Source organism: Pteropus medius, unplaced genomic scaffold (assembly GCF_902729225.1).
Source record: "Pteropus medius unplaced genomic scaffold, Ma_sr-lr_union100, whole genome shotgun sequence".
In the NCBI taxonomy this organism is placed as follows: domain Eukaryota; kingdom Metazoa; phylum Chordata; class Mammalia; order Chiroptera; family Pteropodidae; genus Pteropus; species Pteropus medius.
In genome coordinates this window covers 48,315,623-48,459,801 of record NW_024349800.1, presented here as the reverse complement: position 1 = coordinate 48,459,801, position 144,179 = coordinate 48,315,623, and the positions used below count along the sequence as shown (strand labels likewise).

The following is a 144,179-nucleotide window of genomic DNA, read 5'->3' as shown; positions in this document are numbered from 1 at the left end:
TCTTTTATTTGCCAAAACCAATTGAAACAGATTTGTGAAACTATTCAGAAGTAAACCTCAAATTGAAAAGGTGCCTCATACACAATTTGGATATACTATATGAGGAGAGCAACCATCATTAGAAACAAAATCTTTAAATTGTTTTCTTTGAAACAAATTTTCACATTTTGTATACTTTTCTTCACCAAAATAAAAAACACATTTAGTTACTTCTTGGTATCTTGTTTGAATGAGCAGGATGGGAGAGCACTAATATTGAAACAATCTCATATATGTAAATGACATGGTTTTATTGTAACAAACTAGGAATGACCTAAATAGACAGCTGGCCCTGTAATCTAATTACAAGAAAAAGAAGGGCCATGGATCAACTCTTCAAAAATTTAATAGTCATCCTTTGTGGTAGCTGCCCATCCAACTTTAATTGCCTTATACTTAACAGTTCTATATAGCCAGTTAACTCCTTCAATCAATAGGCATTTATTTCGCAATCATTTTATCTTGAAGGATATACTAAAGAGTTAGTTTAAGAGATGATGCTCCACTGAGAGTTTGTGTGTGTGTTGGGAGGTCAAAAGTGTGTGTGTTGGTAAGGGGAGGAGGGAGGGGTTGTGTAATTGGCTAAGGGCAGAGAAAGAGGCTTTTGGTTATATCTGGCTTTATAATTTTGGGGGGGCTAAAATTACAGCTTTATAATTTGGGGAGCAAGAATAACTGAGGACATGCCTTATAACTTAGCTGATAACTTTGATGCTTGATTATTCTTTCATATGTGCATTGAAATGAAACCAAAACTAAATCTTAAGGAAAGATTTTGTCCCTGCCTAAGTGTACCACTTAGGCCTGGCTCTGTACTGAGAGGGGTGGCCTCCTATGGTGCATGTGTCCTGGTTTCTCAATATGTCTGAAATGAGCTGACCACAAAAGCCAAAGATATTTGATATATAGAATCGTTGCCCTCAAGGTATATCTAGTAAAATTTACAACTTAACTGCTACTTAAGACTTATTAAAGATTTGACTAAGAGGAATCATATTTACTGAAAGACAGCCCAATAACTATCCATTCATTCATTTATAAGCTATCATGGATTAGTCAGGGCAGCAAAGAGCTGTATATCACTATCACAACCTCCATATTTTGCATCTAAACCTACTCACTTTCACATTATACTGGCCATTGGCCAATATTGAGAGGCATATAAAACATCCCTAGGAAAGCCTGTGTGTGCTGTGTTTACAAACATAACTTATGAGACCACTGTTCACTGTGTTCCAAAGTGCCTTGAGGACAATCCATAGGAAAATTTCTCTGGTCTCAGCACAGTGATGGTTGGGGTCCTCCGAGCATTGGTCTTCCTTTATCTAATGGGCACTGGTGTGTTCCAGGCATTTCTTGTAAGTACAAATAAAATTATGATTTTATTAAGACCCAAAATCATGATTTCCCAAGCCTCTTGCAATTAGGACATCCAATTCCCCTCCACAGACATTTCTGGAATTACCCAAGGATACTGACATGCATGATTCAAGTCCCCCTCAGCTCAGTGCTGTGCTAGTAAATGTGGAACCACCAGCTCTCTGGAGGAAAAAGCTATACATTTGTAGCATTTGCTAATTTTCTTGGTGTAAATACTCCCACCATGGTCAAAATGATGTCACTGAATATGAGGCTGGAAAGAGATGTATAAGTAGCACATCATTATACAGTATTTACACCATACAGATACAACAGATGTGAACAACCTCTCTCACGGCCTCCAATCTTTTTGGCACCAGGGACCGGTGCTCCTATGAGAATCTAATGCCTGATGATCTGAGGTGGAGCTGAGGCGGTGATGCTAGCGCCAGATCCCTTTTCTAAGTCTTACCATATGTCCAAAAAAGAGTGGGAGGTAGTTTCCTACATGCCTACAATCAGAACCACTACTTGCCAGTCCCCTGCTCCAAAGTCTGCTAATCTCCAGGTTTGGGTGCTCCAAAGGGCTGCTGCCCACCACCGTGCCTGGTCCAACCAATGTCTCCTACCCCACTGTCAGCCTTCTCATGTGTCTGCTTCCAAGCTGCTGGCTTCCCTGATGACCTCTACTCTGCCCATTGGCCACTACTTACACTTAGGCCAAGAACCTCCTCAGTGGGGCTTGTCAGTATCTGCCAAGCGGGGCTTCTCTCTCCTTTGTACCCACCTACTCTTGAACCTTATGATGGCTCTGATAGCCTCTATTGCTGCTGCTACCTGCAGCATTGTCTTCTCCAGCCTCCAGATCTCCACTTCTTACCTCTTCTTCTGTCCTCAATTTCTCATCCATGTTATAAAGTCCAAATAAACTTTGAAAACTGAGTTTCACATAAATGTGACACCAAAATTCAGTTAACGAAGTAGGATAAAATAAAAAAGAAGTATGATCCGTTTCATAAAAAGAAGTATATATACATACATATGTGTGTATGTGTGTATATATATTCCCCCACATTTCTCCAGAATATATACGTATCTACCTCAGGGCTAGTATAAGGATTGAGATAACACAGGTGTAACATTTAAAACAGTGTCAGAGCATGTACAGGTATCTCAATAAATGTTGCTATTATTAATGATACATAGTGGAGAAGCACTGCCTTGAGCTTAGGATAGCATCTTGTGTGAATTTCTGGACAAAGTCGGAGGAATGAATAAAAGACCTGTGGTCTGACCACCTCCTAGAACAGGCCAGAAACTCTGGCTTGTCCAGATCCTTTGCGTGGCTACTCTTCCTCCTGCCTTTCCAGAGGCAGAATTAACATAGTGGAAAGAAGAGATGGGCAACCAACCTTCTGAGCTTTTGTTTCTTTGTCCCTCTCTTTCACGTGCAAGATATTTGGTGAGTTTACCTTGGAGGTCACAGTCGAGTGTAGCAGATAAATGCACGAACAAATTACAAGGTAGATGAGTAAGCAATATAATGGAGGTGTGAACACAAAAGCACTGTGGAAAAATAGGATCCACAGAGCGGATGGAAATATAAGATAGGTGAAAGCGTTATACAGAAAGGAGAGAGCAGTACCCATGTAAAACATTATTGTTGCTGATCTGGGGTCCGCTGTAACTTGTCATCCAGGAACGCTTGGGCAACTAGTCTCGTGGAAAGATAGCCTATGAAACCCTTTATTAACGATGTCACAGTTTTCCAGCAGAGCAACCCCTTCTTGCTTCCAAACACACAAACCCCAGTTTCGAACATGGGCAATGCAGTCCGCGTTTCCCGGTTCACAGAAAGAAGCATTACTTGCAAAACCAGGGAATGAAGCCAAGAAAAGACAAGCGAGGCGGGAGGGGCACCGCTCTGTCTGCGGAGCGCCGGAGCCCGAGCAGCTGGCAAGCGGGAAGGTCAGCGCTGCCTACGCTCGCTCTGCGTAATGGGAGCTCCTTCGGCGCAGCCAACCCCGGGCGCCTTCGGGGCGCCTGCGCTGCCCGGGCGATGGCGCGCAGGGGAAGTGGCCAGAGACGGCGACGCACCTGCGCGAAGGCTGCTGCGGCGGCGGCGGGAGAAGCGCGTCCAGTGCGGTTGCGCGAAGGCCGGGCCGGCGAGGGGCGGCCGCGAGGCAGCGCGCCGTGCGCCTGCGCGGGGGCTGCGTGGCGCGGGGGCGCGGCCGGGCTGTGCGGAGCGAGTGGCGCTGCGGGTGGGGCTGTCGGCGGCGCTGGTGAGTTTTGCGGCGTTGGGCGGTGCCGAGGCGGAGGCGGAGGAGGAGGTGGCGGCGGCGGCCGAGTCTGACGCGGCCCTGTTCGTGGGGGCTCCGCTCGCCTGTTTATTTATTTATTTATCGCGTGTGCCTCCGAGCGCGCGCGCTCCGCCACTTGCAGGGGAGGGGGTGGGGGGAGGGTCCCAGGGAAAAGGGGGCGCTGGAACCCGGGCCGAACCGCCGCGTGACGTGTAGGTGAGGGAGCGCCGAGCCGTCGCCGCAGCCTCCGCCGCCGAGAAGCCCTTGTTCCCGCTGCCGGGAAGGAGCGTCTGGTGCCGACAAGATGGCGGACGGGGAGCTGAACGTGGACAGTCTCATCACCCGACTGCTGGAGGGTGAGTGCGGGGCCCGGGCGACACGGCGGGGTGGGGGGGCTCCTCCCTGAGTCCTCATTCCCCTCCCTCCGCCGCCGAAACCCGGAGGGTCCCCGCTTCCCGCCCCGAGGCGGCCGCGGCGGAGGGGACGGAGAGGCCCGTTGGCCGGGGGGGAGCAGCCTCCGAGAACACGACCCGGGGGAGGCAGGGCGACAGGGGCTGTCTCTGCGTCGGCCTGGCGGGGCACGGCCAGCAGTGTCCCCGCGGAACTTCGGGGACTGGCACGGCGACGCGCCGGTGGAGGGTGCGGACGGCCCCAGGGCTGCTGGGTGACCCTTCCCAAGGAGGGTGCCGGGATGCGTGCTCCTGTGCATTGTATGTCCATGGAACGTGCATTTCTTCTCTGTTCTCTTTGTGCATTGCCCTTGGCTGCCTCCGATTCTCGTTCGGGGAGTGCAATTTATAAAAACCTTCTTGAGACGATTGCTTGATCCGTTCTGCATTTTTATACGATGCCGTAGAACGAACTCTCGGGAGAGGATAACAGCGGGAGTCAAGTACCTCCCATTTATTATTTTGCTTAAAGAAGAGTAAAGAGTCTTTGATCTAGTCGAAAACGCACTCAAGAAATATGGAATATGTAGATACGCTTGCTGAAGGGGTTGGCTTTCGGGTTTGAGAATTTAACAGGTTTGAACAGGATTTAATTTCTGGTGAAAGTTAGAAAAGGCCTATTGTAAAGCCTCTCCTGTGTTTTAAAAGTCTTAGCAGCTTTTGAAGTTTCCGGACCCTTATGTTGTTATTGAAGAGTTTTATGTTGGGCTGGGGGGTTGAGGAAAAGGGAGGAGATGGAGAGGCGAAGATATTATTCATAGTTAATCGCAGTCTCTTAGTGAATCCCTTTACCCTAAAAGTTGCATCATCACGAATTGCCTTGTGAGTGTGTAGGGGGAAAAGCCTTTCAGCAAAATTTAGAGTCCTTTCTGCTAGAAACAGTCCAAAGATTGCATATGCACTGTTTGCTTTCGAATTACCTGAAGGTAATTGTTTGATACAGTGAAGCAGTATGTACTTACCTTTGGAAAATCATCGAAGAGAGTTTGGGGGGATGGGGGAGCGCTAGTTCCTTTTTTTTTTTTTTAATCCAGTGTCGATATCACATCAGTTCTGTGTACCCGTTGTGTAACTACAGTATCTTTGCTCCAGATGTGAAAAAGCCTTGCAGCCGTCATAAGACTGAATAAAAAAGCAAAATTTTACCAGGAACTCTTATTTACCTTTTCCTTTACTACCAAATTATTCCTTGGAGGCCCCCTGGTGCCTGCAGTCAGTGTTCACTGCTTAAGACTTTGGACTTTTAACAGATGTGAACATCTTGTTGGGCCTTAGAGACATTTGTTTTGGGGAAAAAAAAAAAAATTTGTATTTTGTAATTCTGTGTTCTAAGAGGGAAATATAGCTATCTAAAAATTTTAGTATCTTGTTAACTTTGGGGGAAGTTTAGGTTTACCACCGTTTTTATACATTTTAAACTTAGCTTGTAAACAAATATTTTAAAATCTGATGTTTGTATCTCAACTTCTTTTTTATCTTCCTTATATTTATATATTTATTTACTATATACAGCATAAAACAGTAGACTTTAAAGTGTTTGATTTGAAACCTTTTGAGTCAAATGCACCTTTTTATGATTATAGATACTTAAGAATCTTCACTCATGGATTATTCAAGGTTATTGGTAAAAAGACGTGGTGTAAAAAATAGGATAAGTGAGTGATTCCATTTGTTTTTGTGAATTCAAATGTTTGGTTCTGGTTTTGAATGGTGATTTTTACTTTTATTGGTGAGAATTCTAGTCTAGACCTTTTCCCCTTTTAAATTAGCAAACATTTATTGACCTGCTTTGTGCCAGTCACCAAGAATCCGATGATAAGAGACAGTCTCTTCACTCAAGGAGCTTCCAGTACAAACAAGTGATTTTGGGGCTTTTTAGCCTCCTGTCTGTTCATATATGTTCAACATACTCCCATCAGTAGAGTTTCATTACTTCTTAATCTTGGGAAATATATTTAGTTTGACAGTGCCTCCCTGGGATTCTTAAATTCTCCAGGCTCTTCCTCTCCTTTCCCCTTCCAAAACATACACCTATTAAAAGACATCAAAAACAGGTTTGGATTTTCTAATAAGTAATTATTTTTAGTCTTCAAATAAAAATTTTTCTCTCTGCCTTCATTTTCAATGATGTTACATGCTAGTTAAATTTAACTCAACATCAAGTGTTGGTGTTTTGTAAAAGCTGCCTAGCAGAATGGCTAGAGTTAGATTTTTTTTTCTTTTTAGTATTAAATGAACATACAAGTTAAAATTGGTCACAATTTCTCTACATTGGGGTGGGAGGAATTAGCAATACTTGATCTCATTTTGAAATGTTGGCGTTCCAGAATATTCTTGATTTTTTTTTATCATATTGCCAATTATAACACTTTTAGTAACTACATTTTATGAAGTTTGCTTTATGTTTTTCTTTTTTAGGTGGGTATATCATTGATGCCATATTTACAAAGTGCCTAGAACATTTTTAAAAATTCTATTTAATGCCAAACAGTATACTGGCTTGTTTGGATAGTACATATTCCTTCAGCATACTTTCTTAGGTTAAGTTTTACTTAAGAGCTGTAAGCCAAAGGTGTCTGCCACTCTTATACCCTGTAGTGTGGATTATCATAGTACTCTTGACTGTTTAAATCGAAGCTAGTTCCTATGGTATCCTGGAAGATCCAGTAAGAGCTTTTTACTTTGATAGCAGTAGGTCCAGAAGGAGTTAGGATGGCAGTGGGAGGGAGTACAACAGAAATTGCCTGGAACTTTATTCAAAGTATAAATGTTGAGTTTATTTTGGAGGAGGTGAAATGAGATGAGTAGAATCTGATGTTTTTGGAATGAGGATAAGTATGGAAAACTGCCTCCCACTTCGAAGGGGCTGTACCGGTTGTTAATAACATGCCTATTATATATCATATTTGATTATATCATGTATGTTTATCATGTGTAAAACTGGGATTTGCTTTTTTTCTGATTATAAACATAAGCATTCTTATAGAAAATTTGTGAAACAAGTATAAGTGGAAAAAAATAAACACAGTTCCCCCCATAATTCCACAATCCAGAGGTAACTCGTTGAAATTTTGATATATTTTTGTTTATATATTTTACACAATTAGAATATAATTTATATAGCTTGATGGATTAATTTTGCAAGTATAACATTGTGAACATTTTTCCTTGTCACTGAAATATCTTCAGAAATAACTCAAAAGCTATTTGCTGAGTTATAGAAAAGTTTATTCTTAGTTTTTTTCTTTTACTTTGCTATAAAGCTAAGGTCGAATATTTGAATATTATAGCATGAATTGTAGAATATTAGCACTGTATATACTTCCAATGGCAGAATATGATTGCATTTATATTTTTGGCCCACTAATGGCTTTATGAAAATTTTGGGACGTTTGTGTTCTTGTTTTGTTTTTTAGTCCATTTTTCACTTTATCTCAACTTGTCAGATGTCTGAATTTGTGGAACTGCTGTGATCATTTAGTGTACATCTCCCCTTTCTTGTGGATCATGTACTCTTAAAATGTACTTAGGTTGACAGACTAAGCAAAAAGGAAGTTTTCCTCTGGTGTGTCCTTTTGAAGTTTAAAAAGAATTGATTTGAAAAACAAAATAGGTTAATGAAACTCCCCTTTTTAAATAAGTTTTATTCCAATACAATTCACATACCATGCAGTTCCCCTACTTGAAGGGTACAGTTCAGTGATTTTTATATATTCACAGCTGTACAACCATCAGCACAGTCAACTTTAGAATGTTTTCACCACCCTCAAACACAAACTACCCTGTTCCTATTTAGCCAACACTCCCTTTTTTTATTCACCCATCCCCCTGCCCAGCACTAGGCAACCACTAATTTATTTTCTGTCTCTGTGTATTTTGCCTATTATGGACATTTCCTATAAATGAAATCATACAACATGTGTTCCCTTCTGATTGGTTTCTTTTAATATTTTTAAAGTTTATCCATGTTGTAGCATGTGTTAATATTTCATTCCTTTTGTGGCTGAATAATATTTCATTGTATAAATATTTATCCATTCATCATTTGAGTTGTTTCCCCTTTTTGGCTATCGTGACTAGTACTGCTGTGAACATTCATTTACAAGTTTTTGTGCAGGCATATTTTCAGTTCCCTTGGGAATATAGCTAGCGGGGGAATTGCTGGGTTGTATGGTAATTCTACATTTAACCTTTTGAGGAACTGCCAGACTGATTAAAATCTTTTTTCTGATTAAATTGTTTAATTATGACCCAACAGTCTAAAAGTTCAGCAGTTTGAAGGAAGTGCTAGTTGCTCCTGGCAACCTCACAGTCTGCCGGGAAAGTGTGTAGATCCCAAGGCAGGCCTGTTAGAAAGTAAGTTGGGGAGTAGAGGCGATCATCAGACAGATATTTTCTCTCTCCTCTTGCTTCAGAAGCTAGAGGAGGCATAAAGGTGGTACATTTTTAACTGACTCAGCGATAGGTTTGTTTTCCCATTAATGAGTTCCAGCAGGTGGGGGAAACTATCAGTTTGAAGTAACCCACAAGTGTTTCTATTTTGTTATTTAAATGCATATCCGGAGCTTTTCTGGTAAATATTTAGATCTAAGATTAGGATTCATCGGGATTTAGAAATCTATTTACATTTGAGTCTAGAGACAGGATTATATTAAGATTTAGGATTAGTGAGGAAAACAGTAAATTGTATCTAGTAGGTTTTTTTCTCTGCTATCTTATTCTCTATATTTATTGTTTAACAGAGGATCCATTCCAATAGCAGGCATCTCAAACAACTTTAACAGGTAAAATAAAGTAGATGCATAAGAAGGTCAGGATATTGAGAGATAATAACTAAAGTGTCATTAAGAGTTCCTGAAACAAATGTTATCCTGGAAGTTTTGGGATGGAAGGATAAGAGGAGAAATGGTTTATAAATGTCACTAGGCTTAGCAGTGGTGTGGTGGGAGAGGATAGGGATTCTCAATCCAATCTTCTGAGATTTAATTTTGCATAGATACAAATTTACACCCTCAGGCAGCAGTCACTGCTCCTTCGGCAGCTGTAAATAGCCATTTCAAGTCTTATTCTTCCTAGCAAAATAGAGGGTCAGAGAAGATAGGAGAAAGAGATCAAGGTCACAACTCTTCTTTCTTGTCTTGTACACCTTCCCCTAAGATTGAATTAGATTACCTTTGAAGTCTTGGTTATTAGTAGGTAAAATGTAACTTTTTTACACCTCATTCTCTGAAATATATAGCAGAGACTTTCCATCTGTTAGATAAAATGAAAATGCTTAATGGAAATAAAGTCTTTATTCCAGAATTAGGGGTAGACTATTAAAAGTACAGAAACTAATTCTGTAGGTTAATAAGAATAAATAACTAGTAGCCAGTCCTTTCCTAGTTTGTTGGAAGAATTCAGTCTCTGGTCTCAGTTGAGTACTTGTCATGCAGTAGAAAAAGTTGTAAAAGGACAGTGGCAGTTGTCCTTTATTCTGCCTGTGCTCTGTTTACATGTGTAGCAAAGTGAATTCTGAAGGTATACATTGCCTTCTGGAAAATCACTGTCCTCAGGATTCTCCCTTCCCAATTTTACCTGCTGGAGACTAGAGCAATGAATCTCGAAATTTTTGAGTCTTGGAACCACTTTATACTCGTAAAAAGAATTAAAGACAAGAGCTTTTATTTATGTGAGTTAACAGTACTGTGTTAGAAATTAAAACAGTTTAAAAATATTCTTTAATGTGTTTAAAATAATCGTAATACATTACATTGTAGCATAGTGTTTGTTTTCTAAAACCCAAAAAAAGTGATAAACATATCTCTTTAAAGTTTTATAGACGACTGCTGAATTCTCATATCTGCTTTGCTGCTTCTCTGATACATTGTTTTGGTTGAAGCATATAAAGAAAATCTACCTGGAGAATGAAGGAATATTTTAATTGCTTTTTAGGTAATTGTGGATATTCTTTAATACTATGCCAAAAATTGACAAGTGATCATTTAACAGTTGTTATGTGGCATCTAAAATATCAATAAATTTTTTTGTTCTTTTACATTAAAATCCATTGATCTATCTTGTACTTTAAATGGATATTACACATGACTTTATACATAGGTCATTTAGAAAATGCTGGTTGAGTTGAGTTATGCAGATGTTCAAATGTTTACACATTTTATACAATATCAAAAAAAAGTCATATTATTGCAACAAGAGATTAGAGGAGTCATTAAGTACGGAGAAGCTGTCAGATTCATGGTGCTGGATACAAGGTTTCCAGAATTTTAATTTTCACTTGAAAGCTTGAAACTTGTCATTAGCAACACTGTGAGTTGTTTTCTTTGAAATGACACACACTTTAATCTGTTAAATATCTAAGTGTGAATAACCATAATTTGTCAGTTGTGCTTTCCAGTAAAAAAAGATGTCCTGTAATAAAAAGTGGCTAGTTCAGCTTGGAACTAAAACAGTCACATGACTGCTTCTCTTGAAGACAAATGTACTTTGGTATGCAGCAGAAATGCTTTATGGGTACTTTCCATTTTCATCATACAGAATATTAGAAAGATATATGCTCACTGGTGGATATGTAATTGATTGTTTTTGCTGTTTCATCAAGGACATTCTTAAGTGAAAGAGGACTTTTTAGTGTTTGAGTGTAAGTGCATGGCAATGAACAACACTGATGACTACTAGTACAGTTAGGCACCACTGACTTGGTTTCTGCTAGGGTGGCAGCATTTCTACAAGCCATTGCTTTTGCACCATGCAGATGTCAACACGTGAGAAAGGATCCCACTTTGAAGAACCATAAGGCTAGGGTATTCTTTCCTCTATTCCTGAATTGTCTAGCCCTCCCCTATATCTGTTACTTTTCTTCTTTTCCTCTTTTCTCATTGTCAGTGTGCCTGGAATGATTTTTTAAAAATGATTCACAGACCCATTTGAGAATTCATGAAAGCCATGGGCCTTCTCAGAAAAATAAGCATGTTCATGTACATACACAATATTAGAGATGTTTTTTGGGTATTAATACAGAGCTCCTGAAGGCTACCTATAGGTTCTGAAACCGCATTAATTATTCCTATCAGGCAGACGTAAATTGAAATTATGGCGGCCACCTAATTCACTTTAAACTAAGATTCCACATTTTAGTCAATTGTAAAATTTATACTTTTTTTCTTTTTTGTAACTTAAGGTAGACCTGTGTACTAAGAATGTTGAAATTTAGGATATTTAGGAAACCTGGATTTAAATTAACTTTGCTATCGATTAGTGCAGAACCTTGAGTGAATTTTTTTGAGAGGTGGGATGGGGTCAAGTAATTAAAATAATAAAAGTTCATGAAGGTTACTAAGGTTTCATGGGGCAGACTTGATAGTGGAATTAATTTTTCTTGGCATCCTTTGCGTTTTAGAGAAGGCAATTATTAATAATGTACTAAAGAAAATAGATGGTTATTGAAAGACAAAATTTCATGTACACACAACACAGACACATATAACACACCATTTGTAATTTAAGACAAACTTTCATTGAAAAAGTTTTTACAGGAATATGAAAATTGAAATATTCAGTATAATTTTGTAATCATCAGAAGAGGGGAATTCTTTGTGGGAAAGAGATTTTCCTTAATTGAGGTTTAGTTAGTGTTCTGTATCATCAAAATCGATTCATCTGTTTATGCTAATCTGTAATGAGATTTTACATATTTCATCTTGGAAGTTGTCTTTTAATGCAAGTACTGCCAAATACAAATATCTATCTACAAGCATATGATTTTAGTTAAGTGATTTTACTCATCACTTGAAAGGCATTTATAGAATTCTTTTAGTCTTTCCTTAGTTTTTGCCTTTTAGCATGTCATTACATTGCAAATTAATCAATTCCAAGAGAGGGTTAGGTGGAAGCTTTTCATCTGCACAATTAAATGGATTTTTATAGATTTTGCACTAACAATTGCAATCTGAAGAATGCTGTTAGAACTAAGACTTGAGCTTAGAAAACATATTTGATGCAAATCTGTGAGGGAATAAAGATCTCACTTGTTTTAACTTTTGTCAGCACCAGAAGTGAATAAAGTAACTTGACATTTGCTTGTGATTCAAGCAACATTAGTTGTCAAAATTACTTAACCACAGCATACGTTTCATTAAAAGTATTTTTTTGCTTTTTAATTTTAGGTTGAATCGTTAAGAAGCTATCAGCTTTGCAGTAAAATCTGATTTATAAAACTCATAATAAAATTTCAGTATTATGAGTTTTATAAATTGGCCTTGAACTCAAAAAAAAAAAAATCACAAACCTTTATTACTACTAAGCCATCGAACTGCTGGTAGTAGGACAAGTCAGGGTATTCAGGTTCTGACAAATATTCATGGAACTGACAGTGGTTAAGTTCGTGCGAGCTAGTGAAGTTCACCACTATTTGGTTCAATAATACATAATAGATTAAATTATTTTCCCGAGTAAATTTCTCCATATATTTTAAACACCTTAAATTTTCACAAGCTTTGTAAAATTGCCTGGCTAAGTCTTTTTCTGCTCCAAGTCTTTATCATCATCAGGTTCTTTTCCTCAGCTTCTTTGAAAATATTCTTGCCTGCAGTTGTTCCAGGCAAACTCTTTACTCACTTCAAATTCATTAGTGACTCCTTGAAAAGCAACAACTAAGTATTATTAATACCTGTGAACTCATCAAGAGCGTAGGAAGACCACTCAGAATTATTTGTTTTGTTTTTTTTTGACTGATCGTTGACGTTGCTCCCAATTTCTGCAACTCATAATGACTTGTTTTTACAGAAAGGCTAATAGTCTTAATCAAGTTTATTGTTTTGGGACGTATTTCTTTGGCTTTTTCAATCAAACACGATTTAATTAACTCACCGTTAGTAAATGGCTTTCCTCACTTGCTGACGCGTGTGAACCAGTTGGAAACTTAATTTGGTTGCAGCCTTATTTTTATTCTTGTGAAGAAATTCTACTGTGATGAGATTCCATTTAAATTTTAAAAAATTTTCTTGACTATTGCTTTCCTGTGAATTGGCAGCATTGTAATGAGTGCTTACTCTGGTAATGTGAACATATCTATAATGCCATAAATATAGTGCCTACCCATGTAATTCAGTAACAGAATCCACTCTCCACTATGTCTAAAAATCTTGGCATTAACATTCCACTTTTGTTGCTTTGACATGATGAATATGCACTGGTAATAAAATAAAATGTTGCAGTACAACAATAAGCATGACACTCAAGAAACTTGAATGATAACTGCATTTCTGCAGTTTGTAGTACCCTGAAAAGCAGTGTGAAATGATGAGAGTGCCCCATGTGGTCTTTATTGCAAGTACTGCACTCTGCCATTATATCGTGAAGGTGCCTGTAGATAACACATAAACGAATAAAATTGATTGTTGCACGAAAATTTTATTTACAGACACTGAAGTTTGAATTTCATAAAATTTTTATGTGTCACAAAATGCTCTTCTGTTTTACCCCCCAACCATTTAAAAAATGAAAAAATTACTCTTAACTTACAAGTTACACAAAAGCAACTTTGGGCTAAATTTGACCCTCAGGCCTTAGTGTTTTCCCCCATTTCTGATATAAACAGGATTATGCAGAAAGATTACTTTATCAGGAGTCAGGAGACCTTGGTGCTCTCGCCAAAGTTGTGTGACTGATTCAGTCAGGCAAAATACTGGATTAGGTTCAAAGTGTCTAGTCCTTGGCAAGGTAGTCCTCAAAATTCTTTATGTAATAATCTGAATTTCTAATGTGTGCACATCAGTCATATTTTGTGTACCTCTCTGGTTTTACTTGAGCAGCCATTCCATTGTCTTAAGTATCCGACACGGGAATGTTGAGGGTTTGATCTCTGAGAGAGAGGAAGCACTAGTGAGTGCACCAGTCACTCTAGCTTTTTTCCTGGTAGCATAGGGGACTCAACCCCAAACAGAAAGTCACAGTCTTACTGGATTAGATTAGAGGTAGAAGTGTGGGGCCATTAAAATAGTTGAAACTTAAGTCCAAAAGAAAAGAGATCCACATAGTATCTAACCTCAAAATCTGCAGACAGGTGCCCCTATATTACTAACTGACTTCTTTGGTGCACATGCACAAGGGAAGATTCTAAGGAAACAGTAGATGGGTTTTTAGCATCCCCCTAGTTGACAGGAAGGCAAAAGTTGATATTCAAACTCTGCCGAGTTAAGAGGGGCCACATTACACCCTTAGTTTTCCATTGAGACTCCATCATGGCCACTCTGTAAGATTGAAGGCAAATCTGAAATAGACCAACCCCTAAGAAAATGTAGGTGTCATTGGCACTTGCTGTTAAAAGGAAACAACCTTCTATGGGGGAAGATATTTTCTAGAACTTCTACAACTTTTCATCTGTAATCAAAGTTTCATTCAGTGAAATGCTTCAGGACATGCTAACAGGATTAATTGACCAAAAATGAAGAAGACTCCAAAAAGAGCAAATCCACAGATAATTCAAATCCTTAGAATTATCACACCTCAGAGATTTTAACTGATTCGATATGCTCAAGATGAAAAGATGAAAATTTTATCAGACCTGGAAACTACAACTAAAAAAATAACTAACTAAAATTAATAATTTGGTAGTTGGGTTTACAAGCAAATTAGAAACAGCAGAATAGAGGAGTTGTAAGCTAGAAAAAATTAGTTGTGGGAATTATGCAGTGCTGAGAGGAAAAATGGAGGGGAAGTACAGAAAGAAAGCATAAGGGACAGTGGAAAGGTTTAACATGTATAATGAGAGTCCCAGAAGAAGAGGAAATAATGGAATAGAAAATATATTGACCAAGAATTTTCCAAAACTGAGAAAGAGACCATAATACAGATTAAAGAGTCTCTGAATTCCAATCAGGAAAAAATACAAATAAAGCTGTATTGGGACCCATCTTAGACTTAACTGCTAAAAAATCAAAGAAAAAAATCTTAAAAGCTACCAGAGGAAAGAAGTCATTACCTTCAGGAGAATGATAATAAGAGTGGTTGTTGTATCACCTGAAGCTACAGAAGCCAGAAAGCAATAGAATGAGCTCTTAAAGTGCTGAAAGAAAGTAAAAAAGAATGCTAACCTAGAATTCTACATCCAGTGATCATATCATTCCAAAGCGAAGGCAAAGTAGAGACAAACTAAATCAGACCATCACTAAAAAGTGCTAAGAGAAGTTCATGTTGAAAGAGAATGATCCCAGCTAAAAGCACAGAACTGAAAGAAAAAAATGAACATCAAATAAGGATAAACGGATGTAAATATAAATTAATACCATTCAAAATAATAATTATGGCTTGTGGAGTTTAAAATATGTGGAAGCAATAGGGTATGACAACTGTAGAACAAAAGGCTGGAGAGCGGTAAATCAATCAAAAGGGTATTTATCTCTAGAGTAACCACCAAAAGAAAGACTATATAACTAAAAAGCTAATAGAGTATAAAATGGAATAAAAAAGATAATTGATTACTCCAAAGAAGTGCAAGAAAAATAAAGGAATAGAGAACAGATAAGACAGACAAAACATGATGGGATGGTAGACTTTAACTCAACTTTGTCAGTAATTACCATAAATATAAAAGGAACAACACATATCTCAGCAGACTTAACTATACACTGTTTACAAGGGACATTTTAAATTTAAGGGCACAGATGATATGTAATAGAATGGGAAAGATACATCAAGTGCTCATTAGTCACTTGGCTGTATATATCAGAAAAAGACTGCAAGGCTCAAAGTGTTACTAAAGGTAAAGGGCATTGCATAATATTAAAAGAATAAACAGGAAGATATTATTTTAAAAATTTTGAGGTATTTAACAATATAGATCTAAAACACAAAAAGAAAAATCAGTAGAACTAAAGGTTAAAATAGACAAAACCACAACCATAATAGTAGATTAACACACTTTTCTCAGTAACAGAACAAATGAAAAAAATCAACAAGGACCTAGAGGATTTAAAACAACACAGTCAACTTGACCTAATTGACACACACAGAACACTTTACCCAGCAACTACAGCATATACAGTTGACCAGAATTGGGGGTTGGGGTACAGTCAAAAATCCATATATAACTTTTGTTTTCCTTAAAATTTAACTGCCCTCGGTATCCATGAGGGATTGGTTCCAGGACCCTCTGTGGATACCAGAATCCACAGATTCTCAAGTCTCCTATATAAAATGACAGAGGTCAGTGCATACAGTGGGACTTCCGCATCTGCGGACTCCCAACCATGGATCGAAAACAGTACAGGTATTTATTGGGGGCGGGAGGACATCTTATAAGTGGACCCAAGCAATTCAAACCCATGTTGTTCAAGGATCAACCGTACATACTTTTTAATTATATATGGAACACTTAACTAAAATATACCGTGCACTATACCATAAAGCAGATCTCAGTAAATTTGAAATGAGATCTCATATATATTCTCGGACTTCAGCGATAAACTAGAAATCAATAGCAGATAACTAGAAAATCCTCAAATATTTAGAAATTAAGCAATGTACTTTTACATGTCTTATTGGCTAAGGAAGAAATAGTAATGAAAATTATAAAATACGTTGACATGTATAATAATGAAAATACATGTCAAAACTTGTGCAATTGAAGCTAAGAGCAATGCTTAGAGGGATATGTATAGCTTTAGCGTATGTATTAGAAAAAAAGGCAGAACGTTAAGCTTCTATTTCAACAGAAAAATGAGCAAATTACAACCAAAATGGTAGAAGGAAAAAATATAACAATAATAACAGAAATCAAGTAAAAAGCAGAAGTATGATTTTTTAAATAAAATTATTGAGAGATTAAATTGATGAACCTCTAGAAAGACTGACTCTATAAAAGTAGAAAACAAATTACCAATATCAAGAAAGAAACAGGAGACATCACTATTAAAGTATACTAAAGAGTTGGAACAAATAAATGCAATAATGTAATCCTGGATTGAATTCTGTACTAGAAGGGAAGAAAATGCGATAGCATTTCATGAATGAAAATTTATTAAAATTATAGTATATTCTTTAGGTTAGATTGTATCAGTGTTAAATTCCCTGAATCTGATAACTTGTACTGTGGTTATATAAGAGGATAGATATTCTTAGGAAATATGTAATGACATATTAAGAATCAAAGGAGCGTTGTGTATGCAATCCATTCTCAAATGGTTCAGAGAAAAGGATAATAAGATGTTATAAATAACTTAATAGTAATAAATTTGATAATTTAGGTGAAAAACTCATCTTGGCAAAACTGACACAAGAAATAGAAAATCTAAATACTCTTATATCTGTTAAAATGAATGAATTTGTATTTGAAATATTTTTCCAAAGAAAATTCTAGGCCCAAATGGTTTCACTGGTGACCTAAACATTTAGAGAATTTACATCAACTTTAAACAGTTTCTTACAGAAAATAGAAAAAGAGATAACATTTCTCAGAGGATAACGGGGACTAATATATATAAGGAAGTACAACTTTCAAATTGAAAGACAACTGGGATTGCTCTGAGCCATCTACCTTATTCTCCCAAACATTTGGCTAATTTATTCCGAAAATTTTGTCAATTGTTAAAGGCTTAATCTTTGGAAGAACCTTTAGCTATTCTAATTTATGTATTTCACAAATTCTTAGATGTGATTGATTATGAAATGTACTGTTATTCTATGTGCCACTAAAGGGGGGAAAGCCACTGCCAGTTGCAATTGTAAGAAATTATTGATTACAAAGTGTCTCCCAATTTCAGAGATACTACTTGGGAAAGAAAACATGTACTTTAGAATTAGTGAAATATGAGATTTTTGTCTGGTTTTTGTTTTGTCAAATTTTTAGTTTCTGTAGAATAGCATGACTTATAAATTGAAGCATTTTTATCTCTAAAAATGTTAGCGTGTACCTTAGGGTAACCTAAATTACTCAGAGGTCAAAATTAAACACACATAATTTACAGAGAAAGTAAAACAAATATGAGATAAAATATTCACCATTATATAGACACTTTTTAAATTGACATATCTAAGTGACCCACAGTAGTCTCAACTTAATGGTAACCTAAGAAGTGTTTCATTACCGTAGAATCACACAAATTGTGGAAACTTTTGAGTGTGTATTTGTCATTTAAAAGCAACCAGAGATCTTTACTCCTCTAAGGAGAATACTTTTTTCTCCCTTAAGTTCCCATAATAAAAGTAATTTTGCTGATCCTTGTTTTGAATTTCAGGGATGATGTAATTAGCTGGCATATTTACTAAAGCACATTTCAACATTTATGTCTCTTCTTTTTTTTACTTACTGTATTAATGGAAAATATACATGGATTGGCTTTTGCATTTGGAGGCCTTTTCTCGTTTAAGCCTCTTTTCCTGATAAAGTAATAATAGCAAGTTTTAGCAAGAAATGTGCGGACTTAATTGTAAATGGGAAATATAGGGGTATATAGATATATAGTCTCTGTTTTCTTTTTTTAAATATCTTTTCAGTTAAGATTGATGGGAGCTGGCAGTATATTTAGAGGTTAAAGAGAAAGAACCAGTGGAGAAGGTAATGATGAGAGGAAAAGATTACAAGTTCAATTCAGTAGAGCAAATAAAGAACCTCTCCATACACTGTTTCCATCCACTCCATCCCAGAAGTTACTGGGAGCCATATTAATAGATTTTGTTTTGCTCATACGTGTGAAGAATGCTTTCTTCCATCTAAATAGCTTATATAGTTTTTAGCGTAATGCCATATTGTGAACATAATAATCCATTAAAATTTAACAAGTATCTGACAGCTTTAAAAATTTATTTTGATCAGGAAATAGAAGTGGTGGTTGCTAAAATTCTTGGGACTGCTCATAATATTCCAAGGAAATGTGTGAAGCTAAATCACCTACTGACAGATACTTCTATTTATTTAACCTTTCTTTCTTTATAGCCACTCTTTAATGATGCGATTTTGGCCTTCTTCTAATAAATGCACGACTTTGCTGAGAAAGTAGGCCAGACATTCAGGGGGGCTGTCCCTGAAATGTTTTAGGTCTCTTGGACTATGAGGCCTCAGATTGGCCACTGGAGAGCAAAGGACTGCATATTTGTAGCAGCAGCCTTGAGGAGCATCAAGAACTAGCAACAATAGAGATAGAAGCCAGAAATCATAGAATAACTTTACTGTTAGCAAACAGAGTTTCAGTTTTTCTGATCTTCCAAATATGGGCATGACTCTTTTTTTAAAGGTTATTATTTTATTGATAAGTTTTAGAAAACTGACCATTTTATTCATTATCAGTACGAGGATGTCGTCCGGGAAAGATTGTGCAGATGACTGAAGCAGAAGTTCGGGGCTTATGTATCAAGTCTCGGGAGATCTTTCTCAGCCAACCCATTCTTTTGGAATTGGAAGCACCGCTGAAAATTTGTGGTATGTAAATGGATAAAGGTGGAAATAATCTCTTTTGAATCCTAGTTTTCTCTCACATTTACATTGAAAATGACCTAGAGAAAGAAAACATTTAAAAATTTTTGTAAAAAAAAAAGATTGATAAGGTTTTGTTATAGTTAATAATTGAAATTTTCATATAAGTGATAAGTTACAGATGAGAAAATATTTGTTTACATATACAGCAGATAAAAAGAGTGCTATTCACACCACATACAAAGTTTTTTATAATTAAGAAAAAAGACAATACAACAGAAATTTTTTTTAAATTAAAAGAGACAGATCTTAGAAGAAATTCAAATGGCCAATAAACGTTAAGATTCTCAACCTCACTAGTAGTCAGGGAAATACAATTTAAAAAACAAATTCTGTCCGCTAATCAGATTGGGGAAAACAAATGTCAAAAATTGATACCCAGTGTTGTCAAGGATATGGAGAAATGGGCATGTCAGTATATTGGTTAGAAAAAAAATCATAATTCTGGGTGTCAGTAAGTATGGTATTCTGACTTGGTCGTGATCATTTTGATTTATTTTGAAAATGATATAACTTTACAGTTTTTTTTTTTAAGTCTTGCAGAGGCTGTTGGTCAAAAGCCAAAACTTAGAACCTTGAGTTAAGTGATTGTATTTTTCTACAGTTCACGTAACAGCAGGAAGTAGTACAAATAATGTATTGTACTAGCTTTTGGTTTAATAACGCAGTTTTTCTTTGTAGTGGCTATTAGTATTTATGACATAGCTTAATGGACTCAACCATCAGCTTTTTCTCAATCAAGGATTATTTGCTATATGCAAAAAATTTTGTTCTCCTGCATATTTCTTAGTAATCCATAGTCACACCATGTAACCCACAGATGCTTAATGGGCTCTTTAAATACTTCTCTTCTTCGTGTGGTTTCTTAAGTCATGTTGCTTGGAGCTTCTTTGTACAGTGCCTAGCAAATAAGAGATATTAGCTAAGTAAATGTTGAAAAAATTAGCTTATGGTATCACCTGTAAGTAACTGGTAGTAATTTGGAATATGTGCAAATGATCTGTCTCTTCTATGAATTTAAATGAAGCAAATGTAGTTGCTTATAAGTCATCTTAAAATTAAAATAATTCAAATTCTCAGCAAGGCACACTTTAAATTGCTTTAATATAGAAATAATTTCAAGGTGATAGAAGTTATTTATACTAAATATTTCTAAGTTATTACTTGTCTTGCTTTGGTATAACGAAGTGACTTAAGTTAAACTATCAGATAATAAGAGCATATACAGCAGATAAAAAGAGTACTATTCACACCATATACAAAGTTTATGGTTCTCTATTATTGTATAACAGTTTACCCCAAACTTTGTGGCTTAAAACAACATTAATTTATCATCTCACAGTTACCGTGGGTCAGGAATTTGGGCACAGCTTAGCTGAGTCCTCTGGTTCTAGGTCTCTCACAAGACTCTCGATCGAGATATCATTGGGGGCTGCAGTCACGTCAAGACTCAACGGTGGAAGGATTTCGTTCCTTGGGGGCTGTTGGATTAAGGCCTCAGTTCCAAATGAGCTGTTTGGCCAGAGGCTTTTTTCAGTTTTTTTTTTTTTGCCAGATGTGCTTCTCTCAATAAGGTAGCTGCAACAGAAGGCAAGAGAAAGTAAGTGCAAGCAAGATGGAAGTCACAGTCGTTTGTAACCTAATCTCAGAAGTGACGGCCTGACTTTTGCTGTATCCTCTTTGTTAGAAGCAACTTACTAACTACAGCCCTGGTTCAAGGGGAGAGGATTACTTACACAAGGGTGTAAACATGGGGAATCATTTCATAGAATCTGCTTTAACCACAATAACCAAATATTCTAAAACTGACTTTTTCTATTTTTAGGAGATATTCATGGACAGTATACAGATTTATTGCGATTATTTGAATATGGAGGTTTCCCACCGGAAGCCAACTATCTTTTCTTAGGAGATTATGTGGACAGAGGAAAGCAGTCTTTGGAAACCATTTGTTTGCTCTTGGCTTATAAAATCAAATACCCAGAGAACTTCTTTCTCTTAAGAGGAAACCATGAGTGTGCTAGCATCAATCGCATTTATGGATTTTATGATGAATGTAAGTAAAAAAAAAAAACTTTTTTATTAATGGAAAAATTCTCTAATAATCTTCCATTTCAAAAGAGTTCCTTCAAGTCAGCTTTTGAAAATGTGATCTATCAGCATAAGCCCAAAAAAGAGCCTTTCTTGGAAGAGGAACCTGAAACTGTGAAACGATACTAATTAAATTGGTTCCTTGGGCTTTCTTTGGTCTTGTTTCATTTTGACTGCAGTTTACTCAGCCGAAAGGCCCTCTTATAAGTAAAAATTAAGTAGTTATGTAGTAAAATAACCAAGTGGAACAGAGGTTACTATAGACAGTAGCCTCTGGTTTTTTTAACGTCCATTAAGGTTTTAGCTTTCAGCATTCTTGTAATATGGCAGAAACTCTTATTGGCCCAGTGTCACAAGAAATGTTGACACATCGTATGAAATTATTTAAAAGTTGAAGTTTATTGTTAGAATGTTGGTCTATGCCTATAAATCTAGAGAGAGAAGGATAAGGAATACTCTGGCGTATCCTTATTTTGTTGTACTCTTTTTCATTAGTGATAAATCACTGATTTGCTATTGTGTGGTAGTGTTTACAGATATTACTAAGTTATGCTACTACATTTTAATTTGGGCTTTTATTTTTTTGTTAGAGTATGGGAGTAAACATATTTGGTGAATTTCAACTTAGAACCAATTATAATGATTTTTCAAATTGAGTTTATTGTTTTTAGTGTTGAATTCCCTATTAGAATATTTGCTTTTCTCTATTCTTAAATATGGTAGAGTCTTAGTCAGACAGTCTCCTTGATTCATATAATCATTTATTTGACAAATATTTGAGGAAGTATTATATGCCTGGCACTATTCTAGACAATAGTAATGCAGCAGTGCACAAGACTAATGATTTTCATGGAGCTTACATTCTAGTGGGAATGATTCTTTATTTGAATTCATATTGCATTTTTATTTCTGAGATGTAGTATATGGTTTCAGTTTTTTAAATCAGACCAGTGGACAGGAAGTGGGTTGTAGTATTTCAAACTATAACCACTTCTAAAGCTACATCAGAAATAAAGATATATTCTTAAAGGATAAAATATGGGCTTTGAATAGCCTCAGGATAGAAATGACATCAAATGAAATAATGTATATGAGAACAGCTTGTAAATACTACTTTGAATTGTACTTATTCATTGAGAAGCAGAATGTGGCATAAAGACATAGGAAATTAGTGCTTTTGTCTTTTATCCCTTTCCTGGATTAGTTGTTGGAACTTATTGCCAAATTCAGAAAAATTGAGTAACTACAAAGGTGAACATACACTTGAGATTGTCTTTGTCGCAGCTCTTTATGTTAGACTACAGGGAAATTATAGCCTTTGTGTCTCTATACTTGCTATAGTGCCAAGTTGAATACAAGTTAAGCACTTGGAAATTCTCCTTTCTTGGCAGTAAGTTTATGCTGTGTTACTCAGTGTCTTAGAGCAGTGGTCTCCAACCTTTTTGGCACCAAGGATCTGTGCTCCTATGAGAATCTAATGCCTGATGATCTGAGATGGAGCTGAGGCAGTGGTGCTGTCACAGGGGAGTGGCTGCAAATACAGATGAAGCTTCGCTCACTTGCCCACCACTCTCCTCCTACTGTGCAGCCCTGGTTCCTACCAACCACATGGACTGGCACAGGTCCATGTACCCCCGGGGGTTGGGGACCCCTGCATTAGAATTAAAATTGACAGTGTCCAGAGGCACCCCTTTTACTTCTGCTTACTATTTATTTGGCTAGGTATTTAACTAATGTACATGTTGAATACAAAACATAATAGTGATCTTAAAAGACAAAAATGTTTGCTCTATTTGTTTCATAAAACACCTAACCGAGTACAATCTTTGAAGTCTTTGTAACTTTACTGAAGTTGTGAATGTTTACTTACTATCTCTTTAAAAGTATATAAGTAGCACTTGTTTATAGAAAAAACACCGTGCTAGATAACTAAAAAGAAGAAAATTAAAATCATTCATAATCCTGTGGCTGTGAGATAACCGATGAGAATAGTTTTAGATTTATTTACTCTCTATTTGCTTGTTTTTTTTATAGGCAAACGAAGGTTTAATATTAAATTGTGGAAGACCTTCACTGATTGTTTCAACTGTCTGCCTATAGCTGCCATTGTGGATGAGAAGATCTTCTGTTGTCATGGAGGTAGTAGACCAGTAAATTTGCCTTATGGGTTTTTCTTATTCTTCTGTTATTTAGAAAAGGCCTATAATAATTAAGATGCTATCAGAAAATAAAGCAGTGCTTGTGTAAAAACTCAAGTGATTAAAACTGTTTTAAACATGGCTAAAATCTCTTTTTCTACCTAGGAAATTTATGATTATTTGTACATAGTGAAAATGAAAATTTAGTATTTTTCTTTAAAGAATTTCACATATGAGGAAGATAACTGGAGTTTTGTTTGAAAAAAATCTTCCTTTTGCCTCAGTTTTGACAGAAAGATGCCCCTACTATCAGTAAAAATGAGTATCATTATTTTTCTGCCTATATTATATAACTTTTCATCAGAATCTAAATATAATTTAATATTCCCATATGCCAAGAGTTAGGCTTTATGTAATAATGTCTGCTTTAACCCTAAAAATAATTTTTAGTAGAATAAGTTATTCTATATGCCTTGTTAAATAAGCTTGAATATATGAAAGATTTTCTTTCTCCAAAAACTAATATTTCTCTAGATGCCATGAAAATATATAGATAATGTATGATGTGGCTATCTTGAGGAATTTAAGAACTTATTGATAAAATATGTTTTCAAAACAGATCGAGTAATGAAAGGAATTTATGTCAAAGTACTTGTAGAGACAGTAATTATGAGAAGTCAGAAAAGGGAGAGAATTAAAATTGTTGGTCAAATGTATAGAGGAATGGGTTTTGGAGGATAAATAGACTTTGGAGAAGTAAAAAGGACTTGAGACAGTCTTTTATGTTCAGTTCAAGGAGTGTGTGAGTAGTGGCTTGACTAGAATGTCAAGTACATGTTGGGGACTGATAAGATCAGAGTATAGAGATTTGAATACTGAGCAGAGGAGTTTATTGAATGGTTTAGTAGCTATATTGGGTTTTTATACAGGGAAATTTAATGGAAATACTTACTATAAGAAAATTAGTTTTCCATCAATATATGGAAAGAATTAAAGTGGAAAAAAACTGAAAAAATAAATGGTACTTATCTGGGCCTGAGGTAATAAATGATTTATTCTCTAGTAGAACATACTTTACTATATTCATTGAAACATTTTACAGTAGACACTAAACATTTAAGAAATTGTAGCTCTTGAACATTAGTATAGCTAAGACTAGAAATGTAGCAGTATGGAATATGAATATTTAGTTTCATTCTTTATATCACAAAGAATGAAAGAAACTAAATTGGATTGTCTACCAAAGAGAAATGCTAGCTTTTATCTATGTACTACTTTAAAGATTACACAGTATTATTGTGTGTTTTTTCTTGTTTATCATTCTGATCAACAGTTACGCTTTTATGAAGGCAATGAGCTTGTTGGAGTGGATTGTAGGAAGGCCTAATGGGACGGAATGGGTCAGTTTAACTTGAAAGCAAACGTGTTTGAGTAGGTGAGAAGAAGTGGCAAAGGTGGTAGGAAGGATTGAAATTGAGTATGTTCCTATGAAAGGCAAGGAGTGGTTGTAAAGAAAGAAGAGTGGTAGGATTTCTTTCCTTAAGATATCTTCTGAAATAAAAGAGAATTCTGTTCCCTGGTAGGGAAGAGTGGATATGTATATGTTCTGTTATGTCAGAGAGGGATTCTATTTAATAAATCAATATATTAAAAGGAACACTTTAAATATCTTTAATTTCACACAGTGACTCTACTTTGATAAATTTTTTTTGAGTAAAAAGTTTTTAAATAACAGTACTGTGACTCATCTTTTTATTTATAGGACTGTCACCAGACCTGCAATCTATGGAGCAGATTCGGAGAATTATGAGACCCACTGATGTCCCTGATACAGGTTCAGTATATAGAGAAGTTTACTTAATTATTTTATGTAAAATGTTGGCATATTTGAACTTAATTATATTTAGTGGAAGTAGGATTGGTTTACATAACTAACAATAGTGCTTTTTTTATAATCAGTAAGCTAACTACAGATTACTTGTAGTAATATAAAATATTTCATTTTTTAAATTATTCCCCAAAGTGCTGAACTTTTAATTTTCATGTATAACCATAATATGGTTCTGTCAAAGTGATTATCACAAAAGATCTTGCTGTCGATTTCCCTTCCTATCTTTCTAAAAGCTCTCATTCATACCAGTATTGGTTATGTCCTTCAAAGACTTGTTAAGAATTAGTCAAAAGTTTAATCTTTCTTTCTTAGCTTAGGATACAGTTACCTTATTTAAAATTATCTAGTTTCTGTTATTTCCTGCATCATCTGTATTTCATATTTTTGGAGCCCTTAAAGCTCTTGAGACAGAAAGTTCTAGAAACTGATGAATTTTATGAAAATTTTATGTTAAAAAATTATTGGCTATTCATACATTTAGAATAAATTAAGTGAAGCAAGTCAAAACAAAAGCAAGTATGTTCAGTTGTGGATAAATTGCTTCATTGATTAATAAATGAACCTAATGTAATTTTATAAATAATTGTAAGCACAGTTGCCACTTACCCTTTTTTATTGGCTTTGAAATGGTAATTATTTATATTTGAATACCATTGTGTGTACTAAGGTGTATAGTAATGATGGCATTCATATCATAAAGAGACATGAAGACCTATAAATTGAATGTAGTTAAGTTGTTCTGTTTCACTTCTTTCAACTTTTGCGTAAAACATCAATACCTTTCTGTGTGGCATTTTCTGACACCAACTGTGTGTGGTTTTTTTCCACACCACAACCAATTCTCCAACACCAAGTGAGTGTCCAGCAATTCAGTTCAATTCTGACACTAACTCCTGAAGTTAGCCAAGACCCCACAGGTGTAAGAACTCCATTCCACAAGACTGCCCCCACTTCAGATGCCAGCCTCAAGTGGGGCCTTTAGGAGACCCACATTTCTGCCGGCCTGACTACAAATTCAGGAGTTGCCACAACAACCTTCTCAGATACTTACTTGTACATACCAGTTTATTATAAAGGATACAACTCAGGAACAGCAAAATGGAGATGTGTAGGGCAGTGTATGGAGTGGAGGTTGGTTGATGAACAGATGCCACGCACTTTGGCATCCAGGTGTTCACCAACCTGGAAGCTGCCCAAATCTAAGTTGTTCGAGAATTTTTATAGGACTCAATTTTCAGCCACCTGCTCTCCCTAGAGGTAGTGGGGACAGGGGTAGGAGGGCTATAAGTTTCAACCTTCTAATCTCATGTTTGATCTTCTTGTTTACTGGCCATCATCCTGAAGCTATTTAGAGAACCCTGGGTCACTTCATTGCCATCAGTTCTTAAAGCTGTTTAAGATCATTCTCCTGTCAAGACAAGCTATGCCAGAACCCAAAATGAAAATCTTTCCTGATAAACTATATTATGAAGTTTATGGATTATCAAAAAAAAAAAAAATCTTTAGCACCGTAGTTCTTAGAAGAGTACTTAATATCACCTCAACATCCATCTCCTCTTAATTTCACTAGAGTTTGACTTTTATCCACTCTCTTTCCCTCAACCGTCAAAAAATTGCTTTCATTAAGATCTGGTGACCTAATTCTAAGTGCCACATTTTTTATTTTTGACCTACTCGATTTGTTCATTGTACTTGAAATGTAACCGTTTTCTACTTCTAGATAATTCTTAACCCTTTCAGGAGATCTCTGTTATTCTAATTTGTTTTGACCATTTTTATCAATATTTTTTGCTCATTCTCCCAACTCTGCCTACTTTTTAAATGTTTGATTTCTCAGAATTCATATACTAGTCTTCTCACCTTTCATCCCCAAGGTGGTCTGAGTCTCTCTTAAAATTTACACTACTGTTACTATATGGTAAAGATATAGTAACAGATAAGTATTTATAGCTCTGACCTCTTAAGCCTGAAACATTATTAAAGCCTAGGATCTTGTCTGATTGTGTTCCTTCGTACTTTATTTGAATACTCCAGCCCTTTGTAGAAAATGTAACAAGGCAACTTATTACAATATGGAAATTGATCTTTCGATAAATGTAATTCCAGTGAAATCTCAGTTGGGTTCATTCAGAGTTTTTATATGTGGTAGAACAAAGGGATTGAAAGTAACCAAGATAGTCCTGAAGGAAAATAAATATTAAATGGAGATACTAGCCCTACCGAATATGTAGATTTATTTAAAAACTCTAGAAGTTTTTGGTTTGGGGATAAATAAAATAGATTAGTGGAGTAGACTAAGGTACCCAGAAACAGACAGTGTAGGTAGCTCTTAGGAAATGCTGCTTGCTGGGTCATTTGGTTATCTATCCATTTGGAGAAACTATACAAAAGATGAGTATTCTTTTCCATGTATAGTTTGCTTGGAGTGTGCCATACACATACTTTCTATATGTGGAAAGAGTTGGAAAGTACTACCTTAAGCCAAAGAAATTATATTTGTATGATGCTTTAACAGAGAGTGAGTAAATTCGATCAACTGAGATACTGGAGGGGCAAGAGATTATTACTGTTTATTAAAGAGTAAGAGGGCAGGAGAAGAAATGTGACATAGATATACTTTATTTGGTAAACTCAGCTTTTTCATTGCTGTGTTTTTATTTAAAGGTTTGCTCTGTGATTTGCTGTGGTCTGACCCAGATAAGGATGTGCAAGGATGGGGAGAAAATGATCGTGGTGTTTCCTTCACTTTTGGAGCTGATGTAGTTAGTAAATTTCTGAATCGTCATGACTTAGACTTGATTTGTCGAGCTCATCAGGTATGAAATATAAAAATTTTGGATGTTTTAATATTTATTAACTTCACACAAGTCCACTCTTTTTATTTTTGAGGAAACAGTTCGTGAAGCCTGTCTTCACAGTCTAATAATTTGTTAACCCTTTCTCACCTTCTAAGGGGATATGTTTCAAAAGAATATGTTTTTGCAGTGTACTGCAATTCCAACAAATTTTTCAGTGCTTATCTGAAGCTTTTTAGGAATATTTGTTCCTGTTTTAATATGATGTTTACATATTGTAGATAACAATCAAATTGCATTTTGATAAGAACAGACCACACTGTAAAAAGACGTTTTTGAGAAAGTTGGGGAAATTCGATTATAGATTAGGTATTAGATATCAAGGAGTCATTGTTAATTGTTTTAGCTGTGATATTATTATTGTTATGTAAGAAAGATGCCCATATCGGAAATGCATACTCAAGTATGTAAAGGGTAAGAAGACATGTTTAGCATTTGCTTTAACAGACTTCAGCAGAGTAAAAAAAAATGTAGCAAAATCCTGGTAATTTTTGAATCATGGTGGTTAGTAAATGAAAGTTTATCTCCACTCTGCTTTTGTACATATCTTAATTTTTATTATAAAAATTCACGTACAAATTTTTTTAATGTCCAGCACTACATTGTGCACTTTTTAAGGAGGGGATCTTGACTTGCTGACTTTTCAGTAGCTACTGCCTCATAAACTTACATAGCATACATTTAATGTTTGTTAAATAAAATAATTAAAATCTTATTTTAACAATTTAGTATATCAAGTCCTCATGCTCCCTAAAACAAAACTAGTATGAGATATATGGAAAGGCATTTTCAAAAATTTTTTTTTGGCTACTTTTGAAAGTACTAGAAGTATTTGAAACTTGTAAATATAATATTTTTAAAGATTCCTTATTTTTTCTTTTGCAAGCAAAATGTATTAAGTATATGCTATTCCACAATGCTTCCCTTTTCTGTGGGGCTTTATACCCATGACATTTGACTGCTACTTCTTTGTGATCTCATTTGATAAACATAGGTGACTGGCTTCTCATTTTTGGCACATGTTAGCTATCACATGCCTTTCTCCTAGCAGAATTTCCTAGTTCATATAGAACCGAAGTCATGTCCCCAAATTCCTTGCTTTTGGCAAAATTGTCTCTTAATCAGTAAACACTGTATTTATGATTGAGATAATTATGATAAGCCTTTCATTAGGTAAGAGGGCAGAGTTGCTAAGTTTCCTAATAAAATACTTAGTGATACTCAATTTTTTCCAGTTATAGATCTCCATTCACTGGTCTTTTCAAAAAGAGTTGATTATTTTTAAAAGTCAGGTTACTGAACTACTTTAGTTTTTACGTTCTTTTTCCAGACACTTCCAAAATCCTTTTTTAAACATTTTGTTTTGTTTTGGATGGCAAATTATGCTCAGAGACCAAGGTTAACACAAGTTCACTGCAGGAATTAAAATTGACAAGCCAATAGTATACAGGATTATGTCTCTTAATAAGCCAATAAAGAAATAACATATTCCAAAGCAATGATAGACTACTCACATTGCCGTTCTAGGCAAGGAAAAATAAAAGGAATAAAGTCCAAATTTAATTGAAGTGTTTCTTTATATGAGTTGCTACTCGGCTCCAACTGGTTTTTAGGAGAAATGTCTTAGCCAAGGAGAGCTGACCGCAAGCTACCAGGAGAAAAAAGTCAGAGTCCTTTGTTACTAGAGCACGTTGCTTACAAGGGAGCCAGTATTGACAGGCAAGATGATCTCCTTTGTTGGGGTGCTGTACAACTTTGTTCCCTGTTGGTAAGCCTTTACCAAGGGAGGAGCTATTGAAGTCAGCAAAGAATCTCCATGCTCAGCGGATGGTCCTCACAAACGAGGTATTTATAGTTTAAATGTCCCCTTGCAGTAGGTGCTTTTCCATGTATTTTATTTGATAAGCCTCCAGCAGCGCCCCTCAGCAGCTGAGCTACTGAGTGCATTATCAGTGACAACAGATGAGATCATGATATCTTCACACAACGTAGTTCACTCTTATCTCAAAACTTTACTCTTAAAAACAACTTGGTTTTTGTTATAAGCAAGTGGATTTGAAATATCAAACCAATATACAACACAAACTATCTCTAAAATTAAGAGATATGATGAGAAAAACACAAACTCCATATTTTTCATATAGAAAAAGCCTGTTTTTTTTCAGTAAATGTCTGAACAAGTGAAACAAGTAAACAAGGAAACTAAGAACTAAAAGGATGTACTTAGTGCCAAATACCATGCTAAGCCTGGAGTAGATCAAGGTGGCCAAGATCTTAACAGAAAAGGTTAATATCTGAATTCTAACATCTAAATTCTTACAAAAGGAGTGTGTACCTGACACTAAGGTAGGACTTATTAAAAAATATACATGGTTTTGGAGGTGCTTTCTTGTATTAGCAAGTACTGTTGGATAATTTTTGCTTAATCAAAGGATACCTAAAAGACTTCAAAAAGTATTCTTGCCTACTATAAATACAAAAGTTCATGTGTCATTGCCTACCTCTCAAATTTTAGAGCTAAGGAACAATAAATTTTTTAACTCAGGAATTGATGATAGATTCTGGAAGTCATGTTAAATCATTAAGTTAAAGAATTATATATATAAAAATTTAATATTTAGGCAGCTAATATTTTGGAGCCTGATATGTGTAAATTAAGCTCAATTTAGTAGAGTTTTCAAAGTATAACAACATAATACTAATACAAAATTTTTAGATGGATTAAGAAAAACGTCCTTGCTATAATCTCTTTCATTGTCTGGTTAGTCATGGAATTAAGGATTCTATAGTTGGATTGTAATGGCATCATTTAAGAAGTACTTGGTGTCCCAGCTCCCCATAGACACTATATGGAGAGCCTTGGAAATGACACCATTTTAAAACTTTTTAATAATCATAAATTTATTATTATTTAAGCTAAATCCTTGCAATTTTAGAAAAGACATCAATTTTAATATTCTAAGGCAAGTTTAAGAATAATCAAAACAAGATGAGTTCTTTTTAGGTCTTTGTCACATTAATCTCAATGAGTATAGATGGTTGAGAATTACCTATAAATATTTGACATTTCCTTTGACAGGTGGTGGAAGATGGATATGAATTTTTTGCTAAAAGACAATTGGTAACCCTATTTTCAGCCCCAAATTACTGTGGCGAATTTGATAATGCTGGTGGAATGATGAGTGTGGATGAAACTTTGATGTGTTCATTTCAGGTATACTATAAAATGAATTTATAACAATTTGAAATCTAATTAAAACTATTATCAGAAGAATTTTTAGTGTGCTACTTAAAATCTTTCTCGTTCACAGACCAAAACAACTTCGATACCTTATTTTTGCAAAGCTTGTTTTATATCCATGATATGCACACAGTCTCTTTTTAAATGTAGACAGGTTTTCCCATCCCTCTTTATTACATTATACTATTTTTTTTATCTACTAGTATAATTGAGTGGTATATGTTCAATTTCTCATTTACAATTTAAGGGTAGTAACTAGGCCTTAAACTTCAACGGTTGCCATAGTGGAGTTTAATTGATATGTTTTTTTTCACTGAGGCACTTTGATGCTCTGAATAGTTCTAAGACATGCTTCATAAATCTTTTCTAAGCATTTTTTTGTGTAAATATTGAAATATTCTATCTATAATTAGTTAAAGCACTATTCACACCCACCAGAATAAGTATAATTTTAAAAAGTAACAAGAATGGGTGCGGATATGGAGAAACTATAACTTTCATACATCTCTAATGGAATGTAAATTGATGATGGAAATGTAAAATGGTACAGCCGCTTGGAAGATAGTTAAACATAGAGTTTCTGTATGACCCAGCAATTCCAATCCTTGATATATACCCAAAAGAGTTAAAAATAGATCCCCAGTTATATGTGTGTACACACACACACACACACACACACACACACACACACACACACATCCCCAGTTATATGTGTGTGTATATATATGTACATACATATATGTGTGTGTATATATATTCAGAGGAACATTATTTATAAAAGGCAAAAGGTAGAAACATCCCAAATGTCCATCAACTGAAAAACGAATAAACAAATTGTGGAATATCCATTAAATGGCATATTGTTTGGCAGTTGAAAGTGAACCTCAAAAATATTATCTCAGTCAAAGAAGCCAGTAACAAAATCCACATATTATATGGTTTAATTTATATGAAATAGCCAGAAAAGACAAATCAATAGAGAAAGAAAGTAGATTAATGATGGTTGCTTAGAGTTGAAGGGAGTTGGAGAGTAGAAATGGAGAGTGATTGCTTATGGGAACAAGGGTTTTTTTGGGGTGACAAAAATGTTCTAAAATTAGATTATAGTAGTGGTTGTACAACCCTGTATAAATATACTAATCATTGAGTTGTACATTTAAATGGGTGACTTTATAATATGTAATGTATATAAATAAAGTTATTTTTTAAATAAATAGGTCTGTTTACACAAAAAATTAAGCTCTGAACAGTTTATGACTAGTTACCCTCTAAATAGTGGCAGAATTATGAGAACCTAGGTGTTTAGAATCTTAAAAGCTAGGGTTTTTTTCTCACCATAGCAGTACACTAATTTGAAAAAATTTTTGCTTAAATCTAAGGATTGGGTAGTTGATAGGATTTGTGTACTTGAGCTTTTGTTACTAAATTAATGGAATGACGAATAATAGTGTTCAGATATTTAGACATTTGTACACTTTAAATGTGAAGAATGTGCAACTTTTGCTGTTTTTCTACATTCTTGCACTTTTACAGTTTATGCCATTTATTGAAAAACCCACTATTGTAACAATAATATTCTTAAACTTACTGTAGTTGAAGGAATAACATTGTTAAATTGTTTACTTTAAGATACTGAAACCATCTGAAAAGAAAGCTAAGTACCAGTATGGTGGACTGAATTCAGGACGTCCTGTCACTCCACCTCGAACAGCTAATCCACCGAAGAAAAGGTGAAGAAAGGAACTGTAAAGAAACCATCAGATTTGTTAAGGACATACTTCATAATATATAAGTGTGCACTGTAAAACCATCCAGCCATTTGACACCCTTTATGATGTCACACCTTTAACTTAAGGAGACGGGTAAAGGATCTTAAATTTTTTTTCTAATAGAAAGATGTGCTACACTGTATTGTAATAAGTATACTCTGTTATTCAACAAAGTTAAATCCAAATTCAAAATTACCCATTAAAGTTACATCTTCGCTTATCACAGTTTTTAAAGTTGAAAAGCATCCCAATTAAACTAGATGTGATAGTTAAACCAGATGAAAGCATGATGATCCATCTGTGTAATGTGGTTTTAGTGTTGCTTGGTTGTTTAATTATTTTGGGCTTGTTTTGTTTTGTTTGTTTTTGCTAGAATGACGGCAGATATTTTAAACTTTTTCCCTAAACATTTTAAAAAGTGAAATGTGGGACGAGCTTTAAAGACATTCACCAACTATTACTTTTTTCTTAATTACTTATGTACCTGTTTGATCTTACTAAGAAAACATGCCTCATAACCGTGAAAAGGAATTTTAGAGATTGATATTTTTAAAAATACGCAAACTGTCCAATCCAGTGATTTAATTAAACAGTTTGGGAAGACTATAGTTGATAGTGAGTATTTTGCTTTATACAAAAATTGCCACTGATTTGGATTTGTGCTCTCTAATTTTTAACTTATTGATGCTCTATTGTGCAGTAGCATTTCATTTAACTTTAAGATAAGGCTTATAGTATTACCCAATAGTTGGTAATGTGATTACGTGGTACCTTGGCTTTAGGTTTTAATTCGCACGAAACACCTTTTGGCATGCTTAACTTTCTGGTAACACCCTCACCTGCATCGGTTTTGTTTTTTGGGTTTTTGTTGTTTTTTTTGTTTTTAGATCCACAAAACATGAGAATCCTTTTTTGACAAGCCTTGGAAAGCTGACACTATCTCTTTTTTCCTCCCTCTACGAAGGATGTATTTAAATGAATGCTGGTCAGTGGGACATTTTGTCAACTATGGGTATTGGGTGCTTAACTGTCTAATATTGCCATGTGAATGTTGTATACGATTGTAAGGCTTATGTCACTAAAGATTTTTATTCTGATTTTTCATGATCAAAGTTCATATGATATTGTATAGACATGCTTTGTAGTGAACTATAGTAGCAATAATTTCTGTACATGATTAAGGGTTTATTGCAGCATTTCTTTTCCTGTTCTCTTTTTTTTTTTTTAAGGGTTAGCATTAACAAATGGCAAGAGTAGAAAAGTGAACATAAAGATTTTATAAGGAGAACTTAGAGGACACATACTTGTGATTTTTGGATGCGATACTTTTGGATGTGATTCTAAAAGCTTTTATTGAGCATTGTCAAATTTGTAAGCTTCTTAGGGATGGACATCATATTTATAATGCCCTTCTATATGTGCTACCATAGATGTGAAATTCTTGACCTTAATATTGTCTTTGAAAATGTTAAATTGAAAATTCTGTTAACTTACATTTTATGAATTGGTGTATTGTATTACTGCAAGAAATTTGATTTTCAGCACAGTGCAAAGTTCTTTCAAATGCGTATGTCTTTTTTTTCTAATTCCATTTTGTTTTAAAGCACATTTTAAATGTAGTTTTCTCATTTAGTAAAAGTTGTCTAATTGATATGAAGCCTGACTGGTTATTTTCTGCCCTTTTTTTTTTCTTTACAATAAGACATTTAAACACATTTTATTCCAATAGAGTTTAATGTTTTTGATGTATATTGATTTGATCTTTTTTTGAAGGTGTTCATGTACTGCATATGATGTATTAAGTTAGGTCACACAGGCTTTTATATAATGATTTAAATATTTTCCTTATTGGAGTGTAAGTCGAGCAATTTCTGATAGAATTTTAGATGTATCCTTAGTAGTCACAGTGAAGCGGGTCTAGAAAATAAGTCTTTGGCAGGGAACAGGGCAGTTTTTTTTATTAATCTCAGTATTAATACGTTTAGATCCTACTTACTGGGTTTTTGTAATTTATACAGGCCAATACCAATTGTGAAAAAATAGTCACTAATTAATACTGGTCATTAAATTTTAAAGGACGGAAATTTAGCATGATTAAAAATTATTTAAGCAGTCTTAAAATCACTTTAACAGCTTCTATTCATGTAATGTATTCATTAAAAATATTTACTTAGTAGCACTGCTAGTTAAATAAAACTTCATTTCTTAGGAGAAAAATACACTGTAATTCTAGTGTCACTAATTTATATTCTTCCTCTTTGCTTTTTACTAATTTTCTATATTCAAATTTATCTTTAATTCAAACTCATTAAACATTAGATAACTGATAATGTGATGGAACACATCGATTATTTGGGTCAACTTTTTTTTTTGATGCCTTGGCACATTGTTCTTTGAAAGAATTACAGTGGAACCCTTGTATTTGAAGCATTAACAATCATTTTAATTTTGTGCAGGGACAAATTTTAATCATGATCGGTAAGATTGGTTTCTGCAAAATGTGGAGTCAAATACCAGGAAGAAGAATTTTAAGGCTTAAATGGTGGCTAATAATTGGAAGTGTTCAGAGGAGATATATATGTTTTTTTAAAAAAAAGTTCATCTGAGGGAAACCCAGGAACATCTTGAGAAGTTTCCCTTAATATAAAAGTGTCATTGAGCCAAGGAACTGAAATATATATCCATTTATAAGTTCAGGTACATTCCTTTGGTTCCTTGGCAACCGTAACTTTCAAATTAAAACTAAAATCTTTTGTTTCATATCTCTATGCTAAAAAAATGTGTTTAGAAAAGTAAAATGGTCAAGCTTTTACTCTGCTCTTGCTACACTGCATGATCCAATTACTCTCTTCCTGGTAGATCCATTCCTGAATCAAAGCTTTGCCTGAGAAGACACATAATAATAGCCTGTCTATACCACTGGCATCCACTTAGAAATACTATGTCCCTTTTTGCTAGTAGATTTAAGTGTTTTATAATTAAACAGCTAAAAAGTGGTTAAAAGGATTTTAAAGTGACAGGATACTTTGCAAAACGAACAATAGTTAAATAAGACAAACTAATTTTATATAAGTATACACCTAAAGTTTTGTCATTATGCTCTTCGTTTCTTCTGCAAAAGTGAAGTTTAGATAGTGTTTTAGGTCCATCTACTTGAGTATTATGCAGTCATTAAAAATATTTAGAATAGCAAAATGAAAAAAGGCCATCTTTAACTGGGGGAAAGCAGGTTATACATTAGGTAGAAGGGAGGAGGAAAAGATGTCATGGAAAAAAAATACCTGAAAAACCCTTTTATGTATTCATTCAACAAACATTAAGCACCTACTACATTCCAGGCCAAGGGTTAGGATGAAGCCAGAAAGAAAAGTTTATTGTGAAATAATTTACAGTTTAGAACAGATCTAGCAGAATGGAAAACTACCCTTTCTCACAGAGCCATGATAATCACATTTTTTAGTTTGGTCCCTTCTTCTGTTCATATAATTATTTTAATATAGCAGGGCCTGTCTTGCTGAAGGGAAGATAAATGGCTCTACTACAAGTCTGACTTTGATAAATGTCCAAGGGAAAGGGATTAAATTAGGAGGCAGGAGATCTGGACGGGCCCTTTTTTTTTTTTCCCAGAAGGTAAGCGAGGCAGGATAACGGTAGAAGGTTGTCTGGCAACCGTGGCTCTGGGCGTGGCCAGCGTAGCGTCGGGCCGGCTCCGCCCTCGGCTGGCGGTTCTGTGCGCCGATTGGCCCGTGCTGGCCTCGCTCCCGATTGGCGGGAGGTTTCCGAGCGGGTCGTGCTTGGGTGGAGCGACTTGCGAGCAACCGTCTGAGGCCTGGAATCGTCCAGGGGAGGTTGAGCGCCGCCCGGCCCCTCTCCCAGCCTCAGGTTTTCGCAGGTACTTTCCTCCTGCGCCCCGGCTTCGGGCCTCGGCAGCGACTCGTCTCGGTTGCGCCTGCTCCCTGCATTCCCTCACACCCAACCCCGCCGCCCTCCGTGTGTGAGGATGTGGCGGCGTCTCAGCTGCTTCCCCACACACTTCGCCCATGAGCCCCCTCAGGTGGTTTCTCGGCGACGAGAACACACCCTTCCAGCTCCTTCCACCTGGACTTGGGAGACGGACGGGGGCAGGAGGCATGGAGGTCGGACACCGGGCGGCTCGCCGCTGTAGGGCCGAGGAAGGACGGCGAGGAGCGGGTCCTGCTCGCAAAGAACGGGGAACCAGGGGCGGCACCTGCCGTGGTCGGGTTGTGGGCGTTTCACTGTTTCTTTGCTCTCGGGTCGTGCTGGCTGGCAGGCTTGGGAGGGAAGGGGACAAAGGAGAGGAGACTCGTTCCCGTTCCCCGAGGGTCCTGCCGCGGCCTCCCTCCGACGGCCTGGGTGAGTTCTAGTTCCGCGGGCTCCGGGTCGCCCACCTGCCTGCCGGGAAGAAAGGGCTTGATGAAAGAGCCTAAGAGCCTGCCCGCCGGCCTTTATTGTTTTGGGGTGGGGGGCGTGGTATTTTGATTGTCCTGCCTCTTTTTACTTGTGTCGCATTAAACGCATCTTTTTTTCCCAGGAGCGTCTGCACCAGAATCTTGAGATCTGAGCTGCTGTGTCTCAGTGCTACGCCTTTAGTTCATTTCTCAAAACTTACAGAATCCTTTTCTTGCATTTTCAGTGCCACTAGAGGCCAACTAGCTTCGATTAAAAAACAAAACAACTCATGAAGTAATTTAACATTGAAAGACTGATTAAACCCATGCTGTGTTAAAATTGTTCTTATTTACAAATTTTATTCTCTAACTTAAGCACATTTTTAAATACCTATAATGTTGCTACCAATGATTTTTTTAACATTTAAGTTATATTTATTAGTTGAAATTTGGCTTTCATATTCCAACTCTTCTTTCCTTGAAAGACACTCTTCTTGTATAAAAGTTAATAATAGTCCTGCTCTGTATTGAGTATTTGCTAAGCATTCAGCACTGTGCTAGGCATTATCCATGCGCATGTTCCTTTCCTCATCAACCCTACAAAATATGTATTATTAACAACGCCTAATAATAGGTAATTTTTACTGAATACTTACTATGTACTGGGTTCTAAAAAAACATAGTTGCTGTTATTATTTCACATCATACGTTAAGTGAGGAATTGCGGGTCCCAGAAGTTAAATAGCCTCAGTTCACAAAGTTAGTGAGACAGCATCGTCTTAATCTAGGTCTGTTCTTCAGTATTTTAACATATATTCTCAACTAGCTCTTCCCTTATGCGGTCAGATGCATTTAAGAATCCTGTCTTAAAAAAAAAAAAATCCTCATTTAACTATTGTCTCTTCTAGCTGCTGGTCATTTTCTTCTAATTGCCACATTTAAAAGGGGGGGAGGGGAGCATGTTCACACCTCCTGCGCATCATTTTCTAGCACATCACTCCTTTAATTTTGTTCAATCTAGTTTCCATTTATTGTCACCGCTTCATTGGAGTGTATTGTTTTATTCACTAATAGGTTGGATTTCTAATCAGATTTGAACTTATTGAAACAATTATGCCATATAGTTTTACAAACACTCTAGTACTTGGTCGAGGCCAAAAGTGTTCTTTAACCATTAGATGATTAAATTAGGAAAAAATTTTGAACATCAAAATTGTGGAAATTTGATAATAGCCCCAGCAAAATATCCAGCAATTTTGCCAAAATATTTTTCTTAAATTTGCTCTATTTTTTAATAATTCAATTCTGTGGTTATGATACAGAAAAATGCTATAGTCGTTTCAGTGATTCTTTTTTAAGAGTTATTTTGGCAAAAATATAATAAGCCCATATTTTTTCCCCACAGCAGTGGCTTATTTAACTACTAAGTCATAATTTATTGTGCACATTTATACTGCAAATGCTAGAATTAAATTTTTATAAAGTGTAAGCTTATAGCTGGGTTTATGTTCTACTGGGCAAGGTGACAATAGGTAATATTGAACTTCTTACTATGTGTCAAGTGTTTTGCACATGATTTCATCTAATCTTTAAAACAGTTATTTAGTGGTTAAAGAATATGGGGCTTTGGTATCGAACAGTCCTGGATTCAAGTCCTAGCTTTATCACTCAATTAATATGGCCATGGGCAAATTTCTCAACTTCTGTAAGACTCAAACTTCTCATCTAGAAAATAAGGATAAAATAATACCCACTTTATAGAGATGTTATAAGAATTATATGAGATAATTCATATAAAGCTTTCAGCATATAATGTCTGGTGAATGTTAAGTGCTCAATGTAAGGCTGCGGTTAAGGCTTACGTGCCTGTCCTGAATTGCCAATGGATATTAGATTTTTTTTCATATAGGCAGATGAATCCCCAAACTACTGTGATTCTGTGAACCACCACCCCCTCACTCTTTATATTATCCTCAGAGAGAAGAAATTATTTCAGATGCCTATCAATTAGCTGTTGTCTATTTACAAAAAAAAAAATCTCAGGCATTCAAGTATGAATTCTGGTATGACTTTTTTCATGTTCGTAGAGTTCATGTAAAAACTCATTAAAGGATTTTGCCATATGAGCGGTTTCTCCTAGTTCCCTCTCCTAGTTCCCTCTTGCACTTCCCTGAAATGGCCCATATCTTAATGTCTTTTATTCTTTTCCTCTTGCTTGTTTATCAGAACTTTTATTTTCTTAGTGTATCTAATTGGACAAAATGAAAAGCTACCTCAAGGTGGAATTGGACCAAGAATGTAGTAATGATAATTGCTCTCCCTAAGTGCCTTCTCCATAACTTTCCTGCCAATGTTTGCTTGTTAACCTCAATGAGTCTCTATTTGGAGAATTTCAGACATTTCCTTCTCTTTCTGTTGTCTCAAATTTTATATGAAGTATCACAACACATCCATCAGGGTTTTAGTGGAATAGTGTAAAGCTATGAACATGATACTTATCTTTTGGATTGATAGAAAATTTATTGCATGATATATCCATGGTTGTTTTAATATGACAACACTATTTTAAGTTACTTAACATTGAATAATACCTCCTGGAAGATATGCCACAAGTTATTCTATATTCTGGCACATTCCAACCCTGATCCTAGTCCTTACACACCAATTTGAGAACCCTACTTAGTTTTTTTTCATCTAGATTGTAAGGCTGCTCTTAAACTTCAAAAAAAAAAAAAATGCAGATGAGGCCTCCAGCTGTCTCTGGACAGCTGAGGTGGGTAGAAAAGAGCAGAAAATTCTTACACAAATCTCAAGGCTCAATTTCTTACCCATTCTTCTTTCTATGGAGTTTGTAGCACCCCTACCTCCATAATTGCCTTCAATTTGATTGGACCTTATGATGTAGGAAGAAAGATGGAGGGAGAAGAGGGAAGCAAAATGGAGGAGAAGGAATTATAGAATCAATTGAATATAATTTCCTCTGCCTAGTTCTTCATAATCTAGCCCTATACTGTCTAACATGGTAGCTACTAGCCACATGTGGCTATTGAGCACTTGAAATGTGGCTAGATTTTACAGGAATTGAATTTTTATTTTAATTCAAAATCAAATACTGAAGTGTGAAATATTTTTCCCTGCACACTACTTCATTGTTTTAGTAGGACTGCGTTTCACTTTAACTGTTGGAAATTTAGTGTCTGAATTGAGATATACCGTAAGTGTAAATACACCATATTTTCAGAGTTAGAATGAAAAAAAAGATGTAAAATATATCAGTTTTTATATTGATTACATGTTAAAATATTTTGGATATATTAGGTTACATAAAATATTGTTGAATTCACTTGTTTATTTGTACTTTTTAAATGTGGCCTTAAAAATATTACATATATGGCTCACATATTGGAAAGCGCTGATCTAGCTCCACTAAATCCAATCTTATTTTCCATTCCTTCCTTCAGCAGGGAAGTTTCTGAGGGTCAGGAAGGAGAATCTGTACCTAACTCCTTGAACACCAAGGGAGGCATGGCTGCTTGGGTCACTGTGAGTTATGGATTCAGAGGTTCTAATTAGGGTCTTAGAGTAGTTTCCTGCTTTGTCTGTTTATACCTCCATTTTTTATTATCCTATAAACACTTTGACCATGAAACTAATATTAACTAGTAATTATATGAACTAAATACCACCAAACATGGTAGTGATTATGCATATTGTTAAATATTGATGTTAGATTAACTTTGTTTCAGATTTGTTTTATATTATACCACTGTGCATTCATGTATACTTATAATCAGCCACTCAAATAGCATGGTCATGTACTCACATTAACTTTAAATATTAGAGTGATCAATTTATGAGGATCCCTCAAAGTACATATACTATATCTCTTTGCAAGAATTGTTTTTAACTTTCCAACAAATACCAGTAGATGCTTTGAGTAAGTGAATTTTGTAACATCAAGGAAGTTACTAGTAAGAAGATATGTTTTGTGTGTGGGTTGCTTTTTAATATACTACTCAATATTGGTCATAATTAAGTTCTGAAAATCATTTGCTTTGTTCTGTAAAAAATTTGAGGTGGTATATAACAACCATATGATAAAATTATATCAATACAAGCAAAATAAAAAATTATCAGGAAAAAAGAATACCACAAATAGGTTATAAGGCCATCATAGTTCCTATAATTAACTTTCAAATTTGGTGTTTAGTTCCCTAGCAGTCAAAGTAAAGTGTAATACAGGATCTTATTTCTTAGGAAGAGGAGGTATATTAGTTACCCAAAGAAAGCATAGCATTTCTAGGCAATGAATTCTAAAAACATTTTTTCATATGAGTCACTGTCACAAATAACATTTTAGTAGCAAGTTCAGTAACATTTCATATGCCTGCATCTGGTGGTGTCATCCAATTAGTTGTTTTTATATAGAAATGAGTAAGTAATTGTGTTTTATTTTTACAGGAATCTTGGGAAACCAAAATGAGGCATAATCAGCTGTGTTGTGAGACACCACCTACTGTCACTGTTCATGTAAAATCAGGGTCAAGTAGATCACATCAGCCTAAAAAACCCATTAATCTGAAGCGTCCAATTTTTAAAGATAGTTGGCCAGCATCTGAAAAAAATGCACATAATAGCAACAAGTCTAAACGCCCCAAAGGACCCTGCCTAGTTATACAGCGTCAGGAAATGACTGCTTTCTTTAAATTATTTGGTAAGTTTAAAATATTGTAATAGTGATCATTAGAAAGTACTTTAAAATGAGAATCTAAAGATTTATCATTTTCATAATAATCAGAGGATGCTGTTATTTTCTGTCAAATTTCTTAAATCAAATTTGTTAGTCTTTAATGTTAGGTTTTATTTATATTTCTTTTAGATTAGAAATTCAGACTCATCTCACTTCTAGACTACTTAAATCCAAGTATCAAATGTAAATTCTGAGCAGTTCAAGTTCATAGCATGAATTTTCTTTGACCTAAAATAAAATACTATGTAAAAATCTTAGCTGAGCCAACTGACCTAGTTCAAGGGGTTTCCTAAGACTTTCGGTGCTAAAACTGACCAAACTGGGAAGTTTAGTCAACCTTGAGAAATCTCAGTATTATATCTGGGGAATATTGTTTAAAATTAATTATGCTTTATCATCATACTCAGATAATAAAATTGGATTTGAATTTGTTCAGGTCATGAGACAGTGAGTGCTACTTTGATGATAAATTTCTTAAAAATCACTGAAAAGAAACTTCTTTATAGTACTTCTACTGGCCAAGAAAGAGAAAGGGATTTTTTTTTTTTTTTTTTTTTTTTAAAGATAGTATGTAGATTGAATAAAAGTGGATAGACAGATTCTGGTAAATAACTATGGGAATGAATCAAGGCAAGTCTGTAAATCCAGGTAACAAGCTTTCTTATTAATAGAGAAAGTCAGATGTGAGTCAGAGGCAAGAGTTGAGGATAAGAGTATTTGACCTTAAAGGACAGAAATTTAAAGAAAAAAAAAAAAACAGCAAACTGGTTAACATTTAAGGAAAAGCAAAAATAAAATAAAAAAATATAAGTAATATAAGGAGAAAAACATTGAACTATGAGGATGTTCTCAGGATCTAGAATGCTGTTAATCCGGGTTTCCCTCTCTATTAAGAGTAGAGCAAAATTATTACCCACAAACTAATTTACTATTCATAACTGAACATGAGAAATAAGTGAAAATACTCAACTCTACCATTTTAGATAATTTATGAAATAGAAATGGAATTAAAGAAGAAATTCTCAAAAAATTAGTACTTATTGGAGCTTTTCATATATTTGACTACAATATTTCTAGGATTCAAAAATTCATATAAAGAAGTTAAGCTTTGTTAAATTGAAAGGGGGAAATGGAGAAAAGCAGATTTTCTCAGATTATATTCTGCAACTACCCACATGTTTGGGGGTTATATATTTTAGCCATTTAAAATTGAAATAAATGTTTTTGACCTTTTTGGATGTTATTTTTTTAATTGATGTTGATTAATAAAATTATATAGGTTTCAAGTGTACAATCCAATAATACATCATATGTATAATTGCATTGTGCGTTCACCACCCAAAGTTAAATTTCCTTCTGTCACCATATAGTAGACCTTTAGAATGTTATTCTTTTTTAACAGTATTTTCTTTGTTGATCTTTTGTGACAATAATAAATTATGAATTTTATTTGTGTAGACATTTTCATGGGTATTGGATAATAGATAATTGGACAGAGATAAGTAGGGAGAGAGAGGAATCCAAAACTAAAAATACCCTGGGACTTAAAAAGAGAAAGTAGTAGAAAAAGTAAAACCTATTTAGAAAACAGTATTCATTGTCATTATTGCTTAAAGACTGAATTTTCTTTTATGAGATTCCATTTCTACCTGTTAAAGATTAATTTTGGAAAGTAACAGAGCTAATTTAGAGTTACCCAAGACTATTTCTCAAAGAGCTCTTGTAGTATTCAATAAATCAACCACTTTTACCATTCCAGTCCGAGCTAGGCAAGTCAGATGGGGAAAAAGAAGAAAGCAGTAGCTTGTTGTATAATGCTTGCAATGGTAAACAAACCTACGAACTGAAAACTACACCTTGGACAATACTGGTCAACCATTTGAATTTGATTTCTAAGCATCATTTATAATCTCATGTAGTAATTGATTCTTCAAAAAGAAACATTTTATCTTTAAAAGACAAGTTATAGTTGTATTTTATTGTAGATGACGATTTAATTCAAGATTTCTTGTGGATGGACTGCTGCTGTAAAATTGCAGACAAGGTAAATTTGGTGACAATATAAGCATTAACCATCATTATTATGTTATTAGACCATCAGAACTTCAGTGAAACCTTATAAGAATTTTCTATCTTATTAATTAAGGTTAGGAAAAGAACTAGCCTGCATTACTCCTTCAAAGTGGAATTCTTACACATTAATTTTTTTTTTGAAATTAGCACATACCATAGATTCTATATTTTGAGAAATTGTAGAATATTATTGATCAGATTTAAATGACCTTAAGGCTATATCTGTTTGATTGAAAACAAGAATCAGTATGGACTTTATATGTTTTGATCAGAATTTATTACCTTCTATTAGGCTATGGAGAAAGAATACTCTGAGATTCATTCCACTACAGCAGTCTGTTATACGTTTTAATATTTTGTAGGTAATTTAGATAAATCACAATAATCTTGTAGAGTAAAATTAGCTTATCATGTTCTTTATTTAGGAATCAATGTTTAAAAAATCATGATGCTAACTCATATAAGAGGGACCATGATGTTTCCATACTCTTTAGATTTAACTGAACAGTTATGGTTTCGTCTTCATAAATGCCATCTTAGATCAGGTAGTCATTTCCAAAAATTCAGCATGACTTCACATCACACTTAAAATAATGTGCCAACCAACAGAAAAGGGAATGAATGGAAGACTAGCTTATAATTAAATACCCACTAAGTTAATACTGATGTGAAGTTTTTAACTTTAAATTTAAAATAACAAAATTGGAGACGTTTTTATTTTGGAAATATAATTTTGGAAAATTTCAACCAAACACAACTTAGGGTAGAAAGATTAGAACAAAAATCCTCCATGTGCCTAACATCCATGTTGTAGCATGCCACAACAATCAACTATTGGCCATTCTTGTTTTTTCTGCTCCCTCTCCCCAAAAGCAGATCCTAGACATCCTAGCATTTTATCCATAAATATTTCAAGATATATCTCTAAAAGATGAGATATCTTAAAATATAATCACAACGTCACTAACACGTTTAAAAATTAACAGTAATGCCTTAATATCGAATATCTAGTTCGTGTGGTGTAGTTTTAAACTTTACACTTTTACGTGCATTACAGCAATTAAAGTTGTGGGACAGCAGGGGGCAGTGCTTATAAAGTAACATACCAGGAGCACTGTTCTTAACACTTTCAAGAGTCCTCTACTAAAAATTACATTAAAAACTTGAACTCTCCTTTGTGGCCAATCCTGTGAAGATGAGACAAATAGGCATTTTATGAGAGGAAATCTAAAACATGAATATTACAACTTGTTTTTAATTTGAACAGGCAGAACCTGGCATAGCATCCTAATGCTAGGCTAGAAATGTCTTTCTAATAATATATTTAAAATACTATTTTCAGTGGAAATAGAGCCATGTCATTCTAATTTATGATTAGACATTATTTTAAAAGATTACTTTAAAAAGAATATGGATGTCTATCTCAAAAGGCTTGGGGAAAAAATCTCGGGGGAAAAAATATTAATATATGCATATATCAAGCCATTGTGACAACATTTTAACAACTGGTGAATCTAGGTAAAAGATGTATGGTTATTCATTTTATTATATTTCAACTTCTCTATAGGTTTGAAATTTAAGATAGAAAAAAATTAGATTTTTGGTTCAAAAAATATTGGCAATAAAATTTAGGAGTTCATTCTAGTTTTAATCATGATAAATGGTCAAGAACTATTTCTCACTATTCACATGGATTACAGGAAACCAAAAAATAAGGACCCAAATAAATAGGTAATTCTTTAATAAGGATAAATAATGCTTTATCGTTTTAGCTTATTCATTTTAAAGGTAACTTTTAAAGTAGTTTTACTTACGAAAGCAAAACATTAACATTAATTTTTAACTTTTTTCTCTAGTATCTTTTGGCTATGACCTTTGTTTATTTCAAGAGGGCTAAATTTACTATAAATGAGCATACCAGGATAAATTTCTTTATTGCTCTGTAAGTATGCTTTATACTAAATGATTTTTGTTATAGTTATTTATAATAATGTATATACTTTATTTAAAACAGGCTGTTTAAAACCTGATGTATATCTCTTAATAGGCCTTCCTGTATAAAAGCTATATGTTTTTTACTTTAATAGGATATTTTTATGTTCTTTTAACTGATTTTATCCTTCTTTATGCCTGATTTATTATTCAATATTCCACTTGAGTTTGTATTATACCTTTTACATTTTTCAGTCTCCATATAAATTACCCCAAATTCTTCTCATTTGAACTTAGATTTTTTTTAAAAGCCAGAATATTCTCTTTGAAATTTCCAATTACTATATAGTAAAAATTATCATGATTGCCCCTTTACATTGAATAGCTTGTGGAAAATGGTCTAGACATATACTCATTGTGGATTTATGACTATAACATAGGAGTTATTCATATCTGATACCTTTTATATCCACTCACTGTTTTACTTAACACATTGTACTTTTACCAAGGTATTTTGTTTTTCAATTCTTCCATTGACTTTATATTAGACAGTTTTACTAGCTTTGTGATCTGTTAAATGGTTTTAATAATACGGCTTTCCAATCCATAGGTCAGAATTCTGCTGGAATCAATGTGAACTAAGACTATCTCTCTCAATTTCAAAAGCTTTTCTACCCAGTACCTGGATCTAGTGCTATAGTTGGAAATGCATTAATGTAATTTTAAGTACTAAACAAGGGAACTACATGTAAAAATATTTAAGTTGAATACCACAACTGTTAGCATTGAAGAATAAATTTTTACTCAAAGTCTGTTTAATTCAGAATCAAAGGAATCAATCTCTGCACATATTCAGGGGACACATTTCCCTATGCATAGGGAAAAATGAACTCCATATAAAATTTGGTGATGCTGCTGAATTGGGGGAATATAATAGTATTAACTAGTACTGAATATTATGTGCAAGACACCACAAAATGTTTTTTATAAGCTCATTCACTCTTCTCTATGAGATACATTTTTTTTTAAGAGAGAGAAAAGTTTATTAGAGAAAGAATAATGCTCCACAGACAGAGCTGTGGTCTCTCAAACCCAGAGAATTGAGATATATTTTTTTAACTATCCCCATTTCACAGATAGAGAAATCAAGACTTAAGTACTTTCCAAGATCACAAAAGTTAGTAAGCAGCAGAGCTGGGACACAAATTCAGGTGCGATTTGCCAATGGCAAAATTCAGCCATTGACCAATAAGCTATAATACTATTTATGTCTCTTAATATCGTATTATATTTGTATGTTGATACCCTATTTTGTAGTTTTTTTCTCACCTGAACATTAACGACAAACCAAAAGAAGCTTAGTTTTAATCTTGCTAGATGCCTGAAACTGGATTTGTTTAACTTTTGGGTTATGACCAATCGTGACAGCTTATACTATGTAGTAGTCTGTGAGGTTGCGTCGCACGTTGTATTATAAGCTTCATATTAAAAATATGTTAGAATTTCCATTTTATATCTAATCATGCTTTTTGTGTAGCTTGACTCGATAGTTCTTATTTTTTCAGTTAGCCATAGTTCCAACTCACATGTTTTCCTTTCCATATGTTTTTATAACACTGAACTTCAATTATCATTCTTCCGTATCTCTTTTACAGTTACTTGTTTCATTCTTAGTTGCCTCTTCTACTTGTCTCTAGGCTCCTTAAGGGCAAGAAACATGTATCTTACCTTTTTACATCCTTCAATAGCTAACATATAAGAAGTTCTTAATTCTTTATTTGAATGAACATAATTATTATACAAATAATGAACTCTCCTCCAAGAAAACTTAAACTATTTCAAATTAGAAGGGAATTTATATGTATACGATGCAGATATTTGATCACATTGAACCTGAAAAATTGTTAATATAGAGTAGAATCATGATGTAGTCCTGATACAACAGTACCATAGTACGTTGTAGATTTTCCATGTTTCACTTAGTCACCAAGCATGTAAAGAACCAATCTCCGGCTCTACCTATCCTTTTGTTAACTATCAGGGATACTAAAAATAAGAAATTACATAATATCAAAGAGGACAGGATTTGACTCTCATACTGAATACATTTGACAATGAGGTGCTTTATAATGTAATATTAAAATATGTACAATTATTTTAAAGGAGGATAAAGTAATATGTAGGTGCTCATTTTATATTAATGTAACTAAATATGAACATGCACATGGTTTTAAAAAGTAGGTAAGAGGGTATATAATTAAAAGTAAGTCTTCTTTCTATCTCAAGACCTTCCTGCCTTCTCAAGGACATTAACTGTTTCACATGTTTCTGTCTAGAAATAATTTGCTATACATGAACCAGTGTGTATATTACATGAATAGAAGTGTACTGTATACTTCTGTACCCTTAAAATTTTTTAATGTGAAATAATGTACAAAAGAACATATGGAGTATGTATGTATGTATGTGTGAAAGAATGAAAACAAAACAAATACTCATGCAGCCATGACTCACCTTTAGACTAGAACGTTGCCAGAATCTTAGAAGCTCACAGTTCATTTTCCCAATTAGAACCCTCTCCCTTCCATTGGTCATCATTTTCTTGCTTTTAATTCTATGTATATACCTCTAAATAATACATTATTTGGTTTTTCACGTGTACTATTCTTCTGTAACTTCCTTCTTTTTTTTTATAATATCATGATTCATTTATTTGAGGTTCATTTCTATTGATATGTGTAACGATAGTTCATTTTATTACAGAATAATCCATTATTATATATTTGGATTTTTTTTCTGCCATCTTGTTTTATACTTTTTATATGTCCCATGTTTTCTGTTTCTTCTTTCTCCTTCATTTTTATCTTCTTTTTGGTTGAGATTTTTTAATTTTTATTTTTTGACACTTTTTTTTCCTCTCTACTTGTTTGGAGATTATGTGGTCTATAGCTATTCTTTTAGCAATTACCTTAGTTATTTTTAATTACAATAACCTTAAGCATTTTAACTCCAATCATCCCTTCCCTCAAATTATATTCTTTTGTTTTAGAATTCTGTAATTTTATATGATGCCCTCAAAAAAAAAAGTTAGACATTATTATTATTGTTTTTTACATTCAGACTTTGTTTTGATTTACCCACATATTTATTCCTTCTTGCACCTCAAATCTTCCACTTAGGCTCATTTGCCTTCTTTTCTGACTGCTTTTAAACCTCTTTTTCTTTGATGTTTGTCTGTTGATTTCAGTATCCTCAGACTTCGGAGTCTGCTTCTGCTCATGGTGCCTTAAGTGTCTTATAAGTTTTTTTTATTATAAGTTGCTCATTTTTCTTGGAAAGTCATCTATGGAGCTTGCATTGTTTCCAATAGGAAATCTGCTCCATCCTTCTCTCTTTTCCTGTTACCTAACATGTCTATTTTTCACTGCTTTTAAGATTTTCTCTTTATCACTGGCTTTGAGCAATTTGACTATGATGTGTGTTGGTTCTTTGGGGTTCTAGGAGCTTTTTTGTGAGTTTATAGTTTTTATCAAATTTTTAAAATTTTTATCCATTTATTTCTTCAAATATTTTTGTTTGTTTGTTTACCCACTGCCTGTTAGGGACTCCACTTTCACCTTTATTAGACTGTTTGAAGTTTTCTCACAGCTCATTGATTCTCTGTTCATTATTTTTGTTTATTTTTCTCTGCATGTTTCATTTTGGATAGTTTATACTGTTATGTTTCAATGCACAAATCTTTTCTTCTGGAATATTTAACCTGCCGTTAATCCCACTCAATGTATTTGTCATTTTTCACATAGTTTTCATCCCTAGACATATACTTTCAGTGTGTCTACTTATCTTTTTGAACATCTGGAATAGTTACAACTATCTTAATATTGTCATTTTTACTATGTGTGTCAGTTTTGATTGATTGATTATTCTTATTATGGAGTATGTGTTCCTGCTTCTGTGTATGCCTGATTCTGCTCAAGTATTTGGCAAGATACCGATCTCCGTTTGTGTATAAGGAAACTACCTGATTGTGGGGAAAGACCATAAGAAAGGATTAGAAGGAATAGTGACTAACGTTCCCCTAGGCCTGGAAATAGTATCTGTTCCTACCAGCCAAACTGAAAAAACTGATCATTCACAGGGTATTAAGTAGAATACTCAGGAAGGTCTTGCCTCAGTAGTAAGGAGTAATTAGCCCCAGACTGAACATTGCTCCAGAGCCACCTAACAAATCATAAAAGCAAGACCTGAAAGGATCAGACCGTTTCCAAGTAACTGCATCCCAGAACAAAGCTCCAGATTTATAGGAATAAAAATATTCAGAACTCAACAAGGTAAAATTCACTGTATTTCTATTTTTGATCTATTATTTCTTTAATTATGAGTAAGGTTGAATATATTTTATGTGTTTATAAGTGATTTGTATTTTGCAGGGGAGGGGAAACTGCCCATTCCTGTCCTTTACCTATTTCTTTTTTTTTTGAGTTGCTGGTCTTTTTTGTTAGGTATCTGGCTAATACAGTTGAAGAAGATGAAGAAGAATCCAAATACGAGATTTTTCCATGGGCTTTAGGGAAAAACTGGAGAAAATTGTTCCCTAATTTCTTAAAGTTAAGGGACCAACTCTGGGATAGAATTGACTATAGGGCTATTGTAAGCAGGCGATGCTGTGAGGAGGTAAGATTTTTAAATTCTTTATGGGTTCTCTGTCTTCTGTTTATTTAATTTACCTTGTCTTGTTTTTTAAAGTGCTTCCAGTGTAAGGGTAGACCATTAACCTTTATGGTTACCATGAATACAACTTGTGTATTGCAATGTTAATGTTTTAATTTTATACCACAATAATTTAAAATTGCCATTTCTGTTTTCCAGAGCAGTCTACTTCTGTAGATAAGTATTTTTATTTTAATGTGTTTCTCCTGTCTAAAAGATCACTAATTTTGAAAAAGGGTAATGTGCATATTTCAAAATATCTTATAGTAATATCACTGGAATTGAATAATAATTTCCGTTAAAGTATATGAGATTTCAGGTCCCCATGATTGAAATGTGAATTGCATAGTATAAAATTTAAATAAATGTAAATGTTTAAAAACTATACCTCTTTTCATATAGAATACATAAAGCAATTTTCCTTGATGCCGGATTCTATTAAGATAAAGCAGAAAGACACTAAAATTAAAAGATTAGTTATTTTATCTAAAATTCTGGTTTTCAATAAAGAAGAAAGTTAATATTTTAAACTAAAGAAAAATTTTAGGGTAGAAATTAAATAGAAGGCAGTGATCACTGTAAGCCAGTACTAGTTCAGAGAAGTTTGGTAAATGTAAGCTAGATAATACTATAATTAAATTAAGTCATATCCAGTCAAATGACTATGGGTCAAAAGAGACAACAGATTAGTGTCAAACCTGATGGAGAACTTCAGGGATGTGTCACAAAACTCTTCCCAGAACTAATTGTGTAAATTATATTTATTAATGCTATAAAGATATAGCAAGTATGCACATTTGTGCATTAAATTAGGATTGTTGAATGGTGGGGGAAATGCAAAGATTCAGAGATAACTTAGAAAACTGTACAGCAGGCCAAATCTTTACAAGATTAAATTCAGTAGAAAAATATAAAAATTAGGTGTATAAGACCACCCTAATTTAATGATCCTCATTAAAGGATTTAAATGACTCATTCCAATTACAGGGCATTGAAAGAGTCATATATTATTTTTTGTTACTACCTCCCCATGTCAAGATGGGTAATTTGTGCACCTGTTGCCATCCTTGGATGTAATAGTCCAAGCAAGTACCTTATTTGAACACTCTGATTTTTTCAGAGTAAATGCCCCAAGAGACACTCAGCTAAGAGCATGGAGGAGAGTGTACCAGAGGCAAGAGGCAATGCTCACCTCATGGCAGACTGCCTACTTACTCCCAAGATATAATGGCTAGCATTTTTTAACTGCAATAACTTTAACTTATATTGTTGGAGATAGAATTACCTCAGTTGCTGGCCCAGACTATCTAAAGAGTTAGAGAATGGAGTGACTTAATGGTGTATGTGTAAAAGACTAAAAAGTTTTAGGCAGCTGTAAACTCAGTTGTGTAACGGGATTTACGGAAAAGTTGTCTCTCAAGGATTCAACACTTAGAACTAGCAAATCTTTCCACTAAATCCAGATTTGCATATCAAATTTCCTATTCATATTTTATTATTTAGTAGATACCACAAACTATGCCAAAAATCGAATTTTAGTTCCTCCACATAGATTTCCAAACCTGCTCCTCCAGCAATCTTCCACATATTAATAAATAGTAACTTCATCCTTCTAGTTGTTCAGACCAAAAAAGCTGCCACCCTAGACTTCTTTTTCTCATATCCATATCTTAAAAAAATATCCAGCATCTTACCATTTCTCACCTACTCCACCTCTAAATGCTGCTTTGTCATCTCTTGCCCCAATTATTGCCATACCCATCCAAATTGTCTTATAATCCTTCTTCCCTAAAGTTTATTCTTCCTACAGAAGCCAGATTAAATCTTTTAAAAAGTCCTATACTCAAAAGCCTCGAGGCTTCCCATCTCACACAGAGCAAAAGACAAAGTCCTTATCATGGCTCTACATGGTCTGCCAACTCTCCTCACCTCTGACTTCATCTCCCATCCTTGCTCACTCCACTCCAGCCACACTGGCCTCCTTGCTGTTCCTCAGACACACCAAGGGCTCTCCCACTTCAAGGTCTTGTATTTGCCAATCCAATTACCTGGAACATTTTCCCCTCCCCAGATATTAGTATGTTTTACTTTCTCACTTCATTCAGGACTCTGTTTAAATGTCACCTCAGAGAAACCTTTTTTTTTTTGTAATACCACCCTATATCAAGTAGTATCTCCCTCAATAGAATAATATAGAAGAGTCTAGAAATAAACCCTCATATATATGTTCAATTGCATTTTGACAAGGGTACCAAAGAAATTCAGTGGGGGAAACAATAGTCTTTTCAACAAATGGTGCTGGAACAACTAGATATCCACATGCAAAAGAATTCAGTTGTACAGAAGCAACCGAAGTGTCCTATGATAGATGATTGGAATATTATTCAGCCGTATGAAAAGATGGAATTTGCGACAACATGGATGGATCTTGAAATAATCATGCAAAGTGAAATAAGTCCAACAGAAAAAGTTGAAAACCACATGATATCACTCATATGTGGGATATAAAACTGAAAGCAACAAACAAACATGAAAAACAGAGACTCATGGACACGGACAGTGGATTTGTGGTTACCAGAGGGAAGGGGAGAGTGGCAGGTAGGGGTAAAAGAGGTCAAATATTTGGTGACGGAAGGAAATTTAACTGTGGGTGGTGAACACAATGCAATATCTATACAACTTACTGTTGAATGATACACTTGAAACTTATGTGATTTCGTTAATGTCACCCTAGTAATTTTTAATAAAAAAGAATGCAGTTGGACTCTTAATTTATATTACATATAAAACCTAACTTAAAATGGGTCAAAGACCTAAATATAAGAACTAAAAACTATAAAGAAAACATAGAGGTAACTCTTTATGACCTTGGATTAGGTCTTAGATATGATAACAAAAGCACAAGCAACAAAAGAAAATATAAAGTGGACATCATAAAGTTTAAAACTTTCTTTCAAAGGATACCATCAGGAAAGTGAAGACAACTCACAAAACGGGAGAAAATTTTTGAAAATCGCCTGTCTGATAGGGGACTTGTATTTAGAATATAAAGAGCTCTTGCAACTCAATAATAAAAAGACAACGCAATTTTAAAATGTGCAAAAGATCTAAATAGTCATTTCTCCAAAGAAGATATACAAATAGTCAAAAAAGCACGTGAAAAGATGCTCAACATCATTAGTCGTCAGAGAAATGCGAAATCAAAACCAGAAGATATCACTTCACACCCACTAGAATGACTACAATAAAAGATAGTAAGTGTTGGCAAGAATGTGGAGAAATTCAAACCCTCATTCTGTTGGGAATGTAAAATGGTGTAGCTGCTTTGGAAACAGCCTGACAATTCCTCAAAAAGCTAAACATAGAGTTTCATATGACTCAGCAATTCTACTCCTAGTTATATAGTTAAGAAATGAAAACTATAGCCACAAAAAAACTTATACATAAATGTTCACAGCAGCATTATTTATAATAGTCAAAAAGTGGAAAATGATGTCCAGCAACTAATGAATAGATAAAATATATCCATACAAATATTTCTTGACAATGAAAAGGAATGAAGTACTTATACATGCTACAACATGGATGAAACATGAAAATGTTATGCTAAGTGAAAGAAGCCAGTCATAAAGGACCATACATTGTATGATTCCATTTATATGAACTGTTCAGAATAGACAAATCCAAAGACATAAAAAGTAGATTAGTGGTTGCAAAGAGCTGAGGAAAGGAGGAATGGGGTGTGACTGCTTTCTTTATGGAATGACGATAGATAATCTAAAATTGTAATAATGGTTGTGCAACTCTGAATATACTAAAAGCCATTTAGTTGTGCACTTTAAATGGGTGAATTGTACGGTATTTGAGTTATATTTCAATAAAGCTGTTAAAATAACAAGTAGTACCTCCCACTATTACTCTGTATTCCTTTTCTTGGTTTTCTTCATAGCACTTAACCACCATATTACATACTCCATTATGCTTATTTATCTTGCTAATGTCTATTTCCCCCTACTTGAATATAAGTTCTAAGAGGACAGGATCTTTATTTGTTTATTTTTTATTGTACTTCCAGTACAATACCTAGCATATAGTAGACACTCAGCAAATACTGCTGACTGACAGAATGAAGGGAACATAAGGCTTCCAATTCTTTTTCATATCTGCTTATTCATGAAATAGAAAAGAAACTTTAAAACAATTCTTCACTGAGATCACTTAGCACTACCCCTCTCTTGGCAGATAAGCTTACTTAAGTTGTGTTGGTGTATAGGAAAGGCAACTACCTAGTAAGATGTTATCCTATTTTCTTATGTAGTCATCCAACAGCTAATCTGCGAGTAAGACAGCAAGTTAAGTGTTGCGGTGGTTTAATATAAAGAAGTATTATTATCATCCTTGCCCTGAAGTTTGATGCATTAAAGAAGCAAGACATGCTTAGAAATTTAGTTAAGTATTCTATGAATTTGTTATTGAGAATCTGGTATTGGTGTACTGCCAACCCATTTCTTTAGTCTCCTCGAATAAACCCAAGTTGCGATAGTAACTACAAACTGATTTACAATAATAATACTCTACATTTACATTATACTTTATAAATTTATAAATATTTTCATATATCCTCACTAAAATGCCTGTGAGGGTTGAAGCATTCTTATTGTTTAGCTAATGAAACTGAGGACCAACAAGATTGAGATTTACTCAAAATCTTTCATCAATTAAGTGTCAGAGTCAGAACTTGACTTCATGTCTCAAGTGTTATGTTTTCTCTGACAACTAGTCCCTATTACTGATTAGTTTAGAAAATGCATTTGTATCTGTTATGTTATTTTATCTCAAGAATTAAATAGCATAAGTATTCTCTCCATTTTACAGATGAAGAAACTAGAGTGGAAAGGTTGTGATTTGTCTGTGGTCATTTAGTTAGTAAGTGGCAGGACCAGCTGGTATTTAAATTCGGCACTCTTTCCATTATACACCACTGTCAACTTATTCTCTCATTTGAGACCATATGAATTTTATAATTTGTCTTCTATTTTTTTTAACCCTGACTGCTGCAGAGAAACTAAGAACCAGGTTTTATCCTTAACCACATTAACTCTGTGATTCTTTATTACTGGCATGTATGCTTTTCCTCTTTAGCTATATTTCCCCTTTTGGGAAATCCCCTAGTTTCATAAAAAAAAAATCATTTGCTCTTTTGTTAGCTGCTTCAGATCCTTTTTTTGGAAAGAGGTGAGGGGTGATTCAATTGAAAAATGTATGTGGCTCAAGCAAATCAAAGGAAGGAAGTATTTATAAGCTCTAGAGTGAATGTCTTCTTTAGAATCTCAACGAAGTATATATTATGTTAGATGTTAATCGTAAGTGATTCTGTAAAGAAAAGCACTTGGCAACAACATGAGAAATGATGGCATTGGATAATGTGATGTAGTGAAAAGGCATCTGAACCCAAAGCATATAAATATTTCATTCTAATGGTAGATTCTAATGATATTTTCTGAATTTTTTTTTATTGGTTGGCTCATTTTATAGTTAATAATAACATCTATTAAAGATTTTTCTAATCTAAAAGTGATACATATTTTTCTTTAAAAAATTGGACAATATAAGAAAAACCACCTGTATTTTTACTACCCAAAGGCAACCAATATATTTTTCTTTGTGCAAGTTTTTATCTTTTAAAAAATAAGCCATATGTAAAATTTTATATTTTGCTTTTTAAACTTAACATTATATCACATTAAAAAATTTTTTGTGTTAAATTCTTCTAAAATTTTATTAGTTACAATGATAATCATTAAATACTATGGTATTCTTAAATAGTGCCCCATTGATGTTTACCACTTCTTATCATGATAAGTAATGCTGCAATAAATATTTCTCTGCAAGGATATTAAAAAAAAAAAGTATGTAGGGCTTCTCCAAAAAAGAATAAAGACTATTTCAACCTACTTATTCTGATCTTATCTTCTTACAAGGAGCTTACTTTTTTGAACTTCAGCTCCTCTGAGGTGGAATTTATTTAGGTTGGTGATAGCTTAATTTCTAGATTGGTTCACAGATTAATAAGAAAGAATTAGACTCATATTCCAGTTCTTTTATGCATCATCAAGGGTAAAATTTTATCAAGAAGCTTTATTCTTGTTATATACTCTGGCCTACAGGGAGCAATATCGTCATAGCTGATTTCTGTCAGCTACTACTTGATTACAGATTAGGAATCTAGAAAGCAGTGATGTGATACATGTAATGTGTTGAACTAAATAATCCAATGTCAGTATACAGAAGAGACCTAATATATGATATAGGAAAAGTGCTTTAAACTGCTATACTTGCTCTAGGTCAGGAAGCAAGGTGTAAACCTACTGCTATAGATGACAGTGCCGAAGAAAAATTAATGTTACAAGATTATAATTATAATTATTTGATGACCAGTTGGATGTAGGGCATATGGGTTAGTGAGCTGTCAGAGTTTCAAATCTGCATAACAGAAAGAGTGATGGATTCCATACTGGAAATAGGGAAGGCTAAAGAAGCACACTAGTTTATTGGAAAAATAAGGAATTTGGTATTGAACATATGAATTTAAGGTGATAATTGGGTATTTAAGTGAATGGTCAACAGGTATGAGTAAAATGAGTCATCACATACAAGTGATGTTTAAAACTTCATAGAGTAGATAAGAGACCCAAGGTGAAAGTAATGTTAATATTTTTTGAGCACTTACTGGGCACTGTTCTAAGTACTGCATTATGTATTAACTCACAATTCTAATAGCTACTAGGTAATCCCAGACTAGGAAACTGAAGCATAAAGGCTCACCGACTTCTCCAACATCACACAATTAGTAAAGGAGCACACCAGTATTCAAACCCAGGCAGACTCCAGAATCAGTGCTATTAAGACTTATACTATGCTAACTCTTGAGGTTACAGAGAAGTAGATAGATAGAAAAACAGAGAGCCAAATATTGTATTTTAGAAACACCCACCAAAGGCACGCACACAAAAATCACTAAAAATGACATAAGAGTAAGGTAAAGTAAAAACTAGGATAACATTTCTATTAGGTTAAATACTTAACCAATGCTTCAGAGAAGTCATTTTCATAAAATTATAGAATTTGAGGCCTGTAAGTGACCTGTTTTCTCACATACAAAAGATACTTTATGGCCCAGAAAGTTAAGTAATTTGCCTAAGGTCATAGAGCCAATAGAATTAAAACCAAAATCCTCTTGATCCTGGTACAGTTTCTTTTTTTAATTCACTGTTATCACAATAACATTCTAATTATGTGTGTGAAATATATGTAAATTATATATTAAAAAGTAAATAAGTGTGCGCATGCATTTTTCTAACTGGGTTAGTATGTAGAGAGACCGTGATACCTAGCTTATTGCAGAAAGAATAGTTTACCAAACCTATTTTGAGCCTCTGCTCTCTTCACTAGACTCTGCTATAAGATCCCTATAAAAATCATGTTGTAGGTTCATAATGTCAGGGGCCTCTAATTTTTATTTATTTTTATCTATCATTAAGAAATATTTAATGGCTGCTTAATATTGTATGGAGGGCATTTGATAGAGAGGTGTATGAGAGACTATTCCTGCACACGGGGTTTTCAGTAGAAAGGGTTACATGCATAAAAATATATTTGAGTACCAGACATTTATTTGTTAAAAGTCCTAATGTAGCATTAACAATAAAACAAGAAAATCTGAAAGCTAGAGTTTTTAGAAAGGTGGGACTTAGGCAGGGCATTGAGGGAAAGGTAATACTTAAACAAAGGAAGCACATTCCAGACATGGTAAATAAAGAGATTGAAGTGTTGAGGAAAAAATAGTAGATTAATATGGAAGGAATAAGAAGTTCTGATATTCTACTTTCTCACCTTGGGTAGCTCTGAATAATTTCTATTATTATAGATAATGTTTATAGTTAGAGTTAATACCTTTATTTAATTCTGCATTTTTAAAGATATGTAACTTTATTACATGTCTTTGGTTGGAAACTTTTGAAGGATTTAAGAAGTGGATTATAAAATAAATGCATCCTAAAATATACTTTTAAAAATTAGCATAGCTAGTATTCTTTATGCCATGATCTTGGGGAAGGCCACAGTAACCTCATTTTCTGAGGGGACTGGTCTTAATCTGAGGATTTTACGGTTTTCATTTTTAACAGCAAAAGCCTTTTTTCTTTCCAAACAAAATTGTACACACAATCCCCCCAATTGAGCTGTTCTGCCTGCTCTGTCTTCCCTTAGCCCCTCCTAGGAACCCCCAATAATCTTAGGGTTCCTAAAACAGTTAAAAAATCACTGATCTAGGCAATTAACAAGGCACTGTCTAACTCTTAAATTCTACAATTCTCATTTACTTTGGGTCACCAATAACTGCAACTAAACATTTTTGCTTAGAAGTAACATTCTAATATTCTGCTTAGAAGTTTTAGATATGAGGTCAGCATGTAGGTACACTTCCCTAGCTTGACTTCTTAAATGGCTATTATTTGTCAAATGCTTACTGTGTGATAAGGATTTTACACATATCTAACCCTCAGAACAATCCTGTGAGGCATATAGTTTCCCCATTTTAGATATAAAGAAATTGAGCCTCAGAAAGTTTAAGTAACTTGCCCAGTATCATATAGCTAGCAAGTGCCAGGATAAGAAGCTAAGTCTGTACTGACTCGAAAGGCAATTTTTTATCTAACAAACTTTTGACAACAATGCCTGACATGTAGTAGGAAATCTTAAGTGCTTTATAAATAATTCGTCATCTAATCCTTGTGACAACCCTCTAAAAGACACTAATTCTCTCCAAGTTACAGGTAAGGAAACAGGAACAGGGAGGTTAAATAAATTATCTGTGTTCTTACCATATCCCTTGCCATAATTGCAAATGTTTTAATATTGACCTAACGTACAGAGTTGGAAACTTTGATTAAAAACATTATTTTCAGCCCTGTACATTCCAAAGTTAGTAATTATGTGTTGTTTTACGTTAACTATTGTCTTTCCCAAGCTTAGAATATTCTGAATGGAAAAACCTGGAAGGTTGCTTCAGTCCTGTTTCCTATTTGAAATAATTTAAATACCTTGTCAATTACTATCTTGAGGATCCAAATGACATATCATTTTATAGGTAATACTGCCTTATCTGGAGATGCTTTTTTGCTTCCAACATCAGTAACATAGATTTTTAGATCTAGTTTAGAGATAGCTGTTCTTGAGTTATAATTTTTGTACTTAATTTTACTAAATTTTAAAAACTTATTAAAATTCTAAAAGAAAGCTTTTCACTATAGGTTATGGCCATTGCTCCAACCCATTATATATGGCAACGAGAACGTTCTGTGCATCACAGTGGAGCTGTTAGGAACTACAACAGAGATGAAGTTCAACTGCCCCGGGGACCTAGTGCCACACCGGTAGATTGCTCACTCTGTGGTAAAAAAGGAAGATATGTTAGACTGGGATTATCTTCATCATCTTCATCCAGTGATACAGTACAGGTGATGGAAAAACAGTCTCAGGAATCACACAACTCATTCTCAGTGGACATAGTAGTTGATCCTTCTCAAGTTTATAACTATTCTCAAGGTATGATTTAGTGGTATGTCAGAATTAGATTTATGCAAGTTATTAAAAAATCCAAGTTATTGACCTACAGGCAGGGATATGTGATAATTTATATAGTACAACGAGTTAAATTAGTATTGAAAGTTTTCCCCTTTTCGGTTACTACTGTTTGTCTTGTATTACTTGTTTAGTGGTAGCTTACCTAAACTAAAAAGTTTTTAATGTGACTTATGTTAAAGTGAAACCTAATCACCACAGGTCTCATGTGTTTTAAATATTTTAAGAGTCTGAACCATTGTCTTTGAAATGTTTATTTTATTCAAAGTTTTAAGAAAATAAATATACTTGTAATTTCATCATATAGTTTTATCAGTGATTAACTATTGGTTTTCTTCTATACATTTGTTAAAATTGAGATATAATTGATATATAACATTGCATTAGGTTTAGGTGTACGACATGGTGATCACAAGTTCATTAACATTCACCATCAGTTACAATTTTTTTTCTTGTGATGAGAAATTTTTTCTCTTAGCAACTTCCAAATACCTGATACAGTATTGTTTTTAGTCACCATACTGTACATTACATTCCCAGGACTTATCTTATAATTGGAAGTTTGTACCTTTTGACCACTTTCATCCATTTTGTCCAACCTCCCCCTGCTCCCCACCGCCCCACCTATTCACTCCCTCATCTTTGGAAACCACCAGATGTATCTACAGATTCAGTTTTTCTTTTTTTTAGGTTCCACATATGAGATCACACAGTATTTGTCTTTCTTTGACTTTTTCCACTTGGCATAATGCCCTCGAGCTCAATCCATGTTGTTGCAAATGGCAGGATTTCTTTCTTTTCTATGGCTGAATGATATTCCCTTGTACATATATGTCACATTTTCTTTATCCATTCATCAGTGGATATTATTTCCATGTCTTAACTACTGTAAATAATGTGTGAATTAACATGGGGGTGCAGATATCTTGAGATAGTGATTTTGTTTCCTTCTGATAAATTCCCAGAAGTGGTATTGCTGAATCATATGGTAGTTCTATTTTTAATTTTTTGAGGAACCTCCATACTATTTTCCATAGTACCTATACCAATTTACAGTACCAACAACAGTGCATGAGGGTTCCCTTTTCTCCATATCCTCACCTACACTTGTTATTATTTCTTGTCTTTTTGATAACAGTCATTTAACATGTGTGAGATGTCCCATTGTGGTTTTGATTTGCATTTCTCCAATAATGAGTGATGTTGAACATCTTTTCATTTACCTGTTGTGTATCTTTGGAGAAATGTTCATTTCCTCTGCCCATTTTTTAACTGGATTGTTTGGGGTTTTTTTTCCAATTGAGTTGTATGAGTTCTTTATATATTTGAGATATTAATCCCTTACTGGATATATGATTTGCAAATTATTTCCTCCCATTCCATGCCTTTTCACTTTGTTGAAGGTTTCCTTTGCAGTATAGAAACTTTTTAGTTTGATGTCCCACTGTTATTTTTGCTTTTTTTGTTTTTTTGCCTTTTTTTGGTGTTAAATTAAAAAAACAAAACAACAGCAAAAAACTATTGCCAAGACCTATGCCAAGGAGCTTACTCTGTTTTCTTCTAGAGTTTTGTGGTTTAAGGTCTTACATTCAAGTCTAATCCATTTTGTTGATTTTTGTGCATGGCGCAATATTGTGGTCCGGTTTCATTCTTTGCATAATGCTGTTCAGTGTTTCCAACACCATTCTTTCCCAATTGTACATATATTCTTAATTTCTTTGTTGTAAATTAATTGACCATAGATGTGTGGGTTTATCTCTGGGCTCTCTATTCTGTTCCATTGATCTATGTGTCTTTTTATGCCAATACCATACTGCTTTGATGACTATAGCTTTAGATACTCTAAACTTTTTCTATTTAAAAAAAAAAAATTAGAACCATACTATACCTAGGCCTGCTTTTTTTCACTTATCATCAAGCATTTCCCATGTCATTATTTAATATTCGAAAACTTGATTTTAAATAATGACGTGGTATAAGTACCATAATTTATTTGCATATTTCATTTTTGTTGAGATTAAGTGGCTTTGAACAACAGTATCTTATAATAATTAGAAAATAACCATGTGAACTGAAAATACCTTTTAGTCAATCACACAATTATTTAAATTATATTTACAAATGTATGGTATTTCTCTGACATTTCTCAATTTGAAACAATCAGAATAATATTCTACTAGCAGTGATACTTTTTATGTCTTATAAAGACTTCCAAATTTTCACCCATCTGAAGACAGGACTGACAGATTTCTTATGGTTCTTTCTAATTCTCTGAGACCCACATTATTTCAGAATTTCACCTGTTTATTTTTTACCACATCCTTATGAGGTTAACAGAGGCTACTCAAGTTTTACTTCAAGAGAAACTAGACTCTTAAGACTCTTGAAGGTAGGTGTCATGCCTCAGTCATTGTTCCATTCCCTGGCCATAGTAATCGCTAAACAAATCTGACTGGCAGTATTTGTAGTCCATTCCTTTGCAACACCTCCAAGCAAAATTTTTATTGGTTCACTCATATTTGAAGGTAAATAGGGTCCATCATAGATTAAATAAGAATTGCCTTTTAGCATCCCTCCCCTTTGCCAGCTCCTTTTAACTACACTCATTGATCCTTATAATAAATAAAATTTACATGTTTAAAATGTTCCAGGAAATGTTAAGGATTTTACATCATAATTTTATTTAATACTCACAACCAACCCTAAGGTAAATACTATTATCTCCACTTTGGAGGTAAGGAAACTGAGGCTTAGAGAAGTTAAATAATTTGCCCAAGGTGGTAGAGTGACATTTGAACCCAGGTCTGACTCTAAACCAGAGCCTGAATTCCTAACTATTGTGCTCTACCTGCCCTCCCCCCGACCCCCCACCTTTGATGAAATCCTGCCTTTGGTGGTGAAAATAAGCTGTCATGCAAATTCTCCAGCAGACTACTAAGGACTAAGGAAGTGGTGAAAGCATTAAGAACCAAGTCCCTGATGAAAAGTTATATGGAGTCAATTAAGAGAGAATGTCAATCACAATTGAACAGATAATTACAGAAACAGAAGTGTAATATTTTATTCAGACTAGCTCCTATAGATATCAAGAATAGTTAACAGTATATTTTATGCTTCGATATTTCAACAGGAAATCAGAGTGCACCCAGGGAGTAAGAGGTTCTCCCAGTCAGCTTGCTTTGGGGGGTCGGAGGGAAAGAAAGGTCTTTGAGGGATTGTGGATGAAAAGTGTGGCACTTGATTTAGGGGAGTTGTAAATGGAACTGCTTTCATCCTGTCCCTGGATGAAAGTCCTAAAGCCCTGGTTTTGGAATATCAAGTCGTATACAGGAAGGAACAAGTATTTACTTGTTAACTGTTTCATTCAGAGTATTAACTCAAGGTTAAATAAGACCTTTTGTTTCGATGACAGAGGGCAGGCAATACAAAGAAAATTACTGATCATACATACACTTGGCCAGTAAACTTTTACATTCATTTTCCCTCAATAGGCTTAACAAGGGAGTGAGCAGTTTCGGGGAAGAGGGAAAGGCGGTTTAAGGGTAACACAATGTTATCGGGAGCAGTGGTCAAGTCTTTCACTGCCTCAGCAGCTGATGATTCCTAGTAGTGACTTCTGCTAGCAAATTGTTCTTCCTCCCATCACAGAGGATGGTTGGAATCACCTAACAGTTTGTGGTTGCAGAAAACTCAAGTCAGCATTCTCCAAGAGAGACAAAGAAATTGTGTTCTGCTCCAGGCTTTTATGATAAAACTGAGCAATAGATAGTTATCAATGCTTCCTTCTTTCTTTCAAATATAAGCAAGCAACTTCTTACTTTTTAGGTAAAAACACATTTTTCTACCTTTAAAATTCTTTTCTCAAAACAAAACGTTAAAAAATAAGTTTTATATTAACTTGTTTATGACAATTATTAAGAACAAAATATTTTTCAGTTTGACAAGGTTGGGGGGGATAGATGAGGCATTCTTTACAAATTTACATATATCCAGTCACTGATCATGTGCTAGGCATTTTATAAAGGTAGTCTCATTTAACATCAGACCTCCCCCCCACCAACAAATCTTAAAGTGGCATTATGACACTCGTTTTACTGAAGAAACACACTCAGAAAAGTCACAGTTGCAAGGTAAAACAAGAGCAAAACAGCATGATGGGAACCCAGTTCTACCTGAATACACTGCACATTTTTATACTAACTGAACTAGTTGACCCTTGAACAACAAGGGTTTGAACTGCACGGGTCCACTAATATGTGGATTTCCCCCCCAATAAATACAGTAAGTATTTTTCTTATGATTTTCTTAATAATATTTTCTCTAGCTTAAGAAGACTATATAATACATATAACATACAAAGTATGTGTTAATTGACTGTTTATGTTATTGGTAAGGCTTCCAGTCAACAGTAGACCATTAATACAGCTGGCCCTCTGCATTCACTGATTCCCAATCTCGGATCGAAAATACTGTTTTCAATCCATGGTTGAATCATGGATGTAAAACCTGCAGATACAAATGGCCAACTATAGTTAAGTTTTTGGGGAATCAAAAGTTATAATGAATTTTCGACTGCAGTGGGGGTCAGCGCCACTAACCTCCACATTTTTTGAGAGTCAACTATACATTTGTTTCTCTTATGCTATCTTAAGCCTTATGACACCTAGGCTAGTCCACCTGAAACATGGATCTGTATTATTATGTATTATCTGAGAACTCCTCAGATTTTAGAGTGAAGCCAAGGGTAAAAAGCAATATACTAAATCTTAGTCCTGGGTTTTGGGGACAGGCATAGGACATTGTTATGTAATCTAAAACCAAATAATTTTTCCTCAAAAATAAATCCTCCTCTGAACTTTTTGTCATTATCATTGTTCTAGTCATCCAGATTTTAAATTCTTACACTTAATAAGGCATAATCAGGGCTTATAAATTAATGATGTGATAAAGGCAATGCTAATTATTTGATCAATATTTAGGAGCACGAAAGATTCCTGAATTAATTCCATGAGGTAAGAGACTTGATGAAGGCTTTTCAGAGGAAGTATATGAGCTGGCCATTGACCGAATCCTGTTTTGCCCAGAGAAGCTTGGGAAAGGGCTTCTGAATAGTAGATAAAAGTTTGAAAATATATAGCTTCTTTCCCACTACTTCCAACAAATTACCAGCTTATCTGGTTCTTCCTTCATAGTATATATTTTTTTATATCTGCCCCTTTTCCTCATCTCATAGTTGTATATTGCTACCAACCACCTCATGTATACTATGTGTTACTATGAAATTTCTGAATTAATAGTATTTTCTTTCTTTTAAATACTCAAATACCACTAACTTTTAAAAAATCTCTCCTTTTACACAACCATGGAAGCTTGAGAAATTCCCTATTGCCTCTGAAGTATAAAGTTCAAACTTAAAGTCTTCCACAATCTAAGAGCTATATACCTAAGTTTCCCTCTAGAACAACAAAGGCAACAGATGAAACAGAAATGACCTTGGTTTAAAGCCATCGGCAAACTTATTGACCACTTACTGGGTGGAAAAGGCAAGGCCTCTGGAGGGTACTGGAAAGACAGTTGTGAGTCATTCACAAATCTCTAGGAGTTTTGCTATGGTAAATGAGAACTAGACATGAACATAGAAAGCTAACTTTAGAAGAAAGCATCCGTCCCATAAGCCATAGTGTTTGATGGAGAGATAGAGAAAGGGCTTAAGCTGGACTTTCATTAACTATATAAATAGTTATGTGGTTTGGTTTTCAACTCAAAATTAGAATGGACACTGTTAGGTCTTGTTCAGTTCAACATCTACTAAGCACAGTATACTGAACAGAAACTAGTCTACTGAAATAGAAGGCACAACTTTTCTTTGCTCTTAAGTCAGCCACTTCTCCAAATACTACAATCAAGGCCTGCATTCAAAACAATAAATGAAGAACAGAACTCATTGCTAGTTAAATAGAAGGGCAGAAGAAAAGACAGTATTCTATGACATAAGTTAAGAATGTACTTCAGAGCTTCTATATATCTGGAAATGTTATGGAAACTATAGAGCCATTATTATTTTATGAGTGTTCAGATACTTAACATACTGAAATATGACACCAGAACACTATTTATGATTCAATCAATTCTTTAAATGCAACCAGAGTGATGTTTTTTTCAAAACACAGATCTAAGCATGTTACCCCTTCAATAAATCCTTCAGTGGCACCCCATTTTTCTTAAAGGTCTACAGGATCCTATGGCTTGACCCCTACCTATCTTTCCAGTCTCTCACTCAACTCTAGCATCACTGGCCTTTTTTGTTCTCATTTTCCCTACTGTAGTTAACTCTTATTTACCATTCAGATCTCAGTTCACTTGTCACTGCACAGGTAATAACTTGATCAGAGCAAAACCTCTATTATAGTACCCTGTACTTCTTTGGAGCATTTATAACAGTTTTAGTTTCATATTTGTGTGATTATTTAATGTCTAGCTCTATCATAGACTGTAAAGTCTATAAAGGCAAAGGTTTTCGGTTAAAAATTTCCACATAATAAAAAATGTGTAAACTGTTATTTAGAATGTATATGTCACTGTAAGTAGTTCTAGACTAAGGGAAAATCCAGGAATAGCATTAATCCTCCTAGGCACCACTACTTTAAAACCTATACTACGGCCATGCCACCCTGAACGTGCCCGATCTCATCTGATCTCGGAAGCTAAGCAGAGTCGGGCCTGGTTAGTACTTGGATGGGAGACCACCTTGGAATACCAGGTGTTGTAGGCATTTAAAATCTATAAAACATCTATGTTTAAACAACAACCTAGCCACTCTAAGCCTTTTCTTATCTATAAAATATAGATAACCTTAAAGATGAGTTATACATACTACGTGTAAAAATATAAAATTCTCAAAACAATGTCAGGCACATGGCAAATGCAAAATAACTGGTGCCTATGGATAATAAGCCTTAGTCCTAATTAATTCATATTTATAAAGTATACTTCTCCAAGCATTTGATTTATGTAATAACAGAACAATTCTGATGTTCTTTCAAGCTGAGGATAAAAGAGATGCAAGAATTGTTACATCCTTTATAACAATTTTTAAGGTGATGATATACTTATCAGTTTTCCCCCTATTGTTTACTATAACTCAGATTTGCTATTTTTTTAAGATACATACAACCATTAAAATATGTATTTAAAATACACCGATACATAAAATTTATCTTAAAAATGCACATTTTATTTCGATAGCCAATGACCATCAATCAAAGAAAGAAAAGAAAACTAATTTCATGAAGAAAGACAAATCTATGGAGTGGTTTACAGGAAGTGAAGAATGAGATGGCTCAACTAAATCAACTTGGAATCATTAACTACAATATGTCAAACTAACTGCAAGACAAGTGTCAAAATGGGACATTTAAGCAGTTTTGAAATGTTATACATCTTCCTTTAGATTTTGTTATTTTTCAAAATTATATGTAAAAGTTATACAAATCATAGAAATAGCTAAAATACCAATCTATGGAAGTAATGATCTGTAATATAAAGTTCTATTTTGATACTTTTCTGTCTTCCAATCAGTTGCTGTCATCTGAGGTACTCAGTTAAGTTGTGGTTTGAACTTCCTCAACTTGACAAGAAAAGCTAATTTAAGGGGAGGAAAAAGTGAGGTTATTACAATAATTTGAAGAAAACACCACTTAATATGTCCTGAAAATACTACTCACCTGTATGACCAGTTTGCCAGTGTATAGGTCTGGCAATATAGGGAAATGATCCATATGGAAAATGAGAATGTGATTCTTCTGTTGTAGAACAAAATATATAGTATAAGCTACACAAAATATTTCATAATTTGTTCATAAAACTGTTAGAATACAAATTACTGTCCCTTTACTGTAAGTTTTTTCTGTTTTTGTTTTGTTTTGTTTTAGCATTTGTTTTGGAGCTATTCTGCCAGTTATCTTACAGAAACAATTTTCAAGGATTACATGATAAATTTATATATGGTCTTATAACCAAATGGATAAGCCCATATTATAAATCAAAGAACATTTGAAAACTTGTTCATGGCATAAATAACGTGTTTATACAACAAGGATCTAAATTTAAATTTTTGAAGAATTCCAGTAGCATAAATAGCAAATATTAGCTATTTGCAAAGCAGGCCCTATTCTTTCTCTTCAATAATAATCACTGATATAAATTTTAAAAATTCTTTAGTATATATATAAAATATTTCACAAGCCAACCCCTTGTCACAAATAGAATATGATTATAAGAAGTGCAGTTCTTCAAAGGTATCAGAACTTTATATAAAAGGCAGGAACAGTCATTACTTTAACCCTTAGAAATTTTAATTTAAATGAATAAATATCAGATTTCAATTTAGATATTAAAAATAAATCCCTGAAATATTTTTAGAATTTATTGGTCAACACGCTCAGGAACCTATTCTCCATTTATTATTACAAACATATGTATAAAATAAAATAAAATTGAAGCTCACCATGGTCATCCTCTTGAAACATCTCACCTTCAATTCTAATCTCCTTTTGAGAATGTAATTGTAAATCTGTGTTGATTTTAGGTTCTACTTTTTGAGCTAGAGTTCCATTTTTCTGTTTTGCAAGGCAAACCAACCAATCTCTGACAATGACTTCACTTATCTTTTCACATGAGAGAGCAAGTTCACAGACGCGAATTCCATCTAAAAGTTCAATAACCTGTGTGATGCTTTCAAAAAAATAAAAAATGTACTTTAAATTTCTAGTGTAACAACTTTATTTTTATTTTAAGTTCACTATACCTCTTACCCAAATTTAAATGCTATAGTTAAATGAAGAGGAGAAAAGTAAAAATGCTAGTTAGGGCACATAATAAGCAATTGCATATAATACTAAGAAAAAAAATAAAGAGATCATAATTTAACAATTGTTCATGTTACACTTTTAAAACTTTTCTTCCAAATTGCTCAAAGAAATATGCATTTTATATTGCCATTTATGTAAAGGATGATTTAAACAGCAATATAACTGAACTTGGGACATTTGTCATTTCACAAATTTTATGGGATAATGTATAAATCTAACTCAGTTACAAAATGAACATTTTTAGCCTAGTACTTAAGACAAAATAAAAGTGTGTTTAAAATCACATTACAAACAATAGCCACATCACTCACTTTGCTAGATATACAGCGCATATACCACCTTGTTTAAGATTTGAGTATAAAACAGGCAAAGCAACTTGAGGATTCAACATATCCAAAGCTACCTGTGGGGGAAAGAAAAGAGAATCAGATTGAGTTTTGTTTAAGGAAAGCATAGATTTTCTTTGCTTATGTGGTAAAATGACATAGTTTTAGAAAGCAATTACCTAGTATTTTTTTTTAGAATATAGTACTACGGTCATTTTATTGTTCCTAAAAAGATACATTTATTATTATGCAATTTGTCACAGTACTTGACAACGTAAAAATCATGACATGTCTTGTACTAGGCAATACTGATAATACAGGAATCTTTCTTTAGCTATATTTATATACATACAAATTGCATACACAATTTCAATGCTTTAGTTCAGCTTTTGGCTTATCTCAAATATGTATTTTTATGTTCAAAAGTTCTGAATATTTTAGAAATTCTAAAATGTAAGAATCATGTCCTTTATTTCTTTATTCTTAATTCAATTGCGGAATACAGGGCTGTACTCACAAAAGGTGTCAAATGACTGTAATGAGAAAATTTTCCAAAAAAATAATTAAAAACAAAAATATGGTCAAAATAGAAAATAAAGTGACTATTATTGAAAGTAATTCCAGACACATTAATATATTTACTAAATTAGAAGTTATTCTATTGTTTATGTGTTTTTTAAAAAACAATATTGTGTCAAGGAACATCATTCATTATTAATTTGAGCACCTTCCATGTGCCAAGCATTGTGCTAAGTGATAAGGATGTAACAGGAACTCACATACTATTTTGTTTCATGGGAACTTATATTCTAATAAAGGAACAGACATTAAACAAATATCCAATAAATATGTAAGTCAGAGGGTGATGAATAACATAAAGAACTACAGAATTATAAAGCAGAATATGAATATGAGAGAGAGTGACAGGGCAGGGAAAAGAAGGGAGTGGTATTTTGTAAATAGTCACTGAAGAGACCTAAAGAAAATGATTACGCTTACCCCTTGGAAATTTAGGGGGAAAGTGGGTTCCAGACGGAAAGAACAGCAAATTCAAATGCTCTGAAGCTGTAGGATACTTGGTGAGTCTGAGAAGGCCACTGTCACTGCAGTGGAGACAAAAGGGGGGAAAATGGTAAAAGATGAGTTCTGAGTTGGTGGGGATGTGGTGGGCATGAGGGAGAGACAATTATGTAGAATCCTACAGGCTTTAGCTTTACTCAAGAAGAGAAAAAGCCACTGAAGAATTTTAAAGAATGATAAAATCTGACTTTTTTAAAACCTTTTTTTTGTGGTAAATGAAACAAATTTGCCATTTTAAGTATGTAATTTAGTGGCATTAAGTACATTCTAACTTATTTTTTTACACCTATACGTAGAAAAGACAGAGCGAGGGCAAGGAAGGATTGTGATGACCTGCAACAGCAAACAGCATTGGATATATTGAGAAGTGGTATAAATTTTAAAAAGGTAGAGCCAATTGGAATTAGGATTGGCTACAAGATGTGAGAGAAAGAGGAGTCCAAATGAATTCAATGTTTTTAGGCTAAACCATTGAAAGATTGGAGATGTTATTTACTAATGAGAAAAGCGATGAAGACTATAGGAAGAAATAAGAATTCAGGTTTAGACATGACTTTAAGTCGCCTAGTCAAGTAAAGATCTCAAGGACTGAATCAAAGGATCGACATGGTAGATATAATTCTTTTTTACTTTAGTTTTACTATATTATTGACAAGGACCAAAAATCAGATAACCAAGAAACGTGCCAATCCTCTTGAATGATCTGTTCTCAGCAACATTAACCATTCATCTGGTCACTCAAACCAGAAACTTGGAGTCATTTTCTTCACCTTGAATTCTCTTTAGAGAATCTTTGGGGTTTTATGCTTCTGTTTGAATTAAAATTATCCAGTCCCACTACCTCAAGTACTTCTTGAGGTAGTGGGACTGGATAATTTTAATTCAAACAGAAGAAATACCTACCTCAAGTATTTCTCTGAATCATCCTACTGCTAATACTTTAGTTCAGGATCTCGCCATACCTTGCTGAAATAGTATAATAGCTTTCTACATAGATGCACAGCCTCCATTCTTCCACCAGAAGCATTCTACATCATAAATCTGGATATCCTAATCCCCTAAAAACTCATGAGTAGTTCCCATTATCTACAAGATAAAATATCCATATACTCTAGCTTGATATACATAAATGTGTTGTTCTTCATTATTTAGCCTCTCATGATTCCATCTGTAGCTTCATCTCATTATACCCAATTCTATAGCCATGGTGTTTCCATCTGTAGCTTCATCTCATTATACCCAATTCTATAGCCATGGTGTTCCATGCTTCTGAGTCTTTCTAATAATTTTATGTCTATCTTTTCTTCTAGATTTAAAGCTCCTTTAAATGTATAATTCATTTTTGTCTTAGCATAGTGCATGGCACATAACAGGTCTTTAATAAATGCTTGCTGAATCAATAAACAAAATGGTTCGGCAATTCCAAGGAGGATGATAATCCTCCAGTTAGATGATTAAGGTCCATTTCATGGAGGAGACAACCTTTGATTTAAGCTTTAAAGAAAAAGTAGAATTTAAACAGATGGAAAACAGAAAAAATGAGAAATAATAGTGATGCAAATCACAGCTAATATTTAATGATTACTTTAAAAAATTTAAAAAATTAAAAAAATATTTAATGATTACTATATACTAGGGACTGTTCTATGTACTTTACATGAATTATCTCGATCTTCAGCAACTCTATAAAATAGGTACTATTATTATTATTCATATTATTATTCCTGTTTAAGACATAAGGTGACTGAAGTGCAGAAAGATTAAGTAACTTATCCATATTGGCTATTATGGAGCCCAAAAGTGAACCAGGCTGAATGGACTCCAAAACTTACTTCCCTCTGTTCCCTCCCTCCTTTTCTCTCCTCAGAGATAATCAGTGTCCTGAAGTTGGCAATGTTCCCAAATAATTTTATACTTTTACAACATATGTATATAGCTATAATACATGCTGTTTTGTGTAATTTAAAATTTTACATATATGTGGCCATTCCACGTATTTTTATTATGCTTTCTTCATTTAAGCACCATGTCTCTGAGATTTATTGATGTGGATACAGTACATTTATTTCACTATGTTAAATAATACTATTGTTAATATTCCATTGTATCTATTCCTTTTCTGATGGTCAGGTTGTTTCCAAAATATATTAAAATTTGTTAAAAATCTTTTATTAGCCATTTTCTCTTTTTCTGTTCTGTCTTTGTGAGTTAATGCTTTTATTCATTTACCCTCATTTGGGATGGCAGGAGTATAGGCAGGTTATTTAAAGGGCTAGAGAAGAAAGGAAGGTTGAGGTCAGATTCTGAAGGACTCCATAAGTCTTTGAATGAAAAGTTCCTAATCAATTTTTCAGCTGGAGAGTGATAGTATCATAACTAGATTATCCTAAGATGAGAATGGATTGCAAGTGTGATGGCCTACGAGGTGAGATGGCAGCCAGTCAAAGGAAGCAATATTAATTAGGATCATAGTAACCACAAATCAAGTGGTGGGAACATGGACAGAAACTTATGTTTAAATACACCTCTTGATTTTTGGTCAAGTGCTACCATCAAGCAGTACTTTTCTCAACTGACAATTTGTAGAGGCTTTCTTAAAGAAAGGGAAATTCTTCATGATTTAGCTTTAACTTAATAGTTCTGTATTATGATTATTTATAAACATTAACTATAATTCTTTCCCTCTTATAGTATATAACTTCTCCCAGCAGCTGACAACTCTCCTCCTTTCATGTTCTCTCATACTGAGTATTCATCTGGCACCGTTATTCAAGAGAGATTCAACTGAATAACTCAAGTAAGGAAGATTCTTTCCTTTAGGTCAGGGATGGTTCAGCAGATTTCTAGAAAGCTTCAACGATATTATTAAAATCCTTTGTTGTGTTTCATGCTCATCAAGCAAAATTCTGATGACCAATTAACCTCCCAGGTAACTGTGACATTCCTATGGATGGCCAATGTGGAGCAATATTTTCCCCCCTTATTGAACTATGATACACAAGCCAAACAAGGATGAGGAAAAAGAACTGTAGTCTTTGTGTCCAGGAAGCTATGCCACTAAAACTATAGGCTTTAGATAAAGAACCAGTCTTAATAAAAATCATTACTCCCTTCTTTAAACTTGACTTCATTTCTCACCTAGTTTCCTTTATAAAGGTTCTGAAATAATCCAACCTTTTAATAGCCAATTAAGAAAAATGAAGAAGATTCCTTATTGTCAAGCTATGAACTGATAATGGCATCATCAAGGATAAGGCAATTTATACTACAATTCTAAAACTCTGAAGCCAACTAATACCACATCACCATCACTAGTTATAGCTTAAAATAGCCTCTGGTCATTTATCCTTTAATCTTCATACTACTCTGCTTCTTCTCCCCCAGCTCAACCTCCCACTGCTCCTCTTCCTTACAAATCCCTCCACTCCACTTTCTTGGCCTTTGTTCATGATAAAGCTTCTATGCTCAAATCATTAAATGAACCTTCCTCTGAATCCTGACTTCAACTGTGTAAAGATGCCTCTTGCCTGTTCCCTCTTAAAGGGAGGCTATTTATTCCCTCAAATCTTACAACATGAGATCAGGTGCTGTGCTTAATATGCTCCCAATGCTGCTTCCAAATTATCATGTATTTAGGCTAGGAATGCTGAGGTTCATGATGCTCAACTACTCCTTGGTCAATACCCCATACTTATTATTAACAACTTTGGCATCTGATTCAGTAAGTCTCTCTGCTCTAAATCCCTCCATGATATTGAAGGAAAATATCCCTTCCACTCCTGAGATAGAAATGGGGCAAATAATGAGGAAAGACCCTTTCCTATACAGAAGAAGTGTGATCCTTGTTTCCTTTGTATTCAGTATTAGGTAATATCATATGACACACTTTAGAAAACTCACCGCATCAAATGTTAAAGATTTTATGTCTTCAATTGCTCCTGAAATGTCCTTATGAATAAAATCCACATTGTCTGGCCACTCTTCTACATGACTTATTTTCCATGAATCGCACCAGTGTTTGTAATTCTTCTTAGCCAGTTCATGGTGGTCTTTTCGTATTTCAAAACTTATGACTCGTCCTTGTGATCCAACTTAATTTTAAAAAACAATTTATGACATTTCATAGTATTAATCAGTTGATAAAATAAAGCAAAAATTTTATTGTGAAAGGTATTATATGGATGTGAAAAAATAATTCAAATAGTTTAAGGTTACAAAAGTCTCTATCCCATCCCAGATCCCTAATCAGTCTCTCTCTTCAGAGGTAACTGTGAGTAGTCACATACTATTCCCAAGACAGTTGGTGCCTATATGTGTGCATATATCTCTTTCTCTCTGTTTTTAACACATATTTTGATGTACTGATCATATACCTTCCTTTTCACTTACGAGTGCCATTTTACTGATTAACAATCTATTGTATTCTTTTTAACAGCCATAATATTCTACTGTATGGCTAAGCCATAGTTTATTTAAGCAGCCATCTACCAATGAACATTTAGCTTATTTCTGGTCTTATGCTATTATAAACAGTATTACAGTGACAATTATTGTGCTTAAGTCTTTGTTACATACCTATAGAATAAAGTACCAAAAATGGAATTGCTGGCTCAAGGAGTATGTGAATTTTTTATTTTGAAAATTACCAAATAGTTCTCCAAAAAAGATATATTAATTTACACTCTACTAATAATGTGTCAGAGTGCCTATTTCTCCATACTGTCTCCAACAAAGAGTTATCAAACTTTTCATGTGTCAATAAAAAATTGAATACAGCTTATCACTGTAGTTTTAATTTGCGTTTCTTTCGTTATGAATGAGGTTAGGCCGTTTGTACATTTAAAAAATATTTGTATTTTTGTGTGTGCCTGAAGAACTTTCAAATTGTTTAGTATAGTAATACTGTAGTTTCACATAAGACTACTGCATTTTAACAATGCAATTAATTTTCCATCTACCTCTACCTGAGGTGATTTGATACCATTTGGAGGCTGTCCTAGATCAATTGGAAAAGTTTAAATTCTAGGATGTCTTTTGTAATATAAGTCCAGCTGCAAGTCAGCATGTTCTCAAGGGATAAAAAGTAATGTTAATAGTAGCATAAGATGAACAATTGGAAAATAAAATTATGGACGAACAAAATCCATCCCGAAGGTAAACAGCAATAATTTTTTGATCACTCATAGTTTGCGATTATTCATGCCATGATACTCCTCCAATACTATAAATATGGGCATGCCTCCTCCCTCATAAATTTTTATAAATTTACTTTGTTTGTATGTGGTGACATTAGGTCAAAGAACAAAAAGTTTAAGTTTAATTCAGCATATTTCTATTTGTAATCTTTATAGAATCTACCCATATATACATGCAACTACTCTAACAAAGTTTATTAGCTAAAAAAAAGAATGTGTTAATAAAGAACAACATGAATAATTTTAAAAATATCTCCCCAAAGAGAGTGCTGTCACTGTTCAGCAGTCTATTTTTTGGTGAGGAAGGGGACACTGTACAGGTGGCCAGACCGGAGAGAGGAACCCTGACACCCATAGGAATAAGATGGACAAGGGGAACAATCAACTAGAACAATAGTAACCAGAACTCAAGTTCTGGGAACATGAACAGATACTTATGTTTACTATATACCTCCTGATTTTTGATCAGGTACTCCCTTCAAGCAAGACTTTTACCAATTGGCAATTCATATAGATTTTCTTAAAGGAAGAAAAATTCTTCATGATCTAGCTTTAATGTAGCTCTGAATTATGACTAATTTATTTATGAACACCAACTATAATTCTTTGCCTCTAATACTATATGACTCTTCTCCAGCAACTGACAGCCCTCTTTCTTCTATAATCTCTCATACTGAGGATTCATCCGTCACTATTATTAACGAAAACATGTACATTTGTGCACCAAAAGTATAAGAATGTTCAGAGCAGCACTACTTATAATATTCAACTCGAATGGACAAATTGTGATTTATAAAAATGGAGTAACTGTATAGCAATTAGAATGAAAGAACTACTGATACATGCAATTGGCTGAATCTCACAAACAGAGTGTTGAATGAAAGTAGCCAAACTCAAAAGTGTGCATATGGTGTGATTCCTTTTATGAGGTGTAAAACAGGCAAAACTAATAAAAGTCACAACGGTGGTTACCTTTGGGGAGGATAAGGACTGAGACGGGGCAGGAAGCTTTCTGTGGTGCAATAACATTCCCTATCTTGGTCCAGCTAATAACTAAATGAGGGTGGTCACTATATAAAAATATCATTGATACATACTTATGATCTGTGCACTTTTCTGTAACTGTTATGTGCTGATAAAAAGTTAGTTTAAAAAAAAGGTAAAAACATTAAAAAGCATGGAAGAAACTAGAGAAAGCAAAGAAAACAGAGAACACTAAAAAGAGAAGGACTGGAATAAATGTACAAAATGACCAAAAAATAGCTGATTACATTTGGTTCCAAAGAGAATTCTCTATATCCCAAAGTTAAATGAATATATAAAAAAAGTCTTTATCTATTTAACTTTATGTTATTATGAACAGATTGTTTTCTTTGTCATCTAAATTCAGCGCATTTATTCCAATCTCTTACCTGCTCTGGATAAAAATAAGCTCATTCCACCAGAGCCGGAGCCAACTTCCAAAACAGTATCACCTGGGTAGATATTCATCATCGTCAGCAACATATTCATATCCTATGATTGAAACACAGTATTAGTGACTCATGACTAGTAAAGTAAATATGTACTAAGCAAGTACCTTCTCTCATCAAACACTATGTCGGACTTGAAGAAAGAAGTGAAAAAAGGACTAAACTCTGGCCCTACCTAGCAAGAGTTTATATTTTATTTGATGAAATGAGAGATACAAGAATCGATTTGCAAATAAAGCACTTCAGCATAATATTGAAATTATAGACAATAAATATAATAGGCACTCGGAGAAAGGAGAAATCAGCAGATTGCCCTAGCTTAAAGACAGAGTGAAAAATTTAAGTATACAATCAAAAGATAGAAAACAGAAATAGAGTTTGCCCATCTCAGGAGGAGAGATAAAGAGAGACCTGAATGCCAGGCTAAAGCATTTGAACTTTATACCTAATAAATAACTGGGACATGTCACTGAGGTAATACAAAAGGCATTTTATGAAGATTAATCTGAAAGGGGAATACGGAATATACTAGAATAGAGAAAAATTAAGAGTCAGGAAGATCAGTTAAGAAGTCATTATATAATCTCTGCATGAAATTATAAAGTTATTTAGAATTAAAGGATACCAGGAAGACAGGAGGACCTACTTGCCAAATGCTATAACTGAAGAATGGTTTTGTTAACAGGAATATCATGGGTAATAAGAGCTATTTATCAAAATTTTACCATGTACCAGGCTTCTGTAACTATGTAAACTGCTTTCATACATTATCTTGTTTGATCAGAATAATAATATGAGAATAGTATCATCATGCCCATTACAAAGATGAAAAATCAAAGAGGTTAAGTAATTTGCCCAAAGTTGCACAGCCAGGAATTTAGTGGGCAAGTAAGAACAGAACCGATGATGAACTCCCAAAGACCTTACTGTTGATCACTACCCTACACCCAAATACTATATATGTAAATGTTAGCATTGACTTCAACATTTCCCCAATACCAAACCTTTCAAAGTTGCTAGTAAGCAGCATATCTGATAAGTCTTTACAATCTTTTCCTTCTCTGGTAAAAGCTGCTGTGAAAATTCTAAAAGCAAAGGTAGGGTTTCTATAGGATTCTTCTGTCAAATCACAATGAAACTGTGTATTAAAATATAGGTTTGGTTGTATAAGAAAATACTTAACAGGTACAATTGTCTAATTAAAAGCCAAAATGTATTTTCTGAAATGTTAGACTAAGGCTTCGACCAAAGGATACAGACACATAATTTCTAAGTTGTATTAGTCAAAAAGCTTCATTCCTGAATTCTGAGTCTTTCAGAGATACATACCCTCTCCTATGTGTCAGGCACATGGGGTAGAGGTGGGAGGGGGCACAGATAAGGTCACACAGGAGTGGGAAGCACCTTGGGTAGTCATTTCAATGGAATGCCCTGGAGAAGGCATTTCTCTTTTCCTGGATCTTTTATATAAGATACAGAAACCTAGTATTATAAAATAAAGAACCCTAAGAACACTTTAGCTTTTCCTTCTTTCCATTATGGTTACATGGTCTCAAGGGGACGAGTGGGTTAGCTTCGACCATAGCCTGACAATTTCAGTCCAAACTTTGGTGGGTAGCATTTATTCAATTCTCTGCCTCTTTCCAAAAGGGATTTTGAAGCTACTGGGAGATTCCTCCAAAGTAATGAAATATCACTCTACTATTGAGTTTTCTACACATTTTTAAACTTCAGGCTTTCAAACAACTCTTTCAGTTTCAAACTTACATTTTTTTTCTCTACAGGAATTTCATCTCTTTCCCAGTATTCAATAACATAAATCTAATCCTCAGCCTAAGGTTTTAATAATTGGGTTGCACTTTGGCCTTCATCAAGCAGCAACAATGTCTACTCCCCAATAGTTCTTATATAAGTGTTATAATCATGCAAATCTGCAGTAAAGATTAATTTAAAAATTAGGGGAATGTTGCCATTTATACTCTAAACCTAAACGTGCCTGATATTGACAAATGTGAAATGTTGATGTTTCACAAGTATCTTTTAGTATATTTAAAGTTGTTCCCATAGACTTACTCTGAATATTAACAAAAAATTATGTAATTCTAACGGGGAGACCGGCTTTCAAAAGTCAGTTGAGGTACTCCCTTAAAAAGCATTTCAGAGTTGTAAAGGCTGAAGTCGAATTTTCTGCAGTCCACTTGGGAGATTAAAAGAGAAATCAACAACTATCATTCCAGTATTTCAATTCCTCTTTAGAATGAAACACTGTGACTTTTTATCTGTGACAAATGGAAAGGCAGAAAGTGCACTAAAGATTTATCTTTATAACTTTAAAAAATACAGCTAATCTCTCACTGTTTTGTCTAGTGATGAGAAAGAAGATGTGGGGAAACAAAATGAAATTACAGAAGTCATTTTTATGGCTAGGTTGAAACAGTCAAATGAGGAAAGAGTACTACGGCCATGCCACCCTGAACGTGCCCGATCTCGTCTGATTTTGGAAGCTAAGCAGGGTTGGGCCTGGTTAGTACTTGGATGGAAGACCACCCATCCAAGGTGTTAAAAAAAAAAAAAAAAAGAGGAAAAAGCCCTCCCAACCCCTGCCCCATATACAGTAAAAAAAAAAAAAAAAGACAGTCAAGTTTCCATCAAGAGCTTATGATACCCCACTAGCCTAAAGCTTCCAGGAAGGTTTTATTTTAAAAACCTGGGTCTATCTTTTAAAATATAGATTCCTACTTACAACCTTCCAATGGTCGCCCAAAGCACATAGAATAAAATACTCTTCTCTCTCCAAATACACATTGTACTACTCTCTCCCCTCACCAACCCACTTGGGCCACAACAGGAATTCTTCCCTTTGCAAGAGCGCTCTGCTCTTAGATCTCTGCATGGCCGGCTCTTCCTTAATCAGGTTTCTTATCAAATGTACCTCGCTGAAGACCTTCTCTAACCACCTGACACAAAGAATTCTCTTTCCCCAGGTCACCCAACACAATGCCTATGTCTTCATGGTACTTAGCACTACCTCAAAATATTTTATTCTTTCACTTGTGTGTTCTATGTCACTGCCTTTAGGAGTAAGGTCTATGTTGAGAGCAAGGACTGTGGTTCACCACTATAACCTCCCTAAAATAGTGCCCTGAATAGAGAAGGTAAGCGATTATTTGCTGAATAAATAATGAATGATTCCTCATCTCAGAATAGGAGGAGTTGTTGCAATTACAAAGGAACATTCTACTCAAGGGCTATGACTGTAGAGATTGAAATAAACCACTAGTAATAGACAATTAGTATAAGATTCTAAAGGAACTAGGAAGTTTATTTATAAAGAATATTACTTTTATTTTTAGTGTTTAATTATAGTTGTTTTAATACAAAACTTTTTTCTAAAGGGAAAGCATAGTAATATATCTATTGTTAACATATACCACTAGTAACATGCCTTATTAAATTAAATATGATTAAAATATCACATTAATGATACTAAAGAATTGTCCCCTGAAGAGTTCAACAGTCTCTTGCGTGCTGAACTTGCAAACTTAAGAGTTAAGAAACAAATATAAGTACTTATTATATGCCAAGTGAACCCACATCATTTTACATAGTAAATAGATATTCTCTTCACAAATCAGACTCGAAACTCCCAAATTAAAATTAAAATCTGTTTCCTCCTAAAATTAGCGACCTTAATATATGTAAAAGTCATATCAATAAGTTAAAAAAAAAAAAGGCTGAGAACAAACCTTGAAACGTTCTGAGATGTGCTTTAAGTACGTGAATCAGGTCTGTAGCACCTCATCAGTTTTGCTCTTTCTGAAACCAATACATACCTAACTACCATGGCATTACCTTTGGATATGTTATGGCAGGCCCCCTTTTCATCAGTAATACATAGTCTTCCAATGACGGCCTCTTCAGCATGAAGTCCTTACCAGAGGAACTCCTCAGTATCTGGCCAGGGAACTTCCCCACGATATCGCTGAATGGGACTGTCCCCCAGTTACTGTTTAAGTGTCCGGCGTTGCTCAATCTAAATAATTTTTTAAATTGTGTTTCTCTCTTCCCAAGCTCAGCTAAAATTAGCTCGCCGGCCCGAAAGGGCCCCTCTCTGGAAGTTGACCAGGCAGAGGAGACGTGAAGTTCTTCGACCTCGGTCACGGACTGGGCCAGGGCAGGCAGTAAGGGACCCCCGGGTCCTCGGTATGCAGGATCAGACTGGCCTTGGTCTCCACTCGAGTCCTCGCGCTCTCGAGGGGGTGACTTCTGTCCAGACGTCGACAGTCTGAGGCTTTCCAGTGACGAAAGACATCTGGTCCCCATGCCGCGGCCGCGCAGAGGGAGAGATGGAGGCACCTCTGCTCCTGGGACTTTCTTCTGTGCCGCCTTACGCTCTCTTTCTCCATCTCGCACGTCTCTTTGCGAGGGCTCAGAACACAGTGACCGGGATCTCTCGAAGGGCTCTTGCCCAAGGCCAGGCAGGAATGGACAGGTCGCGATCCCTGACCGCCTCCGGAGACGCCGCAGCTGTAGCAAGGCCCGACCGCGTCGGCCCGCTGACAGCATGGTGACCCGCGCAGGCGCCGTCTCGGGAGAGTGACGTACGGCTGGGCGAGGCCCCGCCTCTTCCCCGCCCCACGCACGGACGTAGCCGCCTGGGGGCTGGGGGCGTCTTCGTCGGAAGAGCTCCGTGACTGCGCGTGCGTCGGGAGAGGGCGGAGAGATGCAGCTGGCGGCGCGGAAACCACGAGGTCCTCTGAGTAACTGTACCCGGACGGTGGCTCACTCCCGCGGCGGTTGGGGTGGGGGGTGGGGTGCCCATTTTCTTTGGAATGTGAGTAGACTTAACAATTGACCGTTGACAAATCTCCACCAGCCTCGCCCGGGGGCAGGAGGATTAAGACAGTCAAAACCTGTTAAATCTCTGCGTAAACTGAAGTCCTATACCAGGAATGGCTCTAGTAAACAGGAAAATGAACATCTCTAAGTCACCAGCAAAATGTATAAGTAAAACTGATCCCAAGCTGCGTTTGATAGACGGAGTTTGGGCGGCCACCCGTTTACCCGCTTATCCGCTCTTCTTTCCCAGCTAACCGCGAAGTTCTTCTCCCGCCTCTGCCCTTCCAAGTCCCTTTTTACTGGGCTCTGACCACCTACATTCCTACCCTGGGTCCAGAAATTATAGTGGCAGTACTCACCGTGTGCTTATTTAACAGATTTAAAAAATAACAGTTAAGTATTTTACCTTCCCCGCAACTAGAAGCATTTTAAAAGGGTAAAAGGCCATTGCTAAAACAGGGGTGGCAGGGTAGAGGGATGTTACAGGCTAATTCATCCCTGCAAAATTCATGTGTCGAAGTCTAATCCTCTGTACCTCGGAATGTGACAGTATGTGAAGATAAGATCTTTCAAGAGGTAATCAAGTTAAAATGAGGTAATTAGAATGGGTGTTAATCCAATATGACTGGTGTCCTTATAAAAAGAGGAGATTTGGCACAGGTGGAAGACCACCATCTACAAGCCCAAGGAGGGAGGCCTCAGAAGAAGCCAGACCTGCGCACACCTTAATGTTGGACATCTAGCTTCTGGAACTGTGAGAAATTTTTATTATTTAAGCACCCCCTTGAAAAAGAGGATTAACTATTTTCTGATTCTTTTTTATTGGACCTCTTTAAAAATCATTTATTCCCAAGTTTTGGCACCTTCCAAAAAGTTAAAAATAATTTACTCCTGAAAACAAAACACATATCACTGACCTGTTTGCTTAATATTAATTCAGTTGGCAGTAAGTGTTAGAAATAAGTGTTCCCATTTTATACATAAGAAAACTGACCCAGGGAGATTCAATGATTTGGGCAGTATCCCATAGCTGACAAGTGGCATGACAGGGTTTCTCATCTAGGTCAGTCTGGTTCATCAGTCCATGCTCTTTGTACTGTAATACCCCTTCTCAAAGACCAGTCAACAGTATAATTGAATTAAAGTCAAAATATGTTCAAAAGGCTGTGAATTCAGTTAAAATTGGATAAAATAAGTCTTAACATTTTTGAAGGCTTAAATGAATACTTCTCTAATCTATGCCTTCTAATACATCAGCCTCCAATAAACTCCATCGTCAGGATTTTTCACTTTTAATCCTAAACATGAATAAAGAAACTGCTCTCCCTGACCCCATCTGCATGTTTCACTTTTGGTTTTGATTTGTTTTTTAAGAAAAGTTCTTATGACCAGTCTTCTTATTATCATTGCCAAATATGGGTCTGAGTTGGAAACTTCTAGATCCTAAGCCTTTCAATCGTTTTAAAATTTATTATTCCTACTTTATTGTCTCAAATACTATTAAATGATATTTGGCTGTTATTTCAGAAGGAGTTGAAAAGAAAAAGGTATATAGATAAAAATATGGGAAATATTTACATGTGTTTGCTTTCTGAGATAAACCGTGAACAGTGGATGGCATGGCTTTCCTTCTATTGTTTGAATAACAGACACAAAGTTATAAGTATTTTGTCCTATTGAAATACATTAATACATTGTGAAACATGTTCATGATCTTTCAGAGCATTTAAACTCTGAAAAATACAGCGCTATGTGTGTCTTTCTATTTCTGGCCATACTTTTTTTCTGTGTTCTCTATGAAACTGTTAACCTGCACTCTGAAACTATTCTCTGAAAATATAAGGCATCATCAACTTAGCATTTTTATGTTACAAAACCAGAAAGACACTGTCATCTAGTGGCATTTAGTCAAGCAATTACTTTAAAGTCTGAATAGCTGTCAAGGAATACTATGACTGATGACCGATATTTAAAAATCTCCAATCAAACTAGACAATTAGTTCTAGTTCCAAAAATGTTCTCAAGCTCTATGCACATGCTTTTCCCCTTTATTTTGTATAGCTTTCCTTCAGGTATCAACCTCACATACCATCAGAATGGTGGCGTATAACAACTCTGAAAGACAGGGAGAAGTGCCTGTCCTCTGTGCTCTGGTGTGTACTGTCTTTAGATCTATCATGACATGTCATACTGTATGGAAGTTGCTGTTTATTGTTTCCCAAGTGAAAGGATAAGATTGTTGAGAGGACTCTGGTTTATTTTTATAATTCCAATGTTTGTGATTGGGGCACAATATGCCCTCAGTAAATATTTGTTGAAATAGAAGAATGAAGAAAGTAGGAAATGATAAAAATAGCAGCCCTGATACCTGGGTCCCTATACTAGATAATTCAACATGTAAATGGTCTGAGTATATTTAATAGTTGTATATTTTGTTTTGTATCTCTACATGTATTTAGCTTTTATTAGAACTGTTGAAGTTCACAGATGAGTTTTTACTGACTTTCAGTGACATATAAAAGTATCTAAGTCTGAGACTATAACTGCTTTTCTCTTGCTTTTTCATCTTCTCCCCCAGTTGCTGCTGAACTTGAATCTGGATCTTGTAGAACTTCTCTAGAATTTACTGTTGTGTTACTAGAAGTTGAATTTTAAAAATTTCTCAAATATGTGTACAGGTTTTAAAGAAAAATTGCATGATATTTAGAATTAGAGGATCTTCTTACTTATCATCCAACACCACTCACTAAACACCTTTTTTTGTCGTTGTTCCTAAATTAGAGGATATTATGCAGGATGATCCGGAATCGGTTTGCTAGGGCATTCTGAGCCATCATTTTAGAAAGTCAAGAATTGGTCAGTCCTCCTGGAGAAGATCGTAGGTCTTCTTTCTTCCTCCTCAGAGCCTTTCTTTTGGAGAATGGACTGACTCTCACCTCCATCCCCACCACCCTGCTGCTGCTCAAGGTTCAGTGCTAGTCTGGTCCTTTGAGAACAGCCACACTGGGCCCTTCCTTTCTGTCCTCCATCTCTTTGTCAGGTGCCACCAACTCAACCTGCAGAACTCAATAACCATTCCTCTGATTTTAAAGTTAATTGTGAAACATTTAAGTTTTGTGTTTATGTTCTCTGTTTTTTATGAATACACATAATCAAATTCCGCTAAACTTAAAACCTTTTTAAAACTTAAATCTTTGGACTTATCTATACATCTATACATTCCTCATTCATTAATTTATTTACTTTGCATAATTGGGTCCTAGCCAGACAAATCTCACCTCCAGAAGACTCCCCTGAACAACCAAGACAAACACTGTTCTAATCTTTTTACTATACATTGATTTTTAGTTTTTGTAAAATTGTAGTCATACTCTAATCTTTCCCTTACATGGAATCTTTGTATTGTATATTATGAATGAGCATAAACAGAGTGAAACCTTAGCAAGTCTATGTACAAGTGTCACTGTTGTGAGCTTTCATACTATAAGAAATCCTGCTTAATTAAATGACTCTTGTTTGTGTTCTATAAATCCAAACAATTTGGTGAGGTTGTATATTAGTTAAAATACAGTTTGTCTGTAAGTGAAAGTAGGAAATTCAGGGCTAAGATGACTCCTGGAAGTGTCAGCTACTCCTGGGTGTGGTCTCCATTCCAAAGTTTATCGTAGAGTTCCATATGGCCGCTCAAGTTCCAGCCATTACATCCCAATTCTAGTTAGTAAAAAGGAGGAACAGGGAAGAAGGTCATGGCCTCTTTCCTTAAAAATACTTCTCTAAAAATGCATATATCACTTCTGCTTACATTTCATTGACCAGGGCTTAATCACATGGCCAAATCTACATTCAAGGGAAGCTGAGAAATTAGTTTTTATTACAGCTGAACATAAGCTGAGCAAAACTGAAATTCTATTAATATTGAAGAAGGGAGAAATGGATTTGGAAGCAATTAGCATTTTCTCACACAAGAACATGCTAGGTAATTTAGACAATACCCATTTAATTCATGTGTGGTATTCTTAAAACTTGTAAAAACGGATATTTACAATCTTTTAAATAGTGGTGGTATTCTCATGTAACAAACTTTAAAATTAAAATTACTGTAGCGTTGTCTAGCAACTGTGAGCAAATATGAATTGACAAATCTAGCAGCACTGACTATTGAAAACAAATATGTGAAGGTCAATTTTGCTGAAGTTATTGATAAATGTGCAGAAGTTAAAGGCTAGAAAAACAAAGCTAATGTTATTCTTCAATACTTTGACAGACCCAATATATGATATAAGCTCCCCCTTTTTAAAAATGTTTAATGTAATTAAAGATATAAATCCATAACTTCCTTTTGTACTATATCACATAATTTATCTTTTTTAACTGGCAGGATTATATGTGTAAAGTTTAATAAAAGAAATATCAGTGTGTTTCTTTTATGGCCATTATTATTTGTTTCATTTCATGTTACTAAAAATAATTTCATCATATGGGGGTTTCTTTTGTTTTTGTTTTTGTTTTTTTTTTTAATCTACTCTAGGTATGCCTCTGGAATAACTGACTCTGTAACAGATTGTTTAATTATTTTATTATTTTAAATGATAGAAATCATTATGGCAGTAACTTAGACTTGGATTGTCTAGATGGGCACTGTTTGAAGTTGGGGATCAAGGGAGGCTTTTTTTGGTAACTCTTATGTTGATATAATTTCAGAACTTGCACACGGGTCTCCTATACCCATTACTCATATTCACCAACTGTTTACACATTTACCCTTTGCTTTTTCATTCTCTCCTACTCCCTTTCTGTCTCTTCCCATGCACACAACACGTACACACACCCTCTCATTTTAAGGATTATTTTTTTGTACTGGCCCATAGTTATATGGCCTCAAACTGTTGCAAAGAAGATTGGAAAATGTTGTTTTTATTCTGGAAAGTCATATGCCCAGGTAAATAATTGCCCCCAAGGCACCCAGAAGTTAGAGGAGATGAGGCAGATCCAGGAGAGAATACTGAGAAGAGCAGCCACAGAAGTGAGAGGAAGCCAGGAGGGTGTGATATCGTGGAAGATAAGCATGCTAATGACAAGATGAGGATTTAGGACGGACACATATATAGCTGTGTGGAGGTTACTAGTGGCCTCGATAAGAGTTTTGGTATAGTGGTGGGTGGGCATGAAAGTTCCACTGGAGGAGAGAAATTGAGAAAATTAGATTACCTTTTTTTTTGAATTTTGTTTTAAAGGAAAGAAAAGATTGGGACGGTAACTGGAGGGAAAGTATTGTCAAGAGAATTTATTTTTTAAGAAGGGAGAAATAATAGTATGTTGATGAGAAAGATTAAGCTGAGAAGTAAAAAACTGATGCTGGTAGAGAGAGAGACTTTGTGGAATAATACCCCTGAATGGGCAAGAGAGGGTGGGATCTAGAACTTATGTGAAGGGTGGCCTTTGCCGGGAGCATGGATGATTCATCTGTAGTACCAAGAGAAATGGAGCAGCGGTAGGTAGTCTGTGATACTGGGAGCTTGTGGAAGTTCTCTGTAATTGCTTCTATTTTCTCAAGAAATAGGAAGCAAAGTTATCCACTGAGAAGATGAAGGAGGAGATTCAAGGTAATAGAATATATGAATTCATGTTTAAGAGAGTGGAAGAGTAAATGGACTAGGGAACAATTGATAATAACCTGGCAGCGTTGACTTCCCATGTGAAGTTTGTGATCATGAATTTAAAGTGGATAAGAGTCATAATAGAGGGACTATGGCTTTTCTCTAGTCACTTTTAGCCACTTTTGGGTGAAGAATTAAATTTTACCAGGCTTGCAGTTTTACCAAGGAAAGACTATGATGTGGGAAAGAGGTTAGTGAGTTGAGGGTTAATGAGAGTTTATGATAAATTAGAAGAGCAGCCATCAGGGAGGGGTGAGGGCTGGTGAAAAGATTGTAGGATCAGTGAACTGATGGTCCAGTGTGGTAGATGGATTGGCTGGAGCCCGGGAAGCTAGAGAGAGCAAGGTGGAAAGGAGTTGGTGGGCAGAGAGTGGTATGCGGAAATTAAGATTATGGAGGTAGGACAGTTATTGCAATGATAAGGTATGGAACATGCCATGGGAGTGAGTGGCTGGTATAAGGAAGAGGCCAAGATCACTGAAGGGGGGGCAGGGCATCCAGAAATGATATGTTTGGGTATAGGAGGGTCATCTTTGTAAACCCTACATAATCTCATTGGATCAGGTCACCTGTGCCCAAAGATGACTTAGGTTGTAAATCCAACTCCTCATTTACTGCCCAGTTCTTTAACTCAGTGTTCTTAGGAGAAAAAAATGGAGATGGCGATCGTTTTACATCCTAGAGCTATTGGGAAGACTAAGTGAATTCATACATGAAGCACTTAGAACAGTATCTGCCATATAGTAAGTACACAACAAGCTTTCATTTTTGTTTACATATTTGACTAACAAATCTATTACTCTGGCTCAGACCTTTCTTCATACAGACTCATGAATGCTCTTTTATAACAAAAATCTTTGAAATGACGATTCTGCACCTCTCATTTCCCCTTTTCTCCTCTATTTACAAGTTTTTCCCTCCTATTAAAAATACTTTTAAAAAGTTACTAATGAACTTGATCTTGCCCAGTCCACTGGTCAATTTTCATTCTTCATCTTAAAGCATTTGACATGACTTTGATCATTCTTGCTTCTAAAATCCTTATAAAAATTTGTTTCCAGGGCATCTTATCCTCCTGGGCTTTCATTCTGCCTCACCATTACCGCTTCTTAATCTCCTTTGCCGGATCCTCTGCCTCTTCCTGACCTCTAAGGGCTGGCACAGTTTGGAGCTGTTTTCTTCTCTGACTATACTTATACCCAACATGATTTGACCAGTCCCACAGTTTGAAATAACACCTGTATGCTAGTGCATCCAAATTTACATCTCTAACTGTGATCTTCCCGTATATCCAACTTTCTACAGATAACTCTGTTTGGATGTCTGATAGGCACATCGTACTTAACTGTCCAAAACAGAACTCTTGATTTCCACTCCACCCAAAACTGTTTTCCCAATTCAGCTAATGGTATCACCATTCACTTATTTGCCCAGGCCTTAGTCATCCTTCACTCATATCTTTTTCTCACAATCAATCCATTTAGCAAGTCCTGTTGCCTATAACTTCAGATTGTATCTTCTCACTTTTTCTGCTTTCATGAAAGTCTGACCCATCATTGTCCTTCTATCTTGTCCATCTGCTTTCATTCTTGCCTCTCTATAGTCTCCATCCAGATTCCAGGAGGCCTTTCAAAAATGTAGATCAGTTTATGTCATCCCAAATAACCTAAATGCAAATCTTACCTTGGCACTTCCTAGCTGTAAAAGCTTCAGAGTCTCCGCGTAGCCTTGAAGGTAGTGTTTATTTCATCTTTCCTTCTAGGCAATAAGTTCTGTGTGGGATGAACGGTACCTGACATTTCTTGAATCAGAATGCAGAGATTTGGCGAAATATTATGGAGACAATAAAATTTGTCTATTTCATGTAGTAACATGGATAATAGGAAATCGCTGCTCCCAACATTACTTTTACATCATTATACCTGAATAAATTGTTATGTGTGTACGCGATATAGACTGGAGGTGCATAGGCAAAAATGGAAACAGTTGTTACAATCATGCAGTTATAAGTAAAAATTTCTTTTTAACATTTGTCCAATCATGCCATTAAAAAGAAAGCAAACTCAAACCTTTTCCTTCTTCCCTTTTTAAAGGAATGGACCCTGCCCCGCAGTGTACAATCAAGTTACCCCATATGCCCTGTCTCCCACCAGTACAAGTTAACTTTGGGCCCAGCAGGCTACCGTCCACAGGGTGGACCCGCCCAACGCAGTCTTGCGTCGTGAAGAGCCACTCCTTCGGCAATCTGCGCTCTCTCCGCCCCACTTCCTCCCTCTAGGCCCCGCCCCGCGCCGGTGCGCCTGCGCACAGGCGAACACGTGGCTGCCGCGGAGCCAGAGCAGCAATGGCGGCAGGCGGCGGCGTAGTTGCCGACCCCCTGTCTCCCGCGGGGGTTCCCTGCGCCTTCTCCCCGCAGAGCCAGGCCTACTTCGCTTTGGCGTCTGCCGACGGTCACCTGCGAGTGTGGGAGACAGCAAACAACCGGCTGCACCAAGAATATGTGCCTTCAGCACACCTCAGCGGTACCTGCACCTGCCTGGCCTGGGCGCCAGCTCGGCTGCAGGCCAAGGTAAAGCGAGAGGGACGGCAAGGGGCGGGTATCCGCCCAGGCTTGGCCTCGGCGTCCCCCAGACCCGACGGCGCGTGGCCCGACCTCGCGCGTGGCCCTCGGAGGCCCGGGGCGAGGAGGCACGGAGTGCGGCGGCGGCGCGTAGTGGGCCCATGCTGCCAGCCTCGTGCGCGGCCTGTCCACAGGGCAGCGAGAGCGTGCTCGGGCCAAACAGACTGGTGGTGGACCGGAGTCGTATCAGCGGGCTCTATGTGGTGTTTGCTCGGCGCCCCGCTTTTGCTGGTGCCGCCATGTTCGCCGAGGCCCGGGTCCCCCAGGGACAGCTACCTTCTGCTGGGCTTTGCTCATGCGCTCTTCAGAACCGTGGCTTTTGACAGAACCCCACTTTGGGGCTACACTACTCTTCTACCCCTTAACCCCTCACCGGCTTTGCCCTGGGTGATTGGGATCAACAAGTCTTGCTCCCTTGCTTCCGGACACCCCCACCCCCCACTCTTGGGTGCAGGCTCACCACGTGTTGTCTTCCACGTCCAGGACGTGGGACTCTATAAATTCTCGAATTTCCCAGGCTCATTTCCATTCTCAGCCTTTTGAACTTTTTGGTTTTTTAAACATCTGCCTCGACTCCTCTTTATACATCCTTTTCCCACCCAAGTCTGAAGTCTGCGTTAGGGTATGGTGGTAAAGTGAAGTAGTGGTTTAACTTAATAAATGAGTCTCGGTGAAGTTTGTCTTTAGATGGGGCACTGCCGAGTTTGGGAAGGCATTTTTCACTGTTAGGGGTTCATTTCAGGTAAGATAACGTTTACTGTTGAGTTGCTCATACATCTCTAACTTACACACACGTGGGAACTGCATTAAGCTATACTGCCTACGTTTGAATCGAGGCTTAGCTTCTAAATAGTAATTTTACCTCTAGTTCCCCATTTGTAAAATGGGATAGTAGTGCCCACCTCATAAAGTGGCCGTGAAGGTTAACGTTTAATAATGAATGCATAAAGCATTTGAAATAATTCTTGGTGCTTAAGTGGTACAAGTTTTACTAGTATCTTGTATTTGCAGGGTTAGCCTTGCAAGATAAAGACCAAATTTTTGTCATGTTTGGGAAGAAGAAACTGAGGCTCTAAAAAATTAAGCAACTTACAAAAATTTGAAAATGAGACCTGGACTAGAACTCAGGTATCGAGAGCTCAGTTCTCAATTATCTGCAACAAATTGTTGATATTAGCCTGGCAAATTTTTTTTGCCCACTTTGCTTTTCTCTTGACCTACAATTACATTGTATGCCTCAGGAATAAAACTTTTGCCTAGGCTTAAATTTTTCGTTAAAAGTCATCGTTTAGGATCATATGTAACACTCTAATACAATAGAAAAATATCTGGACTTCGTTTCATAACCAGGACTCACCTCCAACTTGCTTTTGTCACTTTGAGCAAGTTACTTTAATTGGGGGAGCCTCATTGAAAAATGAGAGTAGGGCTACATTAAAAAAATATATTATTACAGGTTTCTGTATCCTTTTACTTGAATGCTCTCATTTTAGCCACACAACTCAGTGAAATGCCCTGAAATTATTACATTTTTAAAAACTGAGGATCAGAACTAGGAAAGTTTAAATGACTTTAACAAAGCTTTAATAACTGATAAAGTAATTGTGATGCTCTGATTCCTGGTTCAGAGTTTCATTACTTTACACTGAAACCTTAGACCTTGAATTGCAGAATTGAGAGCTGGGAGGAATGTAGAAACATCCAGAACTCATCATCTTGGTGATGTATCTTTTTAGAGCATCAGTTTTGCTTGAAAATTAGTGGGAGAAGCAGTTTTCTTGTATTAAAACTTGCATACATACTATGGTGTAAACCGAAAAGGTCGTGTGATTTTTAAAGACAGAAAATGAAGAGTGATTTGTGGCAACTGCTTCCACCTCTGTTCCTGGGTCCCTGGGTTAGGATCTTTGCCACTTAAATTTTAACATGTTCTCATCTTAAATTCATTTATTTTACATCTGTGAGGCTGAAAGTATGAGGCATGAAAAGGGTTATTCTGAAGCACATGTTCTGGCATCTTGTTATGATCTTTGGTACTCAAATTTGGAATGGAGATGATGCCACCCATCTTTCAGGGTCCTCAGAGGATTAAAGGAGGCAGTTTATATGACTGTCGTAGTATGGCCTGACATGTAGTGAATGCTCAGTAAATGTTAGTTATTATTACTGAATGAATCAGTGAGTATTCCACATGGGCTCATTTTATCATTTACTGCTACATTCCTCAATATAAATCATTATGTAAGAGTATCTTGCATCTGGTTCAGTAATTGGCAGTTTGCCACCCTGGGACAAAGTTTGGTGACATTATCAATGGAGCAGAATGAGTTGGTGTTCTTTTTCTTAGATAACAGGAGTTAAAGTAGTAGTCCATAAATGCTTAGAAAAGTTAGGTTGCTACTTCTTGTTTTTGGTCACATGATGATTATAATACTTTAGGTTTATGACAAAATAGTTTTTAGAGGTTTTCATAGATATTACATAGATGAGCTTTCCATTTGGTTGATGGAGCCTGGGGGAAAAGGACCTCTAATGATGACAAAGTACAAGGAGACAGATTGATGGACTGTAGATGGATGCTATTTTTTGAGCTCCTCAGGTTTGTGTGTAAACTGAACCTGAGATGCTGTATGTTCAGCCAAAGCCACATTTAAGTGGCTTGAGCCACTTAGGAACGGAACTTGCCATTTCAGACCTCCCTTAAATCTCTCAAATTTTGCTCCTTTTCCTTCTCTAACTGCCAGAGAGCCCTGGAGAAACAGACCTTCTCACTATTGGCTACCAAAGTAAATGTGTTTATACTGCTTTACTGTCACTGCAAAGCACACCCACACAGTTCAGTGCTTGTTAAATGAAGCACATGGAATTTCAGACATTGGACAGGGCAAGCACCGTAGCACTTAGGATGTTTCTAGGAAAAATCTGAGCTGAGTATCTTCACTCCCATCCCTTAGAAATGTAGCACAATTTAGTTGTGTCCCTGTACAGTGCTGTCTTAGGTCTTTCCAGTATTTAAACTTCAAAAGAAGATAAAGTTTGCAGATTAGATCCTGTTGGCAGATATAGAAGTTCCTGCGTATTAGAATTTAATTTTTTTAATGTAAATACTGTATGTAATTATATATAAAATACATGCATTTTGTTTACTGTGAATCCATGAAACATTTGCCAAGAAATGGCATGGAAGACTAATTGTAGAATGAAACTTCAAACTTTGGCATAATTTTTAATGTCTAGAGGTCCCTGTTTTTCAAAAATAGGTTTTGATCCATTAGTGGATTGTGAAATAGATTTAGTGGATTGTGACGGCTTTAAAAAATGAATAGACAATATCAGAGTCTATTTTGCATAGCAAAGGATAAGTTTTTTGGTGAAACTTGTTTCAGTTATGTATATATATGTTCTTATTAGTGTGTATAGTGGCTCTCCATGTAAACTGTTTTCTTACTCTGGAATCTCAGTGTAAAAAGTCATTGCTTAGTTGGTCAAATTCGGACTTCTCATTATTTGGATGTATGGTTTTCTCTGTCTCTTCGCATTTGTACTACACTTTGCTTTTATAAATCATGCACATGTGCCATTCAGGACTCACTCAGCCTTCTTATTGCCTTTTGGATCAAATGCTGATAAGCTTTCTTCAGACTGGTATTGCTTAGCTCAGTCACACTTTCATATTGGGAAAGACTAGTCTAAATAAAAAGTCTCATCCTCTTAGTCTTCATTCCTGGTATCTTCAGGAACTCAGATTTTCTAATCACAAATATATGAACTAAAATTTTTAGCCTACCTGTTCCAGTACTTTATATGGTTACATGTACAATTAATGTGCACATGATATAGCACTAGGCATATTAGAGGAAACAAGATGGTGTGACTAAAACAAAAAAGAAAGACAATTTAGATATACTGTGACTGTAGTGCAAAGCAGAGCATGAGTTGTGCTTTAAGAGTAAGAGGAGATTTTGTGGAGAAATGATATTTGAGGCAATCTTGAAGCATGAATAGATTTTTAACCAAGTGAAAATTGAGTTTAGTTAGGAAGAGGCCCACCCCTCCCAAGTGCAGGGAAACGCAAAGGCAAAACGGGAAAGCGTGTTGTGATTAGGAAGTGTAATGTAAGGATGGGATTGGAAATAAGGCTGGAAAAGGAAAAGGTGAGTTGAAGCAAATGTGGATGCTTTTGAATGCCAGAGAGTTGTTATATGTTGATTTACTCTTTGGGGGAACCATTGAAGTTTTTATCACAGAAATAACAGGTTCATATTCAAAATGCCAATCAAGATCCATCATAATCTGTAATCAGTAGTACTGAACTCTTGGTTTCACAAATATTTAATAATGGGGTAATAGTTAAAATATTAGAGTTCACTAAAAGGTACATTGGTTATATAAACTTCAGGTTCGGTTGATGTATCACCTGTTTGGACATGCTCATCCTACTGAATGGGAAGTTTTTTTTAAAAAAAAAAAGATCATCTAACTCAAAACATGAGTCATTAGTTGAGATTAGTTAACTGGATTATTATTTAGATTTAGTTCAGTGATCTGCAAAATAGGACATAGATTCTCTGGATACTCCTCCCACTTGTTGACTGCTTGCTTCTCCCCAAAATAGAGATTTTGCTGATAGGGAAGTTAGGGCATTGAATATGGTAATATTTAATTTCTAAAAAAATTTTTTTTTTAATGCAAATTCAAATCTTCAGAAAAATGTACTGTACATATTTGGACCAGCCTGCGTTTCACATGTTAGAAACCTCAATGTAGATAATTCTAATTAAATTTGGGGAAACCAAAAGTAGAAGACATAATTTCTAGAGTCTTCTAGAGTTTTTTGATTAGGTAGTAGTAGGTTGGTATACTTTCCTCATTGTCCTTGCCTGAAATAGGTATTTGTGTTCATAACCTTATGCAGAAACCACATTTGCCTTCTGGGATCAAAGGTGGCTTTAGAAATTCATTTAATTCAATCTGGGATCTAGGACATGACTTGTGCTAAAGTTTCAATGTTTCAAGCAAATTAAATGTTACTGATGAGATTATTAGTCTGTTTTATTCTTTGCCTTTTAATTGTAACTTTGGTTTTATTAATGTAGATACATTTTTCATGACTTGCAAAATGCATTATTTTTTCTGTGTATAAAAAGTTACTTTATTTTTTGTTAACCTTTTTTTGTTATTGTTGACCTAAATGTATCCAGTGAATCAAATTCTTCAAATATAACATCTCTGTAAGATAGTTTTAAAGGGGGGAAAATAGAAAATGTTTTATAAATCTGTGCCTTGATATTCCTTATGCACTAGTAACATCACAGTTTTCATTGGTGGTTTTTGGATTGGGCAGATTTTTATGTATCCTGAACTTTTTTTTTAAGCTGTAGAACAAAGATCTTGCACTATTGCGAAAATATTCTCTTTTCTATGGTACCGATATGTTTTACACTAAAAGAACAGATTCTTAGAGCTTCTTTATGCTAAAATTTAGGCTGGTGAGCTTTAATTTAAAAAACCACAAACATGGAAGAGAAGTTGCGAAATTATAATTTTTCACCATTATAAACTGATGTAATACTTTGAAATTGTCATCACTCATTGTCTCTTTGGTGGACAGACAGGAGCTGTTAGTATTATTTTTGAGAGAAATCCAAAAAGTCTTGTGGCATTCGACATTAGATTGAAACTTGTACGTTTTAAGTCATTGGAATCACCAGACAACATGGAACTTTCAGACTAGCTGTTGATCAGATACTGGAGCAACTTCTCTAGTGTGTGCTCTGTGCTACCCTACCAGTTACAACTATTTTTTGACTCAAATTGAAGTAAATGCATATTTATGAATATAAAAAACATTTGACCCTTTTCCTGAAAACAAAGCTGGGATGCAAGGCAAGATTAAAGGAAAATGTGGAAGCGTTGGCTGCTTGGGTATGGAGCTATCTCTGGGAGTGGAGACTTTGCTTGGACCTGTTAAGAGAATACTGAGAGCATACCAAGTTGTCCTATTTGACATCTTCCTTCCAGAGATAGGAAGATGAGAATTATGAGCTCTTTTTTTCCAAAGTACTGAGAAAGAAATTTGAGAGTGAATCCCACCTTCACTTTTTTTTTTAAGTGTCTCTTAGCAACCACATTTCATTTGTGGGCTATTGGGCATTTGCATTGATGCATTAATGATGTTTCAGTATTTGAAATAAAAAATAAAACATTATTTTTTCTTTCTTTTTTAGGAAAGTCCCCAAAGGAAAAAAAGGAAATCAGAACCTATAGGAACGAGTAACCAAACTGACTTGTTGGCTCTTGGTACAGCAGTTGGTAGCATTTTATTATACAGTACAGTAAAAGGAGAATTACACAGTAAATTAATAGTAAGTATATGTGTGTGCGTTTTATATAAAAGATGTAACGGGAAACTGCTTTATTAGAGATTAATTAAAAATAACTGTTCAGGATATGCTATAGAATCTGCACTCCAGAAGCATTTTTCTACCCCTTCCACATTTAAAATTCTGAACAATAATAATTTGGCAATAGCTATGATAGATAACAGTCCTTATTATAGATCAGAATATGAAGACTTGTTGACTAGACTGAAAATAAGAAAGGTAAAAAGAGTTCTAGGTATCACAGAAAGCAAGTGTAGGAAGGAGTTCACCAGGTCTTTGAAATTTCAAAGGTCTTGAAATTCAGACCTTTGAGGAGCAGATGTTGCGCTTAGTGCTGCTGTCTCTTGCTCAGGAGTTGGCTTCACGGGCCTGGGTTCTAGAACTCTGAGGAGGGGGCTCTAGCCGACTGCTGGTGTCTCTGAAGGGAAGTGATGAGACCGGTTCTCCCAAGTGCTAGAAAAATTGCATTTGGCTGCTGCTAAAAAGATTGCCACTGCTGCGGTGAAGAAGCAGTGGGGTGATGGGGACTGGGAGACAGGAAGGAATAAGTCCTTTGTTTCTCCTCCAGACTTGTCTCTCTCTGTAAGCCCCTATTGGAGCCTACTGGTGATGATTTAGCTGAATTGTGGTTTGCAGGAGCAGGGAAGTGATGGTTTGGTTCTGTAAGACAGTAACTTAACTGCCATAATTTGTTTCAGACAATATCTATTGCAACATATATCTGGTGTTCGCTGAACTCATATCTGTATAGGAATGCTTTCTGTATCTGAATAAAACAAAATGTTTTCTCTTTTAAGTAACATCTACTCATAGATAATTTCTAACTACATAATGTTGAAAAGGGAAATAATTTATACCTAAATGTACTGTGGAAAGATCCTCTGTTTAATATATTGTATATTTCTTTGTTTTATGCATATGTTTAAAAAATACATTTGGGTTCTGTCCATTTACTTTGTATCCTAATATTTTTCATAAAATTACAACATAAGCAATTTTCATATTTTTCAAGAACTAGTTATAAATATTTTAAATGACTGCCTAATACCCCACTAAATTGGATAGTTCCTGGTGATTTAACTATTACTGACCATTTAGGTGGTTTCTGATTTTTTTGGTTGTAGTTATTACAATTTTAATGTGGATTCCCAGAATTACTAACCTGTAATTAATGAGTCAAAGGGTTTGAATTTTAAGGCTTTTTATACATGGTATAAAAATACTTTCTGGAAGTTTTCCTGATTTGTACTTATATCAGCGATGGAAGAATGGTACCTGTATTTCAATAGCATTATTGCCACCGTTGAATATTCTAGATAAAACACCAATAACACTAACAAAAAACCCAACTGATTAGATAAGTAAAAATATTTATCTACTTTTTAATCATTAAAAATGTTACTCATTTTAATAGTAAAGATTATAAAAATAATGTACAACAAAAAAAATTAAAGCATTCAGAGGTATATAAAACAAGAAGGGAATCTCCCTTTATACCTCCCTCCTCTCCAAGTTGAGTGTGGTCCTCAGGTGGACTCTTCCCTCACTGTAGTTAGAAGCCCATCTTTTGATTTGGTCATTCTTTTGTGATCATCAGTTACCTAGCATCCTGTGCATTGTGGTAGCTGCTTTACTCAGTTACTGTGACTGCAGACATGTTGCTGATGGAGCTTCGAACTTCTTTTTAGTTCATTTTGATACTTCACAGGATTATACATGTCTTTAACAGGGAATGAGTTTATTAAAAAAAAGAACCGAAAGGGTCAGGGTTAGGAGTGTTGGGGTGGGTGGTGAAGTAGAAAGGGACCAGACTTTGTAACTAGTCTTTCCTGGGGTCGAATCCTTCTAGTGACATAATTATGGATAAGTAATTTAATGTTCCATCTCTTAAATAGGTGTTGTAGATTTAGACGTAATAATACATTGAAAATGCCTAGTGTAGTCCTTGGCATGTAATTGATAGTGCATAAATATTTGTTAAATGACTAAATGAATGAATGAGTGAACAGTTACTAGCTTTCCAAAAGGAGGGTATACTAGCCCCTAGCAGTGTATGAAAGTATCATGTTTACTATACCAGTACCAGCATGAGTATTACAATGCTAAATAAATTGTTAGATGAGTAGAGTGAAAATGTTACATTGTTTTGCTTCGTATCTCTTGGATTACTACCTTTGAAATTTTTAATTTACTTTCATACTGCTTCTTCCTATGGAATTTACCTGTTCATATCCTTTGTTCAATTCTTTTTGTGTATGTCTATAATATAGGACTTAGGTCTTTGAATAGATAGCTTATTGGTAGGAGAGGAGGGAAGTAACTGAACTTAACGTTTACAAATATTTTTCTTGTGAGGTGGGAGCGATATGTTGAAGTAGTGATTTTGAGTTTTAACTTTTATCCTTAGTTTAGATATGTATATAGTGGTGATTTGTTCTGTGTATATTTAATTTATGTGAATTCAGGTAGAAAGAGTAAAAATAACAATTGCTTACAGTGTAGGTGATTTATTGTCATCTTCTACTAAATGAGCTAATCTTGGAATATGTATGAGATAGGAGACTTGAATCTGCCCTTCCCTAGCTGACGTCTCATTCTTCTGTGCCTCTTGAGTGAGTAAGCATCTTGCTATGCTGAGTATGTCTAAAATATCATTCATATAGTACAATCTATAACAACAGGAAAACATTTAGTTTTTACCTGAAGAAACTGATTTCTTTGTTGAGAGATAAAAATTTGACACTAATTTTCAAAAAGGAATTTTCAGTGCTAGTTTTGACGAGACGTGATTTTTACCTTAAGTGCTGGCTTTAAACTCTTTAGAATTTGACTTTACCAGTTCACTTAAGTGTCACAAACTTTTACCACTATATTTGTCAGTTACTAGCTTTCTAAAAGGGTATACTACCCCCTAGTAATGTATGATAGTACCATTTTTTACTATACCAGCACGAGTATTACAATGCTAAACAAATTGCTAGATGAACAGAGTGAAAATGTTGCTTTGTTTGTGCTGGCATTCCTGTCAAAAGCAAGTGACCTTTACGATTAGTATCCTTTGACTGATGATGTGGAAGTACGGTTTTTCTAGCAGAGAAGGGAAAATTAACATGCAATGAATGTTTCCAGAGTTCTGTGATTTCAGGGTACGTAATGATTCCAGGGTACATAATATATTAGATGAGGTTGTTTTTTTTTTTTTTTTAATTTTTTTTTTGCAGAGTGGTGGCCATGACAACAAAGTTAATTGCATACAGTGGCACCAAGACAATGGGTGTTTGTATAGTTGTTCAGATGATAAACATATTGTGGAATGGAATACACAGACGTGCAAAGTAAAGTGGTAAGTAACATTGATGGTTCCAGGTATTAGAGGGGTAACATGGTTACTATTTGGAAATATATTAGAGTTGGACAAATCCAGACTATTCTTGCTATCAGTAAAAATTGTTATTGGACCTAATGGGGAATGTTGACAGTAATAGGGATATGGGCATGCAAAATTTTAATACAAAAAAGTTAAATAATTGTTTAAGAGTTAAATAACTACACAGGAGATGTCATAAGGTAAAGTGATTTCTGGTCAGATGAGTAGGGTAGGCAGGCCAGGTAGAAGAGAAGGAATTTCAGTTGGGCCTTCTAGTATAGGTAAGATTTCGATAGAAGAGGATGGGAGAATCTTTTTAAGGGTGGGAAAAGAAATGAGGGGACATGGCAGACTAGGAGAAGGGGAAATGAAGGATTTACTTAGAGTCGAGTGATTTAGAGAAGGAGCATACTAGGAGATTGGGCTGGTAGAAAATATGGGACAATGTATCTTAAGAGTCAAGCCTTTATATTATAGGTGAAAACCTCACACAACTCTTCTAGTTCAAGCACCTAATCCTATGATTGGCTGTATAGTAGATGTTCAATAAATGTTGACTGTTGAATGTAGTTCAACTTACTGTGTAAATGAGGACCCTGAGGAGGATAATGATGTCCTCGGTCCTACAGCCAATTCATGGCAGAGGAAGAGTTCCAATCTACTGTCTTGAATTCTAGTACAGTATTTTTCTATTACACTGAAATTGCTTTCTCAGAGTTTTAGATTCTATCTGGTAAGGAGAGAGCCACTGAAGGTCGGTTCTTAAGAATAAAGTAACCAAAGTACGCTTTGGGAAAAAGTGATCTGTCAGCGATGTCTAGAATATATGTGAAGGAGCTAGTTCAAAGGCCTTAACGTTCATTTGCTTAGTTTTATATATCTGTCATTTTATTCTCCTGTAGTACTGTAAATCTCAGTTATTTTTAGACACTTTCAGTTAAACAGTTTTATTATTTCTTAGATGCTTCCTTCTAGTTACATTTATTTCTTGGAAGACTTCTCTGCCTTCTTCCAGGGTCTGCTGAACAGCGATTGTCCCGGGATTTCCTTTCACCACCGTCATGAAAATTCTCTTGTCAGATGTAGCCTCTATTTCCTGGATCCCATTTTTCTCTTTGTTGGTTTGCTCCTTCCTTTTGGTGAGGCGCATGAATTGGTAGCTTCCTGAGAAAGGGTGTGTGGATGGTAAATTTATTGAGATTTTGCTTGTCCATGAGTGTCTTTATTCTGTCCTCACAGTTGATTGATAGTTTGAAGATCTGTAATTTTAGGTTGACATAATTTTCCCTCAGGATTTTGAAGCATTGGTTTATAGGTTTTTTAGCTTTCAGTGTTAATTATCCTAGTATTCTAAAATATCCTGAGCTTTATTCTTTAATAAGTGAAGCACGTTGGCATTTGAGGGACCATTTATCCTAGATCTTCATGTTTTTCACTTCTCTGGTATTATGTATTTGATAATTTCATCCTCTCTGTTTTTTTGTTTTGTTTTGTTTTGATGTTTCTCTGGTACTCATACTGTTATTTAGATGTTGCATCTCCTGGACTAATTATTTTAAGTTTCCTACTTTTATCTCATATTTTCCCTTTTGTCTTTTTCTTTTACTTGGGAGATTTTTTCAGTTTTATCTTCAAAATCATCTATTGAATTTTCAAATTCATCTTAGCATATTTTAACCTTACAGGAGCTGTTTTTTGTTCTCCAGATATTTTTTTGTCATACCATGTCCTTTTATGCATATAATATATTTTAATTCGGAAAATATTAATTATATTGAAAGTTTATTTCTTTTGTTTCTTACATTATCTCCTTTTTTGTTTTGATTTTGGTCTCTGTCTTTCATGTTAAAGGCATTCTTCAAATGACTGGAGATCTTTGGCCGCCTGTTGCTATTGAAAATGAGACATTTTGGAAGGACTGTGTGTGTGCGTGTGTGCGCGCTTGTGTGCCGCTGGCTGGCTAAATTGTTGGGCTTCATTTGTAGAGTGATTGGGAGGCCTTCAGACTTCAGTCTATGTAGGTTAGCCCTCTGGGATCAGTCACATTTCCCAGAGTGGGATCTACTGATCTAGTGCTTTTGAAGCTCTGCTGAGTACACAGTACTTGTTCATATAGATCTGATTCAGTAGTTCTAGGTTAGGGCTTGGAAGTCTATAATTCTAACAGGTTCTCAGGTGATGCTGATGTGAGAGGGTTACACTTTGATTTGCAAAGCTCTTAATGGGGGAGGGGTGGAGGATGTGGTGGTGAAATTAGCTCTGTGCTGGCATTTTCAGTGCTGAATGGGGAGGTTCAGTGCTGAATCAGGAAGCTTGTCAGAGTTGGGTTCGTGTCTTTTTATATAGGTATCAATTCAGTGAATAGATGTTGAATAATAAATATAAATGAGCTTTGAAGCTGTGGGAATTGATGAGAAATTGTCAAAAACGTTAGGAACCAAAGAGGTTGAAGGAAAGTTCTAATACATTATTGCTACATTTCCTTGATTACTAGGGAGGTTTAGTATTTTCATGTTTGTTGACAATTTGTATTTCTTCTGTGAACTGCCCGTTTATATCCTTTGTGTTTTTATTTTGAGTTCTACTTCTTGAACTCAAGGAGCTGTTTCTTAAATATAAGGAGCTGTTTATTCTGAGCATTAATCTTTTGTCTGTAATACATATTTTTGATATTTTCTCCTAGCCTTTTGCTTTTATTTTAATCACTTATTTTGTGGCACAGACATTTTATTTAAATCAGGTCATTTATTCCTTTTTGGTTTCTGGTTTATAATTGCTTTGTAAAGCCTTTCTTAACCCGAAGATTTTAAAACTTCTCCTGTATATGTTTTCAATACTTACTTGTAATCAGTAAGTTTGTGTGTGTAGTATAAGGTAGGAGTCTAAATTTGTTTTTCCAAATGAATAATTTGACATATTCCAATATGATTGGCAGAGCAATATATTTTCTTTCACTTTAGGATTAGCCTCTTTTGGTAATATAATTGCTACTATATCTTGATTTATAAGTGAACAGCTAAGCTCCCTGTTGCTTTAACAGCATTAATGTATACAGCAAACTGCAAAGACTGTTGCTCTAATCATGTTTGAGGTATTTGAAAGGGATCTATCTTTGCCTAATTTATTTACCCTATCAAATAAGGCTCATCTGTGAATTTAGGATGAAATAACCTTTATGGACTGTAGTTTGAGGAATTATTTGTGTTATTATGTAAATTAAAAGCCAGCCTTCAGAGCATGTAGGAACCATAGTGGGCATAGTATAGACTTGCAGAGGTACAGCCAGCATAGTAGTTTTGTGGGCTTTAACAAAATCCACTTCATGGATCACAGGATACATAACTACGCATTTTACATTCTTGTAGCTCTTACCCATTTCCTGGTACCTATTGAGAATCTGTCCTATTAGGAAGGCTTTATCTTAGTGATATGTCTAAGGTTAGTTACCTGACACAAGCTCTTAGGGAATGCAATTTGACATAGAACCGTGGATGTTATTTTAAATGCCTGATTTGGTTTTTATTATGTTTTTGCTCTGAATAAAGTTTTGTCCCTATTCAGATATTTTTGTTTCTGTTCACAATACAGCAAATGGAAAGGTGACAGTAGCGGTGTCAGTTCCCTGTGTATCAGTCCAGATGGAAAGATGTTGCTTTCAGCTGGTCGAACAATCAAACTATGGGTTTTGGAGACCAAAGAACTATACAGAGTGAGTGAATCAAATTAGTTGAAAGCATAGTGGTCATGTAGAGTAAGTATGGAGAAAGGCAGAAGTTGGAGCCATAGAATATTGTTTTAAGAATACACATTTTTTATTTTCAAGCGTATCAAATAGTAGAATAGGACAAAAGTTAGCCTCCAAGTCTGGTTTGTTGATGTTAAATATTAAATAGGTTAGACATGTCACTTCACATGCATTGAGAAAGTGAATAGAACAAATAAGTGAAATTTGAATTAAATTTTTTACTCTACTCTGCGGTAATTATAGTGATTTTGATTTTTAGCTTGCATCCAGTATTTGGTCTACTTACAGTATTTAACTCTGGAGATTTAGTACTAGATTTGAGTGTGCTCAGGGGTACTAAACTTTTGGTGCTGTGATGATGCCTTTAAAATTGTGGTTTCAACTCACTGAGAGTAAAATGAAGACTACAATTCCTTGGCTGTGTCTGAGCACTCAATCACCCCTTTAAAATAGATAGAATTAAGTGAATCTTTAAATTAAAAAAAAAGAATAAAGATCGTGGGGGTAGGGTCACAGGAGTTAGTAGGAACATTTTAATTTTCAGTATTTTCAGATGAAGTTTTTAAGAAGTGAGAAGAATATAGCATAAATAACCTTAGTTGCTTAGAACTAAATGTTACCTTTAATCTGGTGCTCTGGTTTGAGATCTGTACCATATATATCTTTATGATACCTATGGACTCTTTAACTTCTGTTACTGTTTTGTATCCATCCTCTCCTAAATGCCAGGTAACTTTTTTTTAGCACTTCACGGGACATGCAACTCCGGTTTCATCACTTATGTTCACTACTATCAGACCTCCTAATGAAAGCCAACCCTTTGATGGAATTACAGGTCTTTATTTCTTATCTGGAGCAGTCCATGACCGGTTACTTAATGTCTGGTATGTAACCTTTTGGATTTGGGAGGTAACTTTGCCTAGGAATCTGTGACAGCTTATATGGTTACTATAAATGATGAGTATGAGACTAGCTTTATTATATTTAATGTTAGCTTAAGATCGACTTGTAATGCAGAATTGAACCTGTCTTAAAAAACAGATCTATTATCAGAAAAATTTTCAAAGCATTACTTTATATAATAGAACCTCATTCATGCTTATTTAGAGGTGTAGTGGGCTGAATATTTTTGTGACTGGGCAGTTTAAAAATAACCTTTGAAAAATTTTCAGAAAAATCTCTTATTTTGTTGAACTAGGTGACTTTGAGGTTTATAAATCTTAGCAAGTAGCTAAATTCTCAAATAAGGAATGAATGAATGAATGAATGAGGATCAAGTGTGTGTGTGTGTAAATGTATGTATTTCTGGACTCTGTTTTCTCAGTGTTGCTGCGATGTTAAGTCTCCTGAAATTAATCTCTAGATTCAGTACAAACTAGTCAAAATCTCATCACTCTTACAGAAAGTGACAATCTGATTTTAAAATTCAAATGGAAACGCAAAGGACAGAGATGGCCAAACGAATTTGTAAAAGAAAAAAGTTGGAGGACTCATTGTCTAATTTCAAGACTTGTCAGGCCGCTCTAATCTAGACAGTGTGGTATTGGCATCACGATAGACAGATAAATGGAAAAGGATAGAGAATGTTACTCTTAGTTTAAATCTGCCATAAATTCATTAATGCTTCCTCTTTTTCCATGGAGCCAGGCTATATGATAGTGATATAAATGCTTCTCTTATTTTGATCTTTAGTGACTTTATTTAGCTTTCAAAAGATGAAAAAACTATTGAGAATCTAATGATATGATTCCCTTTGGGTGTTTGCCTTTTTTTTTTTTTTTTTTTAAATCCATCTTACTGTCTAATCATTGGTTTTGTTATCTAGGCAGGTCCGGTCAGAAAACAAAGAAAAGAATGCGGTGATGTCTTTCACAATTACAGATGAACCTGTCTATATTGACTTGACTTTGTCAGAAAACAAAGAAGAGGTAAATGGCTAAATTTTTGAGAATTTTTGAGAATGTTTAAAATTGGGATTTTGATGATTTAATGATTTGAGAAAGAGGGGACATGGGGAGGAAGAAGAAAATATAACAAAAATCTTAGACCTTTTGAGGTAACCATTCGGTCACTGTGCTGAGCTCTGTGAGGGGAAGGAGCAGGGCACAATGGCGGTTTCAGCGATCCTGACTACTGTTACATGCAGGGCCTACCAGTTTCCTTTTGTCAGCCTCTGCACTCGGTAGTGACTTCATCTCACTTCCAGGCTATATTCTCCTTGACTATTATCTTCTTGACCAAAACTTATTTATAAGCTTGACAACACAATGCAAATATATATTTCGAAGACAGTAATTATTTTTAAATGCAACAATTGTGCATCCTTGCTGTTAACTTTTTCTCTGGTATTTAAAGGGGTGCAGAGGCAAGTTGAAGTTTCATAAGTAGATGATGAAAGTAATTATCCATCAAAGTAATCAGTTATAATTTTCTTTTAGCCTGTCAAGTTAGCAGTTGTTTGCAGAGATGGTCAAGTTCATCTTTTTGAACACATATTAAATGGGTAAGTAAGAAGTTTCTCAAACATTTATTGTCCTTCTCTCACTTGTTACTTCTTTATACTCCTATCTCAATATTTTTTGCATTTTTACTTTTCAGTAAATGTTGGTAGTTCTAATGATACATTTTTAAAGAAAGCGGTTCAGTTGGAGAGATTTGCTTGTGAACTTTGGTGAAGCCTTAATTTCTAACTTTGATAGTACTTTCCCCTTGCCACACATATGTGAGTGAGTGATGCTTGGCAATGCTAGTGTTTTAGTGGACAGAGAGGAGTGTTGCTATTAGGATGTGTAGAAGTCATAGACCAAGAGTCAGTAAATTAACCTATCTGACCCTTTACAGAAAATTTGCCAACCCTTGTCATAAACTCTAAACATGGTCTGAGACTCAGTCCATGTTCACAGTTATGTTAAACTTTAAAATAGTTTCAACTTTGTGTTTTTAGTTGGTATCTTTTCTTTTTACAATCTTAGTGTAGTTTATTTAAAAATATACTAATTGTGAAAGCAGCATACACTTATTTTAAAACATTCAGAATGCGTAGATAATTGTAAAACCCAAGTCTTCCTCCATTGAGTTCTACTCCCTAGAGGTAACTGTTAACATTCTGGTGTGTAACACTTGATACCTTTATTTACATAGTCATACATATACATGGAATGTATAGTTGAGGGCCCAGAAGTAGTCAGCGTGGTGAGGACTTGGGTGTTTCTCCTTGGGCAGTAGTGAGCCCACTGCAGGATTTTAAGCAAAGGATTGATGGCGTTTGACTCAAGTTTTAAGACGTTAAGTTTTAAGTCATTCTGTTTGATATGTTGAGAATAGACTATGGAGGGGTAAAGGCCAAAGTAGAGGCCGAAAATCTTGCATAGAGATGGTTTTAGAGTCAGAATCCTAGGAGGAGTGAGTTAGAAAGATAGAGATGGTCCGGTGCTTATAATTGAGGGTATGCACTTATTGGTGATAAGGTGTCTGTGGTGTGAGCAGTGAGTCACTCACTGAAGGACAGAGCTATTGGAGGTTGGAAGGTTAAGGAACTGAGAGGACAGGGTGGCAGAAGGCTCATCGACCTGCATGCTGGATATGGAAACCACTAAGAAAGGCATTCCTCAAGAATAGCGTTGAACAAGAGGAGCCACTAAAATCTTTTAAGAACTGTGGGAGAGTGACCCAGAGGTCATTGGATGATGGCAGGAGAGGGAGGTAGCTGGTATCTGATGACAGCAGTTTCAAAGGTTTGAGAGGTGAAGGACAGAGAGAGACTGTTCGTCTCGAAGTGTTAATAACAAGGAGCATGTTAAGTCATATCCAAGGCTCCTAGCACAGAGGGTGTTAGGGAAAACAGCTACAACTTGGGCGGGCTGCTGCGATGAGCCATCATAGAGCAAGAAGGTGAAGAGAGCCCCTAAGTGAAGAAGTTGATATAATTTTGTTGATTATGTATTCCTGATAATTTTGCTTCTGGGTGGTGGGAGCCCTTAGGAGCTTGGGGTGTTTCGTGGAGGTTGGGCAGATGGGGCCAAAGGGAGATTTTGGTGGTGAGGTTTTCAGTGTTAGTGGGGGTGTGGATAGGATGAAGTCTTGACCAGGAACGCTGGTGCTCTGGGGTCCCCAGTCTCTCCTAATGGTAGAGAGGAGGCCAGAGGAGGATCACATTTTATGCCAGCCTCAAAGAATTGGCGTGAGATGTTGCCGTTTCAAATTTTCTAATTTTTTATTTCTAGATACTGCAAAAAGCCTTTGACTTCAAACTGCACAATTCAGATAGCGACACCGGGGAAAGGCAAGAAATCAACACCAAAACCCATTCCTATTCTAGCAGCTGGTTTTTGCTCAGATAAAACGTCCCTGTTGCTTGTGTATGGCAATTGGTTTCAGCCCACCATTGAGCGAGTGGTACGTAGAGGCTACTCTGGAGTAAAGCAATATAGCAACATATCCGTGAAAAATAATGATTTCGAAATGATACATTGGTCTGCTTATTGGGATACTTAAAAAGAAATCATGTATTTTCCCTGAAGAACTTTTCACTGGTGGTTTATTTTAATTTGTGAGAACTCTCTATATAATTTTATTTAAACTACTGTATCCAAAATATCATTTTTTTTATGCTTAGTATAAAACATCATTTGAGATGTTCGATTCCCATTCCTCCTCTGTGTGGTGTTATGTCTTTGAAATCTGGTGTATATTTTTCTCTTATAGCACATCGCAGTTTGGATTAGCCACATTTAAAGTGCTCAGTTGCCACACGTTCCTAGTGGCTACTGTTTTGGTTAGCATAGATGTGAATGAATTTTACCCAAGTACCCAAAAGGTAAATTTTAATAAAAGAGCCCTTAGCGATAGCGCTCATTAAATTTTTTAAATGAAAGTGTAATGGACTGTGCAGTGATTTAACTTTTTCAATTGCAGAAGTTTCTTTGGAGACTTCTGGTGAGTTACTGTGAACATGTCCATAGGTGATTTCTTCTTCTTTTTTTTAAATAGGTGCTTTCTTAAGCTTTCATTTATAGTATGCTTATTTAGTAAGGCCCTCACTCAGGCCATGAGTGGACTATTATGTGCCAAAGCAAGCCCTTGTTGAGTTCATTTAGAAATGCTTTTTATTTTTTAAAAATTTAATATATGTATTTATTTGGTTTAATAAAAAAGAATAATGTTAAGCTATAAAAATAAGTTATCTTGCCGTACGTAGAATCTCAGTGTCCCTCTCCAGATGCAGCCATTGTTTCCTTTGGTTTTGTGTCCTTCCAGATGTTGATTAATTATATGGGCGTGGAGATTTACATATAATCTTAAAGCTTTATGGGTGCATGTGTACTGTGATGCATCTGATTTTTCCTTGTTTAATATCATATCGGGACATAGAAATCTATCTTAGAGCATTTTGTTAACCAGCAGTGCTAGCAGTCTTTGACTTGCTTATGGAACAATTAGCAGTAGGAAATTTTAGGGTAGGACCAGATTTTTTAGCACAGATTAATTCTTTACAAGGGTGATGAACTGATACTTTTTAAAAATCCGTTACATTTTTAAAAATCTGTTGATCTTTTAAAACTATACGTGTGAATAATTAGAGCAGTTCATAACTGAAGAAAGTAAACATTATGCCTAGCATCTTCCTCAGTGCCATCAATCTGAGTTTGGCGATCAATCCGAATGGCTAACAGTTTGGTGCAGAAGTCTTTCATACTTTTCTGTATTTTTATGAAAATGTACAAATAGGCATTTGTTTTTTTTTTTAATTTTTATTCCCAGTTGTTTGTTTGACATTCTTTTCTTCCCCCTCTCATTCACCTTTTAAAATTTATATTCTCAGGCTTTAAATTCCAAAGAACCTCATATGTGTTTAGTCAGAGATATTTCAAACTGCTGGGCTCCAAAAGTAGAAACGGCTGTAACAAAGGTGAGTGCATTACACACTAGAAGTTGAGAAAAAAAAGATTTGGGTGAATTGAATTGTTATGTAATATTATGTTTAGATCCTTTAATATCTTTTTTATGATTTTAACAAATTTTGTGGGATTAGGTTTTAGATATCAAGATTATAAAACTATTCATTTCTGTGCTCTTGATTTGTCGAATGAATAAGTGAATAGATGACTAGAAGTTGAATATCTTGAATTTAGTTCTTCCTGACCCTCATGCATGATCACTGAATAAATATCAACATCAAATTTATCAATAAATTAATTTTTCAATCTCAGTACTTAAAGGAGCATAACTTTTTAAAGAGGAATGCTGTATCTTAGGGTGGAATAAAACCTAAAACAATGATGGGGCTGGAATTTAATGCCATGTAAGCACTATCATGATGCTTTATTTTGAATATAATGTGGTATCTACGTGTTAGGTGTCATGTTTCGCAGTTTAATGAGAAAAGGAAAGCCACAACATGCTGTGATGACATCCATATGGTTTCGCTTCTGGCTGAGTTTCAGAGATGACACCTTTCTCTTGGCTGTCTGAGCATTTCTGGCAATGATTGATTACTGGAAGTGGTCATAAAATGTACAACTTCACTCTTAACATTTTAAGTCACTGTGTCTTTGTGTAAACTGTAGATTTTGGTTTTCCTTGTTTTTATTTTTATGTGGTATTAAATGCTTTAAAACTTGACCTTTCAGATTATAGTTTAAAAGTTACTTGCCAACTTCAATTAAAATTTATCTTCAATTGCTCTCATATTTAGTTGTATTGCTTTCCAGTAGAAAAACCTTTTAAAAGCTGTTAGCTTTCTCAGTGGGGATAAATGTAGCAAGGTCTAAGGCATAATTTCCTATTATTACTCCTGCTGTTCCTATTTAACAGGTGAGAACACCAGTGATGAATTCTGAAGCAAAAGTTTTGGTGCCTGGGATACCTGGTCATTGTGCAGCTATCAAGCCTGCTCCTACACAAACTGAGAAAGTAGAAAGCAAGAGAAAATTAGGGGAAAATGAGGTAATCCAGTCACTCTGACCATTTTTGAGTTTGAAATTTAAGATTACTTGGAAGGATTCTAACAAATATATTGAATAGAGCTAACGTTGAAACTTCAGAAACTTACTGAGATTGCTGCTGTTACTCTCTCTCACCCCCAGCAGTGTACGTTCTGAAATTCCGGATTGTGAACTTTGTAAGACTTATTTACAAAGTTAATAAGTGGCTTATTTACAAAGTCCCACTGTTAATGGAGAAGACAGAACTCTTGTTAACTACAGAGGGTGCTGTTTTGCCCTTAATAGTTAGCTGGATAACATAATTGAGTAGACTAAGCCAGGACTTGCCATGATGATTTTCATTGGGTTTCGCATGTTGCTGAGTTCCAGTGATGCCTCTTCTCTTGGCTGGCTGAGCAATCCTGGCTGTTTTAATGCTAATTGGTCTTTAAAGTGATCGGCATTATCACTTCTTAAGGTACTTATAAACTTCATTTTTCTGAACTCTCAAAGCCCTGCTGTGGTTACTGTACTTGGGTCACACGTGTTCACTGTTGGCTTAAATAATCAAGAATTTTAACTGTTTTATTGTTAGAGAAAGATTGTTATGTTTCTTTACCTGAATTTAAATGTCTTTATTGGATGGGGGATAACATCACTGTTTATAAAAACTATTCCTCAGTAACAAGGTATCTGTATTAATAATGTGCCAACTTTCTTTAGTTTGGTCTAGATTGAACCCCTTAATTTCCTTCTGCCTTTTTCATGTTTGGTTGTTTGTTTTTTTTAGAATAAAAGTTCAGATAACCCAAACAGGAGGCTTCACCAAAGCATATGTTTGCTTTGGTAGTCAGAGAACATTATATTTTGATTTATTTACCAAGTGGCTGGCAGAACATGCTTGTCAGACTTGCTTTAATAAGGGATCAATCAGTTCTATACAATCGAGCTTTTGTAGAGCAAATTACATCGTTTATTTACACTTAAATTTTAGATATATTCGAGGAAAACTTGGTTGTAGTATAGCATCTTCTAGAAAATAATAAAGAGAAAATTAGGAGGACTTTTATAAATTGTTTTGGAAACAACTCTTTATGTTCTTTTGATAGTATTTGTTTATTTTTGCAGTTCTGAGGCTGAAGGCAAGGAATAGTTACAGAAGAGGGAAGCTTCTGTGAAAATAGGTCTTTTTGTGCTTTAGTAATCAGATGTCAGATCCTTGCCTTTTTTGAATCTTCATCTAGAGGGATTTTTATTTATTAGATTTTTAAATTATGGCTTCTTGGGCAGTTTTTTCTTTTCACTAGAATCTGGAAACTTGAGTTACAGATATTAACTTGCTCCAACATTGGGTTTATAGTAACGAGATTCTTTGGAATGGGAAAGCATATTTCTGTTTTTCGAGGTTGAGGTGTGAATCAGCTAGTCCTTTTTTGACTCCTGAGATATAAGCACAAAGTAATTTGACCAAAATACTTTAGGCCTGTTCTGGTTTAACATTAACAGATCATTTCTCTTCTGTAGGTTAGCATTGAAGAACGCCTGGGAGCACTGGGAATAGATACAAAAAAAGAAAAGGATGATCTTCCACAGACAAATAGCTTTCCAGTTCTTCTTGTGCAGGGTTTAGAAAGTAATGATTTTGAAATGCTAAATGTAAGTATTATAGCAGTTTTTAAATGAATTAAGATGGTTAATTTTTCTTAGAATTGATTGACATAGTACATTCTCAGAGTGAAGTCATCTTATGTAGCTATTTTGCATTTAATATTTTGTGAGCTTAGTCAAATGTATATCATTTGGTGGCATTATACAGACAGTCACCAACCTACAAAGGGATTGTATTGAATTATTTTGAACCTGGAATGCATTTTCTCATAGAAATATTGTTTGGAATTGTCATTAGGTTCTTAGGCTTTAGTTCACAAAAGCCTTTGTAAACATAGTGTACCCGAATTATAATACTCAGCATTCTAGATCACAATTTATATTTTTTTCTGTAGGAAAATGCGTTCCTGAGTTTTTACTCTGGATTCCAGAAACTTATTTCCCCCTGGCCGTGAGAGGGGGCAGTGAGGTGGAACCTTGGCAATGGGTAGGAGGTTTGGGGAAAAAATTTAAGAGGGTTGGGGGTTATGTTGTGAAGTATTTACAGGTAAAAGTACTAGAAAATTTGTATGAAGGGAGGCGTTTATGATTTCTGTGTTTGTAAGTTGGTGACTGCTTGTATGAAGATAACTTAAATTTAGTCCTCTTAAATTCCAGAATTTGTGGCCTGTAGAGAAAATTTAAGTGTAGAAAATTGAATTTAAGGACTGCCTGATCAGTTTAAAGCAATTTACATTTGCTAAGTGCATTTATTCTTAGTGACTAATTGCGATATTACGGTGCCACTTAATATAGCTATAACTTATGAATGGTTTCTTTCTGATTTATATTTTGATCTAAATTGTAATATCTTACATTTGTGTCTGAGGTGATTTTGCAAAAAGGAGAAACCAGCATGTCCGAAAACCTAAAATTAGCTTTAAAGTAGTTTGTGAGCGTATGTATTTTGGAAGATGGGTTTTAGTTTAGCATAGCACACATAGTTGGTTTTCAGTAAAGGTGCTAAGTTGAGTCAGTGGGGAAAGTAAACGCTTCTCAGCAACTGGGGCTGACCCAATTGAATATCCATATGGAAAAAAAATGCACCTCAACTCTTACCTCATGCCTTATACAAAAGTCAACACAAAATAGATCATAGATGTAAAAGTAAAACCCAAATCTACAAAACTTGTAGAAGAAAACAAAAAATTTATGCCAACTTGAGTGGAGAAAGGCTTCTTAGAAGTATCAAAAAGTAAGAAATATAAAGGAAAATTAAATTGGTCAATTTGGACTTAATGAAAATTAAAAACTTTTGCTTTTGAAATGACACTTAAGAGAATGAAAAGGCAAACTGCAGGCTGGGAAAAAATATTTGCAATTCGTATATCAGACAAAAGATTTACATCCAGACTATATAAAGAGCTCTTTAACTCAATGAAACTCAACTCAAAACAATTGGTAAAGGTGTGAACAGATACTTCAGAAGAATTCAAATGGTCAGTAAGTACATGTAAAGATATTAACATCATTAATTATCACAAATGCAAATTAAAATCACAATAAGATAATAGTACAGGCCCATTATAGAGTGATCAAAATTTAAAAGTACCATCTGTTGAGGAGGATATGGAGCAACTGGAACTCTCATGACTTGTTAGTGGGAATGTAAAATAGTACAACTACTTTGGAAAACAGTTTGGCAATTTTTTAAAAATTAAGGATACATCTATAGTAATACTCAGCCATTCTACTTCTAGGTAATTATTTACCAAGAGAATCAAAAATATATGCTCATACAAAGACTTGTATGTGATGGGCACCTTTATTTCTAATAGCCTAAAACTAGAAAGAACCCATGTATCCTCAGCATAGGAATAGATTAAACAAATTGTTCATTGAGCAGTATAAGGAATATATTATTGATTCATCAACGTGGATGAATCTCAAACTTAGGCTGTGAGAAAGAAGCCAGACCTCCCCCACCCCCGCAAAAAAGTATATGTTGTATAATTTCATTTAATAATTCTAGAAAATACAGGCTAATATACGGTTCAGTGGTTGTTTAGGGATGGGGGTGGAAGGACAGGTAGAATGTGAAGGGGTCCAGGGAAACTTGAGGGTGACAGACTGTGTAGTATTGTGTTTGTTTTGTGTGTGAATGTTTATATCAAACTGATGAAATAGAACACTTTAAGTGTGCACTGTTTTTTATGCTTCAGTTATAATGCAGTAAAATCGTAAAAGAAGAACCCCATCTTCAGAATCATCTTGCTAGTTGTGGCTGTGGTTTATAGGTTTGTTTCTTGAAATATATTCTCAACAGAAGTTAATACTGCTAACTCTTCTATACGTTATCATTTTGCTTGGTTTGGGATAACTTATTTTTATTTTTTTATTTTAAATGTGAAAAATTGTTATAGAGTCTCTGTTTTTAGTGAGCATACGAATTATTTGAGAGCTTGTTTAAAATTCTGCCCTGCAGTTTGGAATAACTTCTAAATAGCGAGGCCATAAGTACTCTTATTTGCCTGTTACATTTCTGGTTTACGCCTCTTATCTTGGTGTAATTATTACCAGTGACTCCTTTTATTTTCAGAAGTATCCCAGTTTGGACAACAAATTATATGCCTACTTTACATTTAGAGCACTGGAGGATTTCACAAACTTATTTTTAAAACCTTCATTCCTACATTGTTTCTTAGTCATGTTTTTGGTATAAATAATGTGCAGCAATAACTTCAAGAGCGTATTTTTTGACTCGAAGTGCTACTACCCGACCTGGCCATTTAAGACAGTGAAGCCTGATGGTTTAGTAAACAGCCTATGAAAATTGAGGACCTTAATTAACAAAAAGTGTGTTGTATCTCAAAAAGAAATTTGTAGACTAGTTCAGACAAAATGTTCCCTATAACTTGTACCATCATTAGAAATTTGTGATAACTAATGTTTATAATGAAGAGGTGACCTCAGGAATGTTTAGTGTTGTCAAGTACCTTCTGAATTATTGTTAAAGTTCTAAACAACACATTTTGCTTTGAATTTTATATTATTATTTGAAGATGAAAATAGTAAGTGGGGCTATTAAATCCATCTCTCGGTTCCTCAGTGAGTGTGTATAAAATGTTTTAATTCTTTTGTGTAAGGAACTATGCAATTATGCCTGTGGGTTTTTAAATAGCACTTGATAAATTTAGACAGGCTTGGTATAAAGGTATTTTTACAAGCAAATAAAACCCATGGGGAATTCTGAAAGAATACGTTAGGACTGTTAAAATAGATTGAAAACTAACTATCTGTATCTTTCCCTTCGGTACTTCTGCTGTTTAGATCTTGAGCATGACCTTTATAGCAACAACCACCACCAAAACATAGCATGCACCAGCCAGGAGGGAAGTTCCTCTAGGAGTACACCCTTTTGAAAGAATAAGTATTTAAAAGTATTTAAGAGGAAGGAGGAATCAGGATTTTGAGACCTAAAAGGACCCTTATTCCCCACCTTTCCCTGCCACAAAGATGAAACATCTGGGGTTTAGAGAAGTTGAAAGGCCAGCCAGGATTAGGACTGATCTGCTCTGTCTGGTCTCCTTTTTTTACCCTGGGGTGGAGACTGGGTTTCTCCAATTAATGTATCCTTTTGATTCAAGAACTCATTATATGATCTTTTGATTGGCTTAAAAGTTTATTTAAAAATTGACAATTTTAAAAGGTTTATTGATATCTAAGTGCTATTTTAGTATGTTTTGCTCACTCTTGTGTGGTACATCTCTAATTTCATAAAATGAAGGTTTGAGAACCTTTCTAAAGTGGTATATATTTGTATTTAAATGTCCAGAGGTGGTATTTTCTATTTTATATAAATATTAGTTTATAAAAGTTTAGAATTGGTAGAGAAGAAACCCATTAATAGAAGTAAATGCCTTGATACCTGAAAACTGTATTTGTCTGATAACTGTAGACATAACACTCTCCATTCAATCCCTCCAGACTTTATTTGCTAAAACTCAGTTGGTAGTTTATTGCTTGGATTTTAAAATCTTTTTTACTGACAGTTTTTCCTGTGGTGTCCTCAGCTTCTGAATATGCTTATCTTCATATTTCTTTTATTTTCTCACAGAAAGTACTTCAAACTAGGAATTCAAACCTAATAAAGAGGACTGTGTTAAGGATGCCCCTGCATGCTGTCATTCCATTGTTGCAAGAGGTACGTGAGTACTCTGTTCATTTTAAGGTTCTAATGCTAGGTGTTTAAGACTAAATCTAGTATTTAGAGAAATGGATTTGCAATATGTAACTAGGCAGGGTATTTGATAGCAGTGGGTCTACTCAAACAATATTTGCCTAACCTAGATTTTTTCCTGTGTATTTTTTTTAATTGAGAGAGAGTTCACATACCACAAAATCTACCCTTTTAAGGTATACAGTTTTGTGTTTTTTAGTGTATTCATAGGTTGTACAATTGTCACACCATAAAGAAATCCTATACCCATTACCCCCAGTTTCTGGCAGCCTCAAATCTATTTTCTGTCCCTATAGATTTACCTATTCATATAAACCCTAGCCTAGATTTTTATCAGGTAATTAGTCTTATTGTGGGAATGTCTAGGTTTTATTACATTGTTGAATATTTAGGAATTAGGAAATTTAGGAATGATTTAGGAATAATGATTTCCTAATATAGTCATTATTTTCTTTTAATTTTGTGGATGTATGTATCATGGGAACCGATGGAGATTAGATGCCTTAGAAGTGCTATTGCTAATACTATTTTTCTCCTCCTCAGCTTACAAAGAGATTGCAAGGACATCCTAATAGGTAAGATGTTTAGGTGACTTAAATTGCTTTGATTTTATAAATATTTTAGAGGTGATTGTTAAGGTAACCCTAAATTCTGACTAATAAAACTCTTTACTGTCAAATATCATTCTTCCCTCTTAATACTAAAAAAAAGGTTCTTTATTTCGAAGGTTTCATTATAGTTTTTTCTTCTTTCTTTTAGAAAACTCCTGCATAGGTTTTTTTAGTTTTATCATCAGGTCATTTAATGAATTAGTCTTATTTAACGATTTGGTCCTAATCATGATATGTGAGATTGCCATTTGTAGAACTTGCCCAACCTTTGGTAGCTGCTAAGACACTGTGAGGAAATATGTTATAAAAGACTAAATTTTGTGGGTTGTTTTTGTTAATAATTTGATGATTAAATATTTAAATTGGAAGTTAGTATTTCAAAGAACCTAAGCTTATAGTATAGTATTATCACCGTCTGCAGTATACAGTTTTTCCTTTCTAAGTTATTTCCTGGTAAGCTCCATTAGCCTTTGGAGCACACAAAGGAAAGCTAAATTACTCATTAATCAGGCCTGGCTTACACATTTTTGGTTTGTATTTGTCTTTTAATGTTGGTGTGGAAACCTTCTGCTGTTTGTACCTGATATTTAGTAAAAGATGAGCTCAGATATTATGAACATAAAATGCAGAGTCAGTTGAGCTCAGTTTAGTGCCCTGATATCAGTTAATTATGAAGTAAAGCATGAGTTTTATTCTTAAATTCTTTTAAAGAAAGGGATTTTTGTCTTGTTTTCCAGTCTGTCCTATTTCCTCCTCCTTCCCTAAGAGATTAATATATTACTCAGATCTGAAGTAGACTCAGTGAAAGACTGGAAGGACTGTCAAATCCACAGTGGTTTATTATAGTCATTTTCTCAGAGCACAATTTATAGGTCTTCAGTTTGCTTGAGTTTTTCTGATTTTATAACTCGGTTATATTTAATTTTGAATTAGTGCACATTAGTTTACTTGGATTTTTTCCCCCTTTTTTTCCAGTGCTGTTCTAATGGTTCAGTGGCTAAAATGTGTGTTAACAGTCCACGCATCATACCTATCCACAGTAAGTCTTTTCAGCTACAGTTGCTGAATGGTTTGGTTTTGATAAGAATTATAAACTGATGGCTGAACAAAACTGTCCTCTCTCCATTTGTCCTTCAACCATCAGATGCTGTTTCTAGAGGTTTTTGTTTTTCCTTGGGTGCAGTGTCATATGTTGTTGCCTTTTACGAATTGGTCTTTTTGTCCCCTGGATTTTACAAGTAACAGATAGTTTTTAGAGAACTTGGAGAAAAGTTATATATTGATATATTAGCCTTCAGATGTTCTTCAACATATATCACCTGTTCAGCGAAATTATTTTTACTTTGTATGTATCTTTCCTCTTCTCCTTAAAAACTTAGCAGATTTTTAAAGTTTGTGTATATTGCCAACGTGTCTGTCCTACCTTACTCCAGGAGGATAAAAGGTTGCTTGTGAGAAAAATGACATAAATTAAACATTCAATATGTGATCTTTTGCTGGGGCTGCTGTCAGCTCTTGGTTATCTATGCAGATGGGAGGGAGGGAGCATAAAACCTTACAGTAATACCAGAAAAATAGTGTTATGTGTCACAATATGAGTTGGGTTCTTTGCCACACCATTAAATCAGCTGTATATTAAGGTAGAAGAATTTTTATTTTGATTATTTAGCATCTTACAATAGATTTTCTTAAAAGGGTATAGTGGGTAGGTTAAGATTCTTCATTGCTCTTTTAACTGTAGCTCTTCCTTTTTAACACAGTTTCGCCCAGCTCCTTTCTGATCACTACCCTTGTTCTCTGTCTCAGGCTCTTTCTGCCCTCAGTAGTTTGAAATAAGGAAAACTCTTGGAAAAGCTGCTTTGAGGTCAGCAGTTTGTTCTTTGTGTTAGATGTCAGAATGGGGGAAGAGACAAACAGTAAGACTGGACATTGGGTTTCCCAGCCTGTGGGAGTTTGGGCGGATGAATTGCTGCACAGATGTGTAGAGTGACTGAGAAGCATGGTGACGGGCAGGGAAAGATCAGTGGAAGCGTTGAGGCTTGGGACTCTGCCTGGTAAACAGGACAGCATGCATTTTGTGACCCGAGTTACTTGCTTAGAAGTAAAAAGAGCCCTAGGAGGCCTTGTAGTGAAATCCCTTTTGCAATCAACTCCTGAGGTCTAGCTACTGGAGTAGAAGTTGTGTAACATTCAAGGTCATAGTAAAACAGACAAAAGAATTTTGGCCTAGGGAAGACTGACAACCCACAGCAATTCTTTCTCCTCAGAAAACAGCGCTTTCCCCTCCCACCTTTTATTTTTTTTTTCCTTCATAACGAGATAGCTTGAACCTGCCTCCTAGCATAGCTTGACTATGCTAGGCAGGCAGGCTTTGGTACTGTATCAGACCCTCTGGTTCTCATCTTCCTGGAGCTTATAGTCTGAGTAGGGACAAATAAAATGGAGATTATGGTAATCAAAATGCAGTCACATTAAATTTTGTTTTCATTTTTTGTCTACTGTTTAAAGGTTAACATTTGAATGAAACACTTTTATTTACACTAAAGTGTCAGAGATAGGGCAGGTAAGGCTAATTAAAGGCAAAGAGTGGGGTCTCTTTTTCTGTAGCTCTGAGGGACAAGTAAGAATTGACTGCTTTAATTTCTTAAGTGTGATTCAGGGGATTAACACTGTTTGAAATGCTGTAAGGTCAGCTCTGTACTCTGTCCTGCTGATCTCTGAAGTTGTAAAAGATTTCCTCTGGCTTTTGGGGCCTTATGGATGAGGTAGATAATGTGATATTAGAGTAAATTTCAAAGGAAATTTGTCCATTTAACCCAAGGGTATGTGGTAGCGGTGTTTTTTATTTAGTGTTTTCTTTCTGTTGACTTGCTCTGAAATAACAGGATCAGTAAAAAGAAGTCTCACCCTGTACTTTGTCTTACCTTGCAGTTTCTCTTTCTCATCTTGTTTTTTTTTTTTTTTTAATGTAGTATATTATGCTGTTAGGACATTGAAAGCCTCTGAAAGCCTCTGAAAGTCTGAGATTTTACTAGGCTGTGTCATAACCAGCCACTGTCACTGGAAAGGGCAAGCAGATGCTTGTGGTGCAGTGGCTAAATACCTAGGCATATGGGCAAGCAGATGCTTGTGGTGCAGTGGCTAAATACCTAGGCATATCTGATCATGATTTGTATGTTTATTATCTATATTATGTCTTAATAGTATCAAATGATTTTATTTCTTAGTTGCCTGACCTGGTACCCCAGCTGGGGACACTATACCAGTTAATGGAAAGCAGAGTAAAAACTTTTCAGAAACTCTCCCATCTTCACGGAAAGCTTATCCTTCTAATCACACAAGTGAGTAAACCAAATTGTTTTGGGCTAAAACTTGGATATGATAGGAATGGAGAGGGGAATAAGGATCATTTATCTGAACATTGAACGCTCCCTGTTTCAGTAGGAAATGGGTAAATCAGGATCTAGTCTTCTAACTTGTAAATGTTATTTATTTTGAGAGTAAGTAAACTTAGTTGTGTCTACTTCAAGTTTTAATTAACGGTTCTCCTTGTATTTCAGTTGGTAATACATTTAGGATGGTTGTGGTACTATGAACAAAAAGGTACAGGGTATTTATATAGTTAAAATTTTTGGCATGGGAAGAAATTCTGATCATTTTAAAAGGTTTTTCAACATTTATAGAGTAACTCTTTCTTTCTTTTATTTGATTAATTTGATTTTTCCCCTGTATTTGATCTACTTCATATTGAGGTCATCCATTATAGTGGTTAAGGGTGAATTTACTATTGGAGAAGGTTGGATGTGGTGGTTGTGATAATACTTGAGATAAGCTTACACTCTACTTCATAATAGCATTTGATTGTCTTTCAGGTTACAGCATCAGAAAAAACAAAGGGAATGATTTGTCCTGAACAGAAGGCAAAATTGGTATATGAAGAAGGTAAAGCTTGGGGGCAGGGGAGAGTCAGCCTACCCCTACGTTTACTTTTCCACATCGACTCAGTTCTGTTACCTTATGTTATAAAAGCATCAATGTGAATAAGATCATGCTTTAGCATACCTTCTCTGAGAAAATGGGCTAGCCTGTAGCAAAAATGTAATCAGGTCAGAAAAGGAAAGGCACAAATAGAGTTAACAGTAACAAAAAAGGGCATTAGTTAGGGAAGAAATTTAAAAACAAGAACACTGAATAAACTTTATGCCAATATATTAAAAAACCTAGATGATGTAAGTAACTTTTTAGGAAACATCAGTGACCAAAAGTGACTTAAAAATAACAGAAACCTTGAATAAACCAATTGCTTTAAAATTGATTTAATCAAAACTTGACCTCACAAGGTACCAGATACAGAGGTTTTGTAAATGAATTTTATCAGCCTTTCAAGGAACAAGTCATTTTTGTCATATACAAACAATTTAGGCATTTTATGAGTCAAAGCTAGACAAGGGTAGTCAAGAAAATAACAGTTTAGACAATCCTCAAATATCCTAAATAGCAAATCGATTATAGAAATGATTAAGTAAAATAATGTTATTATCAAATAAAATTTATTTAAAGATTGCAAGTTGATTTAGTATCAAGAAATCTTTTAATGTAGTCACCATATTAACAGTTTAATGAGGAACACTATATATTACCTTAATAGATATATAAAAAGAATTCTGTAAAATTGAATGTATCTCATTATTTGATAATCTAAGCAACCTAGGAATTTAAGGGGATTTCCTTAGTCTACATCAAACATCAAGTTAAGAAGCATTCCCATAGAGTCAGGAACAAGACAGTAGTGTACCTTTTATTGCTTCTGGATATCCTGCCTAGTACTATATGAAAGAAATGAATTCTAGAACATTGAACTTTGTAGTAGTTATTCTTCACATAGAAAATACAGCAGAATCTAGAGTCACACCTTTACTAATGAGGTATGTAAATAAGCAAGTTTACTGGATACCAAGAACAACAGAAAGGACTTGGTAGGATTTTGTCACAGTAATGCATGTCCACTAATATATGACCCAGTCAAAATGTGCTGGGAAAAGATCTCATTCATAGCAATCAGAAAGCTACGAGTACCTAGAAATACATCTAAAAAGTGAAACAAAACCTTCATAAATTACAGAACATAATTGAAGGACATAAAAGCATACCTTTATGAGTTAACTAGACTTTTTGCAAGTTTTTCCCCAGTTTTATTGAGCTATAATTAATGTATAACATTGTATTTTTTAGATGTACAACATGATTCAATATATGTATATATTGTGAGTTGATCACAATATAGTTATAATTTTAGTTAACATTCATTACTACACATAGTTAAAAATTTTTTCTTCTGATGAGAACTTTCAAGATTTACTGTCTTAGCAACTTTCAAGTAAATATAATACAGCATTGCTAACCATGGTCGCCATGCTGAATGTCATGTACACAGGATTTATTTATAGTCAGAAGTTTGTACCTTTGACTTTACCCATTTCCCCCACTCCTCATCTGCCGCCCCTCCCCTAACTGGCAACCACCAATCTTCTCTGTATCTTTGAGATTGGTTTTTTTAGATTCCACATAAAAGTAAGATCACACAGCATTTGTCTTTGTCTGACTTATTTCACTTAGTATAATGCCCTCATGGTCCATCATATTGTCGCAAATAGCAGAATTTCCTTTTTTTTAATGGCTGAATAATATTCCATTGTATATATACACCACATTTTTTTTACCCATTCATCTCTTGGCAGACACTTAGCTTGTTTCCATACCTTGGCCATTATGAATAATGCTGCAGTGAACATGGGGGTGTAGATATCTCTTTGAGATCCCGATTCCATTTCCTTCAGTATATTTCCAGTGTAGAATCGATGGATCATATGGTAGTTCTAGTTTTAATTTCTCGAGGAACCGCCATACTATTTTCCATAGTGGCTGCATCAAATTACATTCCCATCCACTTTGTACTAGGTTCTCTCTTTTCCACATCCTCGGCTTTTTTTTAATGGATTTTGTTAGGGTTTGGGTACTTTATCCTGTTCATTGAGATCTTGATGGAATAATACAGTGCGCTTTTATGCAGATAAATGTTACTTCTTAGATGATGGTCGAATATAATATTTCTGAAAGTAAATTTAGGAATCTGATTCTTTTTAGTTTTCATGGCTGTGTTCTCTGCTATGAACAAAATTAAGGCTGGTTTTTTTTCCCCTTTACAGAATCTTCTGAGGAGGAGTCTGATGATGAAATAGATAAGGATTCTGATGTGAGTAATTTGTTTGCAGATACATAAACCCGCTTTTATTACTGTAAACTCTGTAAAAACAAGGCCTTCATGAGTACTTTCTTTGCTTGATATTTCTACTAGGATAATTGGGATGAAGATGAAGAAGAGGAAGAAAGTGAAAAAGATGAAGATGTTGATGAAGAGAATGAAGAGGAAGATGAGGATGCAGAAGAAAAAGATGAAGAAAATGGTGAGGACAGAGATGTGACAAGTGAAAAGGAATTAAATGGAGATTCTGATTTAGATCCTGAAAATGAAAGTGAAGAAGAATGAAGACAAAACAAGCCGATTAAACTGTATAAACTCTGGCTCCCCTTCCCCAGTGCTGCCGAGTTCTCCTGGGCAGGGTTGTCTCTGTGACAGGATGCCAAGGACTGTTGTACATTTCCAAATTCCTAATGGTGGCTCCAGTGCCACCTTACTGTCTCGAGCACCCCAGACTTAACTGTGTAAATAAGAGTGTTTCATTCAAATGTTAATAAACTTTACACAGTAAATAGACACATTTTCTGCAATGTACTGACATGAGTGTCCAATATATGGTATATTTTTATAATATAATATCCTAGTGTGATTGGTTATACCAAGAATTGACATAAGTGAAGATAAAGGCATTTCCCAGGTAGGGGTTCAAGAACTGGACTTTTGTGAAAGAGTCAGCTCTTTTATCAGGTTGGTATCTTTCATCAGATCCAGATATGGAAACAGCACTAATGAAAAAAATTTTAATTTGGTACATTTTCCTAAAATATGAATGAATAACTAAAGCTGGAGTTAAAATGATTGTGATTAAAAAATAAAATCACCAGTGTCCCTAGCTTGTCTGTTAACTCTAATAATCAGATTGAGTATTTGGAGTGCTTCCCTAAAACAGCCACTTAATTTTTTAAGCTGTCATGTGAAATATTTTTTAAAAACTCAAAATTATGGTAATTAAAAAACTAAAGAGTTAGCCATATTAAGGATTTTTTCTTGACTGCAAGTTGCCTGTAAAGAATCATCAGTGTATAGATTTAGAAGTGCTCATTACCTGCACCTTTTAAAAAAATTCAGTTATAGCTGCTTTTGAAGAGGTTTTCATTTTTATTTAAATAACTAATGGATCAAAGAACAATTGTTTATTTTTTCTCTTTGGTTTTAGATATTAATGATAACCTTGTTGGAATTTTTTTTTTCCAAAGAAAATATTTTTATAATTCAGTAATTTAATGTTTTCCTTCCTTTTCATTACCCACTTTTGGCAGTGTTAGGGTATCTATTTACCTCTAAAATAATAAATCTGACTCAAGATTTTTTATGTATGTATAAATAAGTATTTTGGTGTGCTATAAAAGCCTTTTCGAATTATCAGTAATTTTTTTTAAAGAATGAGCCAGTATTTGTTCAGTGCTCTCTAGGGAACATGCAGATAGAAGCTCAACCCTAAGGAGGGGCTGGGGAGATGGCTTTATTTTCCCACCTGTGAATATGTAAAACACAAAACCCATCATCTTTGAGGGACTTTTTAACATCAGTGGCAGAACAGAGATTTTTGTGCTCAACTAATAGAGCTGGAGCCATATAAGCATCTTGGTAAAGTAAGTTTGAGCCAGCTACTGTTATAATGTACAGTTATATTTGTCTATAAATGGAGCTGTTTATGGGGATTTAATACCATTCTCTTTGTAAAGTGAATAAATATTCATCTTTACCCAGTGCTTGTCTTGTGGTATATATAGAGAAACAGCCACATGTTTGGGCTTGTGTGAATGTTTTAAAAAAACAATCTTATTCTACCAGTATTAATAGGTGAATGTTTTCAAGGCTTGTTGGATAATACAGAATTTGTAATGAAGTGAAAGGACCAAGAACTTTTGTCATTATCTAGTGGTTGTCTCATGATGCAGTCCCACTTGGCTGGGTTGCACTGCTGCAGCCCAAGACTGCAGTGACGTCTCAAGGATACACATGCTCTTGTATTCCTGTTCTGTGGCCTGCGAGTCAGATTTCCTGTATACCTGACGGCCTGAAGAAGTAAGGCCTGTGTAGTTATTGCTTACTAATAATTTTTTGGTTTAGACAAATCTAAAGTTAGGTTTGTTACAAAGAAGGTTTTCTAGTTTCAGGGTTTCTCACTGTTCCACTGCTAATCTAGACAACAGAGTTGTGTGTGTGATGGTGTTTTTTTGTGAGATGAATTTTTATTCCCAACTTTGTTTTTTGGAAAATTAACTATCCATTATCAAGTCAAAGATCACACTATTTGTCACGTTGCTCTGTTAATGTAGTTATTCCCAAGTGTGCATATATCTGAGTGTGTATATATCTGTGTGTGTGATGATTTTGATACTTAAATGAGTCAAATTAAGCCATGTCTCGAAATGTCCTACAATCTGGGTTTGTGCGATTGTTTCCTTATAATTCTGATCGTAATGTTTTTGTCAAGAGTACTAAATAGGTGGTGGTATTTGAAGTTAATTTGTAAAGATGAGTTCTTTGGATATAAATAAGTATATCAGTATGTCGTGGCATAAGGAGATGTTGAGACTAAGTTGGGGCTTTTGGAGCCTTCGTGCAGAGGGAAGTTTGCACGTCCGAAATGGGATCTTGGTAGTGAGAACATTGGGTACATTGATCTCATCCATAAAGCTGTTATAATTCGTGTGGAAGTTGCATATTCATTCATTTAACAAATACTTAACTAATTGCGTACTCTGTGTTGGGAATTACTTGGTTGCTTGGTATACGTCACTGAAAAACAGCAATTAAAAAAAAAGCTGACATTCTACGAGGGAGTTAGGCAATAAACAGTATATAATGAGTAATTTAATGTGGTGTGTTAGAAGGTGGTAACTTTTATGGGGGATAAAGTGGAGTAAGAAAATTGGGAAAGGCCTTTTGAGAAGACAGGGTTTGAACATAGATAAGGTGAAGACGTTAAGTAGGTATCTGGGGAAGAATGTTCTAGCAGAGGAAACAGCACGAGCAAAGGCCTTACAGCCAGCATGTCTGCTGTTGGAGGGGAGACCAACATGATGAGTGAGAAAGGGAGAGTGAGAGATGAACGTGACTTAGACCAGTGTGGCAGTAATGGAGTTGGTGAGAATTGGTTGGTTTGGGGTATTGTTTTGAATTTAGAGCTAATGGGATCTCCTGTGATGTGTGAAAACAAGGAAGGAGTCAAGTAAATGACTCCCAAGTGTTTTTTGCCAGAGGGGAGGTTTATGAGGGGAGACCAGGAGTTGGGTTTTGGCCATGTTGAGTTAGAGTTATCTATTAGGAATGCGGACATACCCAGTTGACTTGCGAGCTGAGTTCCTCGGGATGGAGGTAGAGATTCAGTATTGCCGTGTAAGTGACAGTAAACACAAAACTGAATGAGCTTCCCGAGGGAGTGAGTGTACATAGGAAGAGCACCCAGGCCTGGTGCTCCTTTGGAGAGCTGAGAAACTCCAAGGAACACGATATGGAGAGGTAGGAAGAATTTAATCTGAATTCATGACAACCCTCACTGCGGTTCTTTCAGCTGTAGTTGATACTACTGATGAATCCTCCCAGGCTGCAGTGGCTTTTGTGATGCCCCTCATATGACCATTTGTGATCCTTTCTTTGAAGGCAACTCGGGTGTAAAATTTGTTTCCCTTTTAATCTAATGTGTTCACCTTTGTGGCACCACAGCACTGTCCCTCGTGCTGAACCATTGTGCGACTAAATTGTACACTGGATCACGAAACTGGCAGAACGAGAGACCATAGCAGTGTAAATGGATTAACAGTCATCATTCAAATTGGCAATAGTGTGGAAGAAAACATGGGATAGATGGTGCTCACTCTTCTATACAGGGCTGGCTGACGGGTGTGAAAAAACTAGGTTATCTACTGGTCGTCAGTACTGTAATAGGTTTTCATACATATATGGGTAATTTTTAATGTGAAAATAGTTCTGAGAACAGCACTTATAAATTGCACTTATAAACTTTAGGAGGTGAGGAATATCAAATGAAAAATCTAAAAGTTGAAAATCACCACTTTAAAAATTGCTTGGCACATCCTTTCTAGGTAATAATGCCTCAAAGAGGGAGGAAATGTATTACACTTTGGGGATGCGAAAGTTATAATGGGTTTCCTAACAAATAAATACGAAAGCATTTTGTTACAGGCTTGCCCTGGGCCCTGTTGTACTTTCATTTGTTCTGGTTTGAAAGGGTGTGGTTTCCTGGCAATGCAGTCAGTGAAGTCAGACAACTTGTCAGCTGCCTTAGCTGACCCTGTTTGGTCAGGATGTTTCAAAACGGCCACAGCTTCACAGGTTCAGAAACTTAATTTTGCCCTTGTCCCTAGAGTTGATGCAATTTCGTGGTAGAATCATTAACCAGGCTTCCAAGAGGAACTGATATTTAAATGATGCATTTATTCGTAGTGAGAACACCACAGAGAGCAGTGTGCATGTTGGCTGGTGAAATATCTTCCTTCTGCATAGGAAGGTCACACAGTAAACCAGTTTTATAATTGGAAGATGGTCTTTGAACCAGAGTGTGGAATTGGAATAAGAGAAATGAATTGGATGGTCTTAATGGCTAAGAGTAGTGGACAGTTGTTCTTACTGAAGAGGTTGGTCCTCTCGTTTCATACTGACTCTTATCCTTTCAACAGGACAGTTACTGTGGTGGTGACGGTGGTGTTTTGCATCTCCTCAGGCACCCATTTAGGACTGCAGGTTAGGGTGCATTCCAATAATTTAGGGGGCAGCTTGCTCCTGACCGTGGGTACCACCACAATGTAGTTACATCTAAGAAACTTGTTAATTTTAGCCAAATTTTGACCTTGTTATTCTTAACAAAGTCTGCCCTCTCCTTTTTATTGTGGTAAAATATAAAATGTACCTTTTAACCATTTTTAAGTATAGAGTTCTGTGGCATTAAGTACATTTGCAGAGTTGCGTAACTGACACAGTCTCTTAATTGGTCATTTTTATGATAGGATCAGGTCCAGGGGGTGAAAGAGGGTAAACATGTAGTGGAGAGACCAGATTTCGTGCCAGAGGCTCCAGTTCTGGGTCCCCATGGCAGCCTGGCAAAGATCAATCTCCTTAATTTCTTCTTTGGTCTGTAACAGGAGAATAACAATGCTGTCTGTCACAAGGATGCTGTGAGAATCAAATGGGACAATGCGGGACACCGAACACCAAAGCACAGCATCTGATGAAGGAATCGTCATTCATTGTCAGACATTTTCCAATATAGGAGGGGAGGGTGGAGCACAAGTTTTATGGAAAAGTCCTTTTTGTCTGGCACTTTTAAGACAGAGCCTTATGGATGAACACGGTCACCTTTTTCCACAGGTGAAAAGAGAATCAAATCTCCCTTTTAATATATTTTTCAAATCTATTGTATAAAAAGTAAAGACATTCAGTAAATTTTGGAAAATACCAAAAAGCATAGGGAAGGGTTATATAAAATCATATTAACAGAGAAAACCATTTATAATGTTTTGGTGTGTCTCCTTTTAATCTTTTTGTCTTTGCATGAGGGCACACACATTTTTCTTATGAAATTGGAATCTTAATACATATTTTATCCTTTCACATATTGCATAGTTAATTATCCTTTGAAATAATGATGCTTGTGGTTCTTAGTATTCTACCCATGTTACACTTTAAACATTCTATTATAATTTGTAAGTAATGCTACAGTGAACATTCTTACAGTTTTCTTTAACTATATCCTTATGAGGTAATCCTAGGAATAGTGTTACTTAATGAAATACATGAATATTCCCTTCAGACTTAAGATATTTGCCAAAACACTTTTCCAGAAAGGTTATATCGATTTTAAGCCCCATAAGCAGTGCTTGTGTTTCCATTTCATCATGAACCTCAGTTCACCTGCTTTTTTCATTGGCACTTGTATTTCTTTATTGTGGGTTTAGGCCCTTGTCCATGCTTAAAGGGGTTGTTTTCTTTACCTGTAAAGGCTGTATATTTGAAAGCTATTCATCCCTTGCCAAACATGCTACAGATATTTTCCTCAATTTGCCTTTTAGTTTTTTAAATTAATTTATTGTTTTAATTGAAGAAATGATTTAAATTTTTTTCCTCTGCCTACTTCCCTCCTGCCCCTCCCCCAACCTCTGATAACCACTAGTCTATTGTCCATGTGCCTTTTCATTTTTTTCAATGTTATTTTTCTTTATAGTTTTCTTAAATTTAAAAAACTTGCCCCTAGGAAGATAATCCCTGTATTTTGTCCTAGTTGCTTTATGTTTATCATTTTTAAAAACCACTTACCTTTGTAGTAACTGGTTGTGATTTATCAGTGCATTGACTGTGAAATAAAATGGGTTTGTAACCACCATTTTTCAAAGCAGAAAGGTAATTAATATGGGAAATAGTGCATTGCATGCAGTTAAGGATAGTCGTTTTAGAGGGGGATGTATGTATTAGGTTGCAAGGTAAAGTGTGTTTCTGTGGGTAAGATATTGAAAGCTGCTTCTCTAAACCGTGTGGAATTCTTTCCAGTGTATCAGTGAGATGAGGCTCTCACTTAGGGTTCTCCCCACACACACCACCAGTTTCTCCACACTGTTGAATAGTTTGCTATGGACTGAACTTTTGGCTCCCCGCCCAAATCCATATGCTGGCAACCCTAATCCCCAATGTGATGATATTTGGAGATGGGGCCTTTGGGAGGTAATTAAGCCCTGAGAGTGGAGCCTTCATGATGGGTCAGTGCCCTTGTAAGAAGAGACATGAGCTGGTTCCTTTCTGCTCTCTGCAGTGTGAGAATACGAGGAGATGGTTTGCCCATCTGCAAACCGGGAATCAGGTTCTCACCAGGTACCGGATCTGCTGGCACCTTGATTTTGGGCTTCTCAGCCTTTAGAACTATGAAAAATAAATATTTATTCGTTTCTAGATACCCAGTCCGGTAATTTGTTACAGCAGCGCAAAGGGGAAAAACACTTTTTTCGAGCCCATAGACTTGTGTTGCTTTGTCATGTGGTAGGTCTGTTTCTGTGCTATCCATATTAGTCCATTTGAACTCTGGTAGCTTCATAATTCATTCTTACTGTTGGTATCTTTATACCTCTTTGCCATTCGTTTTGCTTTTTCATTCCATATTATCAAGTAAAGATTCTTTGGTTGTAAGAAAAAAAAAAAACTAGAGGCAGTGTAAACAAAATAAATGTGTTACAATTTTGAAGAACCTCAGTAATAGGGAAACAGCTGGGGCTCAGGAGGGGATCCGGGGGAGCAGAGGGAAAGAATCTTCGGGCCTCATCTGCTGTCCTGCTGCCTCATAGTTCTCTCTCCCTGTCTTTTGGCTGCCTTACCATCCTATAATCCGGCCACTTGCTGACTCGCAGGAAAGCTGGGTATTCTCTGCTTCTCCAGATCCACACTCCACCTCTCTCCTCCATCTGCTTGCTCTATGCCCTAGGAGGCTGAGTTTTACAACTGTCAGCCTGGCTCTCTTGCCTGGCTCCTGGTTGGGATCAGCCAGTAGGTGGTCCTGGAATACATTGGAGGGTGGGAGGTGAGGTCAGTATTTATTGCCCTGGTGAGCTCTGTGCTGGGTTTGGCCAGAGCTGCTGCGTTTCTCCACCTGTGCCTTAACTCTAGTGAGAGTCCAGTAAGAGTCCCTCCCCACGCCCACTTGGCTCCTTTATGGCTCCAGTTTAAAGGCTGCTTTCCATTCTCACCGGCCCCAGAAGCCCTCATCCTCCCCTGCTTGTTTCCTGAACTCTACTCACACCTTTGTAAGTCGTCTGTGAAACTCTCCTCAGATACCCTAAGTGTGTTCTCTCTTTCCTGTTGGGAGCCTGAGTCAGTGCATATTGCCCGTTCCTGGGAGACACTGTGGCTCTATCTTGATTCAGGTGTCACCCATGCCTGGGGCAGTGTCACATCACATGGGTGACTTCTGTGAGTCCACCTCTGTGAAGAGGGCAGTCTTCCTACCAAAAGGTAATTTCATTGTGAGCTGAGCTAGTTTCTACCTCGGCCTAAGCATTAAAAAATATATTTTTGTTTTATTTTTCAAATTATAAAATACATGTAAAGTTGAGCATTTTAATCATTTTTTAAAAGTTTTTATTCAGTGGCATTAAATAGATCTACATCGTTGTGAAACCATCATCACCATCTCCAGAACTTTTTCATCTTCTCAAATTGACATTCTGTATTCATTAAACACAACTTCACATATCCCTCTTCCCTCAGCCCTTGGCAACCACTGTTCTTTTTTCTGTCTATGAATTTGATTACTCTAGGTAACTCATTAAAAAATAAATTTTAATTAGACAAGTAAATATAGAAATGCATTCTTGTAAAAAAGGAGGAAAACATGACATAAGGCTAAGCTAACTTTGCCCACCTTCCCAGATCACCTTTCCCAGCTTGCAAGGGTTACATGCGGAGCGAGCCATTGTGATTGTAGAGTTTGGACTTCTGCAAGTCTTTCTGTGCATTTCATACATACAGATATATTCTTAGAAAATAAGTATTTTTTCTCACAAAATGGTGTCATACTGTATGTAGAATTCTGCAACTTGGACTTGCTTTTTATTACCTGCTATATCTTGGAGGTCTTTCCAAGTTAGTAATATAGAACTAACTACCTTATTCTTTTAAGCTGCATCGGGATCAACGGTAGCGCTGGCTAAGGCACAGATTGCTGGGCCCCACCCTGACTGACTCGGAAACTCCAGAGAAACCTCCAGGTTAAAAATAAATCCGATGGTAATTTTGGCTGGGCTCTAGATAAACCAATAGATTAAGAGAATTGATTTCATCATGGAATGTTATAACATTAAAATTTACTTTTCTCATTTGATAGGAATATAATATAATGACTTTAAAAAAAATGGGAATGGTGGCTCTGGCTTCTGCTTCCTCATGCTGGGGCAGTTACATTGAAGTCGTGATCTAGTTGCTCCTTTAAGTGCGTGTGTGGCTAAACGTCCTACTTAGGAAAGACACATAGTATTTAGCAAACTCCTACCTCACGAAAGAATAATTTTGTGTGTTAATTTAGGCCTCCAGTTCAGTAGGATGGGGAAGGCCCGGGGATATACGTTGATGAGAATCTCTTCAATGGGATGGAATGTTTTTTGCCCCTCTTCTCTCACGGGCGAGTGTTCAGTGCTTTGCACACAGTTGATTGCATTTGACACACAACAGTGTCCCTGGGATTAGGACTTATACATGGCACTTAGACTGAGAGATGGGGATGAGTAAGGAGATATAAACAACTCATTAGAATACCAAGTAGAATGAAGTAAATGTCATTTACTTTCACAAGTAAAGTGCTGCGGAAGCCATGAGAAAGGAGAGATGGATCGGTTCCCAGCCAGGGATCGGGATTGAAGACTTGAGTACATTGGCCTAGGCCTGAGGGAGAACCTTCTAGGAAGCAAGAATGATTTAAATGAGTGACAAATAGATACTTAATAGGTGCGTTCTACAAGCCTGAAACGCGAACACCTTGGATCTGAGGTCCTTGATTCAATTAAGTGTGGGAGGCTATCTAGTTTTAAGACATCAAAATCAGTTTTGAACAACAGAGAGCCTATGGCAAAATGTTCTGAGATATCCCCAAATGGTCCTTTCTCCCTCACCAGACAGTTTGTGTGTGGAGTTCAGAGTGCACGTGTGTGTACTGCTTATAGCTTTTGCTTGATTATATTTAGTTTGGTGGGTGCACTTAGAGCCAGGTGCTGTCATGACATTTTCTCTCATCTTCACCATGCCTATCTAGATTGCCCCGGTTCTGGTTAGAAGGACAATGTCAATATGAAAAACAACCACTAGGTGCCAGCTTTGCTTTGTGCAAATTTCTTATCGCAGCCCAAGCATCTTGAGGAAAAGCTGCTAGTTGTGATCTCTTCCTGTGTAACTGTAGCCTTCTGGGGTGGCCCAGAGAAACTCGAGGCACTCCAGTTCTCTTTCTTTTCTGGTGTCCAGGTCCTGAAGCAAAGCCTGACTGTCTCTAGCCCAGCGACATGCATCATGAGGGGAACCCAGAAGCGAATCCCAGTTTGGAGGAGATTGAGTCTCCAGGCAGTGGGCTAGCACCTCAGGATGCACTGATTCAGGCAGTGGCCACACAGGAGGCAGCTGGTCTACCTGCATTCTGCCCGGACCCACCACCCACACTCCCCACCCCCAGCCTATAAACACCAGCCTGACAAAATGCCCAGCTGACAGGAAGGGCGGCCGCAGCTCTTAATCTGTAGGAATTGCTGAGCACAGGAAGCTTTGAATTGATGTTTCCCTTTCTGTGTTTCCGTCAAAAGTAAAGTAATAATAATAAAGCTAAAATCAGAGAAAAATCACACATACCGTACACTAACCGCTTTAATTTCCCCTGTAGACTTTTTCCATGAAAACCATGATTTTACATTGTGTCAGTGATGGTGGGAAAAAAATGTTATTTTCACTTAACTTCTCTCCCCAATTTACAAAAATTTCCAATATATATAAAAGTGAAAAGAATAGTTAATTATCTGTATGCACACCACTTAGGTTAAAACATTATTAATATTTTGCTATATTTTGCTTCATCTACATTTGTGTACATATGTTTATTTTTGCTGATCTTCTAGACAGTAAATTGAGGATGGTTATGACACTTTACTCCTAAATACTTGTGTGAAGTTCCTAAAATTATGACCTCCAACATAATCACATTACCAATATTACATCAAAAAATCAAATCGTAATTCTGTAATGTCATCTAATATCCAGTTAATATTTAATTTTTCCAAATTATCCCACCAATATTTGTATAGCTGGCTTTTTTCAAACCAGAATCCAGTCAAATTTCACTCATAGGATTTGGGTGTTAAGTCTTCTTTAGTTACTTTTGCTCTAAAACAGTCTCTTTCCATTTTCTTGCTTCGTTTTTTTTCTAGGGCATTGACAGATTGAAGAGACCAGGTCAGTTGTCCTATAGAATGAACCACGGTCTGGGTTTAATTGTTTCCTTATTGTGGGTTTAACTCATTCCTCTATCCCTTGTATTTTCTATAATTTGGATGTTATATCTCGGTACTATCCAATAGAACCTTCTGTGATGATGGAAATGTTCTCTGCTAATACCCATATGTTAGTCACTAGCTTCGTGTGGTCATCAAGCCCTTTAAATGTAGCGAGTGTGGCTGAGTAAATGAATTTAAAATTTTATTTCATTTTCATGTATTAATTTACATTTAAATAGCCACATGTGGCTAGTGGCTATAGTGTGGAACAGACAGATCTTATGGCTTGATTAGATTTAGGTTTAATAGTTTTGATAAGACATCGAAGGTATACTTCATAGTGCAACACACCAGGGGGCAACATAATGAAACACTGTCCCACTATTAGTGATGCTAGTGAAAAAAAAAAACCAAACCTCTTTACTAAGGTATAATTTACAATCAATAAAAACATATATTTTAAGTGTACAGCTCAATGGGTTTTAACAAACCTGTATACCTGAATAACCATGACACAATCCCAGTATAGAAAATTTTCATCACTTCAAAACGTTCCCTGGTGCATCTTCCCAGTTAATCCCAAATATCCCCCCTCCCCACAAGTCTGTGGCAACAACCGATATGCTTTCTGCCACTATGGAATAGATATCTTTCCAAGAGCTTCATACAAATAAAGTCATATAAACATATTCTTTCGATTCCAAGTTTCCAGTGAAGAATACGCAGCATCATGTTTTGGTGATTCACTGATGTTGTTGCATGTAGCTATAGTTCTTTTTGTCGCCAAGTGGTACTCCACAATTTGTTTATCCCTTCTGTTGATGGAGATTCGAATTGTTTCCAGTGTAGCTTTGAAAAGCTAAACCTTCCCTCTGAGTATTGCTTTAGCTGTACCCCACAAATTTTGTAGGTTGTGTTTTCATATTCATTCAGTACAAAACATTCTCTAATTCTCTTTCTTTTAAGAGTTCTCCTTTGACTCATGGATCATTTAGAAGTGTGATTTTTAGTTTCCAAATATTTGGAGATTTTCCCAAAGATCTTTTTTTTTATTCATTTCTAATTTAATTCTGTTGTGGTAAGAGAATATCCTCTGTATGACTTAATTCTCTTTTTTTTTTTTTTGAAATTATTTGTATTTATTGAGACTTGTTTTATGGCTCAGTATATGATCTACCTTGAGGAATGTTTCTTATGCTCTTGAAAAGAATGTATACCTACTATTGTTGGGTGGAGTGTTCTATAAATATCACTTAGGTCAAATTGTGTGATAATGGTGTTCAGGTTTTCTACTTTTTAAGTCTACTTGTCCTTTCAGTTATTGAAAGAGGTATATTGAAGTATTCAACTACAAATGTGGGTTTGTCTGTTTTTCCTTCAGTTCTGCTAGTTTTTGCTGCATGTATACTAGCTTTGTTACTGGGGAGCTACACAATTAAGATTGTTATATCGTCTTAATGAATTAATCTCTTTGTCACTGTGAAATCTCTCTCTTTATACCTGGTAACATCTCTTATCCTAACAATGTCTACCTCGCATGACGTTAATGTAGGCACTCTAGTTTTCTTATGCTTATTGTTTGCATGATATACCTTTTCCATGCTTTCACTTTTAACTTATCTGTGTTTTTAACTTTAAAGTGTATTTCTTGTTAGCAGCATATAATTGGGTCCTGCTGACTCTCTTCCTTTTAATTTGAATGTTTATACTATTTACATTTAATGTAGTTATCAGTGCAATTGGGATTAAGTGGCCATTTTGCTATTTGGTTTCCATTGGTTTCATCTGTTCTTTGATCCTCCTCTCTCCCTCTTTTTGTAACTTTCGGTCGAATAGTTTAAAAATTCCACCTTATCTCACTATTGGCTTATTTACTTTATTTCTTTAGCGATGGCTCTAGGGTCTGCTTATGTGTCACGATATGCCTCACTGAGTGCCCTAGTGAATGCCCTGAGTTCCCAACAAGGACTGTCCTTTCTGGCTAGTTGGAACTTAAATGTGATAAGAGATCTAGCAACTGTTCAGCTCACTGTTTCTTGGTAGCTCTTTGTCTGGCCTCCTGGAATTTCACTCTACACATGAGCATCTCGGTATTCAGTAAAGACTCAAGGGAACTCCTAGGCAGATTTTTTTTTTTTTTTGAGCTGTTTCTCTACCTACCTCTCTCTTTGCCAAAATTATATCCTGCAACTTCCAGCTGCCTCAGCTTCTGTGAACCTGGATCTCTGTCTCCTCGACACAGCTGGATTGGGGATCCCCTCCCTTGCTCTGTGGTCTGGAATGTGACTTCAAGCACAAGCTAGGATTCCTCGGGCCTCCCTTCATGTTTCCCTTCCCGCAGGAATCACCGTGCTGCCTGTGGTCCAATGTCTGAAAATAATTGTTTCATATATTTTGTCTCATTTTCTAATTGTTTATTGTGGGAGGGCACATTTGGTCTATGTTATCCCATCGTGTCAGAAGGAAAAGTCTTATTTAGCTTTTGGTTATTGATCTTTTTTATGTGGCTACATAGTCTTTATTATAGTAATTGAAAAACGCATATAAATAATCTATGTTCTTAGCAGAAAACCTTGAAATACCAATTGAAGTAAAAATCATCCATAATCTCCTCCTTCCTGATTTTCTATGTGCATATATATCTATAAATATAAAAATAAGATTATATTATCCCCACCACAATGATGGTTTATAATGACTGTCTACTCCCCAAAACACAGGACAAATGGTATCCATTTTACTTTGCATTATGACAGCTCATGAGTTTCACAGGAGAGCCTGCTGCAGTTCAGAGACATTTGCAAGACCCCAAACTTGGGAATTTCCATGTGTAAAAGAAAATAATTTTTAAAAAAGTTTGCAAGTTTGCAAATGTAAAAGTTTGCAGGAAGAAAAATTTTATTTAACAGAGAACATATTGCATTTTTAGGCCTCCAACAGACTTGTCATCAACTGCATTGTTTGCGTGAGCAAAGACAGAGAACATTTTTTTTTATGGATTGTGAGATTTTAAAAAATTTGTCCAAGTCTGGACTGTTTATTAATTTGGACCCTTTAAAGTTAAAAAGAAACAAACAAATAGGTCACTCTGCTAAAAAAAAAAGTTATATATATGTAAAATTAAGGCTCTTTAGCTCTTATCATGAAATGCCTCACACTGGCCCTATCGGAAGCAGCCTATATTTCCTATAAAGAAACTGAGTGAGACAAAACTGGTTGGCATTAGAGTAGTGAGGCCCTTAGTCTCCCAGTCTCTGGCACTTTGTGATCTTTGGCAAGCCGCTTCCCTTCTTAGAATGTCAATTTCCTTATCCACGAAATGGAGATAGGTACAAATCGGAGGGTGGCTGTGAAGTTGAAATAAAGTTTGCAATGTATCCAGTAACCAGCCCACACAGGCGTTCATTAAGAAACTTCAGCAATGTTACAAAAATAGCTAAGATCACAGAGCCAGCAGAACATCAAGTATAAAATCACCTCTTCCAACTCTAAGCACATTTATTCCCTCTGTCTTCATCTATTTTCCAGCTAGGATCTCTCTTTTTAACAGTTAAATTGTTATTTTTTTCCCCCTATAACGTTGCGCATTCCAGATGTGACCACCTTGGTTTCTACACTCAGAGATGTCCTCTGATGTCATAGGTATTCTTTCTCTATTTCTGTTTCTCTCCGTCTCTGTCTCTCTCCTCTCCCATTCCTCTATTCCACCCCCTGCCCCGAGTCTGCCGTTTTCCTTAGAGCATCTATTTGGTGGAGACGAGGCCATCTTGGTCCTTAATGCTTTTGTCTTCCTCCTCCAACCTATATGCACCCTTAGAAAACTGGGCATGCTGGATGTGCTTCTGGGAGATACACTCCCTCGTGTTACCCACAGGGTCTTTAGCGAGCCACTGCTTCTCCTGTGGTCACAGTCAGTATTTCAGAAGACCCTAATCAGGCGCACCCTGCTTCTGGGGTGGATGAGGCCATCTCCCAGCAGCCTGTGAGCTCCAGGAAGAGCATCATGAGAGGAAAACAGAATGTTTGCTCTTCGATCCTGCCAGAAGAATGTGCCATCACTATTTGTGGCAAGAATGACAAATGATGAAACATCAGGATACTCAGCACACAGAGCGGTTTCAGGAGGATTCCAGCTGGCCTTCAGGAGCTTGTCCAGGTTTGCTCTGCAGGCCACCTCTGGGGGTTTAGATTTGTCATGTGATCTGCAGTTCTGTTTTTAGCCATTTATAAGTGAGGATATTGGATTCGTAACTGCCTGCCAGGTTGTGGGACAGAGTGGTGGATGCTACAGAAGACTCAGGGGCAGGGTATCTGGGGGCTAGGATGGACACCTTTCCCAAGTACAGAAGTGGGAAGCCATGGCCTTTCTGTGGCCATTGAGGCAGGACACACTCACGCTGGTGAGGCGGATGAAGATTCTATATCTTTCTTGTGGAATTAGACATAGCTATTGTACATAACCATGGACCTGCTCTGCCACATGTAGATCATTAAAGATTGTTAATTTCCTTTTTTTTTTCTTTTCCCCGAATTCGGATCACCTTTGACACGATCCTTATAACAGTCCCAGAACATAAGCGGGGGAAATATTTTTATTCCCTTTTGAGAGATAAGAAAATGGGGTACAGAGACATTTAGTGAGAGGCATGAGGCCACAGGGACAGAGCTGGGTCTAGATCCCAGAAGTCCTGATGGTACAGAAGAACTGCTGAGGATCTAGGCAAGCTAGGTTTTAATCCTGGCCCACCCACTGCTGCCTGGGTGAACTCTTTGAGCCTCACCTTCCTCAGCTGTAAAGTAGGGGTGATAAGAGTCCGCTCCATCGGTAGACCTTGCCTTGCTGTCAGTCTTTGTCTCCCATGTGTGTCTCTGCATGACCGTGGCTCATTATATTCAACTGGTGACTGGCAGACACCAAAAATTGATTTATATCCATGGTAACTGTCACCCAGGGGAACAGTGAGAAATAAGTCTTTTCTTACTATCAAACAGAGCCAGTGCCCAGAGACCATCGGGCCTGGCTCTCCTTCCGGTTGGCCCTGGTTTTTCTCTTGGGAGAGGATAAGTGTCTCTCCTCCTCCCACCCACCCTCCCAGGGAGCCCTGGCTGACTGTTCAGCGCTGGAGACCAGCAGACCTAGAGACTACAGAACTGGGATTGGGACATCTCACCTTTGAAAACTCCCCTGAAACCTGTCTTCTCAGGTAGCATGTGGGAGGCTTGGAGAAGTGTTTGTCAGTCATATTCTGCAGTGGACTTTAAATTGCTCAAAGAATCTTGCATTTGGTAGTAGACTATAGATTCTCAAGAAAAGATTGGCGGTGGTGGCAGAGGGAGATTCTTGATCGGCTTTCTGATGGTGGGAACATGCGTCCTCTCTCTTCTCTCACCCCTGAGGCTGCTTTTATATCTTCTCAGGGTATTTTTTTCTCTGAAGCATTTTCCTTCCTCTTCTGCTTCTAATGACTTTTCTGGAGGGAAAGAATGATTTTCTGGTATCAGCCGGGGAGGGGGAGAACATGCTCTGACTCATCTGGGTACCTTTCTTGAGATCTGATTTGCCTTGATGGTCCCAAGAGGTAAAATATGATTTGAATTGAATTATAAATGTGTTATTCAAGTGGGCTCAAGTTCTGAGCTAGTCGCCTTGAAAGTTTGAGACAGATCAGAACATTGCTTTGCAACATGTGTTCCTTAAAACTCTGGTCCTAAGAAATATTTCATGAACAAAGGGGTCTATGGCCGTATAGGTTTGGAAATCGCTTCATGCTGTACCCCAGATTGGCACATTACAATGCATAGAACATATTAAAGGCTCTGAGACATGGTACAGTTGAGAAAATAATTCAGCATTATTTAAACTCATATTTTCCAAACATTCTTTACCAGATTTTTTTGGCATTCCCATTTGTTCCACAAAACAGAACTGCGAAAAGGCTGGGGACTGTATGTCCCATTTCCACCCCTATTCCAGAATCACTGAGCTGTAAAGGTTCTTAGTAGGACTGGGAAATGGGAGGCTGGATGGAGGGTAGCCTGGATCCCTATTAAACATCCTGGAAGGTTGCTGTCTGGCTTCTCGAACATTCTTAAGGGTGGAGAGTTCACTGCCTCCTGGGGAAACCATTTGTTAGGAAGCTCATCCTCCTGTACACTCATTAATTAGTGTCCCAGGCTCTGGAGCTGTGTGGCCAAGTCTAGTCCATTGTAGCTTGTTATCTCTTCAATGGCTCAACAGAGTCCTCATGTTCCCCTCTCAGTACTGTTTTCTCTAGGTCTTCACTGTTGTTTACGTGATGTGGTCTAGAGCTCTTCACCATGGCATTCTCTTTCCTCTGCATGGGCTGTGGTTTGCTGATACCCTCCCCACAAGTGGTGAGGAGGATCAGATCTGAGCAGACTGCACATTTCTCTTCAAAGGCCAGGGCAACGCCTGGGGGCACCACCATCCCCTATCAGTCTCTGGTCTGGAAGGGTCAGGTCTGTCCTCATTTGCTTGCCTTTTTCCTAGGATAGCAACTCTTATGTGTCGGGGAAAGGTTCTTCAATTAGCCTGTCCATGCCACACAGGTGCACACCAAGGATGTGATCTGTGTTCACGTGGGATGCGTTAGGTATAGCTCTAGTCAGGAAGATTTGTCAAGGCTTTTCATTTTAGTTATTTCATTCTTCTCCGCACAAGAGTCTGACTGGATAGGAAGTCCAGTAAACAAGTTGGCTTGTCAGTTAGGAAGCTGTCAGCTTCAAGTAATAACCCTCCTCAGAGTGTTTTAAACAATAAAGGGCCTTTACAAGCACAGTAGCTGGCATTCAGCAGTAGGGCTTGAGGGCTGCTTGACTCAAAATGCCTCAAATATGTGCCTTCACTTGGTCCCTTGATGGTGTCTAATTGTGTGAGTTGTGCCAGAGGATTTCCAAGCCTCTGGGACACTGTTCCACCCTACATTCCTGCCCTGTTCCAGGGAGTAAAAGAATAGCCTATTAAGTTTACCCTTATTTTTGCTCTTTCCTTATTCTGTTTCCATTCCTGATGTTTCAAGTTTTTTTCTTTTATTATTTTCTTTCTGTTTGAGGAACTACCCTTAGACGTTACCACAGGGTAGAACTTAGGGCAACCAGTTCTCTTAGTTTCCTTCATCTAAGGATGTCTTGATTTCGTCTTTATTACTGAAGGATAATTTTACTAGGTATAGATTTCTGGGTTGACAGGTTTTTTTTTTTCTTTGTCTTTATTTTCTGAACTTTGATCGTGATATGTCTTGATGTGGATTTCTTTTGGTTTATTCCGCTTGGGATTTGCTCATCTTCTTAAATCTATAGCTTAAAATGAATATCTTTCATCAAATCTGGGAAATTTTCAGCCATTATTTTTTTGAATAGTTTTTTAGCCCCATACTCTTTCTCCTGCCCACTTCAATAATACAAGTGTAAGATCTTCGCTTATAGTCCCACAGGTCCCCGAGGCTCTGTTAATTATTTTTCAGTCTATTTTCTCTCTGTTATTTATATTGGGTGATTTCTATTGTTCTATCCTCTCTTCTTTCCTCTGTCACAGTCATATTCACATGGAGTTGTTTATTTCAGTTGTATTTTTCAGTTCTAAAATTTCCAGTTGGTTCTTCATTATATCTTCTCTTCTTTGCTGAGACTTTTTATTTTTTTATGTCTGTTAAATATGTTCACAATTGCTCATCAAACCACTTTGTAATGGCTGCTTTAATCCTTGTTAGATCATCTCAACATCTGTGTCACTTTGGTGTTTCATCATTGATTGTTTTTTCTCATTTGAGATTTTCCTTGTTCTTGATATGAGTAATTTTCAGTAGTATCCTGGAAATTGGGTGTTTTGTTGTGAGACTCTAGATTCTATTTAATCTTTTTTGCAGGCAGTCACCCTTTTTAGGTGTAACTCACAGATACAGGTAGGGATGGATAGTCAGTTCCCCACCGGGCCACAATGACACCATCCCAGCAAAAACAGGGGACTGCCTCACGCTTCCATGCCTTGCCTCATTGCTCATGGGTAGAGGTGGAAGTTCCACTCTCCAACTGACTCTGCTAGGTGGAGCTCTCGAGGGCTGTGCAAAATGCATCTCCCTTATAATAGGTAATGCAAGAATACACAGAAATGCACCTGTCGGGGTCTCTCTCTGTCACTCAGCTCTGAGGGCAGATTGTAGTCTCTCTGTATTTCCAGCACCTGGCATAGAGTATGGTACACGCAACTCTTGGGAAATGCTTTATGCTTGACAGTCGAATAGGTTCAGGGTGAGAGTGAGGGAAGCAGGAAAAGACATAGCCGAAGGACAGAGCAGGGGCCAGATTGGAGGGGCTTGTAGGCCATGGTGCTGAGTGTGGTTATTACCCCAAGAATGCAGGGAGCTACAAGGGGTGTCTGGCTGGAGAGTGACCATCAGATCTGACTCTCAGACTGATTTGAGGCTTGGTTTTGGGGGAGATGCACATAAACCCTCTTCCAGGTAGAGCTAAGGGACACAGCAGCTGCCTTGTCTGGGGTTTCCACTAATAACTCATTCTCACTTACAAGCGTGAAACATGGACAGGGGCCTACCTTGCCAGGCCTCAGTTTCCTTCATACCTACCTCATGGGAGGAGGGAATCCAATACAAAGCACAAGGAATTGCCTCCCAGTTTGTTGGAAGTGCCTTCTTCCTGGGGCTTTTGTTGGAGAGAGTTTAGCAGTTCAGTTCAACTTGCCAGCTTGCCTCCCAAGGGGCTGCAGAGGGCCTGCGGAGCGGAGCAGCCTCTGCATGGAGCCCAGCAGGCCTGTGGCTTCTAGATGGGTCCAGTGCCTGCCCAGGGAACTTGTTCTCAGTGCTTATTGGCTGCCCTCCTTGCCCCATGCCTGGAGCTTGGTTAATGAAAGCTGCTCTTTCCAAGGCCACAGACAGGCC

The 144,179-nt window shown here is 35.9% G+C and overlaps 4 protein-coding genes and 4 non-coding genes across 11 annotated transcripts; 7 read left to right on the top strand and 1 right to left on the bottom strand.

Annotated features, from left to right (window-relative positions):
• Positions 1-3,467: 3,467 nt before the first annotated feature.
• On the top strand, positions 3,468-35,258 carry PPP1CB (protein phosphatase 1 catalytic subunit beta). 2 transcript variants are annotated; one of them, XM_039887503.1, is made up of 9 exons: positions 3,468-3,680; positions 3,915-4,054; positions 19,431-19,562; positions 21,442-21,672; positions 23,742-23,846; positions 25,608-25,679; positions 28,401-28,552; positions 31,671-31,805; positions 33,462-35,258. In XM_039887503.1, the coding sequence occupies exons 2-9, from the start codon at positions 4,003-4,005 to the stop codon at positions 33,564-33,566; spliced, it is 984 nt and encodes a 327-aa protein (XP_039743437.1). In that variant the 5' UTR covers positions 3,468-3,680; positions 3,915-4,002; the 3' UTR covers positions 33,567-35,258. The 2 variants fall into 2 exon arrangements, with proteins under 2 accessions (XP_039743437.1, XP_039743436.1); XM_039887502.1 differs by lacking the exon at positions 3,468-3,680 and having other exon boundaries at positions 3,689-4,054.
• A 1,959-nt stretch (positions 35,259-37,217) lies between these two features.
• SPDYA (speedy/RINGO cell cycle regulator family member A) lies at positions 37,218-69,880 on the top strand. Of its 3 annotated transcripts, XM_039887501.1 has the most exons (8): positions 37,218-41,553; positions 42,472-42,724; positions 44,746-44,804; positions 46,690-46,775; positions 51,268-51,439; positions 60,787-61,081; positions 65,400-65,402; positions 68,363-69,880. In XM_039887501.1, the coding sequence occupies exons 1-8, from the start codon at positions 41,401-41,403 to the stop codon at positions 68,449-68,451; spliced, it is 1,110 nt and encodes a 369-aa protein (XP_039743435.1). In that variant the 5' UTR covers positions 37,218-41,400; the 3' UTR covers positions 68,452-69,880. The 3 variants fall into 3 exon arrangements, with proteins under 3 accessions (XP_039743435.1, XP_039743434.1, XP_039743433.1); XM_039887500.1 differs by lacking the exons at positions 65,400-65,402; positions 68,363-69,880 and having other exon boundaries at positions 37,218-37,493; positions 60,787-61,412; XM_039887499.1 differs by lacking the exons at positions 65,400-65,402; positions 68,363-69,880 and having other exon boundaries at positions 37,218-42,724; positions 60,787-61,412.
• Positions 64,461-82,658, bottom strand: TRMT61B (tRNA methyltransferase 61B). The gene is made up of 7 exons (XM_039887497.1): positions 81,913-82,658; positions 78,001-78,103; positions 75,294-75,484; positions 70,299-70,390; positions 69,624-69,850; positions 68,842-68,919; positions 64,461-65,623 (listed from the first exon to the last, which is right to left on the bottom strand). The coding sequence occupies exons 1-7, from the start codon at positions 82,624-82,626 to the stop codon at positions 65,520-65,522; spliced, it is 1,509 nt and encodes a 502-aa protein (XP_039743431.1). The 5' UTR covers positions 82,627-82,658; the 3' UTR covers positions 64,461-65,519.
• Positions 67,771-67,889, top strand: LOC120622511 (5S ribosomal RNA). Its single transcript, XR_005658488.1, has one exon. It is a non-coding gene; the product is annotated as a 5S ribosomal RNA (ribosomal RNA).
• Positions 82,659-90,856: 8,198 nt separating the features above from the next.
• WDR43 (WD repeat domain 43) lies at positions 90,857-126,001 on the top strand. Its single transcript, XM_039887496.1, has 18 exons — positions 90,857-91,125; positions 97,404-97,541; positions 100,781-100,902; positions 104,515-104,635; positions 105,416-105,555; positions 106,497-106,599; positions 107,110-107,174; positions 108,895-109,066; positions 110,493-110,579; positions 111,485-111,616; positions 113,119-113,250; positions 117,299-117,385; positions 117,965-117,996; positions 119,008-119,071; positions 121,260-121,373; positions 121,905-121,974; positions 124,239-124,285; positions 124,388-126,001. The coding sequence occupies exons 1-18, from the start codon at positions 90,901-90,903 to the stop codon at positions 124,577-124,579; spliced, it is 2,043 nt and encodes a 680-aa protein (XP_039743430.1). The 5' UTR covers positions 90,857-90,900; the 3' UTR covers positions 124,580-126,001.
• LOC120622199 (small nucleolar RNA SNORD53/SNORD92) lies at positions 105,019-105,103 on the top strand. Its single transcript, XR_005658450.1, has one exon. It is a non-coding gene; the product is annotated as a small nucleolar RNA SNORD53/SNORD92 (small nucleolar RNA).
• Positions 111,069-111,146, top strand: LOC120622197 (small nucleolar RNA SNORD53/SNORD92). Its single transcript, XR_005658448.1, has one exon. It is a non-coding gene; the product is annotated as a small nucleolar RNA SNORD53/SNORD92 (small nucleolar RNA).
• LOC120622198 (small nucleolar RNA SNORD53/SNORD92) lies at positions 111,939-112,014 on the top strand. Its single transcript, XR_005658449.1, has one exon. It is a non-coding gene; the product is annotated as a small nucleolar RNA SNORD53/SNORD92 (small nucleolar RNA).
• Positions 126,002-144,179: the final 18,178 nt, after the last annotated feature.

Coding starts and splice junctions, on each gene's coding strand:
- PPP1CB (XM_039887503.1), top strand. CDS start 4,003: ATGGCGGACGGGGAGCTGAACGTGGACAGTCTCATCACCCGACTGCTG. Junction 19,563..21,441: donor AGCACCGCTGAAAATTTGTG/GTATGTAAATGG, acceptor TTCTATTTTTAG/GAGATATTCATGGACAGTAT. Junction 23,847..25,607: donor GATCTTCTGTTGTCATGGAG/GTAGTAGACCAG, acceptor TTTTATTTATAG/GACTGTCACCAGACCTGCAA.
- SPDYA (XM_039887501.1), top strand. CDS start 41,401: ATGGCTCACATATTGGAAAGCGCTGATCTAGCTCCACTAAATCCAATC. Junction 42,725..44,745: donor TGCTTTCTTTAAATTATTTG/GTAAGTTTAAAA, acceptor ATTTTATTGTAG/ATGACGATTTAATTCAAGAT. Junction 51,440..60,786: donor GCAGGCGATGCTGTGAGGAG/GTAAGATTTTTA, acceptor TTTTCACTATAG/GTTATGGCCATTGCTCCAAC.
- TRMT61B (XM_039887497.1), bottom strand. CDS start 82,626: ATGCTGTCAGCGGGCCGACGCGGTCGGGCCTTGCTACAGCTGCGGCGT. Junction 70,391..75,293: donor AATCTTTAACATTTGATGCG/GTGAGTTTTCTA, acceptor TTTCCCCCACAG/GTAGCTTTGGATATGTTGAA. Junction 68,920..69,623: donor GTTTCAAGAGGATGACCATG/GTGAGCTTCAAT, acceptor GTTCTACAACAG/AAGAATCACATTCTCATTTT.
- WDR43 (XM_039887496.1), top strand. CDS start 90,901: ATGGCGGCAGGCGGCGGCGTAGTTGCCGACCCCCTGTCTCCCGCGGGG. Junction 113,251..117,298: donor ATGATTTTGAAATGCTAAAT/GTAAGTATTATA, acceptor ATTTTCTCACAG/AAAGTACTTCAAACTAGGAA. Junction 121,975..124,238: donor AAAATTGGTATATGAAGAAG/GTAAAGCTTGGG, acceptor TCCCCTTTACAG/AATCTTCTGAGGAGGAGTCT.